Raw genomic sequence first — 134,608 nt, forward strand, 5'->3', positions numbered from 1 at the left:
TTTTTTCAATAAAAATATGCTAATGAAAGAGAAAAGTTTGATTTGTGAAGACGGCTTGACAATGTGTAATGCTAAAAGTATTTTTATGAATCTAACACGTTAATTACTTGAGCAAGTTATGATTTACTAGATTCTCAACAAAAAAAAAAAAAAAAAGGTTATGTATTCAAGAGATCCGATTGTATACAAATTGTAAATGGTCAACATGGATTAAGATTAGTACCAGACCGAGGGATCTAGCACCAAACACCTTTTTTTTCATCTTCTTTTTTCTATCTATATATAAAAAGCACACATGCAAGTAGCTACAGTGTCTTTTGATTTGTTCAATTGATACTGTAGCTATAGTTTTTTTTTTTTTAATCCCAGTCACCAGTTTGTGCTTTTTTTTTTCTTTTAAATATTTATATGAGTTGGCATATATATTATTAACTAATACAACAAATTTAACAATATTTTCACAATTATTGAGGTGTCAATTTCTTATAAGTTGAAATAAAATAATAAAATATGAGACTGTGACTAACCACAACTAAAAATAAATATTTTGTAAAAATATTTTAACGCTTGTTGTTATCACAATATTTTTACAATTGTTGAGATTTTAGTTTCTAATAGATCAAATAAAAAAATGCCAAGTCCACAACATTTTCACATTAATTTCACAAAAAATCATAGGTAAGCTACTATCGATGGATAAAAAAGTGATATCAGTCATGGTTCCATTTTAAAATCAGCAACAACTTACCATCTAGATTTTTTATGAAAATATTATGGAGATAGCATTTCTATAAAATAAATAATAATATATCAGACCGAAACTTACCACAGCTAAAAATAAAGGTATTGTGAAAATATTGTGACATTTTTTTGTGTTCCTAGTCTTCTTTTTTGGTTTAGTCAAATTTGGTGAGCAAAAATTCATTGTTTCACGCACAAATTTCTTTTGTTGGTTTTTTGTTTCTTTTAATGGATAGTTTAAAGTAGTTTTCCCAACTAAAAACCAATAACAATTTACTATCTAGGATTTGTTGTAAAAATATTGTGGATGTAGCATTACTTTAAAATAAAATTACAAAAGATCATACCATGGCCCACCATAGCTAAAATAAAGGTATTGAGAAAATATCGAGACATTTATTGTGTTCTTGACTTTTTTTTAGCCAATTTATTGAGCCAAAATTCATAGTTTTACGGACAGTTTTCTGACTTTTTTTTTTTTTTTTAACACGTTGGTTTAAGTAAACAACACATAGATTTACTAACAAAAAAGATCTATGGAAAAAAGTATTTTCCCCCTTTATGTTTGAGGTAGTTTCATCCCCCAACTTTAAAGTTGAATAATTTCTTCTTTTATATTTTGTAGACAAGTATTTAATCATTGTTGTTACTCTCTTAGTTAAACCTTAACTAAATCTTATGATTCCTAGAATATTTCATTGTGCAATATCTAAAATTCCTTACAAAATTTTAATGTCTCAAAAAATTTATTAATGCATTTTGAGTTTTATGTATTAATCATACTTAGAAAGTAAAAATGGTGATGTATGGTATTTTAAATCTTCTAGATTTATAATTTAATCTAATAGAAACTTCATACATACGTCTTTTATTATTATTTTAATTTGTTTTCTTTCTTAAAATGGTGTTCATTAAAAATTAAGTAAGCTAAGTATTGTAGTTAGGCTCATAAAAAAATGATAAAAAAGGAAGTATGAATAACAAAATATTTATTGCATATGGTTGTAGGTATTTAATTTGATGAAAAGTTTCAATTGTAGCATATGTCATCATTTATTGCAAAAATTTAAATATTATGACAATGTTTTATCAAACCTTATTTGTTTATTGTTAAAAGATTATTGTTGAAAGATGATGACAGTTGTTATCATTCTTAGTAGAATTTTTTGTGAGTAGATATATACTGTCTTTAGTAAATAGCTTCTATGAAATGAAAAAAATATTTTATATCAAATGATATTACGTCATCCGTATCAAAATATAATAAAAGAGAGACATGTGTGCAACAATAACTACCCACTAACACATGTCTTTCAATTATGAATGGGTTAGTTATTTTTTGTTGACATATCTCATATTTATTGAATTTTGATACCGTTGACATGGTATCATTTAATACCAAATACATTCTCCTAAGAAATTATCATATTAAATAAATAGTTATATGTTAAATAACTATTCTAAACTAGCATGTAAGTCCATGCAAACGAATGAATACATTTAAAATTAAACAAAATTTTTATTATAAAAATATAAATAATTAGTCAAATTAAATTTTTTTTAAGCATGTAACACATGCATTCATGCATACTTATAGATACATTTAAAATTAAATACAATTTTTATCATAAAATATAGATAATTAGTCAAATTATTTTTTTAAAGTAAACGTAATTAGTTACATATTAAAATTCTTACCTAAATTTAAAATACTACTTATGATCTTTTTTTCTTCTAATTTTTAATAAAATAGAAGTGTGGTGATTTTTGTTATGTGGTGATTTTTATTTTTATTTTTTATTTTTTGAGAAACATATGGTGTTTTTTATTGATTATATTTGATTGTTTTTTTTTTTTAATTTATAGTTCATTAATATTAGGTTTTTAGTATTTTACACTCATTAACTCACTTGACACAAAAATTAAAAAACTTAAGTAGATACATAGTACAAGTTTAAGTGGATAATTATAGTGTAATTCCCACAAATTTAGACACATGGCGCAAAATTCTATTATAATTTCAAATTCTAAATCAATTTTCTCTCAACTTAATCTATTAATATATATATATATATATATATATCTATATATATAGATAATTTATAAATTTGAATTTTTTTAATAATATGATTATGTTTTTTATGGTTTATTATATTGGACTCATCGTTTTCTACACTAAATTAACTAATTTGGCACAAAAATTTTAAAAAAATTAGATTAGATGAGACACGTGGCGATAGTTAAACTCTAATTGAAGTTTATTTTTTACACTAAATTAACTCATTTGGCGCAAAATTATAAAATTTAGATTAGATGAGACACATGGCTCAAAATTATACTCTAATTGAATTCCAATTTGAAATATAATTAGATTTTCTCTCTGCTTTACTTATTATTATTATTATTATTATTATTATTATATATAGATTTCAATACATGGTTTGATACTACCTCAAAAAATAAAATCTATCTTAAATTTTCTCACTCAAGAGAAAGCACTTGCTTGCTCACGCAACCCTCACTACTTTCTAGTTATTTTGTGAACAATGCAATTTTTAATGTAAAAAATACGGGAGTATGCGTATAGGACGAAATTGGGCCCCTCTATTCTTCTGTTTGATTTGCTCTTTGCTGAATCCCCTACCTTGATCCTCGAAGTTGATAATTTTCTTTACAGGTAAAAATTAAAATTAAGAGTGCTAGGAGGGGATCTAATTTTTGCAAATACCTAATGACAATCTAATTAATCCAATTTACTAGCAAAATAACCACATACTCTACACAGGATGCCAATCATGATTACATTTATTTATTTATTTATTAGTACGTTACACTTGCACTGGATGAACACAAATAAGGGATGAGGTTGTGTCCAGTGAAATTGGTCACGGGACACAAGCCATGTCCCAAATATAAAGGGTCAAAAATTGCCTGAAATAATATAACAAGATCTTTACGGTTTGAAATTGCCATCAGGTAATAGTAAAACCATTCACAAGTTAATGCAATAGGAGCTTAGCCATGTAAACTGGATTTTTTTTTTTTATACAAGATAGAACTCTACTCTAGCCTAATCTAAGTGTAAATGTGTGTGTGAAGCTCCTTCTTGGAGACTTAAACCCCGGCCCTTGCCCCCCACACTTCACAAGCACTTATACTTGTGGAGTGACTATTGCACTAAAGGTGTGCAGTGGTATGTAAACTAGAAATTATTAAAAAGAGAATACTTTAGTAGGTTATTAAAACACAACTCTATAAAACAATAATGAACTGGACCACATTTTTTGATATCATAAAAGTAACCATTATCAATTTTCAGAAAGAAATACTACAGATTTCAGAAACAATCGAAAAGAAACATTGATAACACAAGCAACACATATCAGTCACTTACATTAATTCATTCAATTTTTATTTTATTTCATCATTATCTTCTTGTCTTTTTCTTTTTCTCTCTTTTTGGTTTGGAAAGACCATTTGGTAGAGATTTGAGACTTGTTGAGGTTCACCAGCTTCAGTCTCAATATCCTCTAGGCTAATAAAATCGTCCAGAAAACTGGTGGGAAAATTACATCCTTGTCTATATGTAGTGCCCAGATCTCCCAAGCCTTCAAAAATTTCAGGTTCATCAGACAACAATTCAGCAAGTCCATTATGACTAACATTCTGCAAAATCATAAGATTCTACATCAGAAAAGATTAAAACTTCAAAAAGCACTTGCTAGCAAAGCTATCAGAAAAATATGTTAAATGTAGCCATGCAGGTGATTGAAAAATATAAACTCACTATGGTTACGCCTTTTAGTTCAAACTACTTTTCTTTCACCAAATGATCATATACTTTCAGCAGGTAGAATATACATTCTCTCACATTAAAGAATGCTTTGAAATCTAGATTCAAATTTTATAGTGGCAAATAGCACATGAAAATACCAAACAAAACTCCAGCACCAACACGAAACAAGGGCTATGAAGTTAGATAAAAATAGAAACCAAAGACTGTAAGCCGTTTTAATCCCACCAAGGATAGTTGGACTAAATTTAAGTAGACTAGAAACAAAAACAAGATATATGGAGTGGGGAAAATATTATATTAGCTTTAAAGAATACACATGAGATCATTACTACCAAGAAAGGATGGAGTCTTTTTTTTTTTGAAGGAATTTTTGCAACATGACTTTTTTATTAAAATGCAGATTCAAAACCTGGATAACCAAGATTTGTTTCTTCATAAGCACAAAACGGAAAAGATAAGAAACTTCCTGGTCAGTAATGGTTGATTATTTCAAAAGCTCACCTTGTCAGCATCACAAGAACTCAACGAAATCAGCTCTGAATGAATGTTAGCATTGTATCCGGGATACAGGTTGGTTGAAAAATGCTGAGATTCACCAGCTACAGGAGGCAGTGGCTTTCTGAGATCCCCCATGTAAAGACAATTGTCTGGAGAACCAGTGGAGAAATCGTATCCACCTTCACTTAGTCTAGCTGTGTTGACCGGATCTCCCAAGTCTTTGCAAATAGTAGATTCATCAACAGGCAGCGCTGCTTCATCAGTTCCATCATGAATGGGATTCTGCAAAATTGTAAACAAATCGACATCAGTAAATATTAGAACTTCAAAGAACATTTGCAAGCAAAAGAGAAGTATATCAATCAGGAGAAAAATGTTAAATGCTAAGAGATGGTCCACCTGATGCAAACAGTAAAGAGTTCAAGGAAAAACAAGATTAAATGCCAAAATATTCAAGAATTGTGGTCTAGTTTCAATGTGGGGCATCCTTGACAGTTGACACCTTTCATAGGCTACCTTAATTATTACTGAGTCTTGGTGTTAAGTGTCTTTGGGTAGAGAGTTGATGGTTCAATTTTAATAAGAGTGTGGTAATTCCAGTCTTCCATTATACATTTAACTACTATTTTGCTCAATATTTTCTAACATTACTTTGTAAAAAGGGAAAAGAAAGGAATGAAATAGAATGAAATTTGGATTGCCAAAATTAGGAAATTATAAATAAATGTATTACATTTTGGATCCAGATATCTTGATTTCACTAGTGAATTTTGGAAATAAAGGAATATGACAGATACTTAATGTAACTACCACATCAAAAAACATATCAATGTTAAAAGCTTGGAGCAAGTTCATAGTGAACAATGTACATTAGAAAATATTTCATACCAGAACATGTAAGAAAAATGGGCAAAAGTGGTTACACACCTTATTTTTCTTATCTTCAATTAAAACCACTGATGTTGAAAAAGTGACATCACCATCGTAAACTTGATTAAACTCCTTTGAAACAACATTACTACTGTGAACTGCTGAATGCACCTCACGTTCAGATAGCACAGTTTCAGATAAATATGACTCAGAAGCTGTGCCATCACATTGGGAGGTGCCAGCAGCAAGTGAACTGCTATAGTTATTAGACAGTACAGAGGCTGGAGTAGGAAAACCAGAATAGACAACTTCTACAAAGCCAACTTCTTCATCACCATCGTAAACTTGATTAAACTCCTTTGAAACAACATTAATACTGTGAACTGCTGGATGCACCTCACGTTCAGATAGCACAGTTTCAGATAAATATGACTCAGAAGCTGTGCCATCACATTGGGAGGTGCCAGCAGCAAGTGAACTGCTATAGTTATTAGGCAGTACAGAGGCTGGAGTAGGAAAACCAGAAGAGACAACTTCTACGAAGCCAACTTCTTCATCATCATTCCAGTCTTCTTCCTTAAACGGTGCTCCGTATTGTGCATTATTTTTTGGGCCTAGGCCCTCCTTGTGGAAAATCATACAAAGCACATGTCCATTCTGCAAGACAAAAACATCAAGAGAATCAATTTGAATTCAATAACCAGAACACAATCAATCAGTTTTATACATGGAGCACAAACAGAAATAGAACTTGTCCAAAAGTGCTAGGTCATCACAATACAACCAATACATTTTACTCTATCCCATTATATTTATCCATCTTAGTAAACTCAAGCTTTTAAACAGAAACAATTTATTTATTTGTCATCTTTCTTTAGAAGGAAAGGGTAAGAAAGAAATCATTGCTATGTTTCTTGAAAAAAAAAAATCAAAACTACCATTATTTTGAAGGAGTGCACAACTTTCTGGTAATTTTGGAAAGTCATTGCTGGAAGTGGGAAAATGGAATCTTTGCAAAACGGAAAAATGGACAAATATGGAATGGACTTACTGCAAAACAAAATTATGACTTGTTCAACAGAACATAAAATTCAATCAACAAGAATATTTTTTAAGTAGAGATTATGATTGTCATGTTGCAGTATTATGTTTCTCAAGAATTTGCAATGTAAATGCCTGATGAGGTAGGGGAAAGACTATTGTGGTGTAATCAAAGGGGGGATATATTTGGAACATTTAAACAAGTGAGGATAATATTTTATCCAATTAAAAGCATCACTGACACGTTCATCAACTGAAGAAAAAAACTTCAGGCGCTGCAAACACCAAAGTATAGGTCCTTATAATTAATTTTTAAAATTTTCTCTCATAATTCAAACACAAAAAAAAAAAAAGGTAACTCATAAAAATTCAAGCAGATGACTCAATTTACAAGTAAACCCTCTTAGCATTCTCTAATCTCTAAAACATTCCTAACTACAAAGTACAACAGAAGCTTACAAACAGACAATGCAAATATGTAACATTCTCAAAGACAAATTGAGTCCCTTGAGAACACTTTTGACAGGGAATAGCGTAAGTCCAGTAAGTGTTAACTAAACAATTGGCTGTTGAGGTGGGATGTAAACAACTTTGGATTGCGAAACTAAGTGCTTCTAAAGTGTAACCAGGCCTGGACGTGTCAATCCAGGTAACAAACATTAAATTGTGAGCATAGATGGTAATAAAAATGAGGGAAGTCTGGATCAAAAGGCAAGTAATGCATTAGTCAATCAAAAGAAAATTTAACTCATAAAAATTCAAGCAGATGATTCAATAGACAAGTAAACCCTCTTAACATTCTCTAATCTCTAAAATATACCTAACTACAAAGTACAACAGAAGCTTACAAACAGACAATGTAAATATGTGAAATTCTCAAAGACAATTTGAGTCCCTTGAGAACACTTTCAAAAGGGAATAGCGAAAGTCCAGTAAGTGTTAACTAAACAATTGGCTGTTGAGGTGGGATGTAAACAACTTTGGATTGTGAAACTAAGTGCTTCTAAAGTGTAACCAGGCCTGGATGTGTCAATCCAGGTAACAAACTTAAAATTGTGAGCATAGATGGTTAAAAAAATGAGGGAAGTCTGAATCAAAAAGCAAGTGATGCATTGGTCAATCAAGCGGCACATGCATTATAATTTCAGAACCTCTAGTGGAGGAGAATGGATATAAGAGTATCATACAACAGAATGACAAATAACCAAGCATTACCTGAGCAACTCCTCTCTCAGCCAGGTACTTATCATCAAGTCTGTACTCATGTATAACCCAATCTGTTCGTTTCCCTGGTGCTTTCCCCATGTGAAAAATCAAAGTTTTTATTGAACCAACCAATGTGTTATTGTAATGAACATGTCTTTCATTTCCAGTGATTTTCCAGTGCCCAACATCAGTTGCACGATTCATTCTAACCCCAGCTGAATATTTCTTCTCAATTGGGCAAAGGAAGTACCATTTTAGATCCCCTTTCACAATAGATTTATCTGGCAAAGGAACAAACACACTATAGTAAGAAACAAATACAGAGAGCACAATCTACTAATCAATAAAACAAAACAGTGTAACTAATCGAAAAATAAAAAAAAATAAAACAAAGAAGTGTTTTATATGAGAATTTTCACATGTACCTGGAAGGTCCCAAGGGGAAACCTTGTATACATCAACTTCTGCAATGACTTTGGGGCACTTTCTCCCCATAACTTTCCTCAATAGAAAGAACATAACTAGCTCAACATCTGTAGGATTAAACCGAACCCCCGGAAAGGGAAACAACTCCTTCCCCATCAAGTGACCCAAGCCAGAGTTCCCGGATTCCATAACTTTGATTCCCAGTATACAATTTCCTTACAAGCAGTGAAGAGTAATAATGTGTAACCCGCTGTACGTTAATCAACAAATAACAAAACGTCTGCAATAACTCTACCGTGCAATACAATGGCAAAAGAGAATAGTCAAGTCCAATGCCAAAACAAAAACTTCCACGAACACCAGAGCCTTCCTCGGTTCATGAAATTAAAATTACACCAAATGATTGATGACTGCTTCTTGTTGAGATTAAGCGACATCTGGCGCGCAAGATATTCCTGTAATCAACATTTTTAGGCACACACAATGATATGAAACACTCACAGCAATAACACAGACCAAATGATAAGAACAGAAATCAACAATCAACCGATCAAATCTTCATCTATTTATTTTTCTTTTTTCAAGTAAAGAAAGAAACCCCCTGACTCGATTTTACGTTAAAAGGACATAATATCAAAGAGAAGCCTAAACAAAACCTAAAACCCAGAATAAGCGAAAAATTGAAACAACTAATAGACGTTTGATGAAATCAAAACAGACCCAGATAATTTTTTGAAAAAAAGAAAAGAAAGACCCAGATAACCTTTTTGATAAATAAAACAGATAAACCAGATAATTACTCAAAGAAATAGCCCAAATCGCCCACAAGAAGAACCAAAAAGAATAACAAGCAACAAATTTCCATTTTTTATTAAAATAAAACAAACCCAGATTATAAAACATTATTAAAATAAATAAAAAAACCCTAATTTTGATCGCATAAACGCGATAGGCGTAAGCACAAGAAGGCAGAAAAACTCTAGAATATGAAACAAGATTATAATAAAAGAGTTAAAAAGTGAAATTAAAAACCTAAAAACAAAATCAAATAATAGAAAACATTCAGAGAGAGAGCATACCGAGGCTCAGAGAGAGAGACGGGGGGAAAGAGACCGAGAGAGAAAGCATGCGAGAGAGATTGCAAGTAAGGTTACACAGTTTTAAATAGTAGTAGTAGTAGTATGTTTAAGTAGTAAGTTGAGCGTGTTTAGTTTTTCCTTCAACCTTATTGGTCAGGAAACTTCACTGGCAATCCAAGGTTTCTGATTGGTCTGCTTACCTCATTAATGGTCAGGTTGATGACTTGATTTTCCCCGCGTTTATGACATACTAGTACATTTCTTTTCTTTTTTTTTTCTTTTTTTTTTGAGGGAAACGTACTAATACATTTCATATATAAATTGTTCCCGCTTTACTTTGCACCGATATAACTATCTAGTGAGTTTTAGTTAACTCAGCTAATAAAGTTATTTATAGTTGAATAGGAGATTTTAGGTTTAATCTTCGCCTCCATAAAAAACTAATTGATATTTTGATTTGATAATAAATAACTAAACTGTATACTTTTCAATGGTGGTTTTGGCTATATCCCACACGAATTAGGTAGAGTTGTGTTATTGCCTCTCAAGATACAATGAAAAGGTTTTACGGTTGTTATCATACCTCCAAAATTAAAAATTGTACAATGAAATTGCCACTTATTTAATTGGGAAAATAAGAAAACCAAATTGAAAAGTACATCATTTTATTGATGAATTGAAAAAGATATATGTCTTTAATAATAATAAAAAATTACATTGTTTAAATCCTAGATACAATTTACAACAAAAGTAATGTGGTGGTAATCCAAAAGTAATGTGTATGTCTTTAAGAAAACCAAATTTAAAGCTCTTCAGCCCGACCAAAAGATTGATTTGGAAATTCTAACCGACACCACAAATTTATAAAACAAAAGGATAATCCACAATTGGAAGACTGAGCAAGTAAAATCAAGAATTTGAATGAACATTGTTGGATTGAAAGACACAATTACACTTTTGCCGAGATTATAAACAATCTTTTATAAGAAAAAACACTCTCATGTGACTTACACACTTTCTTTCTTAATTTTCCAATTCCATTCTACATGTAAGGAAAGGCCCTATTTATGCTTTCAGTTCACCCTTAACCAAATAGTGGATTACCATGTTGGATGTCAGAAGATGCTCGTCTCATCAAGCATCTCTTCCCTCCTTTGTTTGATGATGAAAGAGGACTTTTGGGGTGTAAAGCAATGTTCGGGCTAGTCATTCACCAATGCTTGTATTAGGTAGGAACACCTTATTAATGCAGATGTGATTATTGCTTAAGTTGCATGCCACCTTTCTTGGATCATTGGCTCATTTTTCTAGGAAAAACCTTCTTCCTCGATTGCCTTATCATTTATAGTCCTCAAGTGAGACGTTACCACAGCAACCTAAATCTCATTGGCCTTTTCCTTGTGATTTGGGCTAGGCCTGGCTTGTCGGATCGTTGTTCTAACCTAACTCCTTTAGCCCCTAAAACTTTTTCAGGGGATCACCCTCTACAAGTAAAAAAACTTTGATTCCTAGTTATAACGTAAAAGATAAAATAACAATGATAAAATAAATATATTAACCCTTGATCTAAGTTCGAATGCTAAGTTATAGGAATAGGAAGATGTTTGATATCCAACATGCCTAGTAAAACCAGTCTTCTAAATTGCAGTGGCCAATGATCATATCACATCATTCAAGAGTTTCTATCATCTGAAACATGTGAATACAAAGAGAAAACATCAAAGAGCATGATGAAATCCTATTCCAAGCATGTATATATTGGATATTAAAAGAAATGGTGAATGTATGTCTGATGTGTGAAAAATCCTAATTTAAGAACATGTGAATATGTTAATTGCAATTGAAAAACCATATTCTAAGAGCATGTGAACATGTTAATTGAAATTGAAAAACCCTAAACATGCAAAAACTAAGAACTAAATCTAACATGCTAATCAAACAAGAACATGTAAAAAACCTAGAAACTAAACTATTTGAATCTAAATAACTAAGATATAAAAATAAAGAGGAGGTTTAGAAACCTTACTTGAATGTACAACATTCCAAAGCACTTCAATTTGAAATTTCTAAAGTTTCAAAGGGATTTGGTGTCTTTTTGGACTTGAGGTGGATGAGGATATTTATATTAGGAATGAGAGAACCAGGGTTATGTCTCTAAGCAATGTGGGACTCGGGAAAAATTATGTTTTTTTTTTTTTCTCTTTTGAGCAAAAAATGTAGGAATCAAGGTCAATTTGATTGGGGAGCAAGACGAACTATAAAGGGAAGAAAATATGGAGATTATGACCCAAGTGTTGATCGACACTTAATCCCAGATCCTCTGGATAATTTCCTATTTCGTTTCATCTATTTCCGCTTTCAATTCAAACCTAATTTCCTCCAAATTTTAACTTCCTTTCATGATTTTCTTGGCTCTCAAGGTGAGCAAATTAATTCAGAAAAATATATAATTAATTAATTACTTGTCTAATTAATAAATTTATCGCTATTTTGTCGAGAATCAATAGATGCTTTGACTTGAATCAAATTTGGTGCATGCAATGTCACCATAAATCCTACCCTTAGCCAATAGGATCATTGCACATCATTTAATTTAAATTGGACTAAAAATAGGCCAATTAGAATTGAGAGATCATAATCACTTATGGTCGAAATTTGATTCATGCAAGTGCACCTTACTATTAAAACTTGCTTCTTTGATATCTTTTAATCTGGCGGTCCAATTAATACTCATAAACTGTCATTTTGATTGTCATGACCTCAAGATGTATTTCATGAAAATTATTTGGAGATCGAACCAAAATTACATTCTTGCTTTGGAGACGTGAGATGATGATTATATGCCAATGCAATGCAAGTGAGGTTAAATGAGAGTTGCAAAATGAAGTGTCTACAACCTTATATCATTTAAATAATAAAAATAATCATAGAATATATAGTTTCATATACAATCACAATAATTATATGTATTCTACCATGTGCACATTCTTTGAGAATTTTTTTCATTTTACGTTCATCTCATTTTTAAATTAATTAGTGCAATATGTTACTCTTCCTTGAAAGACAAATAGATTCTATTCATTTAACCATTCACCTTAGCAAAAGTTATAAAGGATTGATTATGTTTACCTTCAACCTAAGTAAATTTTTAAATGAGTGATTTTTTTTTTTTTAGTTTTTGTATTCAACAATAAATAATTTTATTTTCTTACAAATTAAATTTTAATAAAGCTTTTGGGCAACCACTTTTATATATATATAGAAAACAAACCAAGATAAATAATAGTATTATCACCATTTATGGCTTGCCAACATGTAAATGGCAAGTACGTAAACTAATGTGACTTATAAATCTTTAAAATAAAAGGTGTTCAGTATATGTTATTCAGCATTTCCAATTAATAAGTTTTGTTCGGCATGTTTTATTCCAAATTACAATATCCTAACCATGAGACGTATTCCTTGATAACGTAATAAAATTAGTTTTATTTCATTTCTATTTTGGGTAGAAATATTTTTTTTTAAATTTTCTTTACAAAGTATGGCATGGTATCTCATATAGAACAGCATTAAGGAATGAGTAATTTTTATACAAACGTTTAGAAATAGTGTCATTTCATAGGTTTTAGTAAGTTTAATTGATAAAGTCTCTTATTGTTGAAGAAGAAATATGGGGTTTGAACTCCGCCTACACCAAAAATTGATTAGTGTCTTGACTTGATGATTAAAAGTAGTGTTGTGGATGCCTACAAATTTTAAAAATATTTGTAGGTTTGGTCACACATTAGGTCCGTGGCAACATGACTCTTGTGTGCTTGTGTTTCTAGGGTGAGGCGTGTGTGTATGTGAGTCCCTTTTTCTTATTTTTATTTTAGGAGTTGCCACTAATTATTGGTTTTGTATTAGGTGTGATTGGTCACCTAAGGGTCTAATTCATTTTAGGTTTCCTAATTAACTAAACCAAAACTTAAGGGTTCATTAATTGAGGCAAACCAAAAAGTTTCAAACCAAATATCATGGACTTGGAAGTTTGGTTACATGTGGGGAAGGTGTTAGGCACCTTGTCGATACCATATTTTACCCAGCCCTAATTCACACGTCAAAACAAAGATTAAAAAAAACTTGAAAAAAATGAAAAAGGTCCAAAATCACGAATTTCAAGAGCAAAATGAGTAAAAATAAACACAACATGATTGAGTGGAAGATCAAAAAATCACAACCTCAGAAAAAGTCATCTTACGGCAATTACGACCAAAACCCTAACTGGGTATAATCAAAAAGTTGATTTTTTTATCCGACCGTTGAATCGTGTTAAATTTTAAACCATCTCGTAGGGCATATTTTTCCCTTAAAAAAGATAGTTTATGGCCAAAATTGGAGTTAAAACAGATAAGATATCACCAAAATACCGAAAACCCTAATAAAATCTTCACTATTTTTTCAGGAAAACTGACAATTTTTTACTTGACTTTGCGCAGTAAAATGTACCTATTGGGCAAGAACTAGAATGATCAGGCTAGACCATCTTGAAGAATAAGTTCTTAGCTAATTTTTAGCAAAAGGGCTTCAAGATATCTGCTTTGGATTTGAAGATATGAATTTTTCAAGAAAAAACGTCCAGAATTTTTCAGCTTTGCTTAACCTTCCTTCCGAGTGCGATATCTCAACAACCATAGCTCCAAATCAAGCGAGGTCAGGACCGTTGGAAACTAGACATCCAGAACTTTCCGTACATATAAAATTCAAAGAAAACAGAGCTCGGAAAAGCCACCAAAAATCTTCATGAAAATTGGGCTAGAAATTAGAAAAAGATGAAAAATGGTTGACGAGGTGGTAAAAGTGGGAGGCTAGCATTAGTGTATTAGGATACACCAAATTACTAATGCTAGCCACCCCTTGCTATGGGCGGCTAACACTAGTGTATCTCGATAAACTAATGCTAGCCTCCTATTTTCCACCTTTCACTATAAATACCCCGCCCCCGCCCCCCCCCCCCCCCCACATTTTTGAGAAAAATCATAAAGAAAAAAAGGAGAAAAAGTGTGGAAAAAAAATAGAGAAATAGAGAGAAAAAGTCAGAACAAGTGAGGAAATTCTGAAAAAATAGCCTTAGAATTTTTTTTTTTTTTTAAATCTCCCTCTCCTCTTGTCAACACCCAGCCCCGACCAAACTAGTGGAAAAACTGCCGTCGTCATGCCTTCATTCGACCACCCGCCGTGGCGATAGCTCCCACGCACGTGGGGCCCCGTTGCAGGGTCCCTCTTGAATAATGTGCTATGTGTTCACATGGAGCTTCGAGTGCTCTCTCTTGGTAGAGGAAGGTAGGTCTACCTTTGGTTTTATGGCAAGAATCTAGGCCAAATTTTAAGGGATTACCAAAGGTAAGTGGAGTCACCACCAATCATTGGGTTTTTCTAAGATGTGATTTGTCACCTGTTTCTACTTGATTTTATTACCAATCCTAGGTTAAGAAAAAAATGCATTTTTTCTAATCTAATGTGGATGGCAAAAAAATCTTGATTCTTAGGTCCAGAAGTTTGGTTATGTGTGGGGAAGGTATTATTAGACACTCCACAATGCCTGTCCAAGGATAGTCCTTTGTTTTGATAAAACCTTAATTTTTGGAGATTGGCAATAAAAACACGATTTCAGCATTGGCTTTCGGGGCTTTGCATGCATGGGGGCTTTGAGGTTTGGCTTTTGAATGGGTGTCGTCCCAATCTATGCTTTTTTAAGGCATTCGAGCAAAGTGCCAGATTTCCACGGTGAAAATCCGGTGGCGAGTCACCTTACTTTCGTGGAGGAAATTAGGCATCGCTTGCCTTAGGTGACACGAATTGTGACAATCACACCGAAAAGGGGCAAGCAAGTATATAAATACATACATCATGCACAATGCTAGAACACAGAACAAGAAAGTAAATGCCTACATCCCTAGAGCATAGCCCAAAATATAAGTGCAGGAAAGTAAACAAGGGTCGCCATACTCTAAAGATGAGGACGAATGCTACACAGCATGATATACCTAATACAAACCATCTAAGAGAGAAAAGGAGGAGAAAGAAAGGGATTTAAAAGAGTACATAACCAAAGGGAAATGCTAAACTTCTAAACCTACTGACTACAGTCGCTTGGCTTAACCTTGTGCTCACGTTTGTGCCCCTTTTGATTGCACATGGGAGACCGTGCCCTAGCTCTATGCGTCCTCGTTCCATGTGCGTACATATAAAGGCAAAGGCAAGAAACCAGCAGACAAGCAATGGAAGGAAAATGCGTAGGTAATGGAAAAAGGGTACGAAAAGGCATAAAGCGAGATAGACATGGCAAGCACAACATGTGACAAAGGCAAGAAAGCTAACCAACAAGCAAGCATGGAAACAAGCAAGGAAACAAACAAAAGGTGGTGTCTGCGAGGGACAAATGTAGGTTTGGATCGAATGTCTATAACTTCATCATGTTGAAGCATGGACGACACACTAGTAAGCAAGACCCATGCATGGATATGTAAGCAAGCGTGTAAAGATGCACAGAAAGCCAACAGGGGCACAAACAAGCATGACAAACATAACATCGCGCGGAGCAGAAAAAGGGAAGGGTACACACGGAGCGACCCAACATCCAGAGATGCATCCCAAGTGGTTACACCCGAACAAGGCCTCGTGGGCGTCAGATGTAACCACACAAACACAAACCCACTAAGGGCGTCAAACGTGGCAAAACTCAGAACAAGAGAGGCTAACACAAACATAAAACATAGGAGCAAGCAAGCATAGACATGCACAATGGGTGATCAAAACTCTTTGATATGGGCCAAGGTGTATGGACAATGACAAAGACCATAGGGTCTAGATCGAGTCCAAACTAATAGGCCAAAACACAAGAAAGAAAGATAAAGCGACAAAAGGGCTATAGTAGCACATGGCAAGACAAACGTTGCTAGGTCTAGGCACACAAACATGGCACGGAGCACACAAGCACATGGAGTATGGCATAAGGCAAGTGGAGCATAGATCCAAGCACACAAGCATGTGAAAACATGTCTAGACATATAAGCATGTGAAAACCTAGATCCGAGCAAGCGAGCATGTGAAAACATAGATCTAGACATAGGCATGGCAACGTGTGTGAACATGTGAAAGCTAGCACATAAACATGGAGGAACATGAATCCAAGCATATAAGCATGTACGAATGCGGATATAAGCATAAAACATGGACAAAAGCACACGAGCACATAGATCCGAGAAAAGCATAACCAGGACATGATATCAAGTATGTGAGCACATAACCCTAACATTAACGCATAGCAAAGAGAGGAACGAAACAAAGGGAACATGACATAAAAACCCTAAGCATGTAGATCTAAACACATAAGCATGTAGAAACATATATCTAAGCACAAAACATGGCATAAAACATAACAACCAAGAAATAAGCTAGAAACACACATAAAACAAAAAACATGCTAAAGAAAGCAATAAATCATGTTATTCAAGCAAAAATGGCAAGATAAATGCTAGAAAAATATTTAGAAGGTTAGGGGTGTGGATGATAGTTAAAAAAGCTACATCCACACCCCTAAACCCCAAATCCAAAGTATAGAATCAAGGAAGGGAAGATTGCATACAAAAGCAATACCTTGTGTTCTTGGTGAAGAGAGAAGAATCAAGGATTCAAGAGACTTTGATGTGTTTTTTTGGGTACTTTTTGGTGTTTGGAAAAGAGTAAAAACGTGTAGAGAGGCTGGGTAGGAGGCAAATTTCAGAGAAAAGTGTGTCCTCCCTAGTTTTGGGGTGCCTAGGGCCATTTATAGCCCCAGACTCGAATTTCGAGGTGGCTGCCCTGCCCTTGGAGGGCCACTAGCCTCAACTCCCTCTGATGAGATTGAACTTGACATTTTTGGAAAGGTCTTGACTTCTTGATTCTGAAAAGGTGTGAAACTTGAAAATCCAATGGTCGGATCAAAAGTTATGGCTCTTGGAAGTTTACGGTGCATCGATCAGTGTGCTATCCCAGTTTTCGTGATATCTCAGTTGTTCTAACTCCGATTTCAACTCATGAATAGTCATTGGAATGAGAATTCGATAATCTTCGTAGTGGCATTGGTTCCAACCCATTCTGGCAGTCGGATCAAAATTAGGAATTTTGGGCCCACCCAAGACCGACTTTGGGTCAAACTTGGTTAAACTTAGTCAAAGTTACTAAAAATCTCCAAGAAGCTTGAGTTTGATGTAAAATTGTGAAAAACATTGTTTTGTGAGAGTTCGGACCATGTTTGACTTTTGGTCAAACCTAGCGCTGACTATGGGCATTTTGGTCATTTTAGCGAAAAAGGCACTTCGGGTGCTTTGGTGCTTGAACGGGTTGTGCCACATCGTTGTAGATGTTCTCATGGCCCCGTAGAGAGAAAATGATATTTTTGGATTTTTCGGGGTTCAGCACGCAAATTGAGGGCGAACAAAATACAGTATCAACAACTGCCCCTTCTTTATCTGATATCTTGAGTGCAACGAGAGGTGTTGAATAAAGAACGTGATTTTGAATTTTGTTGCCCCCCAAATTTGCATGCGAAGCTATTCCTGAACCAAGACCGGACTTTACCCATTTGGCCCAATTTGCCGCAACTGCTATCGAAATATTTTCCGAACACGCCTCTAAGCTTTAGAAGAGAAGGAAGGAGATTTTTTTTTTTGGTGGTTGACTGGGTCAACGTTGACCGGTCAATTTTGACTTGGTCAAGCTGCCCAGCGGCCCTAGAAAGGCCGTTGGGCATCCCAGGGCCTATAAAGTCCCTTTGGCTCCCTTTTTGGCTCATTTCTCATTTCCTCTCTACTCCTCACTCTCCACAAAAACTTCTAGAGTTCCTTAGAGTTTAGGGGGTTTGTCTTTGCAACCTCAATCTGCCCTTTCAGTTTGATACTTCAGCTTTTTCTGCATTTAAGGTCAGTGTATGTTTTTCTTCTTCTCTTATTTTTTCTACAAAACGTTAGTAGCAATACCACTAGAGATGCATGCTAGTGTTTATTTTATTTTTATTTTTTGGAATTTTCAGAATCATATATGTACGGGCGTTACCCTCCTTCAAGCCCATTTTTTCATAAAAGCCTATTGTAATGATGCCACGTGTAGAACCTTACAGTGATCAGACCCACGGGCTCATTCTAGGCAAGTTTTGATGCTCATCTAAAACCTGAGGCCTAGGGATGAAAACATTTACGACACGAACGGCGAGGGTAAGGTCTCCTCGCCTTCAATAAATACGTTCCCCAGGCAGGTGGAACATGGAGTGCACGACATCGCCTAGGGAGCGTTGCTCCCGAGTAATCCTTCTAACGGTGGAACTAGTTCCAATGTCACTCTCACATTCCCCCACTCACTGCTAAACATCCACTTAAGAGTAATAGTATTGGCCCTTCCTTCTATTACCTAGGGAATGCTGCTGCCGAGTAGTCCCTTTAACGGTGAAGCTAGTTCCAATACCACTGTCACCTTCTCCCACTCACAATTAAGCATCCACTTAGAGGAAACAGTATTGGACCTCTCATTCCACCCACCAGGAAAATAATCATAGTCTTCCCACTAACTTTAGCTATAAATAAGCAAGAAAAATTCAGTTATGCAGGTTGGCAATTTTAGAGAGTAAATACTGAGGAAAAAGGGTGCTCTAGGAAAAATAAGGAGAATAATTCTGAGAACATAGGGAACAATGGTATCTGGGTTGCCGAACATAGGACCACCTATTGTAGGAAATCTAAGAGCTCACAATACAAATAGATTGTAAGCCCAAATAGAGTTTAAGCCCGACAACTACATTTTGGGTGCCCACAGTATAGTTTTGCCATGCTATCTTAGGAAAATATGCGTATATTTTTGTTTTTGATATATTAGTGCTAGAATTTAAATGCTGAGAATAAAATGCAGGATATGGGTAAGGCGACTTACCTGATAGTCAGAAATAATGGATTAGGGATTCGGAAATTCTTGAAAGAGCGTGAGCCTGAGGATGCTTCTCGTTAGTGCACCCAGTATAGATTAGAGATTTTTGGAAAACTTTTGAATGAATATGAGCCCGAGGGAGGCTTGTCGTCGGTGCACCCACTGTAGATTAGGGATTTTTGGAACACTTCCGATTGAATGTGAGCCCGAAGGACACTTGTCGTCGGTGCACCCACTATAGATTAGGGATTTTTGGGAAACTTCTGAATGAATGTGAGCCTGAAGGACACTTGTCATTGGTGCACCCATTGTAGAATGCGAGTCCAGGGATGTATATCGCTGGTGTGCCTGCTGTAGGATGTAAGTTTAGAAATGTATATTGCTGGTGTGCCCACTGTATAATGCAAGTTTAGGGATGTATATCACTGGTGCGCCCGTTGTAGGATGTGAGTCCAGGAATGTATGATGCTGGTGCGCCCACTGTAGAATGCGAGTCCAGGGATGTATATCGCTGGTGCGCCCGCTGTAGGATGTGAGTCCAGGAATGTATATTGCCGGTGCGCCTACTGTAGAATGTGAATCCAGGGATGTATATCGCTGGTGCGCCCGCTATAGGATGTGAGTCCAGGAATGTAAAATACCGGTGCGCCCACTATAGAATGCGTGCGAAAAACTTCTTATAAGATCATGTGTTTCACATATACCTACATAACATGTTTAGGAATAGTGTTAGTTCATCTGCATTGCCATTTAACTTATCGGCTTACCACTTATGTTTGAATTTCTTGTTGTTTTGTAGATTATGTCCAAGAGAGCTAGTTTCAGGGGAGATCGGGGAAAGGCCCCTATGTATACTATGTCCTAGGGGGGCGATTCTTCTGATGATGAGACCGCTTCGGCTAGCGAGCGGGTAGCTCGAGTTCTGCAGAGCTGTTTCGATCGCAAGGAGGAGGATATTGGTCCTGCTGGAGACATATCTATCGAGACGCGGTCTAGGAAATGCTCGATCGAGACAGCTAGTGTCTTATCTGAGTCCCATATTGTTTCTCATAGGGCTACTTCACGGTGCAGGCCAGTTAAAGTTAGGGGGCCTCCGGAGGAGCGATTGAGCTTAAGGACATCCTTATAAACATAGATGAGGACCTTGCTGGGCTTGAGGTCCTGCAGGAGTTTGGCGCTCAGAGGCGCAGTCTGAGATTGAGGTTCCCACTGCATCAGGTCAGGGCTGACGCTCGCACTCGGACTATAGACCAAGGCATCCAGGAGACTCACCTTTAGCATGGGCTGAAGGATCATCCTTCCGCAATGGCGCGAAGGGGAGAGGTATGTTGCATTTCCTTCTTGGTCATTCAAATTCCGATTATATGCATGTGCTAACGAGTAGCTTCTGATTTCAAATGTAAGGGGCGACAAGCTCCGTGGTCGAGGCGTCTGGTACACTTTCTTTCGGCTGTTGTTCGTTCCTAGGACCCATCCACGGTACGCCGCTTTTTTGAGAGAGCAGGGATTTGAGGACTTTTTGCGGATTCCCCCGTTCACCATGAGGCATGAGATTGCGGAGGCTTTGGTGCGACAGTTCCATGCCGAGACAGGCACCTTTCACTTGAGTTATGGGGAGTACGCAATCCTTCTTCTTGACTGGACAGCCATTCTTGGTATTAGGTTTGTTTACCACCAAATTTCGATCGAGGAGATGACCTTCGAGATGGCCAACGAGCTCTTGGGCATCCCCCTTCCATTGACTATAGAGACGAGGGGGTATTTCTAGCCCACTAAATCGCCACATATTTGTATTGAGTGGCTGCAGCGTAGTATTCCTTGGTAGTTACTTCTTGGGCAACAACAAGTCCGTGTTGACTTGTCAGCTACTGTGGGCTATGAGAGTAGTCTCCGGCATTAGGACATATGATTGGGGGTCAGTCACCTACGACTTCTTCATTTCCTTCTTGAGGCGGGCCTCCCAACGAGACTTCAGGAGTTTGGAGGGATGTTGGCAGATATTGACATGGTGGGCTTATGAGTACATCTCAGCCTTGCAGCCACATTATACAGGCTTGTCTGAGATAGTGTATCCTTGAGCATATGCATGGGCTCATTGTAAGATCACGAGGGTTGTCGTAGTGCAGCTGGTCATCATCTTCGCAGCTCTAGATTGCTTCACCAGGATGAGATCATAGTTTGCCCTTTTGCCAAAACGCTACTGGGGAGGTTAGAGCTCACCATTGCTATAGGCAAGTCGAGGATTCAACGTTGGTTTTGGGCCTTGACGAGCTAGGAGTTCTTTTTGGCAGAGAGGACCTTCCATCTAGTTATGCCAGTCTACGAAGTGCCTAGGGATCTGCCTCCTCACGGTTTGTCATTCGAGGCCATGGTCCTGGACGACCCAAATTATGCGACGGGCGCCTTTGATGCTTATGTGGACACAAGTAGAGACTACTCCACCTGGTTTGCAGAGTCTTCTGTAGGGCCTATCATCGGAGATGTCCCCATAAGTGGAGGTAGAGTGCTGGAAGGCGTTATTTGTGCTCAGGTGGCCACTAGGGCAGAGTGGAGAGCGCGCGCAGAGACTGCAGAGGCCAGAGTGACAGAGTTTGAGGCCCTATTTACTGCTAGAGAGGCGTATATATAGGAAGAGATCGCTCGGGCGTTAGCTCGGGAGAGAGAGATCTGGTAGAGAGATAAGGAGATGCGAGCTGTCGTGATGGATAGAGAGTGGAGTCAGTTTCAGACTGAGCTAGCCTTGCATCAGGGCTATTCCATGCTTTTGGAAGGAGAGTTACAAGCGGCTCGTCTTCCCATTCCAACTACCCTTGAGATTTCAGGCTAAAGGCCCATCATCCATCCATTCGAGTACAGGTACATGCCAGTTCCTCCAAGCCCGCCAGGTGGTTGGGGCTCTTTTGCTCAGGCTCCAGGGCCTTCCTAGGGCCCAAGGTTCGCTCCCGACACTTCAGACAGTGCAGGTCCTTCCACAGGCCCTTTTGCAGGTGACGACGGCGGTGATGATACTAATATAGACCAGTTTATTGGCGGCAAGGATTCTGCATAGGAGTAGCCATTTATTGTAGCATGATGTAGCCCCTGCGTGGGCATGTATTTTTCCATGTACTTTGTAGACGTTGCCCTTGATGGGCCAGTTATGTATGTATGTTATGTATTGCGTCTTGGTGGGCCTGGACATGTATGTATTGTATTGCCCACAGTGGGCTTTGATGTATGATATTATCTCTTTGTAGCATGATGTGTGTATGGAACAATGTCACTTGCTAGGACTTGTATGTACGAATCCAGGGACGCGCCTTTAAAAGGGTGGCTGATGCATGTGTAAAACAATGCCTCTGATTAGGAATTATATGTATGAATTTAGGGATGCGCCTTTAGGAAGGCGGCTGATGTATGAAGGACAATGCCTTTGATTAGGACTTATATGTATAGCTCTAGGTAAATAGCCTTTGAGAGGGCTGTCGATGTGTATGAAAGACAAAAATGTGGGGAGAAGTGCTAGAGTAGCACTTTTACAAAAATGCCCCCTTCCACCAACTCATTCATGACCACCTATTACCCTCCCACTTATGTAACAAGGGTATAATAGTCAATTTATATAAATTACATTTTTCATCCTTCCCTTTTTCTCTCCAACCAAACAAAAGAGTTTTTCACCCTCCCACTTTTCCACCCCTCCAATCGAACACACAAGAGGGAAACTAAATATTTTTCATCCTCCCACTTTTCGATCCTGCCACAATTTTCCATTCTCTCACTTTTTCATTCCTCTAACTGAACGGACCCTTAAGGAATTTGAGGAAGTATGTTCTACCTTCTATGACCAATTATGTAATGAAAAGACCATTAGGTTGAAGTTGTTTCTTTTTTCTCTTAAAGACGGGGCAAAAACTTGGCTTAATTCTTTGAGACCTAGGTCAATTGGTACTTGGCAAGAGATGCAAATTGAGTTTTTAAAGAAATTTTGTCCAATTCATAGGACTAATGCACTTAAAAGACAAATAATGAATTTTTCACAAAAAAATAATGAGACATTTTATCAATGTTGGGAAAGATTTAAAGATTTGCTTAATGCTTGTTTACATCATAGCTATGAAACTTGGCGTATAATTAGTTTTTTCTATGAAAGTTTAACTCCAAAGATGCGCCAATTTGTAGAGATGATGTGCAATTGAGAGTTTTTGAATAAAGATCCTAATGAGGCTTTTGATTATTTTGTGAAAGCTCACTTAGTGTATAAAATACTAATGAATGTTTAGACCCCCAATTTCAAATTAACCAACCCAAGTTTATACTCAAACAATAGATGTGTGGAATGATATGTACAAGCAATTCCCAGATAAATAACAACTCTAAACCATAATTAATCACAACACAGTAGCAATTAAAAGGCAAGAGTAAGGGTTAGAGACACAAAGATAACACCGACACGTGTTTTCGAAGAGGAAATCGAAGAACTAGACGAAAAATCTCTCCACCACCCTTCAAGCAGTAAAATGATCCACTAGAGAATAAATTTGGGATACATGAATAGCAATAGACCCTCCAAGCCTAATCTACCCAATACACCTAAGCCCTCCAAGCTTCTTGCTCCAACAAGATTAAGCCTAACTATGTCTTCTCTAGCTTTCCGGATCCCATAATAAGCCCATTGCATCAACCAAATGAATTGGTCATCTCCGAACTGCTTCCCAAGTACCAAAATATCTCCTCACTGATATGGGTATGGTGAGGTAAGGATTTGGCTAATAAACCTCTCAAGGGTATGTCAATGGAGATGGTGAGAGTAGAGAGATTTGGAGAATCAAAAGTCTAAGATTGTGGATGAGTCAATCTTGGTTTTCTCTAGGGTTTCTCTCTCAAAATTCTCTCTCGAAACTCCCTACATTTCGTGGGTATAAGGGTATTTATAGTAGGGTGTGTAAGGAATGTGAAAAGTCACTTTATTACAGAACAGGGCATTCTGGCGACTCACTTGCAAGTGGGATGAGTCGCGAGATAATTGTCAAGCCAGACTGTACTTTTTGTCCTGTATTGCTCCAGCTGTCGCGACCCTTGAACTTCTTGCATGCTTCACACGTGTGGCATTTTGGCGAGTCGCCAGTCGCGAGTCACTCGCGAGATCCAGTCGCGAGAATCCTCTTGAATTCTCACACACTTGAATTCTTCACACTCTCTCACACACAACCCTTACATTATTCCCACCTAAATACAGGGTATCTAATTACTGAATTACAAGTAAATTTGGCATGGAATAAAGCCAACACATAGTTGAATAAATTTAACCTTACATTTTGATCTCTTAGCTGAGAATGCCCAATCTTGGGATACCACTAATACCTCAGATAGGTCTAGAGCATCTACCAACCCCTCTGGGGGTAGTAAGTACCAACTTAGGGAAGATGATGACCTTAGTGCTAGGGTGGCTAGTCTAACTAGGAAGCTTGAAGCCATGGAATTAAGAAAGGTTAATGGAATTAAGAAAGGTTAATGGAATTAATACTGTGCCTAAAATTAATGAAGTTTGTAGAATTTGTGAGACCATGGAACACCCTACCAATGAATGCCATACAATTCCAGCTTTTAAAGAGGTTTTGCATGATCAAGCAAATGCTATGAACATGGTAAAAAAATCATATCCTTCCCTCTATTCAGAGACATACAATTCAGGGTAGAGGAATCACCCAAATTTTAGTTGGAGGAATGATAATGTGGTTGCACCTCCTACACATGGTTCTTCAAATTTTATTCCCTATAATCCCCCTCCAAAGAAGAGTCTTGAGGACACTTTGCAACAATTCATGCATACTCAATCCACCATCAATAATCAGAACTCACAAGCTATAAATGACATTAGGAGCACTTTCACTAAATTGACCACATTCATGAGCACAATAGAAAATGGTAAGTTTCCATCTCAACCACAACCAAATCCCCAAGGTAAATTTTGTGTTGATATTGTAGTTCCTCTGAAAATAAAGTGAGTCAAGTTAAATCTGTAAATAATCTTTGTAGTGGAAAAATCATTGAGAAAGATATTTCTAAAAGCAATATACATGATGAATCTTCCAAAATAAAGAGTATTGATGAAGTCTTTGAGCCTAAATCTAATGAAATTGAAATGTGTCCTATCCCTGCTCATTTTTCGCCAAAGGTTGATTTCACCTCAAAAAATAAATCAAAATTTTGAAATCTTTGAAGTGTTTAAGCAAGTTAAATTGAACATTCCTCTTTTGGATGCCATAAAGCAAATTCCATCATATACTAAATTTTTGAAAGATTTGTATACTGTTAAGCGTAAGCTTAATATACATAAGAAGACATTTTTGACTGAACAAGTTAGTACAATCATTCAAAACAATAGACCTCCTAAGTTCAAAGATCCAGGTTGTCCCACTATTTCATGTGTGATTGGTAATTTAAAAATAGAGAAAGCTTTGCTCGATCTTGGGGCAAGTGTGAATCTTTTGCCTTATTCAGTGTATGAGCAATTAGGTCTAGGCGAGTTAAAACCCACTTCCATAATTTTACAACTTGCCAATCTATCTGTGATTGTTCCAAAGGGTGTTGTTGATGATGTTTTGGTTCAAGTGGACAAATTTTATTTTCTAGTTGACTTTATAATTTTGGACATGCATCCTGTTTCTAATACTAATTCTCAAATATCTGTGATTTTAGGACACCCATTTCTTGCAACTTCTAATGCATTGATAAATTGTAGAAGTGGTGTCTTAAAATTATCTTTTGGCAATATGACCCTTGAGCTTAATATTTTTAATACTTGTAAGCAAACTAGGGAGGAGGAGGATATGCATGAAGTTAACTTGATTGAAAGAATTTTTCAAGACCAAACATTAGAATTTGTTTAGTCAATTCATGTGATTTTAACTTTGATGAGAATTATGAAATTGCATACATTCATTGTCTCTTGGAATCTACACAGGAATTGGAAGCGAGCAATTGGAAATTGAAATATGAAGAGTGTGAGATAAAGTTGTTGCCATCTAGTGAGCAAGTACATAAATGGAAGTTGAAGCCCTAGCCAAATGATCTTGATGCAAATCAAGGAGCTGGTCATGCTGATCATACACATGGAAATGGAGTTGAATTTGCACATGACCCTTTGTCACTTCCTAGTGGCCCAATTACAAGACTTAGAGCCAAACGTTTCAAGGAGGCACTAAATGGGCTAGTCCAAGAGAATTGGGCTGATTATGAAAAGACCAAGATGGGCTCAGATAATAATCAAGGCTTAGTCCATGTCATCAAAGCACTTGAAGAGGCAAATTAAAATACATTAAATCTAGTCATTTAGCTTGTTTGACTGCCTTTAAAAGTCCAAGAATCCAAAAAAAACGTGGGAACTTGTTTTGGTTAATTTTTGTGCTGTTTTCAAAGCTGTAATTATGACTTGCCTATTCTTGGAGGGTTGTTCCAGGTATATAGATGGGTAATACGAATTTTAAAAATCAATTTTGGGTTTTCAGAAAAACTATTCTCCTTGTGAGGTCTTGTGTTCCTCTTGGTTCTTAAAAGAACTCTTGAACTTATCAAGTTAATCTTGTGGCGTTCAAGCAACCAAATTTATCACCTTGATTCTTGAGAGTTTCTTAGGAATTCTTGGTGTGGCGTTTTCAATCCAACGTAGTCTTGGTGTTTCATCTGATTAGATGACGGGTCAAGGCTCAACAAATCTTGTCTAATGATCTTGGGGTTCCAAACCATCATTGTTATCGGGTTTCATCACAATTGTTGGTGAAGTTCATATCAGATCTCAAGTATGCTTTTTAGGAACCGATGAGACATTTTTTGTGGTAATATCTTCTAAACTTGACTCCTTGCAAGAATGTAAGTTATTAAATGTTTTGAGTAAACATAAGGGTGTCATAGGAAGGAACATGGCTAGCATAAAAGGACTTAGTTGATTGGTTTGTACTCATAGGATTTATTTAAAGGACAATGATAAACCATCTAGGGAGATTAAACAAATTTTGCAAAAGACGGTTAACCCAATTCATAAAGATTGGTCTTTGAGGTTAAATGATGCCCTTTGGGTGTACCGTACTGTCTATAAAAATATTCTTCGTATGCCTCCCTATAGACTTGTTTATAGTAAAACTTGTCACTTGCCTGTGGAATTGGAACATAAATCATATTGGGCAATAAAGATGTTTAACTTTAACTTAGACAAGGCTAGTTCATTAAGAAAATTACGATTGAATGAGTTGGAAGAAATTCAGCGTAATGCAAATGAGAATTTTAGGATTTCTAAAGAAAGAATGAAGGTTTTTCATGACAAATTTTTTTTAAGGAAACCTTTTGAGCCATCTCAAAAATTTCTTTTGTATAATTCTAGGTTACGTTTATTCCTTGAAAAATTGAGATCTAGATGGACTGGACCTTTCATTGTTATAAATGTTTTCCCCCATGGTGCCATAGAAATTAAAAATCCTAAGAATTGTAACATATTTAAGGTGAATGGACAACGTTTTAAGCCATTTCTTGAGAATTTTTCATAAGAGGAGGAATCCATTAATTTGGAGGATCCCATTTATCAAGACTTGCCAAGTAATTAGCATTAGTGTTTGTGTCGTAGTTTAGATAATGTTTTTTTTCTACTTTTTATTATATTTGTTATTTTGTTTTCTAACCCCTTTTGCAGGTGTTAAAGTTTGTGTCCTCTCTGTAATCTTTACTCTTTATTGTTTTTCCTCAGACCTCCTACTTTGGAGAAATTAACACACACTGGCATCTTTAGAAGTAGTTAAACAGAACCTTAGCTATGTCGGGTCCTCGAACCTCCTACTTTGGAGAAATTAACACACATTGGCATCTTTAGAAGTGGTTAAACAGAACCTTAGCTATGTCGGGTCTTCAGACCTTCTGCTTTGGGGAAATTAACACACACTGACATCTTTAGAAGTGGTTAAACAAAACCTTAGCTATGCCGGGTCCTCGGACCTTCTGCTTTGGGAAAATTAACACACACTGGCATTTTTAGAAGTGGTTAAACAGGACCTTAGCTATGCCGGGTCCTCGGACCTCCTGCTTTGGAGAAATTAGCACACACTGGCATCTTTGGAAGTCGTTAAACAAAACCTTAGCTATATCGGGTCCTCGGACCTCCTGCTTTGGAGAAATTAACACACACTGACATCTTTAGAAGTGGTTAAACAGAACCTTAGCTATGCCGGTCCTCATACCTCTTGCTTTGGGGAAGTTAACACTCCATAACAACTCTCAAAGTGTTTAAACTATAACTCAATCATGCCTCGGTCCTCAGACCAGATGATGTGGGAAAGTTAACACTCCATGACATCTCTCTTCAAGTGTTTAAACTATAACTCAATCATGCATCGGTCCTCGGACCAGATGATGTGGGAAAGTTAACACTCCATGACATCTCTCTTCAAGTGTTTAAACTATAACTCGATCATGCCTCGGTCCTCAGACCAGATGATGTGGGAAAGTTAACACTCTATGACATCTCTCTTCAAGTGTTTAAACTATAACTCAATCATGCCTCGGTCCTCGGACCAGATGATGTGGGAAAGTTAACACTCCATGACATCTCTCTTCAAGTGTTTAAACTATAACTCGATCATGCCTCAATCCTCGGACCAGATGATGTGGGAAAGTTAACACTCCATGACATCTCTCTTCAAGTGTTTAAACTATAACTCGATCATGCCTCAATCCTCGGACCAGATGATGTGGGAAAGTTAACACTCCATGACATCTCTCTTCAAGTGTTTAAACTATAATTCGATCATGCCTCAATCCTCGGACCAGATGATGTGGGAAAGTTAACACTCCATGACATCTCTCTTCAAGTGTTTAAACTATAACTCGATCATGCCTCAATCCTCGGACCAGATAATGTGGGAAAGTTAACACTCTATGACAACTTTCAAAGTGTTTAAACGGAACTTTAGCTATGCATGGCTCCTTGGACCACATACTTTGGGGAATTAACATTCCATGATATCTATTTGTTTCTCACTAAGTGTCAAGACAAACCCAAGATTATAACCAAATCCTTAGATTGGTAGCTCTGAAAGGAGCAATTTACAGTACAAATATGGGGCGCGTGAAACGGCACTCCCCCGGGTGTAAATCAAAGGATCAAAGCATAATTAGCTCTTAAGACTTCAAAACCCAACTTTTTTCCTCGAATGAGAGGAAAAAACCGGAGTTTTGAGGGGCTATTGTGGGGTCTTGGGCTTCGGCCAAGAGCATGGGGTTTTGGCCGAGATCGTGAGTAGTCCGAGTCCGAGGAGGAATATCTTCTCGGATAAGCTAAACGCAGATCAGATATAGATCCTAATGATCAAAGTGACCTTCCAAGAAGTTCTAATGATAGGGATGAGCATCATGAACATACAAGAGGGATAAGGACTCAAAAATATCTAAGGGAAAGCTGTTACACTGCATTGAATGCCCTGCAGCTAACTTTCTGACCGCATTTATGTGGAAAAGACCCCTGAACAGTGCTACTTCGGCAACCACAACTCACAGAAGGCCAGAAAGGGTATCTGATGGGACAAGCACTCAAGTGGTGGCTCAAAGGATCAACAAGTGTAGGATTAAGATCATCCAAAAGGAACTATATAATGGAAGAGGCCCTTCATGAAAAGGGGATGAAAAAAGGAGAAGAGAAAACATTGTAGCAATCTTAACAACTCTTGTAACCATTATCATCCAATATATCTTAGAACAGAGCTCCTCGGACTGTGCCGAGGATGAACTGTCTCGCACAAACCGGGTTCAATTCTTGTTGGCTCATCATCCAAAATCATATTAACTGTTATCCATGCAGTAAAGCCTAGCTCTTTGACCCACTCTCTACAAATTTATTGTACTGGGTTCACTGGGCCAAGATCCCTTACATTTTGGGCTTGGCCTGAAAATCGTGTCCCTACAATTTGCATTTGGTTTTATTTTATGTTAAAATTTTATTTTTTGGGTTGTTTTTAGTGATTTTTATTTTTGTTTTTAGTCCATTTTTCAACAAAAAGAAGAAGAAGAAGAAGAAGAAGTGTTGCTTTAGCAAGAGTTTTAAGTCAAAATTCTTTATGCTGCTTCTATCTAAAGAATTCCATTGTTTTTCATGCTCAACTATTATGCACATGCACTTTAGCCACATGAACATGTTTCTTGGTTGAGAGATAGAGATGACTTTGAAAATCTTGAAATAAAATGTAAAGACTATAATCCAAGTGAGTTTTTGAGCCATTCATTTTTTTAGAGGGTTATTTTCTTTTGATCTCATTTTTCATTTAGATGCACGTAACTTTGTTGTTGCTTAGTCTCATTATTCTTTGATTTGGTCGAATGCTAAGAATTCATCAATTTTATGCCACACTTGAATCTGATAAAGTCATAGATTTTGACGAACTACCCCAATCCTTAAGAGATGATTTTATGCCATCTTTGTTAATTTTGAGCCTTTATTATTGTCTTTCTTGATAAATTACCGCTAGTCACCCATTTGAGCCTATTATTTTAGCCATTCTTTCTCAAACCCTTTCCTAAAGTGTTCCAAGAATGAATGGAATTGAATTGTCTAATTGCGGTAAATTTGTGGTGAAATAGTTGGAAGAAAAGGAGGACTCACTCAAAAAAAAAAATCATAAACAAATAAGGAAAAATTTTGAAAAAAAAAATGTGAAAGAGGAAGAAATAGAGAATGAATTTGTTGATGAGATTTTGAAGAAAAAAGAGAGAAAGCGAAAGTGCAGTATTCAAGAAACTTGAGAGGATTAATCAATTGTCATATACTCAAAAGAAGTTGTCTTTCTAATTATTCTTGGGAACACTTTTTATTTTTACCTATACCCTTTGTTCTAAATTCCTCCTCTTTACCCTACATTATGTCCCAACGAAAGTCCTATTTGATCTTAAGGAAGGTTTGGTTTGGATCTTGACATGACTAATCAATGTATGTGGTGTAATATTCTTAGTGTTTGGCATCCTTTCATTAGACTAATAATATCCTTTATTTTGTTTCGCCGTTCTTCATCTTATTTATATGTGAGATATTAGTCTTTGTTCTATATTATTCTACTCACATATGTTTGAGAGTGTTACGCCATTTTCAGAGTGATTTTATTTGTTGAGTGTTAACAATTATGAGATTTGAGTTTAAACATAACTTTGGATAGAAATTCAAGCCATATTTAATCCTAAGACTAAGGTTGTGTTACTGTTGGCTAATCTATTCACACACTGAGTATTGATGGCATGTGGAATATCTTTGGTGATTGTTAGTGTTTTGACCTTTGATTAACTATTTCTACTAAAGTAATAATTTTTTGTTATTTTGTATCTTTGTCTCGAGTCACTTAAATCACTAGGGACTAGCAATAAGCTGGTTGGGGAGTGTGATAATAGCTTAATTTTGCATATTTATATCATTATTAGAAAGCATTATCATACTTATTTTGAGTTAATTCATGCATTTTATAGTTGATTTTGGAGTAATGCTAAATAATCAATTTTTTGCTTAATTGAATTTTAATGCGTGAATTTGTTTTTTGTAAGATGATGAAATTAAATAAGTAGATTTGTGCAAAGAAGAAATCTAATATACTTTAATTTTACAAAGGCCATGATGAAGTCAGAGAAAGCCAACCCAATTAAATTCAAGTCAAATTGGAGCAAGGAATCAAAGGAAACTTGCACCAAATTCAAGTCCAATTTGGATTAGGATTTCAGCCTGTGCACCAGTTAGTATTTGGAGCATAAATTTCAGCTCAAATGTCCAATCGAGATGATTAAAGTTGGACTGGAAATCTAACTTAAAAGGCTATAACTTTGTAGTTTACCAAAAGGCTAAATTCTGAAGTTAAATGGGCTGAAAACGTCAGTTAAGTGAATCCTAAAAACCTAGGATTTTTTCCAAATGAGAATTCAACTTGTAATAGGATTTCTTGACCTATTTAAAGGCTCTTTAAGGCAAATTTAGAAGAGAGCTTCTATAAAACATAATTTAGGTTTTCTTAAAATTTCTTTATAACTTTTAGAGTTTTATTTATGTTATGACTTGCTAGAAGCCTTGCTAAGGTAAGGGGTGAAACCCAACCATTTATAGGTATGTTCTTTACAATTATTTATTGGTTTTAATGCTTATATTTTTATGTTTTTTATTGTTTTACTCATCTAGAAAAGTGTTTCATTCTGTATAATTCTTTGATATATCGTAGACTCCGAGCACATTAAATACTTAGTATTCCCTGCAAACTAATTCACTAGTTTTGTTTTGCTTAAAATCAATCAATTTCATGAAATCACCTTAGACAATTAATTCTTGAGTATTTATTGTTAAATCATCCAACTAAGATCATATTTCGTATGAACTTTAGTTAAGTTATAAAATAAATATTGTTAAGACTATTAATAGATGTGTTGTGTGTAGATTCCTAAACCTTAGCGCCTTAATATATTGTTATTTTCTCTCAATTTAATTTACCTTTATTAAACCATAAAAATCTCTTCAATTAAACTCTATTGTTTTAGTTTTATTCTCTTGTGGTTTGCTAATTAATTCCCTTTTCCCTGTGGATTTGACCTCGAATTTACCAAGTTATTACTTCGCGACAATCCTGCACTTGGAAGCATTATTTAAGTCGCAACAAATTCCCCTAGTAAAACTACTTAATTGGACCTCTTATATATATATATCCAAAACTTAGAGAAAATTCAATTAGAGTGTAATTGGATTCTCAATTTTACGCCCTGTATCTCATTTAATTTTTAATTTTGTACCTAGTGAATTATTAAGTGTAAAAATTAAAGAGTCCAAATCCAATTAATTTTCCACTGCATGTCCATCTAATTTTTTAGTTTTTGTGGCAAGTGAATTATTGGGTGCAAAAAGCGAAAGAGTCTAAATCCAATTAAATTCTAAATCATATATGTGTGTGTGTGTGTGTGTGTGTGTAATGAGAAACCATTAGACATTTTAAAAATATATGGTGCAAAGAAAGTGTAAGATAATACCATGTATAATTTGAACCTCTTCTAAAAAAATTTATAATTTGAACCATACACTTATGATTGTTTTTAATTGTATCTATGCATATGTACGAGACTACAACGTAGATATGTAAAAAGGAAAGTGCAACCAAATAAAATGAAAATGATAGAAGTATATATTTACTTTTACTTTATAAGAACGATATTTGCATTCTTGACTAAGTCTGAAACATGCTTATTTACACCAATTACTATATTACATCAGTTTTATTATATTTTTATATTGTCCACTAAAGATTACATCATTTTTTACAAGAAAATTTACTGAAATATTGGAGGAAACTTATAACAAACTAAGAATAATGTGTTTCTTGAGTTTCAATGAAGAATGAGTTATTGAGACTCTAAAAGGGTGTCCAAATATCATTGAAAATGTGTTTCTTGAATATGCTTCGGGAGGAAGCTTGGCTGACTTGATTAAGAAAATTGGTTCTGCTTTTTTGTTGCCTGAGTTTGTAATTAGGAATTGCACACTATTTTGATTGGGTTGAAGCATGTACATGACGATGGATTTTTGTATTATATCGTGTCATAATGTCCTGTTAGTGCCTACTGTAAATGTGTTGGATGCAAAAGTTGCAAACTCGGGTTGGCAAAGAGGAGCAATGTGAAAGGTGCTGGTATAAAAATAGAGAGAGAAATTAATATGCATTAAAAAAATAATTGATTTTAAGCAATCAAAGGCAGTGTTATTAAACCCAGCCCAGTCCGGCCGGTCGAACCAGTGACTCGGTGCATTGACGGGGCTAGGTGATCAATTGGATCGGAAAAGTATGTGACCTGGTCAAAACCTAATCAACCCGTGTGACCCGGTTGGGTTTAATTAACCCGGCCAGCTTTGTGAATTGTGTAAAGTTACATTAATAGATTCACTTTATTGAATCTTTTATTATTTAAATGTGTGATAATATGGTAATTTAAACAAGAAAAAACCTTAAAAAATCCAAAAAAAGCATTTTTTCACTTTTCATAATTCTCAAAACCTACTACTACAGGCTGCTACTGTGCATAAATTGTTTTATGCTTTGAAGTCTAAACAGATGTACTTGGCTAACAATTAGCATGTAAGTATGACCATATAACTCTATGCCACCAACTATCTTCTTGTGTTTAGGTTTTTTATTTTATTTTTTATATATACTTTATTTCTTGATTGCTTTTTAGTTTAAACATCTTTTTTTTTGTCATGTACATTGTGAGTGTGTGACAAATTGAGAGAAATACACATTAGAGTTAGAGATTTTCCTTTTTATTTATTTAATATACATAATTTTTAGACATGTAACAAGATTTTCTTTAGCAAAGACTTTGTGCAATCTTATGACGTTTGTTTATTTTCCTTGTGAATTTTATAGAATTTCTAATGCTATTACTTATGAAACATTGATTTTGAATTATAATGGCGAGTTTAATTTAGGCATATGTCTTTTTTTTTCTTTTTTTTTTTAAATCTACATATTCAGGTTATAATTTCTCAAACTTAATTATATATATATATAATTTTTAAAAATTTTTTATTTGACCCTACGGTTCGACAAATGACCTACTGATTGAACCAGTGACCTAATGACCCAGCTTATAGACAGAGTCAATGTCTGATCCGAGTTTAACAACTATAATCAAAGGAGTCCCCAAAGTTGGTGAAGTAAACAAGGCTTGATCAAAGGCGTTAAAAAATTGCCCTATTGTCCGGGACGTTTTTGCAATAAAAGCAAAAATTCAAGATAGGCCCAAAACTCGTTTTGCATTCTTTAGAAGTGACTATTCGTGGATAGTTAAGTCCAAGATTCCAAATATGTGATGAAAAAAAGGCTAATGGTTCTTTAATAAGAGCAAAATCATATACTACAATAATTATAAATAAAAAAAACATAAAATACAATTAGTACTTTAGGTCTAAAACTTTGACTCACAAACAGTAAGAAAAGAAAATTGAGAAAGGTCGTGAGGAAGAGAGGGAAGGTTCCTCTTTACCAATATTTCTACTCCCAAGTTTCAAAATGGTGAGAATCTTTGCTTACTAAATGAGTTTTTACTCTAAAGTCTCTAAAGGTAAAATGTGGCTAGCCATTTTTGAACTTTAGGGAGGCCTTTCATATTGAGTTTTGCGTGCTCATAATGATTGGTTTTTGGCAATAGAAGAGGCTTTTATCCCCTATAGCACTAATTTGGTGTCTTGCGTTGGGTTGCTTTTTGTTTAATGAAGAGTCTGACATGCTTTTAGCATGGTTTAGGAAATGATTGGTTTGCTCTCATTGGTTGCCTTTCTCTGTCATTTCAGACTCTTGGAAATTGGAATGCTCATTTAATTGAGTGCTAGCAGTTGAAGTTGGCCAATGAGAGTCAACTATGATTTAGAGGCAAAAAAAGGTTAGTGCTCAAAACAAGGCCTCTTCTACGAGCCTAAGGTGCTACTAGTGTCCCTAACCTACTTGGTAGCATGGATGGGCTGGGCTCTTGCAAAATGTCCAAAAAAAAAACCAATCCATACCCTCCAAACCACACTCCCTCAATTTCCCTGATAACATGGGCTTGGGCTATGCTTAGAAAAATATAATATAATATAATACATAAATTAGGCCTACAAGGAAGTCGGGCTCGGTTGAATCGAGCTTATAAAAATGTCTCATGAAAACAACCATCAACACCTATTCATTACATCACTAACCATAAAGTCCTCTTTCTATCTAGAATAATAACATACACTTGTGATTTCAAGTTTTACCTTTTATTTTCTCATCACTTCAAGATTTTTCCTGGGGAGGATTTTTCATTTATTGAGGAAAAAAGTATTTCCCATTAAACTAGCTAACACTAAGAGGCTTTTTTTTTTTGTGTGTTTATGTTTTTGGTTTTTTCCTCTCAATAGTCTATTTGATTGGACGGACTTTGTTTGGGTGTTTCTTGGGTCCTCACCTTTTGATTATATTTACTAGTTTCAAAATTTGTTAAGATCTTGAATCAAGTCAAAGGATTTTTTTTTTTCCAAATAACTTTACTATGCTAACAATTTCGTTAGTTGCTCGGTTGAAGAAGAATGTAGGAAACTAGCATCTCGAGTTTTAAAAACTCGAGATTCATTAAAAACTTGAGTTTTTAATACTCGATTTTGGAGGTTTTTCATAAGTTGACGTGAACTAATTTTTTCCACGTGGATATCGAGTTTATAAAACTCGATTTACAAACTCGAGTTTTGAAAACTCGATTTCTAATCCATGTTTTTACTAAAACCGAGTTTCAGAAACACGTTTTTGACCACTTAATACCTAAAATCTGGCCTCACTCGTCACTCTCGCTTTCATACACTCACTCTCAGACACTCTCACTCTCACTCTCACACTCATTCTTCTTCTTCGCCAGTTTCGCCTCCAATTCCAATCCTCAAGAGCGCACTCAAGCACCTCAAACCCACTGCTCCCATTACAGCATCTCGAGTCTTTCCCCACTGCTTCCATTAACCCACCGTGCCAAAGGTACTCTCTCTCTCTACTGAATACTCTCTCTCTCTCTTTCTCCAATTTTGGAATTTCATGATTTTGGGTTTTGGTGATTCATGTTTGGTTTTCGAGAAAAAAAAATTGAGGTTTTGGATGATACAGAGCTCTTGTGAGACCTTGCTTAGTTAGTCTAAATTGAATTGAGTTTTTATTGTTTATTTGCTACTGCATCAGTTTTAATTAAGTATTCCTAAAATTAAGTCAATCTAGTAAAGGAGTTTTCATTGCTTATTTGCTACTGCCCATGAAGCGCGCACACACACACACACACATAGATGACACCGTTTTTATGTAGAATGAAAAGGTATAAAGTGAACCAAGAATGAAAAATTTTAAGAAAACACACACACACACACACTTCAAAGTTGGTTTTGATAGGATAGAATGGCAAAAAAGAATACCTGAGGCTGACTCTGATTTGTCTGTTAAGGATCTATAATCGAGCCCAACATATTGGGATTAAGGCTTTGTTGTTGGTGGTGTTGTATAGGAAAAAGTTGGTTGGTTTCTTTCTGATTTTCTACACTTTATGTGTCTTGCAGATTGCAAATCAACTTGATCGAGTGGTTGCAAGCATTGGGAGAAAGCCTTTGAAGGTCTTGGTCCAAGTAAATACAAGTGGAGAAGAATGTTAGTTGATTATGTCTGCTGATTTTGTTAAATTACTTTTTTTTAATTGGTTATCTACAGTGCATGATAAATTTACCTATTTCTTGTGGATTTGATTAGTCTGACTTAAATTCCAAAATCTGACCTTTTATGGTTGTTTGAACAGTAGAATGACATGCTATAACAATTAATTTGGTTATGTCGTACAACATTTTATTTTTGAAAATCATAGTATCAATTAGCATTTGGATTAATTTCTAGGTTTGTAATTCCTTGTTTATATGTTTTATTGTTAACCTGGTTGAGTAGTAGTGGTCTGTAATCTGCATGGTAATATTATTTATTCAAAATGAGCTATGGTTTTATTTTTCCCCTATTTCTTTCATGTGAAGTTTTAGTACCTGTTTTATCCATAGGTGTGCCTCATTTGTCTTTTAGCATTTGTGATTTGGTGATGAAGGTTAATATATCCATTCTCTCTGTAAGGCATCTTGTTTTAAGCATTCCAAAATAATCACACAAACAAACAAACAAACCCTGAAAAATGAAAATCACTCTAAAAATGTCAGGAATTGTTGAGGTTATTAGTAAGTGAACGGTGTCGTTTTGTCTTCTACTATTCAAATTTGAACTCTTTATTTTCTTTTTGGGCTACTGATATGTATGGGTTTCTTTTTTTGTTGGGTAATAGATCTGGGTTGTTTTTTTTTGTGGTCAAATTAAGATAGGACCAATCGGCCCAAGTTTAAAACTTCCTCATGAAAAAAAAATTAAAAAAAAAATTATAAATTGAGTATTCTAGGTGACAGATTGTTTTGATTCTAATCAAGGCCCATTTATGTTTAAGACTAATAATAATATGTTATAGATAGTAAGATTCATTCCACTCCAAAAGACAAAAAGGAAAGAAGTTTTTTTTTTTTTTTTTTAATTTGCTAAAAAAGAAGCAAATCAAATATAAAAGGATTTTTTTTCCAATAAGAAAAATAATAAGGACTAAAGAAGCATTGTATTTTGTGTTCTTACAATTATAATAACAAAAACTAAAGTTCACATGTTATTAATACCAATATCAACATTTTAATTTTGATTACAATATAAATTTAGGCATATATTATGTATTGTATTGTTCTTAGAAGTGAAAGAGATGGATTTAAATTACATATGGTAATGAATGTGTTTGATATTGCATCAACATCATAATAAATAAATTTTAATTAATATTTTTGTTTTGTATTTATAAGTTGACATATCATGCAAGGATTTTGTAGTAAAATTTGTAACACAAAATTGAGATCTTTGTTTTTTTTTTTAACAAATCAGAATTTATAATAGGTACTCTTAACTCAAACGTGTTTTTTTTTTTTTCTTAAGTAAATGGACCGAATTAAACCAAAGCAGACCAAGAGTTTTCCTAAGTATTAGGTGAAGAGCGAAGATTAATAGGTTCAAGATTCTTGACTTGTGTAAAACACACAAAAAAGGGAAAAAAGACAAACAAAACTCGTTATAGGCTTTTTCCAAAATCCAAACATGCACTATAATGATATTTTATATCTTTATGTGAAATCATTGTGTGTTGTGGTAATGCTTGATTTGTGATGACTCTCACACCAAAAAATGTATGTCTGCCACTATGTATGATAGAACAGTAGCACAATAGCACTATTTGCAGTATGGAGCTTGGGATCGATGAGGAGCCTGATATTGTGCGCCCTGGTCCAGAAGATCCTTCATTGTTGACGCGACAACGAAATCATCGATCAGAGGACATTTGGAATGGCGAGGTGAAATATCTAGTTCTAACAACTGCTTTAATTTTTACGTTGTCTTTGACTTTTAGCAAGTTCTTTCAAAGTTGTTTAGGACTATATCAATTCCACTCATTGTGAACCTGTTCGAGTTAAGTTACTATATTAGTTAAAAAACAAAGCAAGTCATCAACCTCACATTTCAAAATTGTACAAATGATTAATAAAAAAAATTTATAAATTATAGCTAACACCCAAGTTCAAAGACTAGATGATACTTTCTTCCCCTCTCAACTTGAAAAACTTAACCAAGAAACTGATTAGAGTACTACAGAATATATTGTTCAAAGTTAAGAATAATTGAAGAAAACAAATAGTAGAACAATCAAATGGGCAGAAAAAACAACAGTGAAAGAACAGGAAATAGAAAAAATTTGAATGGGTGTCAAATGATTAATCAAAAGTTCACAAATTTATCATTTAATTTCAAAGACTAGACCATATTTTGTCTCCTCCCAACTTGGAAAACTTAACCCAGAAACCAATTGGAGTGGCACACAGTAAGAAGGACACAAAATTTTTCACAACTAATGTTGACAAGAGACCTATTGTGATAATGTATGATAATACAATGTAGAAATAGTCGGTTTAAGTGAACGTGATGTTATTCCAATTTACAACAAATCATGTCAATAGTTGTGAAGTGGACTTGCTATACATGCATTATATGTATCATTTGAGGCATAACAGCCTTGAACAGTATTAGCCAGCATTATTTGCAACACCAGCACATAGATTCAAGGCTTAAAGCAAACTGCAAAACTTCTATTTTCTTTAACTTAATATATACCAAAAACAGGCAAATCCCGGAAATCCAGTGAGAAATGGACATTTACTGTAGAGCTCATAGACCAAATGTAAATGACAAACGCAAAAAAAAAGAAAAAAAAGAAAAAAAAAAAAAGAAGAAGCCTATCTTGCATTAGATTGAATGGTCATTGTGGCAATGGGCCAGACAACCCACCTGTAAAATTAATGGGATAGTATTTCTCTTTCTTTTTCTTTAAGATGAACAGTCACTGAGAATAATAAATGAAGATTCATTTCCTTTGGTTGGAAATTGACTTTGCCATGCAAATTCCAGTCAGTCCAAAGTTGTCCTCCATCAATGTATATACGTTCTATTCAGAGACCAATTACTAGGAAGGCATATAATGTGGCTCATAGGCAAAGCTTGGGGAAAGACACACCATGATCTATCACATTACACTAGACATGACCTTCATCACGTATAGGAGAATAAAATGAAGAAAAAAACAGATATAGGGTTTGTATGGCTGAACCAGGTGATTTTGGAAATGCTTTGTTGAAACAAAAATAGGTTAAATTATAACTCAATTTCATGAAACAAAAAATTAACCCATTTCATGTATATTATTCAGAGTTAGAGTAATTCATGAAAAGAGAGAGAATAATCAAAAAATGGGTCAAACAAACAATAATGGAAAAAAAATGAAATTTAACAATAAAAAAATGGGTCAAACAAAGCAAGGTACCTCTATGAGGATTGTGATAATTTAACCCACACCTAACAACAAATAATACCCAACTACAATGAAACCCATACCTGATATATGAATTTGTTGAGAGGGAGGAGCAGTGAGAGGGGCAATGTGGTGAGTAAGGCAGTGAGGCTGAGTGTGGGTGAGGCAGTGAGAGCAAAGTGAGTGTGGACTGATATGAGTGTGGGTGAGAGAGTTCTAAGTGAGGCTGAGTGGGTGAGGAAGAGAGAGCTAGGCTGAGTGGGTGTGCGTGAGTGCATATTTATAATTTGCCCAGCAGAACTCGAGTCTCTTAAGACTCAAGATCTTAGTAATTTTTAATTAAATTTCGAGTCTTACAGACTTGAGATTTATGTGTCAAAAATGGTTTCCTCCAAGAAAATCGAGTGTCTAAGACTCAATTTTTGTTTCAAAGAACTCGAGGCTTTAAAACTCAAGATCTATGTGGCGTTTTCTGTCCACCTCATCATTTACAAAACGGGCTTAAAGCGAGTCTTTGAGACTCAAGTTTACATCTCGAGTTTCTGAAACTAGAGATGCTAGTTTCCATAATCCTTCATAACCTGTGTTAACTTATTATATATTTTGTCTCTATTGTGCTAGCCTGCAAATTCCCTCTGAGTCAAAGCGGCTGAAAGTACTAGTTTCTAGAGTTCTTTCTTTGAATATTGATATTTTGAAAAAAAGAAAAAGAAAAAAGAAATATATATATATACATACACGTGCGTGTGTATGGCTAAAATGCAAATTGCATCCTACTTTCATTCAACTGAATCATTTAAATTTTAAATTTTTTCAATTCAAACTCATTGTCCAATTCTATTTAAAAAATTGCCATTAAGATTGCAATCAACTAGTAAAAAAATATCTAACATAAAAAATCTATAAAATAGTTTTATTAGATTTTTTTTCATATGAAAAAAAAAATTAATGGCAAATTTTTAACAACTTGAACAACTCTACACGATTCAAATTTAACAAGAGAAAAATTAAACAATTATACATGATTCAAATTTAAGAAAATAAGAAAAATGGAAAAATTATACATGATTCAATCATTATACAGTCACAAGAACTTTTCTGGCAACTTTATGATGGAGGGATAGAAGCAAACAGTGGAGACCATTCATCAAAAAAGAAAAAAGCGAACAGTGGAGACCAAAAAGGAACAGCAGGCCACCTTTCAAATGCTGAACCTTGTCCACCTCTTATCACAGGCCTCGAAGCCTCCAACCTCCTTGTAAATATCACTTCAAATCACATTCTTTTCACTCATCACTACAACGCACGACCTTGTTCACCCTCTTAATACATAATATATCTTTCAATTTCTTTCTTTCCTTTTCCTTTTTCTATCTTTTTTGTTTGAACAGACCGTTTGTTGAGATTCATCAGCTTCAGCAAGGCAATTCAGTAGCTTCTCGAGATCCTCTATGTTAATACAATCATCCAGAGAACAAGTGGAGAAATTATGTCCAAGCCCAGATGTATTGCAAAGATCTCCCCACTCTTCTAAGATTTCAGATACATCAAATGGTGATGCTGCTTCGATAGTTCCATTATGAACAAGTCCAGATGTATTTCCCAGATCTCCCAACTCATCAATAATTGCAGATACATCAAAAGGAAATGCAGCGTCAGCAGTTCCATTATGATTAAGTCCAGATTTATAGCCTAGATCTCCCAACTCTTCAATAATTTCAGAAACATCAAAAGGAAATGCTGCATCAGAAGTTTCGTTATGACTAAACCCAGATGTATTTCCCAGATCTCCCAACTCTTCAATAATTTCAGAGACATCAAAAAGAAATGCGGCTTCAGCAGTTTCCTTATGACTAAGTCCAGATGTATTGCCCAGATCTCCCAACTCTTCAATAATTTCAGATACATCAAAAGGAAATGCTGCTTCAATAGCTCCGTTACGACTGACATTCTGCAAATTTGTAAAATTCTACATTAGAAAAGATTAAAACTTCAAAGAACATTTGCTAGCAAAGCTTCAGAAAAAAATGTTAAATGCAATCATAGTAAAGGGAACTCAGCAGCTTCAGCCTCCCAAATTATATTATAAATTAAGGTGAAGCCGTTTAATTCAACAACTTTTCATTCATAAATGATATAATCAACTTTCAGGGGGTAAAGTACACCTTCTCTCCAATTGACAAATGTTTTAAAATGTAAATTCAATTTTATATGGAAAATAGCACATCAAAAGGATAGAGGATCAATTAAAGGAATTCTTGCATCAGAAGCTCTTTTTCTGGAAATACAAGTTCAGAACCTTGATAACCATTATTTGTTTATTCACAAGCAACACTCTCTTTATTGTTCAAAAATACAAGTGGGGAACAAGCAAATATGGGAATGGAAAAGATATGAAGCTTGATATAAAAAGGTCAGTAGAGATTTCAAAAGCTCACCATAAATCCACAAGGTCTCTGTGGCAGTGGATCAGACAGATCTGACAAAGATATGAGCTGAGCAGCACCGCAAGAATTGCTAGGAAACAGCTCTGCATCAGTATAATCATTGTATCCAGCATAGAGGCCGTTACTTGGAACATGATGAGATTCACCAGCTTCAGGAGCAAAATTCAGAGGCTTCTCGAGATCACTCATGTAAAGACAATTGTCCGGAGAACCAGTGGACAAATCATATCCATCTTCACTTTGTCCAGCTGTGTAGCCCAAATCTCCCAAGTCTGAGTAAATAGTAGATTCCTCGACAGGGAATTCAAAATCCAAACCAGAGTTACTTGATTCCATAACTTTGATTCCCAGTATCCAATTTCCTCACGAGGAGTGAAGAATAATAATTCGTAATCTGCTGTACCTTAATCAACAATTAGCCAATCCCTTTTCCCAACAAAACAATGCAATGCAATGAGAATGACACAGTAACAAAAGAAATCAGTCAAGTCCAATGCCGAAACAATATCTTCCAAGAACACCACAGCCTCCCCCGGTTCAAGAAGCTAAAATTGCACCAAATGATTGATGCATGCTTGCTCTTGAGATAAACTAAAGGCATTTGGTGCAGAATATAAACCTGAAATTTAGCCACACAATGTTAATAAACAGCCCCATAAATTTAACAACAAAAATAAAAACCCCAAACAGAAAATAATAAGGGGAAAAAAAAATCAAAAATCATCAACTGATCAACTGATCATATCTTAGTAAAGAAACCCCCCTGAATAATCTATTTACATTAAAAGGATATAATATTAAACAAAACCCAAAACCCAGGTAAAGTGAAAATTGAAACAACTAATAGATGTTTGACTAAATCAAAACAGACCCAGATAATTTTTTGATAAATAAAACAGACCCAGATAGTTTTTTAATAAATAAAAGAGACCCATTTAATATTAACACGAAAGAGGAAAATAAACCAGAGAATTAGTAATAGAACTAACCCAAATCGCCCACAATAAGAACCATATAGAATGAAAAGCAACAAAATTTCCCTTTTATTTGGCAAATTAAAGCAAACCCAGATAATAAAACGATCAAGGCTACCCTAATTTTGATCGCATAAACACAACAAGCGTAAAAACCCTAAATTTGAAATTCAGATATATCATCAAGCAAAAAAAAAAAAAGAGTGAAAGAAACCTACCTGAACAGAACTGAAGCGAGAGGCAGAGAGAGAGAGAGAGAGAGACACCGAGACTTTTTTTTTTTTTTTTTAGTTTGAAAAAGGAGCGACAGACAGTGACTGGGTTTTGAGAGAAGGGTTACCGTTATATAGTAGGACGACAATGTGCGTTTTTAATTACGCGTTTTTATTTTTTATTTTTAATTGTACTTTCCCCCTTAATTAATTAATTATGGGTTAAAATAAATTAGTAATATATACAAATTGTCCCTTATCTTTAGAAAATTAGGTTAAATTGAATTTTTTTTAAACGTATATTCTGTTTCTCAAATTAAGATGCTCAAACCCACTTTCAGTAGTTAAAATTACACAAATATTAATTTTAATTTGAGTTCAAATGGATCAAATTTAAAAATAAAATAAATGAAAAAGGATTTTTTTTTTTTCATTCCCTTTTTTTTCTCTACTGCAATATATATGGTATCAAATGAGTCAAATCCCCAGGCTAAGGCGGCTCCCTATGATAAATTGGTTTTTGAGTTGGCAATCAAAAGAACTGGGAGAGTTGATTGGCAAACTTGGCCCCATCACCATCAATATCATTCAAAGGAATACACTACCTTATCCACCACATCACTAACCCTATGGTTCGTTTGGATTGAGAGAGGTAAAATAGAGTATAGTAGATTTTAGTACAAAATTAGCTTATTTTTAACCGATTTTACCCTACTCTCCTTCACTTCCTCTCCTCCCCCTCCATCCAATCAGGCCACTAATGTCCCTTTTCTATCTAACAACACATATTTGTGATTTCAAGTGTTTTTATCCCCTCGTCACTTCTTTTGGGACACCGGGGGGGGGGGGGGGGGTGGCAATTGAGGAAAACAAATATTTTACATGAAATAAACTAACTGAGCGTTTGGATAGCTGAAAAAGCATCCTGTGTTTTGCATTTTTTTTTTGTACAATGCCTATTGCACTGTTCATGGTCCATGAACAATGCATTTAGGCTTATAAACAATAACTTCTTTGTGAACAATAATTTTTTAATTATTTTTAGCAAAATAATCAGTATCCAAACAGATTCCAACACTAAAGGCACAATTTTTTATTGATGATCTTGATAAATTTTTTTGAATTTTCACGGTCTGATGGGTATTACAATATGAATAATGCACAATTTTTTAGAAAAAAAAAAATCTGTAACATTTTTTAATTTAACCGAATTTACTAAGGATAAGGGAAATCTGTATATTACTAATTAAGTAGGGAGTATATCTTGATTAAATATATTACTTATTTTTAAGGAGTGCAATTAATCCTAAAATCCATTTTTCCATTATACCTGTTTTGCATTTTTTTAGGACAAAGTTTGGTAACAAACTTAGTTGTAGATTAAAGGCTACAATGCCACTTAATATATTTTTTTTATTGAATGTGAATTTTAACAAATCCATTATTAGATTATATTTTATTCTTATATCCTTCATGCTTGCAAAATTTCAAGAACATCAAAAATCAAGAGCTATGTCATTGATTAAATATTTAAATTTCAAGTTTTTGTAATATAAAATTACATAAAAAATAAGTTTATGAATTGACTAGTAAATAATATCCGATTTGCATGAAATTTTATATTTGTTTTAAAAATATAAAGAACATACAATCCAACTATTAGATTTTCAAAATATATAATCATGTTAATTTTTTTATTTATAGTTGTAGCTTAAGGTTACAACTAAGTTTGTAGTCAAACTTTCATTCTCAAAAAAAAACTTTCATTCTAAAAAAAAAAAAAATTTTGTAGCCAAACTTTGTCCTTATTTTAATTCTTCCCTTACATTTTTTTTTTTTTTTTTGGTTTTAAAACATACTTTAGATTGTAAGGATCATGGTAATTTTGACCACATTTGTAAAAATTGCTCACAGTGTCAAGCAATTATTATATAAATTTTCAATATAATCAATTTACATCATAACTATATTCCTCTATGGTAATTTACTTACGAGTTCATATCATTTTTTTTTTCTTTTTCAGATAGTATACTGGGAAAAAAAATGAAAAAAGAAACATGAGCTCCAAAGAAAAATGGCATGTATCTTCTTCTTCTTCTCTTTTTTTTTTTTTGCACAATGTTAGCTCGTCTTTTTTTTTTCTTTTTTTTTTTTAAATTATATAAAAATCACCCCTAAGATTTGGGACTAACCTTAGATACTATCAAGACTTTTTAAAAATATCTATTTTTTCTCCTTAAGCACAAACAACACTTACCATTGTTTGAAAGTTTCCTACTTCTCAAACTCTACTACTTCCTTTTAACAGCTTGTCTTAATGACACAGGTCTCATGATGATTGCATTATGATAATCATATGCACAAAAGACTGTCTGAGTAAGAAATTGTAAATAAATAGCAGCCAAAGATGGAAACAATACCAAAGAAGTAGGAGATTTTTCAAGCAGTATTGAGTGGTGTTTGTGGTTTAGGTACAAATTGGATTTATACTTCTTGTGTTTTATAAGCCATCAAAATTGTCATATGACCAAAAAGAGAACGATAAAGATAAATACTACCAAAATTTGTTATAAATTCTAAACTTTTTTCACGATATACAAAATTATAAGATCTTGTATGTAATAGTTCAAAAAAAAAAAAAAAAGGAATGGGCAAAACCGTAAGGATTTTAGAGCTACAGCATTTATTTGTGTTCAAATTTAGGGCTTAAAAAAATGGCAAACTGACTATATCAATTATCAACCGAAACTGCCCGAACTTAATCCTTTTTTTTTTTTTAATAGTTTTTTCCTGGTTGGGTTTGGTTTTGGTTTGTATTTTTGAAAAACCAAAATTGGGCAGTTTGGTCTTGGATTCAGACAATATTAAAGTGGAACTGCATTGAAACTAACCAATATATATTGAATATTTTTTTGACGTCAATGATAGAAATATATTAATAAAGAAAGGAGAAAAACAGAATACAAAAAAAGTGGCTTGGCTTAGGAGCTGTAAATTGATATATACAAATTTTGTCAAGATTGTATTGGTAGGATAGTGGTAAGGACACGTGAGTTTCATGCGTTTATCCTAAGTTCAACCCAGAACTGTTCTCCCTTTCTCTCTCTTTTGGTCACGCCACTCCTCACACCTTCTACATCGTTCTTGCCTTTCTCCACCTCCCTCCTCATCACCTCTCTCTTATTTTGGTATGTTCTTTGAATCTCATTTTCTCTTTTATGCTTGATTAATTGTAAGTTGTTTGCTTGATTTTTGTGTTGTTTGTTTGCTGAAAATACATGATTTTTAGTATACTTTTGTTGTGTTTTCAAAGCGCTTGGCATTTGGGTGCTGAGAAAAAATGGGAAAACAAAGGGAAATTCTTTTCTTTAACTTGTTTGGTTTTTAACAAATTAGAAGAAACCGAAAACCGACTGACCCAAACCAATTGAAAACCAATTAATTTGGTTCAATTTTCCTTCCCTACCGTTCGATGTTGGTGCCAAATATGGCAAAATAAAAAATTCCGGCTTGGGGGAAAATTGCCCTTCAACTTGACCGATTTCACCTCTAACACCATTACTTCAATAGAACTGCATTTTTTGAGCCAAGGATCCTTTTTTTTCTCTCTTTTTTTGTTATGGGTAAGTATTACATGCATGATGCGTCTAGAGTCTAGAAACCCCCCCTTCCCCACACACACACACAGCCTTACCCTTCATTTAGTACTTTGGGAGTCAAGGATTTACCAGATAAAATCATGAAAACCCTGCTCTTTATACCACCTTATTCAAATGTTCTTCTCAGAGTCCGAGCAACTTCTACTGTAATTCGAGGTACAAAACAGATTTCTGTTCATAGCCTAAGATCAATTTTTGAATGAGTTGCGTTCTCCAGGGCCAAAAAAAACCCCCCACTGCTCTGCCCATATAACAGTTTTTTTTTGCCCCCTTGCATCTATCATTGAGTCTGTCACTTGCTAAACCTCCATTCACAATGCACAATCCCATATGAAACAGCGCACCTGGGCTGGTAATAGCAACAAGATATTATGGAAGTGTCCCTTTGGATTTAGCAACAATTAAAAAAGACGTCAAAAATTATATTTACAAAAAATAATCTTGTACATACATGCGCACAGCTTTTGCTCATTGCCACTCAATAAAGGGACACAAAAACTGATGAAATCAGTGCCACAAAATTCTTTATATTTGAAGAGTTTCAACCGAACAAATTTCACTGTAGAAGACAACTGGATCAATTATACATGATTCAATCATATACCGTCTTAGAAGAAGTTTTCTTGTAACTTCATGATGAAATGATAGAAGAATAACAACTCCAGCAAGACAGATACTAGCAAATAGTGGCGCCCAAATAGGAACAGCAGGCCACCTTTCAAATGCTGAATCTTGTCTACGCTCTTATCAGAAGAATAAAACTTCAGATGGAAATGAAGTTGTAAAGAACCCAAACTAGTTGGATGCTTCCGAACACTTAGTGCAAAATCTGTAGCAATCAAAATCTCACCCAGCAAACATGGTCTCTGTAGCTATTTCATGTCTGATCTGTTTTCTCCATTGGAGTCATCCTGTACAGTGTGTGCTCCCCGACGATGGGTAGGAGGGCTATACATCTCCAAACAAGTTAAATTGCCCACCACCCAGCAGAGTTCCATATTACATGAAACAAGGGGAAAAAAAGAAAAAAAGAAAAAAAGCCTGCCGAAGTAAAATCTGCATGCTTAACTTCTGAGAAAGAATTTCTGCCGGTACAGTTACAAATCTCTTGCACTGAGAAAAAGCAGGCCATATATTGCTTCCCCATACTCCTTTTCGCCTCCAATAAAACTCCAAAGCCATCCGACAGTGGCCAAATGTCCTCAAATCACAGTGACTGAAATTCAATTTTATTTGAAGTGCCTAAACTGGGCTGGCTTTGTCAAATGGAACATCCATGTAATCAATGAGATTCAAATTCACAATATTCCGTTCAAAACCCTCTGATAATAGTCATACTGCCTTGTCCGCCATGCATCTAAGCTGCTGCTTATTAGCGAAAGCACCAATGACACACATTGCTGCACAACAGATACCACTATGAAAACAATAGCAACGAAATGTTGTACAGTTAAGAAGGGTAATCAGATTAAATCAAACCTCTTCTGTTAAACTTAAATGGTATCGTTTTCTTAAGTTCTGTATTGTCCGAGGACCACCTTTAAAGCAGGGGAAACCAGAGTCCTGATCCATACATAGAAGAATAGGAGCTTAGTAAACCAGGCATTGTCAATACAGACACTGATAGTAATTTGTCTACACCCACTATCTCACCATGTGCATGATCACACGATTCACACGACATGCACCAACCCACCCACGTACATGCACACAGGTATATGAAGTGTAATCTAAAGTTGGCCAACAAAATGAATCAGAGCCTTCCAATTTGAGGTCGCCTTCAAATTTATAGTTAAATGGTATTGTTTCCATGCCATTATCCGTACAAGTCCTTGAAAACCTTAGATGGCTGAGTTGTGTCCAAACCAGACATGGAGAATGGTGTGGTGAAACAAGGGTGCAGGTCAAAGAAGAGTTTCAACCTGACCACCCACAAAACTACTATACCCACCAGAGGATTGTGCACTTCATTAAATGCAAGCCCTTGGGCCCATAAATCACATAGACTAGGTTTGTAAAACAAAAGTAAATATTAGATGATATTGGGGTGCAGAAAGCTAAAATTGGTTTTACCTGCAACATTTCAACAAGAAGAATAATGCGCTCAGCATGCTTACGACAAGTAAGAAAGCCTTGAATGCATAAAACCTGAATTCGAAGGGCAAAGACCATAAGTGAAATATAACCCTAAAAATTTTGACAAGCTGATTTGAAGACTTCCAAAAAGACAAACCCAAAAGTTTTTTTTTCAGAACCTTAAAATAATCAAAGAACTCGCTTGGAACTCCCTCAGCATCAGAATCCATGACCTAGAACAATCACAAGATTCCAATCACTTCAGAATTAAAAGATAAATTTATAATAAATCAAGATAGTAATAATAAGCCCAACAAAGATTGTTATGAAAAACATAAGGAAAAAAAATGTACATCTCGCAACACCAACACCTAACCTCAAGAAGTTCACGCGTTAATTTGAAAGGTGCACTCTCAAAATTGACGCCTCCAGGTGAATTGGAAAGCATGAAGCCAAAATCAATATGTATGATATGACCTTCTTCATCCAATAAGAGGTTCCCATTGTGCCGATCCTTCACCTGGACATGGTCTAATGAGAAGCAGATACAAAACAAGCCACTTAAACTGGCATATGCTATAGAAATTCCTTCACTATAACCTAATAAGTTTTCAACCAAGGGGATGGATGCACAAGCACATTAAGTGCAAATAGAGACATTTTGCTGGTGATCATCTTTTATGTAACCACTTCTGCATGGCATTTTTTGGTCCAAAATAATCGATTGTTATTTGACCAGTTGGTCAGCAGTGTCAAACAGAGTTGTATGTAAAGGTATGTATAATTACAGATACTGCTGTTCACTCTCAAGATGCAAGCTACTTGTTACAAGACTCATAAAAGAATAAAATTTATTCATGGCAATTCAGTACCATCCAAAGAATTACTACTGACTAGTCTACCAATAAGATATAAATGAGAAAAATACTTAATTAAAAATGTTATAAGAAATTTTCATGAACAGAAAAGACATTCAATGGAAAGCCTAAAAACACAGAGAGACATCTGACATCTTAGAAAGGATAAATTATGTCTAAATATTGGTAGAAGTTACTTCAGCATTTCCTTTATTCAAGGAGTTAAGTGTAATGGCAACGCGTGAAAATTTGTATTTTAAATTTCTTCCTAACCAACATTTTACTAAGATCCAATAGTAAACCTTAGGATTAACAATATCAACGTGAAGCCTCAAAAATCAATAGATATACAACATCAAAATTCTTTACCACATTTTCTCCACCAAAGCAGATAACTCTCTCTCTCTCTCTCTCTCTCTCTCTCTCTCTCTCATGAAAGAAAAGTCTATATATAATAGGGTCATAGCCTTTTTTTTCTTTTGATAGGTAACAAAAAATATTATTAAAAAAGAAGTCAGCCCAACTACAATGGGGATGTACTGTGAAGGGCAAAAATCAAGAACAAAGATTACAATGATCAAGTAAATCAAGAATGGAAAAACAAGTAAATTGCGACAAAGCCACACTCCAAACAAGGAGAGTATGGCAGAAGAAAGACTTAATCTCTAGCAAGGACCGTTCACATCCCTCAAAACATCTAGCATTCCTCTCACTCCAAATACACCCCCATCAAACAATGTGGCACGAGTCTCCAAAAGCCCATATTGCGATGACACCCAAACTTACCTTACTAAGACTCAAACAACTCAATTACCTTATGTGGCATAACCCAGTGAATTCCAAACAAACAGAACACCAAAGACCACAACTCAAATGCTACGGGGCAATGAAGAAGAAGAAGAAGATGATCCACCGACTCCCCACACCTCTTACACATATAACACCAATCAAGAACAATAATATGCCTTTTGCGAAGGTTATATATTGTTTGAATCTTTCCTAAGGAGGCAAACCATGATAAAAAAGCTACCCTTAGAGGAACCTTCAATTGCCACACCATTCTCCAAGGAAAAGAAGTAAGAGTAAGAGGGTAAAAAGAAAGATAAAATCCTCTAACCTCAAAGCCTCTACTCCTAGTTAGTTTCCAACAAACCTTGTCAGGGCCAACCCCCTCACTTTCAAAGAGTAAACAATGGCCATAAACCGATCAAAAGTCTTCCTCATAATCTTGGGGTGAACAATGAAATTGAAAGTTCCAATGAATCCCCCCACCAAACCAACACATAACCTCCGCCACTGAGGAATCCCTTGCCCTACTAAGTCAATAAAGATCTGGAAAAGCCTCTTTAAAGGTACAATCCCCACACCACACATGCTTCCAAAACTTCACTCTAATACCATCACCCACATCATATTGTAAGAGTTTAGAGAAGTTCAACCAGCCACTTCTAATAAATCTCCAAAGGCTAACACCATATGCACTTGTCACCTTTTTCGTGCACCAACCACCCCAAACATTCCCATATTTTGCCTCTATAACCCTCCTCCATAACCCATCTGTCTCTAGACCATACCTCCACAACCACTTCCCCAACGAGGCAGAGTTAAAACTTCTCAAACGTCTAATCCCTAGCCCCCCAACCTGTAGTGGTTTACAAACCTTAGCCCGTTTCACCAGGATCATAGCCTTAATACATTCAAAGTGCTGTATTAACTTTCCATTTCCCATATGGCTCAAGTTCAAGTTGTAGTTTCAGATTTAGTATATTAAAATTTGTATCTCCCTTATTTCACTTACAATGCCTCCTACCATACTTTTTCCTGTTATCTTAGTCTAATCTCTCACAAAGCTTCCGCTTCCTCTACCTAAACGAGAGGCATGCATTTGTTGCTGGTCAGCTCATTTTTTGAGTCTTCTATTTTTGTGCCATGCTTCACCCTGCAATCTCTGATTATTCTTTCCCCACTTATCCCTGGCCATTGGTTATGCAACCGAGCCCTCGACCATGAAGGTAGGCAAGATGGCAATGGGCAAATGTGATTGTCTTGTCAAGTTTTGGAGCTTTAGCTGACAAATCGCCATTTGACCTCCACTAAATTATTTATCAGATTGTTAAAAACCTTTCCAACCCCACATATCATCCTTCTAGTACAATCACCAACCCGCGGACCGCAGTTGCTCTTCCCTTCAAACTCAATCACATGTAATTACTGACCCCAACCATTACTGCATTTTGGATTAGAAAAGATTTGCCTAATTCCCTCAAATTTCTGATGAAAAATTGTTTCAAGGGCATAACAATTAAATCTGAAGGTGTTGAATGAAGCCAAAGTGCTCCTTATTGCTCTAGGAGCATGTGATGCATAATTCTTTCCCCCTTTTTGATAATTGCAAGCCTATAAGCCTTACCTCCTTCTAAGACTATTTCGAACAATTTAGTTTGATTTAAATTATTTTTTTGCTTCCCATAGGTTCTGATTAATTGCCGCCCCCACCATTTGGCCTCCCAGTTTTGCGATCAATAAAATTGCTGAGGAGGTCCAGTGAGATGCTACCTACACAGCGAATTTAAACCCACAAGTTGACACTCCATGGAGGGGAGGAGGTGCTATTTGAGCTGGCTCAATAGGTTGAAACCAAAAGAATATATATGATATAATACCAATTAGTGTTTTTTGCCCATTATCCCCTGAGCAGCCCAGTGTAGGGTAAATAACAAGACTTATAGGGTAAAAATCAATGCATTAGCAATTTAGCATACTTTGCATAGATATATAGCAGATATATACAATATACATCAATCCCTTAGTTTAAGCAAACAAAGGAAACATGGGGGAATTATAGTTTTATATTTAAGTAGAAAATTTTTTAAAAAGACAATGAGCTATAATTCCTTACAAACAACGTCCAAAGGGATCAATGATCTAATATGTTTCTTTTCTAAAAGTAACAAAAAAACAATTTGATAAGTAATAAAAAAATTTATTGATATGAAGACTACTTCATGTAACAAAAATTATATCTTAAACACTATGGTCCCTCCAAATCATTGAAAATAATTTACTTAGTAAAATAAATAGCTTCATAATCTATTAATTGCATTGTAGTAGAAAAGCCACCTCCTCACACCGCAATATTTAAGAAGAGTTTATTACATGTAGACAAAGCATAAATGGCAACTGTCACGAACAGTATTGTAAGCCCTCCTGATTCCTTCAATTTTATTTTTTTATAAAAAAAATTATTGATAAAGAGATTCTCCAGCATAACAAGTTCACAATGCAGAAGAGACCTACATAAATCCTCCAACATCAGTATCCTAATTCACAACACATCATTTTAATTTGAGAATGCCACTCTGAACAACTCCCACATGAGCATCCTACTTATGGGGGGTGTGTGTGTGTGTGTGTGTGTGTGTGTGTGTGTGTCAGAGAGAGAGAGAGAACAATACCTGCAGAAGGTAGCACACAAGGGAATATCCAGCCATACTCTCAACAAAATTCCTCTGCAGAAATAAAAAAATGGAATGATATAATCTTTACCTGAAAATAAAAACTCAATTCTACTTCATCCTTCAAAATAATGTTTTTTTGTAAAGAGTTCACACGTAAAAAATAATGAGCTAAATGAGTCCATCAAATGAGGAATTAAAAAAATTCATCCAAAAATAAAGCTTTCCAGAATGCCCTCTCCTTTTCTTTCTTTTTTGGCCAAGTAAAAGGAAATTACTACAAAACACCAAAAATAATGACTGCGACCAAGTGTTGGTATTTTGCAAGGGCAAAAGCCAGAAAATTGTTTTAAATGACATTTTGCAAGCCAGTGTTGTTAAAAGTGAGCTTAAAACTCAAAGCTTGAAGCCCCAAGGTCTCAGCACTTCTCTTGGCCAAAACAAGGCTCATTTAATGAAGCGTGCTTTTTTGAAGAAGCACAACACACACCTAGGCATGCATTTTAATTGCTAAAAAATATATTGATCATCAAAATTAATTGCACTAAATAACATGGACCAATGATTTATTATACAACCACTATTCTTAAGGTGCTGCACTACACAAACATTTTTATTTTTTTTACATCAGAAGATACAAAAAAGGTTAATTTCCCATTCTTGTGCTTGTCTTCAAATTTTAGAAGTATTTTGATTGAACCATTCAACCATATACATCATTTGATCATAACTATCATGGTTATGTATTTTATACAACTAGATTTTTATGATAATTTCCATTGATAATTGTTTTCAATTTACTATATAAAAAGTTTAAGAATTGAAATAAGTAAAGTAAAATTTGAATAAACATTATACAATTGCACTTACCTAATGGATAAAATATACAAATTTTGAGTTTATATATATATATATATATATATATATATTTTATTACATGCTACGAATATTTTTATTAAATGTTGTTAGATATTATATTTGAAAATTGTGTGCTTTATTTCAATTAGGCGCACACTTGAATTTTGCACCTAGGCTCCAAGAGGCCTATGCGCTTTAAGTGCGCTTGACGCTTTTACCAACACTGGCTCAACATGCCCTATTGCCCTCAAACATATAGTTATCAGCTCTAATCACTTCTCAACATCAAAAGACAAAAGTCCAGTGTCCCATGCTAAAAGACTCCTACGTTCCTTATATCTCCATTTCCTGCCTTCCAACAAAAACAACACCAGTAAGATACATGCGTGTATATAACTCTCTCTCCCTCTCCCTCTCTCTCTAACTACCCCTTTTTTTAGAAAATATTATAATAAAAAAATCCTAATTTAAGTAATTCTTTCTTTTCTTTTTTTAAAGATATATCACATGTGCACCATAACTATACTACCAACAAAACTTCTAAGCAAAAGGAGAGGGAAGGGCAGGACTTCATTCAAGTCAATATCAAGTCCATATACGGCCTAACTTTGTTATAGTACTGATACACCCCCTCATGTTAAAAAGCTCTTAAAACAAGGGAATGAGTAAATTTCCTAAAGATAACACCGCCTGAAGGACACCTATATAATTACAACTGTAAATTACCTGGGCAAGCTTAAAGCTCGGAGAATTTTCTTCATACTTGGCAATGAAAAATTCACGCAAACTCGTGATGTCGGGATATCTACTCTTTATAGAATGAAGTGAAGCCTAAAAATAGCAAAGACATTAATTTGGAGATAGCCTGGAACTTAAATTGCAATTCACTTAAATAGCACAAATGTACAGGATTACCGTATCTGGAATAGTCTCAATCAGAGCTGTGTAAGAAGAAGTAACTAGAACTTCATAAGGTCTCAACCAGAGAGGGAGACCAGCTTCTTGGAATATATCTGGCATCAAAATCCAATGATTACAAGCTTCAACTAACTGGTAAAACAATGAGAGAAAAAACCACAACCAGCCTTAATCCCAAAATTATGGGGTTGGCCATAGATCCTTAATAGACCAGTCAGGGTCAGCCAAATGTACAAAACGATGACAGAAACAGTTTTTTTACTATAAATCAGATTAGCATGATAGTATTAGACCCAGCAAACTATGTGGTATTAGAGAGTCAAATTTAGATACAGCGAACTATGTGGTATTAGAGAGTCATAGGCATTTGTGTTAATGTACTGTCAACAGAAGAAAGAAAAATGCACTTTTGGGTGCATTTGGTCACAATTAAGGGTGTCAACAGTTGCATAAAATGAATAGTTGCTTGCAATAAACAAGATAAAGGGGCTTAGAGATGCCATAAGTAATAGTAGAAGCATTCAGACACTAATGCAATCAGAGGTTAGCTGTGTGTAGACTGGCAATTATTAGAAAAAGCATATGTTAGGTTATTAATCACAATTCACAACACTATAGAACTATCATGAACTGGACACATTTTCTAATAGAATGAAAAGTGTTATCAATTTACTACTTAGGAAACAAATGAAGAGAAGAAAAGCAGAGGGGGGTTTCATTTTATCTGAGGAACATTGATTACACAGACACTTACATTAATACATACATTTTTCATTTTCTTTTATCATTATTCCTTTCCTTATTTTTTTACTCTTTGCTTTTAAAAGACACCTTTTTTTATTTTGAAAAAAAGGGGGGGGGGGGGGGGGTGCAAATAATTGAGCCTATGGATTTCCCCAACATTTGGTAATCCTCCCATATCTCATAAACTCCTCCCGCAATTGGTCAGCAGTACAATGCTAAGAGACTTTACCAACTAGGAAAAGTTACAACTTTCTAATAAAGCCTACGCTACAGGTACTTCTGCTAAACCTAACAACCAACATAGCCAAAATAACATGCCTGGGAATTAAAGTACAGAACAACTTGTATTCAAAAGGAACGTACCAATCCACCTTTAAGACTAATATTGCAAATTCTTTATTTATTTATTTTAAATAAGGAAGAAACGTCAGACTGCTAGCAGTACAAACTGTATAATATGACTAGCATACCCACTTTAATAAACTCAACCCAAACTAATCACACCATGACACAGACATTCACAGTTCTGAGAAACAAAAACTTTTAATTGAAGGCACATCAATTAGACCATGCAAATAAAAATAATTAAATCTAATAAAGATGCTCCCATTGACTCAAAGGCCTTGTATCTATTTTTGATAATCAAATACAGCTCACACACCCATATGCGATTGACCCCATTCACCATCCATTGTTAGATGAGAGGAGATGCCATTTGGTGCAAACTTAAAAATTATTGGCCTCAAGGGCATCAACTTATAGGCTCAAGAGTATCACATCTCCATCCAACTATAAGGTCCATTTGGTTGGAAAGATTTTAGGAAGAATGGAAAAAATGGGAGAGAAAAGTGGAGAGAATGTTATTTTTGAAGGTGTTTGGTTGGAGAGAGGAGAGGATGAAAAATTGGTGGGATCTAGTTGCTTTCTCCCCAAGCCCACCAAAAACCAACCTCTCCAATTTGGAGAGAAAATAGGAGAGAAAAGAGGGCTTTATTACAAAGGACAATTTTGCCCCCTTTTCACATTGAGTTTCACTTCCAGCCAACCTTTCTCTTCTTCTTCTTCTTCTTCTTCTTTTTTTTCCTTCTTCTTTTGTCTAGCCTTGCTCCTATCCTATTATAACTAACTTTAACTTCTTTTTTCCTTTTTTTTTTTTTTTTTTTTTTTTGTCAACCAAAATCTACGTGAGCAAATTACCAACATTTTTTCCTTTTTACCAACGTTCTCCACAATTCATTTGGGATTTTTTTTTAAATTTATTTTAACCAATTTAATTAATCACATTATACATATAAATAAAGAGAAATAAGTTAAAATAAAGTAATAATTATATTTTGTCACTTTCATAATGTTTCCAATTATTTCTTATATACTATATAATTGGGGCATAAGAGTATATTCATACAAACTACATTTTTGCATCCTCTTACTTTTCTCCTCAACCAAATAAATGAGTTTTCCATCTCTTCACTTTTTCATCCTCCCAACCAAACACATATAACAGAAAACTAAGGAAGTGTTTGGTTCATGCACTTAAAAACTGAAAACGTGTGAAAATACGTGTGGATGAAATAGTGTAGAAATACGTGTAATGTTGTTTAAAAACTGAATATATGTGTTTGAGTGGTTGTACCAAACGGGGCCTAAATCTCTTCTATCCTCTCACTTTTTGATCTCTTCCCCATTTTTTATCCTCCCACTTTTCCATCCTTCCAACCAAACGGACCCTAAATGAAATGGCAAACATTGAGTACCATGTTTTTCAAATCATTCACCCAAAAAAAAAAAAAAAAAATCCAATTCTTCCTTTATTTTAGCACACATTTTAATTTGACTTGCAGAAGCAATATGCAATTCCATATTTTAATGGTATATCTTACTTGAACTCAATAAACAATAGATTTAAAAAAAACTACAGATATAAAGAACAACAGTTCTAAGAGGACTAACCAGAAAAAGATGGAATCAAGTAACAAGACAAAGAGCTACACAAGATGAAATAAATAAATAATAATAATAATAATAATTAAAGAAAGGATAGCTACCATAAAAGTGCGAAATAAGTTGCACGGCAAGATGCTCTTGCCTACAATCATCACCACTCTTCACAATAACCTAAGTGAAAAGCAAGAAAACGAAATTGTCATTAGTGTCAAAGGCAGTATAATGACCACCACAGGACATATAGAACGTATATACAGAGTCCAACTCCAAGACATGACAACTATACAGTAACAGACATGACACCAAACACCGCAACCGTAACTAATTAAAATGACATACAGCCAAAAGGCAGACATAAGAAAACTTTCCACATGTCCAACAACTGCTGATTCTCCTAATAATACTGAACATACTGAAGCAAGTATCAAACACATACACAAGGGGTAGTAGTTTTAGATAATTTACTGTAACAAGAGGTAGTACTTTAGTAACTTTTTCAAAATAATCAACATCCAACAGCAAAGTAGGTACATTGTTTAGGTGACAATCTAGTTCACACCCCCCCCCCCCACAAGGTAATAAAATCCATAGGAAAAAATGAACTTTTTTTTAATCAATTTTCTAGTTAACATTGATCAAAATCACTACATCCGCTTTCGTTTTTTTAAGGTTTAATAAACAGAACTTACAGAGCGCAAATCCCAACCAGGTAAATTTCCACGAACTGAAGCTCTGCGTATCCTTTCTTTTTTTACCTCCCAAAGTTCACCAGATAAGGCATCACTGGCCTTGGGAGAACTCCCATTAAACTGTTGAGCAATTTGGAAAATGTTAGATATAAGATTCTAAATTTCAACACTAAAACAGGGTGTACAAAATAATCAATTATCATAAGTGCTCACCCTTGGTTGTGCATCTGTTGAATCTTGACCAGCTCCTTTGAGAGGGAGCCCAGGAGGTGCTTCTCCTTTGGCTGCAGCAGCCTGCAGAAAAGTTCAAAATCCATTAACATCTAAAAATATACTAGCATGAAAGAGACATAGAAGGAAACTAAATTCAAGAAATAAAGGCCCAATCATTCACCAACTAGAATATTAGCCTTTATTGAACTTGAAATTTTAACAGCATGACAACTTTAAACAGGCACAAACTCACACATATGAGCATCTTATTATAACTAGCATATTTATGGATTAAATGTCTATCTTTCTTCTTTTTTTAATGATTGATAGAAATACAACTATCATTAAGTACTGGAACTATCTTGTTTTTCCAAATCACACTTGTTACCATTCTGTGCATAATGTTTGCATCCAAATTGACTTCAACATAATCTTTGTCCCCAAGGAAACCATATAAGAAAAATGGATCCATCCATTCTACAAACAAGATTCTAATTGATGCAAAGTTAGATTTTCTTAAATCACAAATATGAACTTTGGTCTATATAAAAAGCAATCAAAATATTGTCTGAGAGCATGTCATTACACATCTGAGGCATCAGACCTTAACAGAAAACCCCACGCATCATTGGTGTATCATAAACATACTAAATCCACTTAGCTAAAGAGCATCCAGATCATAATCCATAAAAGAAATTTTCGTAAAAATTTCAAACCTATGAAATACAGGGAAGATTCTGTATATATTTCCCATAGAACATATCCATAAAATTGTTTCCCAAGTCTAAAAGCTTCAACTAAGAGAACCCTGAGACCCCCAACCCCAAAAGCCACAAAGACCTGACTGGCTGACCTTAAGCCCTACCTCTTGTTTAACACTTGCAATAAAAAAAGATAATCAGTAATCATTCAACCAGTGGCCGTGTTGTACTAAACAGTTAGATGAACTGATATAAGATGACATTCACTATAAAATTACTAATTGGAGTAAACAAAATCAACTGATAGAGCACTTTCTTTTTGTAATAAGAAATTCATATAAAGAAATCAGTATGGGGGAGTGCAAGCAAAGTGTGCATTAAATGACATCAATAGATCAAAGTAACACTACAAAGATGGTGACTAATGCAGCATTTGTAAGAACTCTAACTGTTAGGCATAAGTAGCATCAACAGACTGAAGGGCCCACCTTTACTGCCTCTATAGCTACTGTACTTGGAACACGGCGGTGTTCCTTCCGACGTGGTGGTCCTTGATCCTCAATGTCTTCCATTCTAACTCCTGGATCTGCTGTCAGCACTACCCTTACCCACTCCAAATCACTATTATGTGCTGCTCTTGATGTATGAGTTACAGATTCATCATATTGACTACTACTTGGCAAAATACTGGCAGAAGCTGAAGTACACTGCAGACTAGCACAACGGATACCACTGTGTTCAATGCTCTGTAACTGGATGGGCGATCGCTTCTCTACAGTAAGACTCACATTAACAAACTTCTTTTTTGCATCTGACTTATGCGCCATTGCCTGATCAATTGCTTGAGCAGTTGACCTTGACATTCTATCATTACTATTACGATAAGCCTCCTGGGCAGTCCACAATGGATAAGCCCAAGGAGGTGGCTTTGGCACTAACGCATCTCCATTTGCCAGAGGAATTCCCGCTCTAGAAAGCTTTTGTGAACCAGATGTGTCCTTTGTATTGCTAAAACAAGTTTTGAAAAGGAAACAGAAGAATGAAACCATTAGAATCTCTTCATTAACGCTTCTTGTTCTAATAACCATAAAAATTAGTAACTATTGTAATTCATTTAGATTTTGTAACCTCGGCACTTCACTTTTCAAAACTTCAACGCATATCAGATAAGGTGCCTTTTCCCTAGAATTCAAAAGAACAGCTTCATCTTCAGGTATATGAAGCACACGATACATCCCCTTTCCCATTGGGAAGCAAACTCCTAAAAAACATAAATCAGTATTATTCAACTAAGACATAAAAGCTATATAATGAATACCTCAGCTAACAGAAAACATATATCAATAGTGCTCTAGAAAAAGTGCAGGGTGAAGGCCTTTTGTTTGGATAAATAAAGCACAAGGTGAAGGCCTATTAGTTAAAGCAGAATGGATATCGAGAACAAGCAGTAACAAAATACCTTCTATCTTTAATACAAAGTTTTCTATGCATGTGGGTATTAAGGGTCCATTTGGTAACAGCTCATTTAGCTGAAATTAAAAACTTTTTTGCTGAAAGTACTGTAGATAAAGCTAAAAGTTAGCTGAAATAGTACAGTGAGATCCATGAATAATATCAAAAAGTGCAATGGAACCCATAAAAAGAAGCAAAATAAGCTAAATAGTAAATAGTAGAAGAAGTTGTCCAATATAAGCTTATCCCAAACGCAACCTAAGAAAACAAACCCCATGAAAGAACATGAAGAAAAAAACAACACACAGCTTGCTAAAGGCCAATTTTTTTGTTAGCAAGCCTCAACCTCGAGAAAAAATTTGCCTCTTCATTTTAAGATCATAGTAATAAGAAAAATATATTCCTGCACCCTTGGCCTTGTTAGTTTAGATCGCAGTCAAGCAACTAGAGAAGAAATTGTAAGTTCACCTGGGACCTCGGATAGCAGGGAGTTGCTAGCATTTAAGTGAAACACCCGACAGACATTACAACAGTTGCACTGACTTAAAAGTGCCTTCAAAAACATCAGCTTATTAAAAAGCAGAATCCCATCATTTTTTTCCCCCCAATAGCAATAAGGACATTAGAAGTTTCTACCCCTCAAAATTAGACCTGAGTATATATTCGTTGAAGTAACATTATATATCAACCTGAAGAAAGATGCATTGTATATCCACAAGTTAACACACCAAACACTTCTGCATATACTTTTATAAGAATAAAGAAACCTTCTAAAGTTGCCCCTTTCTGAAATGTCTTAGACTTCTTTCTAAATGGGCATTCCCAACATCTTTAGAAAATGGAATAGAGAATTAGAAACTATACGCAGAACATACTTTTCTCAAAATTATTGTCATTTTCAAAAGCTAAGATTTATGCAAACTTTTACATTAAAAAAGCACATTTTTAAAACACACCCATGTTCCTAAAACACCTAACTTGGCATTATTTCATCAGAGATTTTCAGACCAGTATATAGAAAATAATATGCCACTAGTTAAATAATTGCACATAGCAAAATATTCAAAACCATGTCTCTAGATGAGCATCCCAGAACTCAAATCTACGGTGATTAAAGAAGTACCTCCACTATTTTGAGCCTCAGCCACATGCGTATTCATATCTGTGAGAGACTAGAAACACATAAATGACAAACACAATAAATGCATTAGAAAAATATTCAAGCAACATATATGTAAGTATTTATGTATTGTAAGTAATCTGGACAAAGCATAAAAAAAACATAACCAACCTCACGGAGAGCACTTTTGCGATCTTCAATTGGAAATACATCAACCAAGCCATATGATGTCTCACATAATGAATGTACAAAGTCCAATGACTCATGATAAGCCCCTTTTCGGTATTGTGATGCAGAATTATTTGGAAGTGGGGGCTTTGCATTTGAATTATCACTCCGTTGCTTTGGTGAACCAGGACACTTCTGCCAAATTAAGAGAATGGCAAATCAATTAATCAATGTGTGTGCAAGTAAGCATCTCTCTAATAAACCACTTAGGTCAACCCATGGTTCTCTAAACAAAATAAATCAGGAAAAATGTCACCATATCAAAACCTTTCGTCCATGATCTTCATCATGTTATCTACATATCATTTAAATTTAAGGGGGAAAAACTAACTGGCAAGTATAATTGGCAAAACATTTCATGACTGACTGCAGTTCTGCCTAAGTTACATCGCTGTTAAATTAATCTAATCATCTTCTAAGGATCACAAACAGATGCTCCTGAACAAGTGGCTATAGGGAGTTGCTAAGAGAGAGCAAGCTAACAGATAAACTTCATCTTGCTAATCGGGACGTAGTTTGTTCCCTATTAAATCTGGAGGGTTAGGTATTTGGAAGCTTGGCGTTTTAATCAAGCTTCCATGGGAAAATGGTCATGGTTGCTCCACTATGGGCAGGGATTCTCTTGGGAGAAGGGTTGTGGGGGACTAAATACAAAGAGATGAGGGGTCACTGGCGTTCGGTGGAGGTCAAGGGTGCTCATGGGGTGTAAATGTGGAAACAGGTGAGAGGCACCCTGTGAGGGATTTTTGAAGCATACAAGATCTTTGTTGAGAATGGAGTGGGGTTTTTAAATCTTTTTTTTTTTTTTTGTTCCCTATTAAATCTGGAGGGTTCGGTATTTGGGAGCTTGGCATTTTAATCAAGCTTCCATGGGAAAATGGTTATGGTTGCTCCACTATGGGCAGGGATTCTCTTGGGAGAAGGGTTGTGGGGGACTAAATACAAAGAGATGAGGGGTCACTGGCGTTCAGTGGAGGTCACGGGTGCTCATGGGGTGTGCATGTGGAAACAGGTGAGAGGCAGGTGTGAGGGATTTTTGAAGCATACAAGATTTTTGTTGAGAATGGAGTGGGATGTTTTTTTTTTCCTTTTTTATATCTTTTCATGATATTTGGTGTGTTGATATGCCTTTGAAGTCTTTTTTCCCCAATTTAATTTCCATTGCAGTGAATAAAGGTGCTACCATATATGGGAACATATGTAGATGGTTTTTCCTTTTTTTTTTTTGGAAAACTTAGGGGTCATTTGGTAACATTGTTCTAGTAACGTTGTTTATATTTTTTAGAAATACATGTGGGTGAAAAAGTGTGTGAAAATACATATAATGTTATTTAAAAACTGAAAAGTGTTACTCAAGCAACCATACCAAACAGCCCCTTAGTTTTGGCCCTACTTGTTTGGATGAGGTGAAAACGATGAGGATGGAAAAAGGAGGAAGAAAAATGGACAGCAAAAGGGGCTTTTCTCCATTTGGTTAGAGAGAAAAGAGGATGGAAAATAGTGAGGTTGGGGATTTTCCACCCGGGCGAACCATTCTTTTTCTCAATTTTTTTTCTCTACAAATTGAGGAGAAAAGAGTAGAGAAAATGGCCATGAACATGAAATTATAACATTATCCTATTGTCTTAAATTACCATAAGGGCATAATAGTAATTTGCTTTTTTCCTTCTACTTTTTCATCCTCTCTAGTCTCTACCAAACACACATAATGGAAAACTAAAATATCATCTATCTTCCCACTTTTTTATCCTCCTAACATTTCTTATCCTCCTAACCAAATAGAGTCTAGAAGGAGGGAAAGGTAGATTCAAACTAGTGACCTCCCCTTTAAGAGGTGTGGTCCCAAGCCTCTTAAATCACCGATTATCCCAAAAGTTTAAGCTTAAACTTTTGGTACAATTGGTAATTTAACATGGAATCAGAGCAAGATATCCCGAGTTCTATCACTCAACATCCTCCTATTTAAAATTTTATAATCTCAGGTGTTGGGCTCCACTTATTAAGAGGGAGCATAGTTGTCAATATCGTACGATACGTATCGTATCGTGTGTAAAAAGTTCTGCATCGTATTGGCATATCATAAGTGCTCACGAATTGTACGATGCAGTGTGCATATCGTATGAATCGTATCGTATCGTAAAATCGTACATATCGTTAAATACATGGACAAATGCTTTAAAATGAGATTTTTTGTTAAAATTTGTACTTTTATTTGAATCTAACAAGGTGTTAGACTTGTTTTTAACACAAAATTATTAGTTTACTTAGTTTACCCTACTAAAATAACATATTCATAAGTTTTTTTTTCCTCTCTCCTACAATTAGACTACACAGTACACACTTACCCTTCACTTTAATATTTACAAATTTATTTTATATACTATGAATAAAATATTAATTGACAATATAATTTTTTTTTATCATTATTGTTATAAGTCCAAGAAACTAGAATGCCAAGAAAAATTATAAAAATAAAAAGAACAAGAAGAGATAGTAAATGTTAATGACAAATGACGATGAAGAAAATGTTAATGAAGAAATAAGTTTGCAAAATTATAAACATGATGATAGCAATGACTTAGACGGGGTTGATTAGGCAATTTGATGAATATGATGAAAATAAATTATTATTTTTGGGTCATTTGTAATATATTATCACTTTTGAATTTAAGTAATTTGAATCTGTATGTTATAAACACATGCTAGTTTGATTTATTTAATTAGCTTGTTAAATATTATTACATAAGTAACGAATAAATTAGTCATTAGCTGAATATATTCAAAATTTATAATGAATATACCCTTTATATATATATATATATATATATTTATAATTTTTATTAAGTATTTGTATATTTTATGATACACGATACACGATACTGAAAAATTAAAAATCGATTCACGATATGATTCACGTTTTGACAACTATGAGGGTGAAAAGGAATTCGCCCTCTTCATGATATGCTTTAAATGCACCCAAAATGCTCAACAATGCCAAAACAAGGTAAAGATGCACAAATACAAAATCAATGCCAGTTCCAAAAGTCCCAAGGGGAAAGTACCAAATGTCTCTTAAAAAGGGCAAAGAAGTGATATGCTGTCTTTTTCCCACAGTTTTAAAAGAGGTTTGAAGTACCAGATCATCTTGTGCTGGAACTCATTTGGCCCATCCATAGAGTTAGATAAGATATTTTTAATAATTTGCAAGAATAGAATCTGAGTTAGGGGTCCAAACACTATCATCAAGAATGATACCCAAGTGATTGTTCTTAGTGAGATCTAATACCCAAGTGATTGTTCTTAGTGACAGCGCTGCCTGAGGCTAGAATTACGTTTGAGATTAATGAATACGTTAGCAGTGGCACTGATTTATCTCTGGATGTTTGCTTGAGATTGGACTGTGGACCAGATGGTAGGTGGGAAGTTAAGTGGTCCAAAGTCCGGGAAGTGGGCCAAAATGTTAAGCCCACAGAAGGCTATTTTAAGCCTACAGCCCCATTCAACCAAGGCAACCCAGTCAAGGCCAAACCAGTCCACACCTTTAAACCCAAGTCCATCTCTGTCTAGCGGCCCAAAACAAAACAGCTCACTTCCTCCTCTTCTTTTCCAGCACACGAAACCCAAATCCCAGGGATATCTTTGGCATCAATCACAGCGAGTTCTGTGAGAGGTAATAAGAGCTCTGATGTAGTGATTGCCGAGTCGATGCTTCCTCAAGTTGTTCTCGGTAGCTCTCCGACACTAGCCCACTCGACAAAGGTCGCCGATGAAGCCGATAATGAGATTCTCAGCTCCAATGAGGCCAATGAGACAAGGTATGGGTCGGCAAACACCTCCGATGGTGAAGAGAATTTGCAACGAGACATCCAGTTGATTCTTCAGGAGCATTCCAACAACGTTATCAAGAAATGGGGGAATTTAGAGCAGTGGGTGCTTGAATTGCGAGATGGAAGGACGGTGGCGGTTCCGATTCAGATCTCTCTACCGCCGGGTGAAGCCACAAAGGTTTCAGAAGACCAAAATCAGTTGGCCTTGGTTCCGTTGAAATTTTCAGACTCCTTGGAAGTGTCATTAGCTCAGTATGTCGGGGATGAAGTACTTGTGGAGGATTGGGTTTCGGACACCTATTCAGAGGATGCTGAGCTGCCTCTAGCTGTTGAACCACTTGCTTTCTCACTACCCTTGGACATGAAAGAACAGGAAGTTGTGGGTGTGGAGAATTCAGTGGGTGTGGATAGTTCGATGAGGCAAGAACCTTACTCAGAGTGGTTCCAAAGTAGATTCAATGGCTTTGATAGCTTCCTGGGGACGTCCCTAGAAGGTTTGGAAAATCAAGCAACTAAATTTCTATTGACTGTTGAAGCTGAATTACAACAGAGGGCTGCTTTGGACAGGAAAGCACGCGATTTAAAGATTCTGGGGGTGAAAGGGTTAAGAGAGTTGAAGGGTCTATTCAGTTCTATTAATTATGGTTCTACCTCTGCTCAACGTAGTGGTAATAATAGGGATCGGGCTCTCTTTGTTCCTCAATGAACTTAAAATTGCTTTCCTGGAATGTTAGAGGGTTAAATGGGGTAGAAAAGAGGCTTCAGATTTGTAATTTGCTACGGACTTGGAGGGCTGATATTGTGTGCTTGCAAGAGACCAAACTTGAATGGATTACTAGAGGAATTTTTCGTAGTATATGGAGCTGTCCTTGTGTAGATTGGTTGTACCTGGGCTCTGAAGGTGCTTCTAGAGGTATTTTATTAATGTGGGATAGAAGGGTTGTGGAGAAGGTGAAGGAGGCGGTGGGGCATTTTTCAGTTTCATGCAAATTCAAAAATGTTGGTAACCAATTTGAGTGGGCTTTTACAGGTGTATATGGACCAAATTTGAACAAAAAGCGTAGGAATATGTGGAAGGAACTAAGCAGGCTGATTAGTTGGTGGGATTTGCCTTGGTGTCTAGGTGGTGACTTTAATATAATCCATAACCCATCAGAGAGACTAGGGGCTGCAAGTTATACTCGGGCTATGTGTAGATTTTCTGACTTTATCTCTCTTCATGGGCTGATGGATATACCTTTAGAAAGGGGCCTTTACACTTGGTCCAACACATCGTCTGCATCTAGAATTGATCGGTTTCTTATCTCTCCGCTCTTGGTAGATCATTTCACACAGTTTTCCCAAAAAATGATGTCTAGAGTACTTTCAGACCACTTCCCAATTCTAATGGAGGGCGGGAATCAGAGGAGAGCTAAAATTCCTTTTCATTTTGAAAACATGTGGTTGAGGGTGGAAAATTTTGTTGACAAAGTGAAGGCTTGGTGGGCATCCCATTTGTTCCAAGGAACTCTTAGTTTTATCTTAGCTAAGATGTTGGCAGCTTTGAAGTTGGATCTAAAAAAGTGGAATGAAATGGAGTTTGGCAATGTCACATATAAGAAACAGCAGCTTTGGAGCAAGTTGAATGATTTGGATACTAAAGAGGAGACTCACCCATTAACAGCTGAGTAAAAGTTAGAAAAAGCTAATCTCCGTACGCATATTGAAAAGTTGACTCTTTTAGAAGAGATTAGTTGGAGGCAAAAGTCTAGGGTGCTACACTTGAAGGAGGGAGACCCCAATACCAAATTCTTTCATAGAATGGCAAATTCTAACAGAAGAAACAATAGTATTGAAAGCCTTATGGTTAATGGTAGCTTATCCTCAGATCAGGGTGAGATTGCAGATTGTTTTACTCAAATTTTCAAGAAGTTATATTCTGAGTAGCAAGTTGATCAACCATTTCCAGATGTATTAGTTTTTCCAATGATATCCAATGACAAGGCGCTTTGGCTAGAGAGACCTTTTGAGGAGGGAGAAATATTTGATGTTACACAAAATTTTAAAGGTGATAAAGCTCCTGGACCAAATGGTTTCCCAATGGCTTTTTTCCAAGCTTGCTGGGGGGTTCTCAAACCTGATCTAATGGCTGTATTTCGTCATTTTTTTGCTAAAGGTCAGTTTGAGAAAAGTTTAAATGCAACATTCATTACTCTCATCCCTAAAAAAAATGCAGCAAGTGAAGTTAAGGATTTCCGTCCCATTAGTCTTATTGGGGGTGTTTATAAAATTATTGCTAAAGTCTTGTCCAACCGTCTTCGCACAGTTATGGAAGATATAATTTCATCATCACAAAATGCTTTTGTGAAGAACCGACAAATCCTTGACCCTGTACTTGTTGCTAATGAATGCCTTGATAGTAGATTGAAGGCTGGTTTGCCGAGTTTACTTTGCAAACTAGATGTTGAGAAGGCTTTTGATCATGTAAACTGGGGTTTTCTATTGAAGCTACTAGAACGGAGTAGGTTCTCTGCTAAGTGAAGGCAGTGGATTTTCTTTTGCCTATCTACGGTTTGTTTCTCTATTCTGATTAATGGCTCTCCTTGTGGATTTTTTGAGAGTGCTAGAGGGTTGAGACAAGGTGATCCATTGTCTCCTTTATTATTTGTTTTGGTTATGGATGCCCTTGGAAGAATGTTGAATAAAGTTGTCCATGAGGGACGTATGTCAGGCTTTAAGGTGGGTGACTTAGAGGGAAGATCCTTGGCGGTGTCTCATCTCCTCTTTGCGGATGACACCCTAATTTTTTGTGATGCTAATCTAGATCAGATTTTGATTCTACGTATAATTCTTATTTGGTTTGAGGCGGTGTCTAGTTTAAAGATAAATTTGGGCAAGTTAGAATTGGTCCCTGTTGGAACGGTGCATAACATTGAATTATTGTTGACTGTACTTGGCTGCAAGCAAGGTACTCTTCCAATGAAGTACTTGGGTCTTCCTCTGGGTGCTAAATTCAAGGATAAGACCATATGGAACCCAATTCTAGAGAAGATGGAAAGGCAATTAGCGGGGTGAAAATGTTTATACTTATCCAAGGGAGGTAGAGTCACTTTAATTAAAAGCACTCTATCTAATTTACCCACTTATTTTCTATCTCTTTTTCCTATGCCTGCTGTTGTGGCTAACCGGATTGAGAAACTTCAGCGGAATTTTTTATGGGGTGGCATTGGTGATGAACCTAAATTTCATCTGGTTAAATGGGCTACTGTTTGTTCCCCCATTTCTTCGGGTGGCTTAGGGATAAGGAATGTAAGACTTTTTAATGAAGCTTTGCTTGGGAAGTGGCTATGGAGATTTGGGATTGAGAAGGATGCCCTTTGGAGGCAAGTGATAGAGGTGAAATATGGATGTGTATTGGGGGGGGGGGGGGGGGGGGGCTGGTGTACCAAACCTGTTAATGGTCTATATGGTGTTGGTTTATGGAAAAATATCAGTCGGGGATGGCCTTCTTTTTCACGCCATATTCTGTATGATATTGGTGACGGGTCTAGGGTGAAGTTTTGGCAAGACCGTTGGTGTGGTGAAACATCCCTTTTAGTCAGTTATCCTGAGTTATTTAGATTTTGCAGGGACAAGGAGGCTAGTGTGGCTGCACTTATGAAGTACACCAATGGCGTCCTTGTTTGGGATATCAGTTTCTTTAGGAGTGTGCATGCTCGAGAATTAGAGGCTATGTCAAGCTTCTTATAGAATTTTAGTGGGCTTCTTGGATACCATATATGGTTCTTCAATAAGGGGGTTTGGTGAGGATAAAATGTGTTGGAAGCCTAGTAGAGATAAGGGGTTTAAGGTTAATGATTATTATAGAATTTTAGTGGGCTCTACTGACTTATATTTTCTTTAATAAAGCATTTGAAAACAGAAGATTCCTTCTCGAGTAGCTTTCTTTGTTTGGACTGCTGCTTTAGGGAAATGCTTGACAATTGACAATTTCCGAAAAAGGAAGGTTTGGATATTAAATTGGTGTTACATGTGCAAGTGTAATGGTGAATCAGTTGACCATCTTTTCCTTCATTGTCCGGTTGCTATGGATCTGTGGGCTATGGTTTTGGGTTTATTTGGAGTAAGCTGGGTTATGCCGCAATTCGTTTTGGGGCTCTTAGAGTGTTGGCAAGGCAGGTTTGGTCGTCATCGGAATGGTTTTATTTGGTTAATTACTGTGGTGTCTTTGGAGAGAGAGAAATAGTAGGTGTTTTGAGGATATTGAAAGATCCATACCAGACCTCAAGTCATTTTTCTTTAACATTGTATTGGATTGGTTGGTTGCTATGCAAAACCAATCATTCCCTTCTTATTTTGATTTCCTTGATTCTTGTAATTTTTGTCTTTGAGTTGTTGACCCTTGTACACTCCCTGTGTACTAGGGTGATCCTTTTTTGATATCAATAAAACTTATTACTTATCAAAAAAAATATCTCCATATCCATATCAACAAGGTTTCTTCTAACTACCAGATTCCAAGATTCCACGTATGGAATGCTATTCCATTACGCTTGATGTGGGGTTTATGGATGAAACAGAACTCTAGGAAATTCAAAAAAGTGGAGACCTCAAAGCCTAACTTAAGTTTTTTTTTTTTTTTTGATATCTTTTTTTTTTTTGATAAGTAATAAAGAAATTTATTGAAAAAAGAGAGTCACCCAAGTACACAGGAAGTATACAAGGGAGAACAAATCAAAGACGAACATTACAAAAAACAAGGAAATCCAAAATAGAAAGAAAAGGAAGGTTTCTCTACACGGAGAACCAATCAAGTAAGGTTCGGAAAAAAAGAGACTTAAGAACAGGCATGGAACTCTCGATGTCTTCAAAACATCTACTATTTCTCTCCTTCCAAATACACCACAACAAGCAATGAGGAACGGCCTTCCAAATATCTCCATTACGATGGCGACCAAAACGACCTTGCCAGCAAGCCAAAAGCCCCACAACAGACCTTGGCATAACCCAGTAAACTCCAAATAAACCGAAGACCATGTCCCACAATTCCATGGCAACCGGGCAGTGAAGAAAGAGATGGTCTACACTTTCACAATTGCACTTGCACATATAACACCAATCCAGGATGCAAATCTTTCTTTTTCTTAAATTGTCTACAGTCAGACATTTTCCCAAAGCCGCAATCCAAACAAGGAAAGCTACTCTAGAGGGGATCTTCTGCTTCCAAATGCTTTTCCAAGGGAAAATTTGCTCCTTATGGCCAACAAGAAGATGGTAGAAAGAACTAACCGTGAACCCCTTACTCTTACAGGGCAGCCAACAGGACTTGTCCTCCCCAATCCCCCTTACGGGAGTGCTATAAATGGAATTGATGAAGCTCTTGAAAGCTTCCAATTCACGATTCACGATATCTTTGTGAATCTTTGTTTGAATCTAGAGTGTACTGCTTTTATGATTATCTAGATCTATGCAATTTTAGACGTTACTCCTTTGGTGGGCACCTGTATAGTCCAAGTATACTAGAGATGTACTCATTTTTAATAAAATTCTACCACTTATCATGAGAGAGATAGACCTTAGTTAGAGGCTAACTAGGTTTTTACAAAATTGTTATTGGTACTCTATATGTGAATACAAGATCCCGTATGTTGAATAGTCAATATCATATTCTATATGACATTGGTGACGGGTTTAGGGTGAAGTTTTAGCAAAACCGTTGGTGTGGTAAGACATCCCTTGCAGTCAGTTATCCTGAGTTATTTAGATTTTGCAGGGATAAGGAGGCTAGTGTGGTGGCACTTATGAAGTACACCAATGGCGTCCTCGTTTGGGATGTCAGTTTCTTTAGGGGTGTGCATGCTCGGGAATTAGAGGCTATGTCAGGCTTCTTGGATACCATATATGGTTATTCAAAAAGGGGATTTGGTGAGAATAAGATGTGTTGGAAACCTAGTAGAGATAAGGGGTTTAAGGTTAATGATTATTATAGAATTTTAGTGGGCTCTACTGACTTCCATTTTCCTTGAAAAAGCATTTGGAAATAGAAGATTCCTTCTCGAGTAGCTTTTTTTGTTTGGACTGCTGCTTTTGGGAAATGTTTGACAATCGACAACTTACGAAAAAGGAAGGTTTGGATATTGTATTGGTGTTACATGTGCAAGTGTAATGGTGATTCAGTTGACCATCTCTTCCTTCATTGTCCGGTTGCTATGGATCTGTGGGCTATGGTTTTGGGTTTATTTGGAGTAAGTTGGGTTATGCCGCAATCTGTTTTGGGGCTCTTAAGAGTATTGGCAAGGCAGGTTTGGTCGTCATCGAAATGGTTTTATTTGGTTAATTGTACCCCATTGCTTAATGTAGTGTCTTTGGAGGGAGAGAAATAGTAGGTATTTTGAGGATATTAAGAGATCCATACCAAACCTCAAATTATTTTTCTTTAGAACTTTATTGGATTGGTTGGTTGCTATGCAAAACCAATCATTCCCTTCTTTTTTTGATTTCCTTGATTCTTGTAATTTTTGTACTTGAGTTGTTGACCCCTTGTATACTCCCTCTGTACTAGAGTGCTCCTTTTTTGATATCAATAAAACTTGTTACTTATCAAAAAAAGACATTTACACATGACAACGACTTCATATCAATATTGATCTTCAATCTTCTTCTTTTTTTCATTTTATTTTGAACCAATAATTACTATCCTTAAGCTAGTTCTTGACTCCTAATCTCCAAGGTTGTCAATACCATTTCACTTAGGTAATCTACCTTTTCATTGTAATAGATGTACTCAGTGCCCTATCAGTCTGCTTACCTATACACAGACAGAAAAATAAAGATGGGTTTTGGAACTAGACTTGGGACTTAATCTGGATTATTAAATGATGGGATGTGTAATGAAGGCAAAAATGGAACAAGGGCAAGTAATGGGCTAATTTAAATATTGAATAAACCATACCATTAACTTCATGACTTGACTAGGCTTGACTATAGTATCATTAACTCTATTTTGCGAGTTTATAAAGAAACATAATGTAATGAAAATGATTGAAGTATTCTTTTCTGGTATATTTGGAAGCATATAAAGAAGGAAGGGAATGAAATGAATGTATACTTTTAATATTATGCCATTATATTTATTTGTGTCTCAAAGACATGAGGATAAAACATGATCTCTCTTCAATTAATGAACAGAATGGATTGTTCTATCTATATTTAAGAGAAATGCAGAGAATGGAATGGAATAGACATTCCGCCTTGGCCATTTCATTCATTCTCATAGAACTCTCAAATAGGAGAACATATGGAATACTCCTTAAAAAACCATTCCATTCCATTCCAAGAAGGTTATAATCTGGGAAGCACCAACGTGGCTACACAACCTGACGCGGGGTGCGGCCACCAACGCCACTGCCTGTTTGTCGGTGTGTGTTGGTGTTGCGTGTGAGTTTTTTTTTTTTTTCCGGATTCGCGCTGACTCAGCTCCGATTCGCTTCGACTCGGCTTCGAATCACGCCGATTCGGCCCAAATCAAGTGGTATCGACCGAAACGGGTCGTATCGGCTGGTGGCCAAAACTAACCAAAATAGCCGAAATCGGCCTTGAATCATGCCGGAACAGCCAAAATCGGCTTTGAATGAGGCCCAAACATCCTAAATCTGTCCTTCCTCAATTTTATTCTAAATATTTGTTGCTTCTTTTGTGTTTTCTTTTTTGTTTTGTGTTTTGTTTTGTGTTTCTTGCCTTCTTCTTTCTTTGTTTTGTGAACCAAGGCCATAGTAATGTGTTTTTTAAGAATATTTTAATAGTAAAAATATATACAAAATATAAATAAAAATATTTTTAATAATTTTTTAATTGCCGCATCCCGCCACACGCGCACCCTATTTTTTCAAAAATTGCCGAGCCCCGCACCTCCACCCACACCCGAATCCTAAAACGCACCCGTGCTTCTTAGGTTATAATATAAGGGGCTTGCAGGTTTGATTTTAGCAAAAAAACAAGAGAAGCTGTAAAGCAGACATATAGACAAAGGAGGTAGGAGGAACAGATGATAGGGAAGACCAATTGAATTTGCTAGTGATGCAGGATGGAAAATAAGAGCCAAATACAAATAAGGTACAACAATTAGCATTGCATGCTCTTGAGGATAAACATATAATAAGATCAACAATAATTCTCTTTGTTTGTGATTTTTTTAAGGTTAAATTGCATTCTTTGTCCTCAACCTTTGACCATTGTTTCAAACTCGTCTTTATACTTTAAAATGTTTCAAGAGGATCCTTAAAATAATTTGATGCATGGAAAATGTAGACATAACAAACAAAATTCATGATACCGAAGTCACTTTGATGACATGGAGCCTATGACATGCCATAAATTATGCTTGCCACATCAACAATTTCCATCCATTATATGACGATGAGGACCACTTTCTTCTTCTTCTTCTTCTTCATCTTCTTCTTCTTTTTACATCAGTACAAATCTACCATGTAAGAGTACTGGTCAAGATGCAAATTTTCAGCCTATTGCCAAACAAAGGTGGTATAATCCAATAATGCAAGTCTTCACCTCAGCATTTACAATATTAAAAACACTGCCACACTTCTTTGCCATGTCTTAAATATACATCTAATGTCCCCATTATAATTTCTCTTCAATTTGATCCACCCTATAAGGTCATCAAATGTATCAACATATGTAAAATTGCAAGATCTTAAACAGCTTGACCTGCCTCATTTCATTCTCCAAAACTGTGTCCCCTACAAAGCTTTTACACCCTCTTAACTTTCCAATATGACCAAATCGGTATACTCTAAATATCCTCTCTCACTTTTTTATAAGTAATCAAATATCATTGAAAAATAGGAAATACCTATTCTCTCTGTCCCTATACTAGTTGAATTTTTTTTTTTTTTGATAAGTAAGAATGATATATATACGAAGGAGTACTAGTTGAATATTATCAACACTGCCTTATAATTGTCCTTACTACATTCATTTGGTCAAATTTCAGACAAACATGAGCTAAAAGATATTGAACACATTTTGGCATGATACAAGCTTATGGTTATGATACCATATCCTTTTCAAGAAATAGCTACAGTTTAAAACTTTTGCCCCTTTTTTTCATTTTATTTATTTACTACCATCCCTATTCCATTCCTATAGCTATCAATTGCATTGTAACAGATTCGAATCTCATAATCCTATCTGCATTTTACAATTCACAAATTTTCTTGTAGACAAACTTGCTACACTCCCACTGATCATTTGCTAAGCCAACTCAAACTCAACTACTTGGATCATTACCATATTTCAAAGTTGCAAATCTAAGCCTACTTTCTAGTGCTAAATTATTTATCCCCACTAAGACATGACATTCAAGAGTCAATGTCCCAATGCAAACCAAAAATAAATAAATAAACCAACAATGGCAGATGGAAACTTGAAAGGTGGCAACTGCAATGTACACAGTATGTTGCTACTAGAACAACCTTGCCATTGGGGACATCAACAAAACTAGCAAATTTACATTCTGCAATAAATTTCATGATCTATTCTCAAACTTTATAAATAGCCTGGCCTGAAAATTGGAAAAATGTGTCAAAAACTAGAGTACATGGGATAATACTAGCTTTTATATACTACACACACAAGAGAAAGTATAATTGAGAATTCCACATGAATTGAAGAACCTAGTAGAGTGCACACAAACATTAAAGAGTGTCAATCATCAAACGTTCAGATAACATTCTACAACTATAGAATTCGATAAAACCAAAAAGGGAAACATATCTTCTATTCTGATGCCAAAACATAATTTGGAAAGAAAGGAGTAGTGGAAAGTGAAGGCCATGCTTACAAATTAACAAAAACAAAACCAATTCTATACTGACCTCTTTGTGCTTCTTTGAACCAAACAGCTCCGAGTCTTCAACTGATCGGTCACGATCCCTAAATAACTTGCGGAAAAAATTCTCAGTTCCTGGACTACTTTCAAACAAGCTACCAACGTTGTTGTTTTCATTTGCTGCAGTACTTTTGGAATCTTCTGGGTGCACACGAAACACTCTTCGAAACAATGAAAAGTCAGAAGGCTCTTCTTCCTCAGCATTTGCACTCCCCTCATCAGTTTTATCATGTGCATCTTTCTTGTCATCAAATTTATCTTTAAAGAATTTTCGGAAAAACCCTTCTTTTTCATCATCATCAACAGATTTTGAACTTTTCTCTTCAGAATTCGCCGTATCTTCATCTTTCTTGTCCTCAAATTTATCTTTAAATAGTTTCCGGAAGAACCCCTCTTTTTCATCATCGTCAACAGATCTTGAACTTTTCTCTTCGGAGTTCACCATATCTTCATCTTTCTTTTCCTTATCTTTAAAAAGTTTCCGGAAAAAACCCTCTTTTTCATCATCTTCAACAGATTTTGAAGATTTTTCTTCAGAGTTGACCATAACTTCATCCTCCTTCCTCTCACTCCCATCCTTCTTGTCCTCAAACTTATCTTTGAAAAGCTTACGAAAGAATCCTTCTTTTTCATCGTCTTCAACTGATTTAGAAACCGATTTATCCTCAGCATCACTCTTGCTATCACGAAACAACCTCTTAAAAAACCCGTCTGAGCTCGATGTCAAATCCTCATCCTCACCTCTACTATCCCTCAAAAACCTCTTAAAAAACCCATCCTTTTCAGAGTCATCGTCATCTTTCTCTGTGGACTTCCTAAAAAGCAACACATCCCGAACCCTTGAGCCCCCCTCATCCTCACCTCTACTACTACTACTGTCCCTTAAAAGCCTTCTAAAGAACCCATCCTTTTCCGACTCATCCTCGTCTTTCTCAGCCGACTTCCTGAACAAAACCTTTGGACTTGGAATAAACTTCTTCAAAAGGTTGTTGTCCTCAGAAGACAAGTGACTACCATCCTCTTGCAAATTGCTTCCCGAAGAAGGGGAGAAGGATAGAGATAGAGAAAGAGACTTTTGGGTGGGCGGTGAAGATGCTAGTGACAACAACCGCTGTTTGGATGATAACAACTTATTCAAGACTGGATTTTTACCTCCAGGGCTGGAAGATGTCACGGCTAGAGGCCGAATCAAAGGAGGCCACTCGCCCATCAAAGTGGCTGCAAGCTGACACTTCTCTTGAATCCTACTAATCCCTTCATTATCATCCGAATCCTCAATCTCGGCCATCAAAAACCAATGCACCTTCAAAGCAATCTTCAAGGACTTGGAGCATATATCGATGACAAACTTATCCAAAGAGGGGCTGGGCTTGTGCACCATCAGGTAACAAACTTGAAACAAATAGCTCTCGATACCGGGTAATGGCAGAGTGTACATTCTATTACAGAGGTAATCGCGAACCCCGGGGTGATCATGCTTGTACAAATAGCTAACCGCGATCCATTCGCAGAAAAACGCGGAGTCGAAGAAGCGAATGAGCCAGCCGTTCTCGCCGGACTCACTCGCCCGGTTGATTTGGGAGGTGATCGTAATCTCACGCGGAGACTCATCGGAGTCTCGGAGACTCAGTCCTAGAAGTCTCACCATTTGGTTTTTCTCAATCTATCATTATCATTTTTTTTTTTAAAAAACCCTAACACAACAACAACAACAACCACACCTCAAATCCAGAAACCCTAGGTTCCTAATACTCACAAACACATATAAAACTAATCACAAGCGAATCAGAGCAGAAACATCAAAGAAATGAAGTTTCTAGAAAATGCGAGAAAATTTGAATGAGAGAGAGAGAGATAGATTTGCTTACGCGGAGAGAGAGAGAGAGAGAGAGAGTCGAATCGGATTCTGGAGAGTAGAGATACGAATAGAATAGAGGGAATTTGAAAACAGGTGGAATGAGAGAACGACGTCGTATTGGTGCAAGTTGCTGCGGTGATGCAAGGTAGTCGTCGTCGTGTGCTGTGCTGTGCTTTGCTTTGCTTTTCTTTGCTTGTTGAGTTGAAAAGGGAGAAAAGGAAGGAAGAAGGTGGTGGTGATTGGTGATATTTACTTATTTCACATTTTATTTTATTTTTGTTGGGAAATTATTATTTACAAGTAGTAGTAGTAGAAGCATCAGATGATTCGGATCAGATCAGAAATTGCTAATAAAAAGTTTAAAAGGAAACAGTGAACCAAAAAAAAAAAAAAAATTTGAATGCTGCTAACGTGTGAGGTGGGGGTGGGGTGGGGGTTCCTTCAATTTCCCTCCAACACCAACAAGGGTGAAAAAATGTGTAACGTAAAAGCATATTTTAGCAAAATTCCAATTCCCCATTGTCAAGCCTCAAGAGATTTTAAATTCCCCATATCAAAAAAAAAAAAAAAAGAGATTTTAAATTTTGAATTTTTACCCATCATCATTCACTCCTCAACCTGGTTCGCTTTGTGGGCTCCGTCTCCATTCCGTGGCATGTTTTTCTTAATCTTCCCTACTCTACTCTTTTCTTTTTTTTATAAATCATGATAAAATTATTTGTATTTGAGTTTTTTTTTTTTCATTTATGGGTTTAAATAATAATATTTTGATAATGGTTCATAAAATATTTTAGATCAAATTATAATGGCACTTAGAAGAAATAATGTTTTAAAATTTTATATATAATAAGTTAAATAACCTATGTAATTTTGTTCTACTAATACCACTCATCCAAACGAATACTTTTTTTTTCTTTTTATGAGTGAGAGTATAACAATTTGTTGAATAATATTAAGAGATTACTACATCTGCTACTAGTGCATCACCTAGAGTTAAAAGAAGATTCTCCAACCGTACCAAGTCATCTGCATGAGTCTCAAAAAATAAAAGTTAACTTATAAACAACACTGTTATAGCCACTACAAACAAGATATGAACTTCATAAATGAGTTTCAGCACACAAAAAACGGGGGAAATGATAATAATTAAAAGGAGGCTAAAGGCATTGTGTCAATTGTCATTGAGGAGGGTGCTTTGATAAGCACCATACCACCTGGTCAAAGTGTTAATTGAAACTTTGACTACGATTTTTCAATTTTTTACATTTTTTATTTTTAAAGATAAATAAGTGGTTTTTTATTATGATGGATTTTTTTTATTAGATTGACCCTATGGAGACTTCTTTTTTCTTTTTTCTTTTTTGTGTGTACCACAAAAAGGGGCACTTGATAAATTTGGGAGTTTTTTTCTTTTGAAGAAAGCCTAAAACTCCACATCAATCTAAAGATGACCAATGGCTACCAATGCACTTCTTAGGCCCATAAGAAAAGTCAGGCTTAAAATCTAAAAAGTGAGACATGCATATGTAATAATTGGGCTTTAATATGTCCAGTGGTAAGGCAAATGTCAAAATAATAAAAATCTAGCAATATGAAGAGAACAAAATAGTTGTTGCCAAGTGATAGAATGAATATCACTTGCTCCGCAACACTAACTGCCACATGCAGTTTTAGTATTGGCGTGTGAGTATATTCTTTTATCTCATCCCTCTTCCCCTATATATATGTGTGTGTTTCTAAAAAAAAAGTGATAGAAATGAGACCAATTATTAAACTACTACCAGTACCAGAGGTAGGTGAAAATACACTTCTAACGATAAGCTAAAACAAATAAGTCTTAGAGATATGTATATTAATGCCCTTTGGATTAATGGGGGAGCATGGTAAAAGGAGAAGAGTAAGCTCAGCTGTGCACAACAATGAGTTCATCGGATTTTATTTACTTTTCAACCAACTTAGATCATAGTTATTAAACCCGGACCAGACATTGACCCGATCTATGAGTTGGGTTACTGGTTCAACCAGTGGGTCATTGGTCAAATCACAGGGTCAAATAACAAAATTTAAAAAATTAAATATATATATATAATTAAGTTTGAGAAATCATAACCTGAAATGTGTAAAATTTAAAAAAAAAATAGGCATTTGCCTATATAAATTCACCATTATAATTCAAAATCAATGTTTCATAAGCAATAGCATTAGAAATTTTGTAAAATTCACAAGGAAAATAAACAAATGTCATAAGATTGCAACGAAGTCTTTGTTATAGAAAATCTTGTTACATGTCTAAAAATTATGTATATTAAATAAATAAAAATGAAAAGCTCAAACTCTAATGTGTATTTCTCTCAGTCTCTCACACTCACACTGTCTCTCTCACACACAAAAAAAAAAAAAAAAACACACAAGATGCTTAAACTAAAAGGTAATCAAGAAATAAAGTATTAAAAAAAAACCTAAACAAAAGAAGATAGTTGGTGTCATAGAGTCATATGGTCATACTTACATGCTAATTGTTGGCCAAGTACCTCTGTTCAGGCTTAAAAGGATTAAAAAATTTATGCACAGTAGTAGCCCTGTAGCAGTAGGTCTTGAAGAATTATGAAAACTGAAAAGTGAAACAATGTTTTTTTTTTTTATAGGTTTTCTCTTGTTTAAATTACCACATTATCACACATTTAAATAATAAAAGAGTCAATAAAGTGGATCTATTAATATAATTTTACACAATTTACAAACTCGGCCGGGTTAATAAAACCCAACTGAGTCACATGGGTTACTTAAAACCCACCAGGTTGCATCGGTTTTGATTGGATCACATATTTTTCCGATCAAATTGATCACCGGACTCGGTCAATGCATCGAGTCACCAGGTCACTGGTTTGACCAACCGGGTTTAACAACACTGGCTTAGAGCTTCTCAATGATATGTATTTGCCTTTTTTAGAGCAGTGGAGTGAATGATGGAAAGTAAGGTGTGAAAGAGGATTTTCTTACTTTTTTGTTTTTTGTTTTATAAGACTTACATATTTTGTTGACATGGATGGGATGGTGAAAGTAATATTAAGGAATGAATTTCTTTGTTAAAATAAAGGACTTCTTCTATATAGGAGTAAGAAATGTCCAATAAACCAAGTTCTAAAAGCAAAGCCAACACACAAGATAAAAGAGCATGTAGGTATCCTTCCTCTTTTTGGGCAACAAGTTGAGATATTTATTTGTGGTCTTTGGCTAAAAAATTAAAGAAAGAAATTTTTTAAGTCAGTTGGTTTTCTAAATTTGGAGCCTAACAACTGGATTTGGAGTGTTTTGTATCAAAACTACACTAAGTGTCGGTTTGGCAAACTAATTTTATTATTCAACTTTTTTTTCTATTATTTATGAGTCTCACGGCATTTTTCAGTACTATTCATGAGTCTCATTATACTATTTTAGCTAACTTTTACCTTTATATACGACTTGACAGACTCTCAAACAGACTACTGTTTAGGATAAGCCTTTACAATTTGAAGCCTAATTTCCAAGTGATGCGAACCTCAATCGACACGCTTTGAGACCCAACAAAAATATTGGAATATTTAACCCAAGAAAGCTAAAAATCAGATTTATGATAGAAACCATGACCCAACGTTTATAATCGAAACGCGAACCAAAGGTATAAGTTGACCTTGACCCAATGATTATAAAGAATCACAAACCAAAGGTATAAAGTTTGAACGCCACAAAGAAGAATCCTTAATAAGATCACAGTTCTTGAAGAACCAAAAGAGAGCAAAGCCTCACCTTTTCTGAATTTTATTCAATAATTTTTCTGAAAAACGTTTACAGACTTCAGGGCCTATTTAAGGACTCCACAAAACTTGACAGACAAGAAAATATATTCTAAAATAACTCCTAATTGATACCTTACCATATCAGGAATCAAGTTTGACCTAAAAAGCATTAAATGCACCTAAAAACAAGGAAAATACCTAAAAACGTACTAAATAATAAAACCCTAAATAAAAGTTGATTTGGTCTGAAATTAGCAGATCCAAAATAGGAAAAAATCTGTCTTAACTGATACAGAGTTGGAAAGTCAATCAGCCATTAATTCATGCCATAAATCACTCCCAATTAAGTCAGATCAGCCCTAAATAGCTTGAATTAAATTTACTACACTTTCATCTTCCTTTGGGCCAAGCTTGGAATATCCTACGTTAGAATCAGCCCAAATCTCTTGAATCAGCCCATTAAGTGCTTCTTGGATCTTGCTCTTGTAATAGGCCCAACTGGAACATGCAATGGATCCTTGAATGCTTGTTGATTCTCATCACCAAGCCTAATATTTTGAAGCCTTCAAAAAGAAAGCCTTTGATAGCGTTCCTCTCCCTTTTTCAGACAGACTTTTGTAACCCTTCTCTTTTGTAATCTTGTAACCTTTCTCAGACAGATTTTACTTTGTAATCTTGTAACTCTTCAGACAGTCTTTATTTTCAAAGCTTGTGTTAAAGATGTATTAAAGACAAAAGTTTTCAGTTTTAATCAAAGACAAAAGTTTTTATCCAGGTTAGATTTTGTTAGTTTCTGTTTTCATATTCCATATTCTGTTTTAACCTTATTTTGAATATATCTACTCCTTTTATTAAAACAATTTCTGTCTTTAAGTCTCTTTCCTTAAGTCTTTTTCTTTGTCTATAGGTGAGTTTAAAGCTTTTATTCTGTCATAGAGATCCAAAAAACTGTCCATTCTATTATTTCTTTCATTTTTTCTTTCTACAGTAGTGGGTCTGTCTATAGCTTCTAAAAATTCTAATTTTTTATTAATTCTATCTAAAAAACTATTATTGTGTCTATCAGTTTGTCTATTGATTTTATCTCCTATTAATGTATTCCAATTATTTGTTTTATTATGGTTATGATTGTAATTATCCATATCAATGTCAGAATGGAGTTTCCCGAGGAGGTGGTCCCGATAGCAAGGCAACCAGTGGTTAGTAATAGTTCTGCCAATAATTATTGATTACTTGGAAATAGAATAAATACGTTTATCAATTCATCATCTGTTTGCTTGTTCACACTTAGGTTAGGCACACACTAATTAGAAACATGGACTATAATGATATAGATTATGATGAAGGTTATAGCGTGAGAGATATAGATAATAATTAGTTAAATGATGATATGAATTATGAAACAGATTCTGATTCTAACAGTGATATGGATAATTACAATTATCACTTTAATAACACTAATAATTGGAGAACATCAATAGGAGATAAAATCAACAGACAAACTGATAGACACAATAATAGTTTCTTAGACAGGATTAATAAAAAATTAGAATCTTTAGAAACTATAGAAACACCCATTATTGTAGAAAGAAAAAATGAAAGTAATAATAGAATAGACAGTTTTTTGGACCTTTATGAAAGAATTAAAGCTTTAAATTCAGATTTTGAACCCTATCATAGATCATCTTTAACCATGATAGATAACTGGTATAATAAGCAGCAAAATAATTCAACAAGTGCAGACAGATCAATAAATCTGATAGATACGAAGAACACTGAAAAAGATAGCTCAATATGTGATGATAACAGTAGTTTTAAAAATTCAAAAGCAACTAACAGACCCACATAGAAAGACAAAGAAAAGGACGTAAAGAAAGAAGACTTAAAGACAGAAAAGAATGAAAGTTTTATAGAAATAATGCATGAAGACAGAGACAGAAGACCAATAATATGAAAGATGGCTTAATTATGGAAAGAACAACACGTATAGAAGATGAAGGAAAATTAAAGAAAGGTATATTAAAAGAAATGATAGAAAAGATAGAAATGAAACATGGCAATAAAAAATTTAAGATAGCCAACTCAAAGGAGAAAGAAGGTTTGAAGAAATCAAAAGAAACTCTGACAGAAAAGAAAGAAAGTAGTTCTATAGATATAGTGCATAAGAATAATAAGCTAGACATAATGGATGAAGACAAAGAAAGGAGACAAAATGCTAAAACCCTAAAGATAGACGGCATAGAAACTCTACATAAAAAACTATACATAGAAAGAGACAAAGAAATAGGAAAACACATGTCAAAAAAGGAAAGGGAAAAAGAAAGACATAGTAGTGATAATTTTGAAATAGTCAACAAAAGAGGGAATAATAATAAAAATAATAAAATGAAAGTTTAAAGGAAAAAATAGATGAAAGCCTAAAAGAAATTGAAAGATCCATCATATATACCAAAAATGATAGCTTGACAAATATAGCTAAAAAGATCAAACTTTTAAATCCACATTTTGACATAGACAGGAAAAAAGGCATAGCAGTTTTAAATTCTACTGAGTTATCAGATAGTGAGAAAAATGACAGACACACTAAAAATATTATTTGTCATAAATGTAAAGAATATGGACATACTAAAAAGCAATGTGACAGGCATAATAAAATTGTTAAACAAATAAGTAAATTAGAGTTTGAGAAAGACATAATAAATAAACTAATGAAAATATTTAACGTCACTCAAAGAGGGATAGACCAAGTAAAGAAAGAAGAATTAAAATCAACTAACCCAATTAAAGTAAATAAATAAAGAAGAAAGCAAAAAGACATAATCATGAAATTAATAGATAATCTACTTAATCATTTAAAGGATGAGACAAATTATTTACTAAGCTTAAAAGATTCTATAAATATACCTATTGTTTGTATTAGATGTAGGCAATATGGACATCATGTTACGGATTGTAGAAAACAAGAAAAAGCCAAGAAAGAAAGAGATAAGAAAGAAAAGACAAAAGTGGCAAAAGATGGAAAAGATGTAAAACCGGTAACTTTACAAGACTTAATGACAAAAGCAAAATTGGTAAAACAAGAAATTAAAGAAGATAAGTCCACAAACATAGATGAACAAAATATTGCAGAAATAATAAATTTAAAAGAACTTTCTAAACCCATCACAGACCCCCATTTCACTAGAAAAAGATGATAGTAATAGACAAAATTTCTTGAGTTTAATTGATAGAGTAATTTTTCAAAAATGGTATACAGAGATCACTTTAGTACTTAATAAAGAGTTCTCTTTGACAAAAATTGCTTTAATAGATTCAGGTGCTGATATGAACTATATACGAGAAGGACTAGTACCTTTAAAGTACTATGAAAAATCTTCTAAAAGATTATCTCATGCTAATGGAGAAAAGCTCATAATTAATTACAAAATACCTAAGGTTCACATATGTAATGATGGAGTATGTTTTGAAATTGTTTTTATCTTAATTAAAGATCTTTCCTCTAAAATTATTTTAGGCAATCCATTTATGGCTTTACTTTACCCCCTTTTAACAACAGAAGAAGGAATTAAAACTACTGTGTTAAGAAAAGACATACTTTTTAAGTTCATTTTACCACCAATCCTAAAAGAAGTTTATTCACTTGATAATATCTCTATAATAAAGGAAATTGACAAAGAAAGAATTTATAGAAAAGACAGACATTTATTATCTTTAAAATCAGAAATAATATATGAAAGAATTGCTGAGAAATTAACAGACCCTATATTAAAGCATTACATACAATTATTCAGACAATAGATTGAGACAGAAATTTGTTCTAATCTTCCTACTGCCTTTTGGCATAGACACCGACATATAGTTCAATTACCTTATGAAAAAGACTTCAATGAAAGACAAATACCTACTAAAGCTAGACCAATACAAATGAATAATGATTTACTAGAACACTGTAAGAAAGAAATAGAAGATCTTTTAAATAAAGGTCTGATTAGGAAAAGCAAGTCTCCTTGGAGCTGTGCTACTTTTTACGTCAATAAACAGGCAGAATTGGAACGAGGAGTTCCAAGATTAGTTATAAATTATAAACCTTTAAATAAAGCATTACAATGGATAAGATATCCTATTCCCAATAAAAAAGATTTGCTTGACAGACTTCATGAAGTAACTATATTTTCTAAATTTGATATGAAAAGTGGATTTTGGCAGATACAGATAGACGAGAACGACAGATACAAAACTGCTTTTACAGTTCCTTTTGGTAATTATGAATGGAATGTTATGCCATTTGGTCTAAAGAATGCACCCAGTGAGTTTCAAAATATAATGAATGATATATTTATACCATTTACAAAATTTTCAATTGTCTATATAGATGATGTTTTAATCTTTTCTAAATCAATTGATGACCATTGGAAACATTTAGAAATATTTGTCAAAATAATTAAACATAATGGATTAGTTGTTTTAGCCGGTAAGATAAATTTGTTTCAAGATAAAATCCGGTTTTTTGGACATAATATTTATAAGGGCACACTAAGCCCTACTGACATAGCCATTCAATTTGCAAATAAATTTTCAGATGAAATAAAAGATAAAAATTAGCTACAAAGATTTATTGGCAGCCTAAATTATGTTTCAGATTATTTTCAAGGATTAAGAAAAATATGCAAACCCTTGTGTAAAAGGCTTGAAAAGAATCCTCATGCATGAACAGAAAAACATACTATGATAGTTCAACAAATTAAAAAATATGTTAAACAACTCCCTTGCATTGTTATTCCTTCACCTCATGCTTTCAAGATTGTGGACACAGATGCTTCTGATATAGGCTATGGTGGAATTCTAAAATAGATAGTAAATGATGATAAAAAACAGATTGTGAGATTCCATTCTGGCTCTTGGTCAGCTACCCAGCAGAATTACAGTAATATTAAAAAAGAAATTTTATCCATTATATTATGTGTTTCAAAATTCCAAAATGATCTTTTCAATCAAAAGTTTTAATCAGAGTTGATTGTAAAAGTGCTAAAGAAGTTTTGCAGAAAGATGTTCAAAATCTTGTTTCTAAACAAAGTTTTGCAAGATGGCAAGCTATTTTTAGTGTTTTTGACTTTGACATTGAGTATATTAAAGGAGAATGTAATTCCATTCCTGATTTTTTAAACCGTGAATTCTTACAGGGAAGATGAGTTCCCCTTCAGAAAAGAGCAACTCCCCGAAACCCAGAACCAGACAGTCCTATGCTGCTCCTCCTATTCCTCCTAGTAGATTTCTTCCTACCCCTTCCTTCACTTTACTCGCTACTTCTTCAACTAGACCCCAAGGGATATGCAGCCCAAACCCTTTCAGCCCACTTTCCCCAAGTACTAGTCGAATATCTAAACAGTCGTATGTCATGCCCTCAACCTCAACCTCAACCTCAACTCCTCCCTTAAAAACACCATTTAATATAGCAGCAACCTCTTTTCCCCCTTTAGCCTCCCCCTCCAGTCAACCAAAATACAGATCCTCACCCTCTATCTCTCAGGAAGCCCCAGCACCAAAAGAAAATCACAGTATTGAACTCCCGAGAGACTCCTAGAATTTTATTTTATGGATTGAACTAGAATACTAGCACATAACAGATACCCTTTCTCTAGCCAGACAGCTTTTACCCCCGGGATGGGAACACCCTAAGACAGAAACCTTCAAGACCCAAACATTTTATGAGCATATTTTAGTTGATACAGACTCAATAGTACTAACCCATATGCCCTGCTTTCAAGACCCTAACAGAATTGGCTACTCTAAGATAGTCATAAAACAGATCCTCACCCCCTCTCAGTGGAAAGCACAACCCTAGATCACTAGGAAATTTTCAGTACAATTTGAACCCTAATTTTATAATTATTATGACTATATGGAAACTTGGGATAGGATCCTCCTATACCAAGGAGCAAGTAGTGGCTACGCAGTAATATGTTCCTAGTAACTTCTTGATTGCAAAGAAATAAAACTCATACATCTATGAGTTTTATTTCTTTGCAATCAAGAAGTTACTAGGAACATATTACTGCATCGCCACTACTTGCTCCTTGGTAGCATTAGTCAGCCTCAATACTTGTTGGCAAACCATAGATTCGCGTTGGTCAGCTCGTTTTTTATTAGCCGACAGAAAGACTAAAAGAAATTGAAAGATCCATCATATATACCCAAAAAGCAGCACAGCTCCAAGGAGACTTGCTTTTCCTAATCAGACATTTAATTAAAAGATCTTCAATTTCTTTCTTACAGTGTTCTAGTAAATCATTATTCATTTATATTGGTCTAGCTTTAGTAGGTATTTGTCTTTCATTGAAGTCTTTTTCATAAGGTAATTGAACTATATGTCGGTGTCTATGCCAAAAGGCAGTAGGAAGATTAGAACAAATTTCTGTCTCAATCTGTTGTTTGAATAATTGTATGTTATGCTTTAATATAGGGTCTGTTAATTGCTCAACAATTCTTTCATATATTATTTCCAACTTTAAAGATAATAAATTTCTGTCTTTTCTATAAATTCTTTCCTTGTCAATTTCCTTTATTATAGAGATATTATCGAGCGAATAAACTTCTTTTGGGATTGGTGGTAGAATGAACTTAAAAAGTTGGTATTTTCCTAACAAAGTAGTTTTAATTCCTTCTTCTGTTGTTAAAAAGGGGTAAAGTAAAGCCATAAATTGATTGCCTAAAATAATTTTAGAGGAAAGATCTTTAATTAAGACAAAAATAGTTTCAAAACATACTCCATCATTACATATGTGAACCTTAGGTATTTTGTAATTAATTATGAGCTTTTCTCCATTAGCCTGAGATAATCTTTCAGAAGATTTTTCATAATACTTTAAAGGTACTAGTCCTTCCTGTATACAGTTCATATCAGCACCTGAATCTATTAAAGCAATTTCTATCAAAGAGAACTCTTTATCAATTACTAAAGTCATCTCTGTATACCATTTTTGAAAAATTATTCTATCAATTAAACTCAAGAAATTCTACCTATCATTATTATCTTTTTCTAATGAAAGGGGGTCTGTAATGGGTTTAGAAGGTTCTCTTAAATTTTCTATTTCTGTAATATTTTATTCATTTATCTTTGTGGACTTATCTTCTTTAATTTCTTGTTTTACCAATTTTGCTTCTGTCATTAAGTCTTGTAAAGTTACCGGTTTTACATATTTTCCATCTTCTGCCACTTTTGTCTTTTCTTTCTTATCTCTTTCTTTCTTGGCTTTTTCTGGTTTTCTACAATCCGTAACATGATGTCCATATTGCCTACATCTAATACAAACAATAGGTATATTTATAGAATCTTTTAAGCTTAGTAAGTAATCTGTCTCATCCTTTAAATGATTAGGTAGATTATCTATTAATTTCATTATTATGTCTTTTTGCTTTCTTCTTCGTTTATTTACTTTAATTGGGTTAGTTGATTTTAATTCTTCCTTCTTTACTTGGTCTATCTCTCTTTGAGTGATGTTAAATATTTCCATTAGCTTATTTATTATGTCTTTCTCAAACTCTAATTTACTTATTTGTTTAACAATTTTATTATGCCTGTCACATTGCTTTTTAGTATGTCCATATTCTTTACATTTATGACAAATAATATTTTTAGTGTGTCTGTCATTTTTCTCACTATTTGATAACTCAGTAGAATTTAAAACTGCTATGTCTTTTTTCCTATCTATGTCAAAAGGTGAATTTAAAAGTTCGATCTTTTTAGCTATATCTGTCAAGTTATCATTTTGGGTATATATGATGGATCTTTCAATTTCTTTTAGTCTTTCATCTATTTTTTCCTTTAAATTTTTGTAAGTGCACAATTGCACCTGGCCCCAAGAACAGTTACGGGCTCAGGCCCAATGAGCCTTAAACAATGTAATTTGTAGAGTGTAGGCTTGAAACCCAGGTTAGAAGTATTTGAGGATTAAATGACAAGCCAAAGATTATAAATACTTGAAAACAACAAGGAATACTGTAAGTCAACCTGCTCGGACGTAAGCCGAGAACTGTTCTTATATTATTTCTCTCTCACTTTTTCTCTTTCCTCTAGGTTGCAAAAAAGGGATCCCCATTTCTGTTCTAAGTTCCTCCTTAAATACTCCTCTTTTTGATACTTTGTACACGTGTTGCCCCTACTCCCCCTTAGCCTAGATATTTCTTTTCTCAGTGCCTTTGAATAGTAACCAGAAGTTTCCCTTCCACTGTTTAGGTGTCATTTCCCCATTAATGCGGCCAGGGTGGTAGGTGCAGGGTCTTTAATGGGGAGGTGACAGCCTTTATCCTTGGTGTTTCTATTACATCGGTGCTTCCAGGACATTCAAGGGTTTACCCCTTTTATCCACTGGTTTTAACCATGTCATTGCCTAACGTTTATCATGAAGTCCCAGGTTCTCTGGTGTCCGTCCGAAGAGAAATTCACCCTCGGATAGATCCTCGGATCCTCGGCGTATGGGCCGACCCGTAGTACTAACAAGTTCTAAACTCAAGAGCAGGTCGGCCTTCTTTGGCACGGCCCAAAGGCCCATATCTCCATCAGGGTCCTTTTACTCCCCACAACTTTCATTTTATTTATTTTTATTATTATTCCCTCTTTTGTTGACTATTTCAAAATTATCACTACTATGTCTTTCTTTTTCCCTTTCCTTTTTTGACATGTGTTTTCCTATTTCTATGTCTCTTTCTATATTTAGTTTTTTACGTAGAGTTTCTATGTAGTCATCATTAGGGTTTTAGCATTTTGTCTCCTTTCTTTGTCTTCATCCATTATGTCTAGTTTATTATTCTTATGCGCTATATCTATAGAACTACTTTCTTTCTTTTCTCTAGATTCCTCTTTCATTGATATCTTTAAAATAGTGACTTTTGGGGAAGAATGATTTTCATTCAAGACAGGTGATAAAATGAATCTAAAAAATATATCTTTTTCCAACACACTAGTTTTAATTCCTTCATTTGTCACTAAAAAGGGGTAAAGAAAAGCCATAAAAGGAGTTCCTAAAATAATTTTAAAAGGAAGGTCCTTAATTAAAACAAAGTCTGTCTCAAAGTATATTCCATCATTACATATGTAAACAGTAGTTGTTAATCTTTCAGATGATTTTTCATAATACTTTGAAGGTATTAATCCTTCTTGTATATAGTTCATATCAACACCTGAATCTATTAAAGCAATTTCTATCAAAGAGAACTCTTTATTAGTTACTAAAGTGATTTTTGTGTACCTTTTTTGAAAGAAACTCTGACAGAAAAGAAAGAAAGTAGTTCTATAGATATAGTGCATAAGAATAATAGGCTAGACATAATGGATGAAGACAAAGAAAGGAGACAAAATGCTAAAACCCTAAAGATAGACGGCATAGAAACTCTACATAAAAAACTATATATAGAAAGAGACCAAGAAATAGGAAAACACATGTCAAAAAAGGAAAGGAAAAAAGAAAGACATAGTAGTGATAATTTTGAAATAGTCAACAAAAGAGGGACTAATAATAAAAATAATAAAATGAAAGTTTAAAGGAAAAAATAGATGAAAGACTAAAAGAAATTGAAAGATCCATCATATATACCCAAAATGATAGCTTGACAAATATAGCTAAAAAGATCGAACTTTTAAATTCACCTTTTGACATAGACAAGAAAAAAGGCATAGCAAATTTAAATTCTACTGAGTTATCAGATAGTGAGAAAAATGACAGACACACTAAAAATATTATTTGTCATAAATGTAAAGAATATGGACATACTAAAAAGCAATGTGACAGGCATAATAAAATTATTAAACAAATAACTAAATTCGAGTTTGAGAAATACATAATAAATAAACTAATGGAAATATTTAACGTCACTCAAAGAGAGATAGACCAAGTAAAGAAGGAAGAATGAAAATCAACTAACCCAATTAAAGTAAATAAATGAAGAAGAAAGCAAAAAGACATAATAATGAAATTAATAGATAATCTACTTAATCATTTAAAGGATGAGACAGATTATTTACTAAGCTTAAAAGATTCTATAAATATACCTATTGTTTGTATTAGATGTAGGCAATATGGACATCATGTTACGGATTGTAGAAAACAAGAAAAAGCCAAGAAAGAAAGAGATAAGAAAGAAAAGACAAAAGTGGCAAAAGATGGAAAAGATGTAAAACCGGTAACTTTACAAGACTTAATGACAGAAGCAAAATTGGTAAAACAAGAAATTAAAGAAGATAAGTCCACAAACATAGATGAACAAAATATTGCAGACATAAAAATTTAAAAGAACTTTATAAACCCATCACAGACCCCCTTTCACTAGAAAAAGATGATAGTAATAGATAGAATTTCTTGAGTTTAATTGATAGAATAATTTTTCAAAAATGGTATACAGAGATGACTTTAGTAATTAATAAAGAGTTCTCTTTGACAAAAATTGCTTTAATAGATTCAGGTGCTGATATGAACTGTATACAGGAAGGACTAGTACCTTTAAAGTATTATGAAAAATCTTATGAAAGATTATCTCAGGCTAATGGAGAAAAGCTCATAATTAATTATAAAATACCTAAGGTTTACATATGTAATGATGGAGTATGTTTTGAAACTGTTTTTGCCTTAATTAAAGATCTTTCCTCTAAAATTATTTTAGGCAATCCATTTATGGCTTTACTATACCCCTTTTTAACAACAGAAGAAGGAATTAAAACTACTGTGTTAGGAAAAGGCATACTTTTTAAGTTCATTTTACCACTAATCCCGAAAGAAGTTTATTCGCTCGATAATATCTCTATAATAAAGGAAATTGACAAAGAAAGAATTTATAGAAAAGACAGACATTTATTATCTTTAAAGTCAGAAATAATATATGAAAGAATTGCTGAGCAATTAACAGACGCTATATTAAAGCATAACATACAATTATTCAGACAACAGATTGAGACAGAAATTTGTTCTAATCTTCCTACCGCCTTTTGGCATAGACACCGACATATAGTTCAATTACCTTATGAAAAAGACTTCAATGGAAGACAAATACCTACTAAAGTTAGACCAATACAAATGAATAATGATTTACTAGAACACTGTAAGAAAGAAATAGAAGATCTTTTAAATAAAGGTCTGATTAGAAAAAGCAAGTCTCCTTGGAGCTATGCTGCTTTTTACGTCAATAAACAGGCAGAATTGGAACGAGGAGTTCCAAGATTAGTTATAAATTATAAACCTTTAAATAAAGCATTACAATGGATAAGATGTCCAATTCCCAATAAAAAAGATTTGCTTGACAGACTTCATGAAGCAACTATATTTTCTAAATTTGATATGAAAAGTGGATTTTGGCAGATACAGATAGATGAGAAAGACAGATACATTTATTGTTTTATCATTTTTGCTTCTGTCAATAAATCCTGCAAAGTTACTGGTTTTACCTCTTTCTCATCTTTTTCATCTTGTGTCATTTTTGTCTTTTCTTTCTTATCTTTTTCTTTCTTGGCTTTTTCTTGTTTTCTACAATCTGTAACATGGTGTCCATATTGTCTACACCTGATGCAAACAATAGGTATTTCTATAGAATCTTTTAAACTTAGTAAATAATCTGTCTAAAGTATATTCCATCATTACATATGTAAACAGTAGGTGTTAATCTTTCAGATGATTTTTCATACTTTGAAGGTATTAATCCTTCTTGTATATAGTTCATATCAGCACCTGAATCTATTAAAGCAATTTCTGTCAAAGAGAACTTTTTATTAGTTACTAAAGTGATTTTTGTGTACCTTTTTTGAAAAATTACTCAATTAAACTCAAGAAATTCTGTCTATCACTATCATCTTTATCCGATGAAGGGGGGTCTATCATGGGTTTAGAAAATTCTTTTAGATTTATTATTTCTGCAAAATTTTGTTCATTTATATTTGTCAAATTATCTTCTTTAATTTAAAAGATATCAATGAAAGAGGAATCTATAGAACTAAAACAAATTTTTCATCTTTAAAGACAAAAATATCACTTGATAGCCAATTGAAAGAAAATGAGTCTATTTTTCATTTCAATAAAATAAGCGGATCCTAAACAGCTCCTAAATATTTATTTTATAACGGATGAAGAGAATGCCCATTTCCAGGTGGTTGATGAAGTATATTAGCCAGTGAGAGACTTGTTGTGCCGTAGCTTTTCAAGAGCCTAATAAGTGACTATTTGAACATGCCAAGTTTCTTTTGAAGGTTTTTCTTATAGACTACTAGAGCTACTAAAAATTCCAAATTGAGCCTTCAAACCATATAACGCAATTTTTCCCCATGAAGGCTCTCGTGCTTATGCTCGGATTATGAGGTAAAGTTTTGTGATGTCTCTCTTGATATGTAATGAGTGATAAGAAGTATCAAATATCCTGAGCCTTTCTAGGATTTCGGCCATAGTTTTTTTGAGCTTTAGTTGTGTATCAAAGGCGTTCTGTTGCCTTCAATATTTGTTTGCTAATGAGGAACAAGAGGTGATGTGGCAAAAAGATAGACTTGTACTTGAACAAAGTTTCTTCTAACTAGTTTAGAGATAAACCCTTTAAACTCTTCGTATATCTTTATATTAAGTGTGAATTTTAAAAATCTAATCGTTGGATTGTATGTTCTTATTATATCCTTCATACTTACAAAATTTAAAGAAGATCAAAGATCAATTGCTATGTCATCAAACAAACGTTAAAATTTCAAATTTTTGTGATATAAAATTATGTATAAAAATAATTTTATTGATCGATGAGTAAATAATATCTAATTTAAACGAAATTTGATATGTATGTTTAGAATATAAGAAACATAAAATTATATGGCTAAATTTTTAAAACTCACCTCCAAAAAAGAGATATATGAGAAGTTTGAAAAAAATCTCTAAAAAAAAGAAGAAGAGGCAATTGGATAAAGCTCATGTGCATATGCACATGAGCATTTTTGTCAATCAAGAAAAAATGCATCCTCACTCAATTTTCTCTCGATTTTGGGAATAAAACATTTTGGTGGGGTCAAGGAGAAAACACATTGGCCCTACTATTTAGTATTTTTCTTTCTCCCCAGCCAACCAAACACACTTTAAAAAAGTTTTTTTTCTTATTTTTTCTCTAAAGTTTTACATCCACCTTGTTTCACCTACAAACAAACACACCCTTAAACTCATTTCATGAAGTGAGAAAAAATAAGACGAAAACACCATTTTGGTCCCTACATTTTGGGGCCACGGTTAATTTAGTCCTTACATTTTGGTAACAATCAATTTGGTCCCTGTTATTTTTAACTTATAGTCAATTTAGTCCCTATCGTTAACTCACTAACAAAAAATACTTACGTAACAAACGGTTTGCCTAGATGGCACACATGTGGCTAACATAATAAAATTAAATCAATTAATTCAATATTAAAAAAGCCACATAATCATTTTAATAATAAAATAATCCATGTTAGATGCAAAATTTCTGAAATTATTAATTAAAAGGATAAAAAATAAAGAAATTTTTTTTTTAAAAAAAATATCTAATTCTTTTATTTTCTTTCGAATTCTTGCACTTTCATAGTTTATGTTTCTAAGCATAATACCCAGGAACACAGCAATCTAACTTAAACCAAACAACAATTTATCAAATATCAAGACTCAATTTTCTTTTCAATTCTTTTCTTTTAATCTATTTTCGAAGCAACCATATAATAATCATACAACTATCAAAACAACCACAGATTTGACCATTAACAACCACAATCAACATTAAAACCACGGAAGGCAGAACCCCTCACTTAAAACTCCTAAATTCCTAATCACAAACACTGACAAACTCTCTCACACTCTGCAAATTTTCCCTCCCAACTTTTAGTCACTTTCCCAAGAAAAACAATTCACAAAAAAGAAAGTGAAAATGTGTGAGATTCATCACATCCAGGGAGGCCAGTGTGGGAACCAGAGACGTGTGAAGTTTTGGGAGGTGGTGTACGCAGAGCATGGGATCGATTCGATGGGTCAGTGCATCGAAGATGCAGATTTGCAATTGGTTGGAAGCAAGTGAAGGCAGATCCCAAGTCGCCCACGACGGCGTCCTCCTCGTCTGCTGTCTCTTGTTGGACGTCCTCTACCGAAGCCTCGCTCAAAGCCACTGCAGATCTCCTCTTGCTCCACCACTCTCAACTTTGGTTATTGGAAATTATAGATTGAGATTTGTGTGTGTGTGTGTGTGTGTGTGTGTGTGTGTGTGTGAGTCTGTGAGAGAATGAGAGAGACGGAGAGGTGAGGGAAACTTTTGGCTAAACTATTGGGATTTAATTTCATATTATGGTGTTTCTAGGTGTTGGGTGTTGCTGGGTATTGTGTTTGGAAAATAAGAAAGTGCAAGAATTCAAAAGAAAATAAAGAAATTGAGGATCTGAAGAAAAAAAAAAAATCATTTTTTTCCTTTTAATTAATTTTTTTAGAAATTTTGTGTCTGCCATGGATTTATCTATACTACTATTTAAGGGGCTTCTCCTGTTTGGATTCCTATTTTTTTAGTTCAAAAATACCCCTACAGCCCTATGTTTAAATAGAGACAAAACTAAAAGACAATCCGGTAAAAACTCATTTTTTTAGTTCAAAGATGCCCCTACAATCTTATGTTTAAGTAAAGACAAAACTAAAAGACAATCCGGTAAAAATGCAACTCCAATTCTCACTAAAATATTGCTTATAAAAAATAGGACCACTCTCCTATTAATTTTTAAATTGATTTATTCACTTATAAATTAGATTTTTGAAATAAAAATCATATATATATATAAAATAATTAAATACAATTTTTTTCTACAAAATAGGACCACTAAAAAAGAAAAGTCTCATCGCACGTGCGAAGCACGTGTGATGAGACTAGTTTATTATTAAAATGTTTATGTGGCTTTTTTAAATTTAATTAATTGATTTTATATTTTTATGTTAGTCACATGTGTGCTAATAAAGCAAACTGTTTGTCATGTAAGCATTTTTCGTTAGTGAATTAATGATAGAGGCTAAATTGATTGTAAGTTGAAAATAACAGAGATCAAATTAACTGCTATCAAAATATAGGAACTAAATTAATCGTGATTTTATGTAAGGACCAAAATGGTTGCCAAAAAAATGATAGTCCTTGAGTCTAATATATGATTTAGAGGAAATAAATATTTATACCCGATTTGTGAAGTTGAAAAGTAATGTGGGCATTGAATCCATTATGTGATATAGAGAAAATATAGGTAGTGAGCCCGTCCCTTGAAGTGAAGAGGTTTATATGGTATGAGAGCCCAATCCAAAAAAATATATGAAATTCTTGGCAAGAAAGCCAACCTGTGTAGTTTGATAAAATTTGGGCATTTTTGGGCTTTAACGGAATTTAATGCAAGATCCACTATTCTTTAGTTGTGTTAAGTAATGTTTATGTCGTAGGGTTGCCCAGTAAAATTTTGCCATGCGACATAAGGAAAAAAAAATTGTCATTGAACATATTCTATATTTGATGCGCTTCCAATTTATCAAATTAAATATTTATTGATGTATTATTGACTCTAGGCCTAGTCCTGTTGCCCTTTTTATCATAAGGCCCACTTAGTGCAACTTTTTTTTGTTGGTGGTTAAAATTCACATTAAGTAGATTTACTATTATTCATTGAATAAGGGATTTCGACAAAATTTAAACACAAAACTTAATTAGAAATTTTCCATCTCAACAAGCTAGAAAAATTATTTTTTAAGTTTAAAAATTTATAATACGAAATGTTAAATAAACGTTATTTATAATATTTAAATATTAAAAAATTTCACTTAAATTTATGGTTTAAGGCCTCAAACCATATTGAACTGGTCATGCATTCATGAGAAATAAATTAATAATTAAGGAATTTAATAATTGTCCTTTTAATGACCAATTAAAATAATAAACTTTACTATCGTGTATCTTTGGCGTGAGAATCTATACTTGTAGAGTGAAGGAGGTGGTCAAAATTCAAATTTCTAAGATGGAGTTTCACACACATATACATTTAAATTAAGCTAAAGAGTAATTTATATTTTGTATAAAAAAATATAATACTAATAATCAGTTTTTAACCTATGCTGCTATGCATTCATGTTTATTTTGAATAACTTAAAATCGTTCATTCACATAATTTATTAAGAAAACATAATTTATTCAAAAAAAATCCTTGATTTTTATTTAGAAAAAAAGCACTATTGTGATGTCGAATTCTACTCCTTTATTAATTTTATAAGTACGTCTTTAATATAAAAAGATACATTGACATCATAAATATATATATATATATGTGTGTGTGTGTGTGTGTAGACGACTAAATTTCTAGTTTGAAATAAATCAAACAAGTAAAATAGATTCACAAATGCGAATTTGTATTGATGAATATGTGGTACAATTCTCTGTGATTACAAAAAAGTGATTCTCTGATTCAATCTCCTTGAAAGATTTGTTGATTGGAATTGTAATAATGTGATTTTGATTCGAACATAAGATATCCTTTAGTTTGGCTGAGGAATGGATCGAAAATCTTGGAAACGGAATTACAATGAATCTCTGGCTAAAGCTTGTTAGAAATTCTTTGTTCTTCACGTTCTTTGTATTCTTCGTGTGTTCTTTGTATTCTTCAAGCGATCTTATTTTATGAAGGTTTATGGTGGAAGTTCTTTGGTGCTTTGGAGGCTTGAATTCGTAGGGTTTCGTTGATTTGCTATTTGTTGAGGTTTCTGGAGGCTTTAAGCTTAATTCTAGTGAACTTTGAGATTTAGAAAGATGATTTGGATGATTTCTTTTCGAATGTTCTTCGTATTTGAAGGTTTGTGGCATAAGTTCTTCGGGGCTTTGAAGCTTGAATTTGTAGAGCTTTACCAATTTGTGATTTCTTGAAGTTTTTGGAGGCTTTTGAACTTGATTCCAGTGACCTTTGAGATCTAGGCAAGTATTTTGGATGATTTTGCTTCAAATGTTCTTCGTATTCGAAATTTGAAGTTCTTGAAGTTCTTGGAGGCTTCAGGGCTTGATTCCAGTAGAGCTTCTGGACTTCTGAACTCAAGATGTCTTCCAGGTCCTCTCCCAAGATGTCTTGGTGTGTTGAAATGCCTTATGAAGGCTTCTATTTATAGGAGTTTAGGGATCGGTGAGTGACATGCGGCGAAGTTTGATTGGTGACACATGTCACTAGGGCCATCTAGAAGACCTGGCAAACCCGTCCGCCGCCAACCTGCCACGACTTGATTTGACGACTCCGGCGGTCGGACGCGGGTTTCGAACTTGATAACCTGACCCTACGCAGGTTGGTTGTCAGTTTTTCGTTTCAAAACCCGTGACACCCGACCCGAACCGAACCTTTATCCTTTCCGGCGAAGTATTACGAATTTCCAACTAGATCTGGCAAGATCTCGCCGTTATCTAACGAAATCTAGGCCAGATCTTGACGGATCTGGCCATATATTTGTCCTATCTCGAAGAATCTTGCCAGATCTCGATGGATCCAGCCAGATCTCGCCGGATTTGGCCAAAAATCATTCCCGGCAATGAAACCCGATACTCGAACCGATTCAACTTGGAATTGACGAGACCCAAATCGAAAATTACAACTAGATCATCTAAGTCAGTTTCAGGCCATATTTTCTTCCACTCGAATAATTCGAGTCGGGTCCGGGTTGGGCACAAACCCGACCCGACCTGACTCGTGGACACCCCTACATGTTATAGCCTGATTAGCCCGCTTATGTCATCGCTTATACGTGCTGGATTGCTTATGTCAACGCCTACACGTGTTAGACTGCTTATGTCATCGCTTACACGCGCTAATGTGTGATTGGATTTTGCATGCATTTTGTGCCTCTATTTCAATGACACTTGGCAAATTTCTATTAGTTTCTGAGTAGTGATAGCAAAACCTAGCAGCAGTATGTGGCGCTTTGTAATTAGCTATATTTTGTGGACTTGGTAGTATTGTTGGAAAATCTGGTTTTGTATCTCATACAAAGCACACAGCGGAAGCAACAAACATGAATCTATTTCATTCATGATTGATAACATGCACTATGTAAATTTCAGAATTTAAGAACAAGATAGCGTACCTTGATGTGATGACATTCAAATCAAAATATCGAAAGTACTTGGAAACATTTTTAATCTTCACTCCAATTCCACTTTACGCCCAAGAAGTGTGGTCTCTCAATCAGTTTCTAAGGGAGAATCATTGAGTGGCTTCACTCACACATACACACCATTTCACAATGATGTCTCTCTTTTTCTGTCATTCTCTAATAAAAAATTATGTATGTTTCTCCCTTTATAACTAACTGATTATCTAATTGGGCTGGCCTATTGGGCCTTTCCAATTGAGTTTTAGTGTGTGGCTTGGAGTGAGACCAAAAGGGATCAATAAGACACTAGCTCCAATGGACCTTGGGCTTTTCTGTCAACTCTTGACAAGTCCAAAGTTACCATTAATTATATTTAATATCACTATATAAATATAATTGCACTCCAGGCCTTATTAATAAATTATATCCCAAGACTTTATTATACATGCAACCACTTCATAAAATATTCGTAGTACATAAAGTCATGAATGTAAACTGTCACGTTGTAAATTACTACATCTTATCCTTGAGTGTCCGGTTTAATCCTTTAAAGTTATTCATCGTATATTTAGGAAATCCAATTTTATAAATATATACTTTAGTAACTCCTTACCAAAGTGGTTAGATCTAACTCTCTGAATAACTGAACTCATTAAACTTATCTCAAGAGAATATTTTATATCTTCGTTAAGAGACTATGAATTCCATCTTGAGAATATATGTTCCATCAACACTATATGTGGCTGACCAACATACTGAAGTTTTAACCGTTACTTTAAATCTCACTCCTGATATATCAAAACAACCTACACCTCATGATCAGGTCTATTATTCTCTCAAAATTAAAAGTTCATATAAATAGAAGTAGTGAGATTTATTATTCATTTGACAGTCATTAGGATTATAATAAATCTCATAGCGGTCCAATTCAATATATTTTAAATCTTAAAACATATTAACATATCGACTAGAAGTCCTTATTTCCATGATCAAAACAAATCATCTTAGTTGATATGTTATAGTCTTCGCAGATGAAATGCCCAATTTCATCACCGACTACGAACTATAAATTCTAAGTTTACAAAAAATTTGTGATTTATATCTTCTATGACTTTTCACATAAATCACATACTATGCATCTCATAGACTATATGATAATGTCTCAATATTCATGTTACCATTATTTTAGATAATAATAAAACAAATTTGGTAAACACAACATTAAGTCATACATAATGTCATATATAGTATCATACAATATGATTTAAGGGCACACATCCTAATAAGTATGATGTGTCAACTTGTAATAGGTCGGGAATTTTCCCTCTCTACAATATGTATGTATATAAACTTTTTTTTTCTTTTTTTGGTTGTAAATTTAGAATATATGAATTAAACCGTGGTAGCTCTTAGAGAGAGAGAGAGAGAGAGAGAGAGAGAGAGAGAGAGAGAGAGAGAGAGAGAGAGAGAGAGAGAGAGAGAGAGAGAGAGAGAGAGAGAGAGGACGTTCCATTCTTCCACCAAAATATGGGAATTTCATTTCACAATAACCTCTTTTGCCAAATCAGAAGCTGCATGATTACACATTTACACCTAGTTCTAATGTGCACAACCTCGCTTAAAGATTAATGTTTCTCCTAGTTTTGCCTTAGCACTGCAACATTAATCTTGAAGCATTTTATATTGGTTTTTTTTTTAATAATTACAACATACTGCTAATTTTGCAGCTCGAACCATTTTCCCCCTAGACCTCCAAACATTTTGTACATGGGAAGGTGTCAATTCAATTACAAGCCTTTGGCTGAAGCATTTTATATTATAATTGGCTTCTTTTGAATATTTTATAACATCAAATACTTTGCGTTGGTTATATATAACCAAAAAAATCTTACAGTTTTAAAACTTAATGTTGGTTACAGTTATCTAATACTTTGTGTTGGTTACAAATTAAAACTTTAAGTTTCAAAAGTAATAAATTAATTATAACAGTTTTAAATGCGACAAATAAAACTTGAGGTTACAAAGGTAATAAATTAAACAGGTAATTGACATCAAATTTCCAAAACAATTCATTTTCAACTGAGATTTAATATATTACTTTTGCAATGTTTAAGTTGTTACTTTTTTAAACCTTAGAATTTAATTTATTACTTTTGGAATTTACTTTATTACTTTTGAAATTTATTTTAGATTTTAATCTATTTCTTTGGATACCACATTTTATTTGTTACAGCCCCTAAACTATAGGCTTAGAATGTAATTTAAGCATTTGTATTTTTTTTTTTGAGAAACAAATTTAAGCATTTGTAGACATATATAAAAACCACTTTATTAAAAATGCTATAGTTACAATAAAAATATATTGTAATATAGCATCTTAAATTTTGTAAATAAAATATTTATAACAGTGATATTGTTTAAAATTTATGCTGGTCGGTCCATACACAGTGTTAATTAGCCCCACCCAAAAAAAAAAGTTTCATTATTTTCACATTTATAGATAGAGTTAGATCAGTTTGTGATTCTTATTATAGTACTAAACCATATATGTACTGTCAAAATAAATAAATAAATATAGTAAATTACTAACTCTTAATATTTTTCTATCAATACATGACCTAGAAAGGTACCCCTGAAAGAATTTTCTAGTTTCGCCATTATCAACATAAACTTTCATTTTTCCAATAGTAGAACAACATGAACATAAAATTTTCCTCTATATGTGAAACTGGGAAACATAAGTGCGTAGTAATGAGCTAATTAATGTCTGAAGATGGGGGTTGCGGTAGAGTGAGGATTAATATATGAACAAGTATATGTTAACAGCATGCAAGGTGAAGATTTAATCGATGTTCGATCATATAATATATATTTCGAAGTGAAGAGAAGCATCATTCTCCTCTTTCAAGAGGATGGTGCTAGAAATGAATTAGTTTAAGCAATCAGATAGAAAAAGTTGCAAGAACAGCTCCTATATATGTTATCCTTATTACCACATGCACCTCTTCCATATTTGCTGCTATTTCACATTGGCAAAGACTACTACATTAATGTTCCTATATATATATATATATATATATATATAAGAGAGAAAGAGGCTAGTCATATACGAATCACCTCCAAATGTCACCACCCATCACAAATGGCAACTCCACCATTGAAGTTGCTACTTTAAGTTTATAATGGTCCAAATGTCACCCTTCTTCACAAATGGCAACTCCTCCATTAAAGTTTCAACTTCAATTTTGTAGCTCCCACCTACCGATCCAAGTGTCACCCCTCTTCACAAATGGCAACCCATCGATTGTAAGTTGCAACTTTACTTTTGTAACGCCCAAACTGATCCAAGTGTCGCCCTTCTGCACAAATGGCAAATCCTCCATTGAAGCTGCAACTTTAATTTTTGCAACTCCCACACTGATTCAAATGTAACCATATTTCACAAATGGCAACCCCTCCATTGAACGTTACAACTTTAGTTGTTGCAACTCCCTCACTGATTCAAATGCGAATGCCACATTTTTCGCACAAAAAGCATCTCCTCTGTTGAACTTGCAACCTCATTTTTGGAACTCTACCGATGGTAGCTATGATGTATCTTTTGAAACGGCCAAGATAAAATATTCATCGAAACAAATTTTTTTGGATGATTCTGCATGAGCCGTTTCTATACAAAGGTAATTCTAGCGTTCTTCATCTTACGTGGATGTTTGACGATGATCTTTCTTGTCGTTCCTCAACTTGGACCAAAGTATATTGAAGCCTCCCTTTTCTTTTAATTTCAAATTCCAATATCTTTATATGCATCTTTGGGCATACACACGTGTGAGTAAATAATGAGACCAGTAAGTAATTAAAATAACAGAATTGGACACTCAATAATTTAATCTTGGATAAAGTTTGTTTAAACACTTAGTTGTTACCAATGACTAAAACTCTACTTAATATTTTTTTTGTTGGCTGCGAATTTTAACAATTCTACCATTAGATTATAATTTTTTTTAATACCCTTATGTTTGCAAAATTTTTAGAAAATAAAAAATTAATAGCTATTTCATTAATTAAATGTTTAAATTTCAAATTTATGTAGTATAAAAATTATGAAAAATAATTTTATGGATAAAATAGTAGATAATATTCAATTAGTACGAAGTTTACCACGAGTTTTAAGAATAAAAAAAATGCAATCTAACACAGTGGTTGCTCCACGTTTATGTTAGGGTAGTCACATGACCACTTTGACTTGCAAAAAACAAATGTGTGTATATATATACACACACTTGTGAAAAAAATTTATATACTAAATTAACTCATTTTAACCACCTTAATAATAATATTGAACATCCTAACTTAAGACTTATAGGAATTTGGGTTTAACAAAGATAAAAGTAATGTTACATTTATAATATTTTTACAGGAAATCTTATTTGGTAAGTTATTATTAATTGGGCCCAATACTAATATCATTTTTTAATCACCAATAATAACTTGTCGCTCTATCTAAAAAATAGCAATAATAACTTGTTGCATAAATTTTTTTGTGAAAATGTTGTGGATATATATCATTACTCCAAAAATAATTTTGGCTCCCAAATATAATCCTTAACCCTTAAACCCAAAAAAGGACTTAAATAACAACAATAAAACTCAAACAAAAACAAAATAAGACCCAACAATAACAAGTGAACAAATTATTCAACAAAAAGAAAACTAAAAAAAAATAAAAAAAAATTGTAACTCGTTCAATCTATTTAAAAAAAAGCTCTAATTCTATTTTTCCATAAAAATGCTACCTAGAGAAATACTATGCTCTTTTTGGTTTTGCAGTCGCAACAATTTTACTCTCCTTTGTTGCTTGACTCGCAGTTGTAGCAAATATCATTTCTCTCTTTCTCTCATCATTTCAAACTCTCATTCACTTTATTACTTTTATCTCAGCATTTTTAATTTTCAATTTTTCTCTTATCATTCCTTTTTTCTTTCTTTCTCTCTTTGTTAATACTTTTTTTTTATTATATATATACAAGATAGAATTTCTACTCTAGCCTAATCTAAGTGTATATGTGTGTAAAACTCCATCCTAGAGACTTGAACCCTGACCCTTACCCCCAACACCCCACAAGCATTTATACTTGTGGAGTGACCACCGCACCAAGGGTGCGCGGTGGTCTCTTTGTTAATGCTTAATAGAAAGAGATTGTGATACTTCATTTTTTTTTTGTGACGTTAATATATTCAAGTTATCTCTTTATTAGATTTTATATCATTTAAGTTTCTTAATGACTACTCTAAAAAAAATTCCAAGAGCTACCACTAATTTAACGGTTAAATTTGTAAAATTTGTAGCCATGTTAATTGTTTTAGTGTCCATTGGTTATAACCAAGTTTTAACCAAACTTTATCTTTTAACCTTTTGAGTTAAGTAGTATCTCTATATATATGTTATATTAACTACTCAATTTTGATCTTGCCTACTACCCTTGAATTTAATTTCTTCCTGTAAAGACATAATATAAGACAATTTTTTTTAAATTTTATTCCTCAATTTATTCCCTAAACTAATATATATATATATATATATATATATATATATATATATATATATATATATATATATATATGTATATATATATAAATGGAGTAAGAAAATGATAAATTACCGTAATCTAGACTTGACACGTTGATAAATGTCAATATTACATCTCAAAGGTAATGCATGGCTTCCTAAGAAAAGAAAAAGAAAAAAGGATTATGCCATAACCCAAGATACAATGCTCCTTGGGCAACAATAAATCATTTGATATTTACTTTGTTTATTTTTTTTTTAGAGAAAGTTATAAAATGTTGTTAACTCTGCATTTTGATACAAAAAAGACTCTTGGCTTTTGATATTTACATGCCTCTACGGGCTCTATCATTTAAATGACTTTTCTTCTATTTATTAATAATTATTAGTATTTTACACCTTTCATTATAAATGTTACCTGTAATAGATTTTACTCTCTCTTTTTTTTGAGAATGTGTAATAGATTTTACTTAATTATATTAATCACAATATCAGGCTTATTTAATAAAATGTTGTTTCTTATATTCTTCATTATTGTCAAGAGGTTTATAAAACTCTTTTTCTTCTTACTACTTTTGTATTATTGGTAGTTTTTTTTTTTAGAATACTAAATATTATTAGTAGTTTAAAATTTTTTTGTGTATTATTACTTACTAATGTATAATCTGTGCATATGTATAGTATAATTAAAAACAACACAATTACATATATATATATATATATATATATATATATTCAAATTATACCTTATTTAAGTCATAGATATATACATGAGTTTTACTCTCTCTTTTTTATTTTTTTGGATATACACATTAGTTTACTATTTTTTATTGGGTTTTTTAATGGTTTATTTATATTAAACTCTTCATCTTTTACACAATATTAACTCACTTAGAAATTAAAAATATATATAGATTATAAAATGCATGGCGCAAAATTAGACTACAAGTATAGTTTAATTTAAAATTTAATTGAATTTTTTCTCAGCTTTACTTATTAATATATATATATATATATAAATTAGTCATGTCAAAGGTTAGCTCTAGTATGCAAAACCTCCCTTGAAAAAAAATCATACGATCTTTAAAATAACATTAATGCTACTTAATCATTTGAACCTATAATTAAATGATTAAATTTTTGACATCTCTATAGAAAGGAAAATTCTTAGGTGCTCCCGGAGCACGGAGAAATGGTGCTCACTCCTCTCACATTCATGGTGGGATCCACCATGAATTTAATGAGTGGACCCCACAATGAATGTGAGAGGAGGGAGCACCATTTTCCGTACTCCGGGAATATCTAAGAATTACTCAGAAAGAAAAATAGTCTTCACTCGATGGGAAAAGAAACTCTCTAGTGTTGTGAAGATTCTAGGGTCATGACAGCCATTAAATGCATGTAAAAATTTAAATTTTACTTGTTATGGTCTTATAAATGGATGGTGTAACATGAGAAGATTGAAAAATTAACTATCACTTAGAAAACTATTAGATAATTAGAGAATTGTAAGAACAATGCAAACTTAACAAATCCTCACATCTTTTTCGGTAGGTACATTAACTTGGGAAAGAGATTAATATATATATATATCAAAAGAACATTCGACGTACTCTTGGTTAACAAAAAGAAAAGAGGAAAGATTAGTCTAATATTTGGCATTAAGAGTTCATAAGTAAGAAACAAAGACAGGGTATGAATGGGAGCAGATAAAACATCAACAGACAACAATATATTATATGATTTTTTTTCATACCATATTTATATACCTTCATCATTTATCTTCTTCTTCTTCTTTTTTTTTTTTCTATTTAATTGTATTTGTAATAGAATTTTCTTATATATCATTACTTACAATATCAACCTTTTAGTAATATGTTGTTTCTTAAATTCTTTATTAAATAATAGTAGTTGGTTAAATGCCCATAAATCTTTTTTTTCTTTTATTTAATTATGTAGTAGGGTTATCAATAGTTAAGTATCCCCAACACTATCTCCCAAAAAAAAAAAAAAAAAGTATCCCCAACACTTATATGATCTAATGTTCTTCAAATGTCCGTAATGCTACTTAATTATTTGAACCTATTAGAACAATTATTAAGTCTTTAAATACCTCACCATCTTTAGAGAAAATAGTTTTCACTTAGGCTTTGTTAGTTTAGTTGTAATTTTTGATGTAAATTTTTTTCGGCTTAAAATATTTGTTTAGGATTTTTTTTCGAAGTTTTTAATTGCATATTTTTAATTTATGAGATTTGATGTGACATAAAATAAAAACTTTTCCTTTTTCTTTAAAAAAAAAATTATTAACAACTTCTAAAACATATGTTACCATTTTTTTCCCTGATCAGAAAACATATTATTGATACATAACAATAAATTATGCTTAAAAAATTTATAAGGCATGTATGTTGACTGGAGTTTTACCTATAAAACATATACTTCCACATATGACATTATCTTTATTTATATTTATTTATTAATAAGTTTGGAGAGGGAAATGTGAACCTTAAATGTCTATTTTGAAAATAGTAAGAGATGCTAACCATCCATGTTTTGTAAAATCCATCCAAAATAGTAGCATTGTTCCGTAATACATAATCATAATACTACCACTAACATTGTTTCATATAATACATAGCCATAAAGTCTAGTGACCCCCCCCCCCCCCCCCATATCTATTGAAAATTTTCTCCAACTTCTCAGTTTAGCATTTGTAGCAATTTTTTATAATAATAAAAAAACTCATTTTCTTTAATAAAAAATATTGCTTATGATTAGGATGATCTTGTTAAAGAAAGGACAAAACATCAATAAATAGGACAAAATAATATATCTCATCAAAGTATAAATTTCATAGCATCACTTCATCATCTATACGCGCGCCATATATATTAACATTTATCAAGTTATCACTATTATATGTCACGTATGAAATACTTTATTGCATTCTTAAATTACTCCTAAATAAATAGGAGTTTAACATACACTATAAATTTGCCTTACATATGTTAGCTCAAAACAATGTTGTTTCATATAGGCATGAAAGAAAATTATTAGGTATCCTTGAAGTAAAGTAAAATGATACTCCATCCTCTCATGTAAATGGTAAATCACACCATAAATCTAATTAATTAGATTTATTATTATGTAAGAGAGTGAGTACCACATCGTTGTACTGTTGAAATATTGAATTAGAACTCTATGTATGGAAGTGGAAAACAAATAAAATCAACTTCATCATGACGTTTATCACTTGCTTCGCGACACTAACTGCCACATCAGTTTTGATGTTGGTGTGTGAGTGTATTCTCTTATCTTATCTCCCTTCTTCTATATATATATATGTGTGTGTGTGTGTGTATGTGTATGTGTGTGTTTCTCAACCAAAAAAAAAAAAAAACTTCATCATGACGTCATATCAAAGGAAAAAGTAATGGCATTTCGTTTAAGTTTATAGATTTCTTCACACTCAACTTTTGGTCTTCTCAACTCATCCACCTAAAGCATCTCACTCCTTACTCCCTTTTTATTTGCATTGAAGTTCTTCTCACTCATCTTCTTCTGAACCAACTATTAGGCGAGCCTCTCTCTCTCTCTTTCTCTCTCTCTCTCTCTCATATCAAAAAATCTTGGTTGATTTTTTGAATAGAAATATATTCAATCTTTTGTTTGTCTAATTAAGTATAGAAAATTAATTATGAAAAGTTTTAAAACCTTATTGTTTTAAAAATTGTGTCAAGAATTGAGTTTTGGAGGAGCTATGAGAGTAATGGCATCGAGCACTTTAAATGGAGAGCATCGAGCAACAATTAAGCTACCATTATTGCCATATCCAATATGATTTTCCAAGTTTTCACATTTCAACAAACTATTGATATAAAACCTAATAGCATTGTTTTCTATTACATGACTACTTAATTATTGCCAATTATCACCGCACACCCTTAGCGTTATAATCACTCCACAAGTACAAAGTTCTTGTGAAGTGGAGGGAGGGAAAAGGACCGGGGTTCATATCTCTAGGGGAGAACTTCACACAAATATATATATTTAGATTAGGCCTAGAGTATAATTTATATATTGTTTAAATATATATATATATATATATATATATATATATATATATATATATATGATTACTATCAATACTACATTTGCACGATTTAAGATTGATTTAATCTCTTTTTCTCTTGTTTGAGCACAATTTGACCTATTGAATAGCTCGAATACTCCTTGGATATTGTTTTTGGTTGACATATAAGTTAAACTAGGTTCCATTTTCAGATATGATTTTGGTAATAATCAAAATATGGTAGCAATTTATATATATTCTAGTCTCTTTCTATATATATTTTTTTTCAAAAAACAAATAAGTTGTGATTTTATATCATATTTAATCTCTATGATTAATTTCAATTTTCAAAGGTTCAATTGCAGAAGTTATCGTTTGTGAAAAGGTGCCTTCAAATTTGGCCTAATTCATTGTCTCTTAGTTTGTCATGCTTCATGGTTTAATAGTTCTCTACAATAAATTTCAAAATCCCAATGCCTTCCACAAAATTTCTTTCCTTAAGTTGTCCAAACCTTTTCTCTCTAAGATGTACATAGAACTTCTTTTCCACCGATATATCCCAATCAGGGTTAGGTCTAAATTACCAACAACATCATGGGAAAACGTACTTTGAATTTTGATCTCCCAAATTCCACTAATTTCTCATTGATAACATTGGTTGGTGGCACCAAATGAAATGTGTTGCTTCGAATTAAGATCTGGAAATGAAGCTTTTAGGGGTTAAGTATGATCTAGTAGTAATGGTATCATCTACAGTGCTTTATGCCTTTGGTTCAAATTCACCCACCTTGAGGTCCTACTAGGTATCTATTTCAAGAAATAATGGAACATTTACTTATGTAAATTTTTATTCCTTTTCCTTTTTGGTTCATGTGGTTTAGAAACTTTAAAACTGAAGACTAGTTAAGAAAGTAAGGTTGGTAGAATTTTAATTTTTTAAAGGTTTACAAGGTTATGAATAGAATTCCTTTTATATATATAGTTTTTTGCCATAAGTGATTATGATTTCAAAGGTTATCAACACATTGATTTATTACTACAATAGGAATTGTGGGGTGTCCGACGATCGAGAAGAATAAGAGGCAGGGTGTCATGCACCAAATCATTTACAAAAGCACATTTGACTCGAGGAGTTGGTCTATTCGAGAAGAGGATGGGGAAGAGACTTAGCATCTTATAGGCGTCCGACTAGGAGGAATGGAGCTATAGGAGAGGATTAGTACGGTGGGAGTAAGCTTCCTAAAAGGGTATACCTTCCACCCTCGCATTGAATGCTTGGTAACAACCCTATCAACTGCATTAATGAGAAAATAACTCCTGAACAATGTTTTCACAGCTAGTAATCTCTTCTACCACCTTCAGCAGAATCCTGGTGGGATAAGTATCCAGGGAAGAGCTATGGGGTGTACAGGTAGAGGGCCAGGATGTCAAGAAGGAGAATATATAAGAGGACTGAAGCTCTACAGCAGGGGGAATTTTTTAGAAAGAGAGAGAGAGAGAGAAATATAAAAGTGAACAGTATAAGGCTTAATAAAAACTAGAGTAAGACATTTATAAGAACTCTTCCTCGGAAGTGACCGAGGAGAACTTTTTTTATCAACAACTATTTGGTTTGTTCTTCCTTATCTAAGAACCACTTCACTAGCCTTAGGCTTTGCTTGCAACTATACCGTAATTTTCTTCCCACCTCTATACAAAACAATTCTATTGTTTAGGCTTGGATTGAAGTACAAGGCACTACTATTATAAGTGGGTTTGAGCTGCCAAATCCGGTCCTTACAGGAATATTGTAGGATTATGTTCTAGGAATCTCTAATGATGGCTAAGAGTTCTAATGGTGATTATGTGGAGTATAGTGTGGGGTTGTAGACCAAAAAAACACAATGTATTAAAAAACAAAACAAAAGCCAAAAATTTAATAAGTTATATTTTTTATTATTAATATAAGTTAATATTATAGATTGTAGAGATAATATCTTTTTTTTTGGTTATCAATGATGACAAATTTTCCATACATGAATATTGTTATTGTATAAGTTATTTTAATTTGGGTAAATTGCACTTCCCCCTTAATTATAAGGTACACTTTAATTCTTCCTCTAACATTAAAATCGAGAATATCTCCCTAAAGTATTAGAAATTAGCAAGCTACCCTTGCTTTTACTAAAGGCAACACTAATGGTCTTTTTGGATTGAGGGGGAGGGGGAGGGGGAGGGGGAGGGAGTAGATTTGACCCGAAATTAGCCTATTTTTAGCCAATTTTAATCTACTCCCCTCCACTTCCCTCCTTCCCCCCTCAATCCAAACGGACCATAAATGTGACATTAAAGATGAAAGGCTACTCGAGCAAGGAAGCTGCTAGTTCAAATATTGGAGATTCCATGTTGTCGTATTGGTTTGCTTCTCCAAAGCCCCATTTGCAAGTCCTAGGTTTCTTGGTTTGTAGGTGTTTTTGAGCTACAACGTTGACAAGCAACAAGCACCTACTCCTATCAAAATGAAGAGTAGCAAGCGGAGCTTGAAGAAGTGAGCCCCTATCAGAGTCGGTAAGGTAACCAAACATAGCGTTTCCACAACCACTTAAGTGCTTTGCTTATATAGATTTTTTTTTAGGTTATGCAATAGAAGAAGGGCTTTGCTTTGGACCCCCCTGCTTGCAGTGTATATAAATAATTATAATAATATGATAAAGTAAGTAGCCTTCATGATTGAAACACTAACAGTGAGCATCTAAGGACTAAGAACTCTATCGTGTTACTACCAAGCTACAAAAGAGAATAGTTGTTTTTTGTGAGTTCATATGGGGCAATGGGTAGATCTAATTGTTCGATATCGACGAGTTGAAACACTCGTTTCCAAGCATATACGGACTAAGAACTCGTAGAGATACTACTTGCTAAAGTTATGAAGTAACTGAGATTCCGCGAAAATGCTGTTGACATGCTTACATCGATCCAGCCACCATATTTCTATTGAAAATTTGTATAATTGTTGTAAGGGAAATGTTAATGAATCCCTTAAGAGCATTGGTTTAGAAACTATTTTTAGAAACATTTTATGGGAAAATGATAAAGCAATTTATTATGTTGACAACTTTTTATATATCCCATAAAAATGATGTTAAAACTTCCTAATATGTTTGAGATTGGTGAGAGAGTGTAATTAAGTACGTGCGTGTGTGTGTGTGTGTTTAGTAGTTAGTTTGTTTCTAAAAAATAAAAATAAAAACTTCCTAATACGATTTATTAACAATTAATTTAAGGGAACCCATTAACATGACCATTGTTGTAATGCTAGCTACTATTGCACCATTGTCGAACATGTTGATGATTGTTGCTCCATTGGCCAAGTATTTGACCATAGGCCTGTCCACAGGTCAGTCCAAGTAGGGTTTGTGCCCAATCTAGAATCGACCCAACCAGATCGAGTGGTCAAAATTTCAACTCGCTGTCGATCGGAGTGGTTGATTTGATTGGGTGGGTCGGAGCTTCAATGGATTTCTTGCGGATCGGTCGAAGTTGAAGATCTGGAGAACGGCAAGAATCTAGCCAAGAAAAGATGAAAAAGGGTAGAAATCCAATGAGAAAGATTTGAAAAACGCCTGAAATTCGGCGAGATCTCGCCAAATCCAGTGAGATCTCGGCCATTTCGGTAAGATCTTGGCTAGATTTGGCGAAATCTTGTTGGATATAGCATAGATCTTCCCAAAAAAATCCCAAAATTAACTAGAAAAATAGTTGGGTCGATCGGTTCGAGCTTCTCAGATTTGAGAGGAAGAGATCCGGTATCCAATTTGCAGATCTTGGTTTTTGGAGAAAGAAATCGGTCACCAATTGCCGGAGCAATTGATTTAGCCGATGGCGATTGGGTTCAGTTGGCGGCAGCAGGTGGGTTGGGTCCAATAGGTCCTTGGACAACCCTATTTGCTAGATGCAATAGCTGAAGTACTGACTACTTAAATGATACGCCACCCTTAAACCCCTTATTGGATAACATGGTCATGCATGAATACATACACCCTTTTCTCCTCACTAGAAAATGTTGAAATTCTGTCCAAATTTCTAGTTTTCTAATTTTCCATTGAAAAGTCATGAATTTCTAAATATTATCAAAATGTAGAAATTTTGTCCAAGAAATATTTATGAATTTAAAATTTTAGTTCAACACCTTATTTTCCAAGATAAATAATAAATATTAATACCTAATTATCCATTAGAATAATCATATGCATGTTGATGTGCATTTCTTATAATGAGCTCAAACTAACGAGACTATTACGCTTCATTAATTATAATTATTTATCTGGTAAACCAATCATTTCTAATTACTCATAATCACACGCAGTTAACCCAAACTATGAAAATGCCTATTATCCGTTAAAATCTTTATGTGTCTTGATCTGGCAATATCTAATTGGATCAAGCTTAACATTTTTAAAAATTAGGTACGACATTTTTGTGTAATATTCTTACACTTTTTTTGGTCAAATTTTAAAATATAGGAAACATAGAAAATTGGTTACGTATATTTACAATTGATAGAACATGTAATTTTGTTTTATAACATGAAGATTGGGAATAATAATATTAAGCTACTACTTTTTTTCACTCATAATTATTATTAGAGAGAATATACAAGCTCTTCAAATTTTTAAGACTACATTACAGATTAATCTCTTTACTTTGGCCAATAGCAAATCATTCATGTTACTTTGTTTTTTTCCATTTTAGTCTTCCAACTTTGGTTTGAGTTCACTAAATTCATTTCATTTAGTTTTGTTTAAATTTTGTTGTTACAGTCCAGGTAGTTCTGATTTTTTCTTCAAATTTTATTCTTAGTTCTTTTTCCCCTTCTTTCCCCTAAGCAAGAGACCTGAACCCGACCTGAATGTCTACTTAACCCGCCCAAAGCCCTTCTATTTGGGTCGGGTTGGGTGGGTCCTTGCTCACCCCTGCTTACACCCCTAGATTTTTGTTTTAGCTAATTTAGTACATAAATTATGGCACTATAGCAAATTAACCCCCTTAATTTTGTCTTTCACCAATTTAATACACAAACCTTGATATTGTAGCAATAATAACCCCCTTAACATTTTTTTTACAAAAATTTCATAATTTAACTTATTTTTGCACCAAATCATTATTTTAAAAAATTGAAAATGAAGAGGTCTTACTGCAACAATATAAAAGCTCAGGGGGGGTTTATTGGTTACAGTACTAGAGTATATGTATTAAATAGGCTAAAATAAAATTTAAGGGGGTCTATTTCTTACAATATTAAAGTTTAAGTTCTAAATTGATAAAATAAAAGTTTAGGGGTGTAAGTACAAGTACCCCAAAGTTCAAGGGTGCTAAAGCATTTAAACCCGCTTTGGACTAAAAAAAGCATTTAAAATTAATTACCAAAAAACATTGCTGTGGGAACTTTAATGTAATAGTTATTTTTATAATTTTTTTTAAAAAAAATATTTCTATAATTTAGTTATTTTAGTAGTTTTGTTATGTTTTTATTACAAGAAATAGTCATTCCTTATGAATATCTGTACTCTAAAAGGGTTGTAAATTTGTAATAACTATTTCTTAGTGATTGTAATAATTTCTAAAATCAAATACTTAAAAAAACAAAATTTTCAATGCATATAACAATTATGAAAATAAAAAATCATAAAAAAATAACTCATCTTTCTCTCAAATTTTTTTTAAAAAAAATCTAGAAAATAGAAATGTATGATTAAGATATTTCCTAAAATAAATCTTAAGTTTTATTCTAATATTACAACTCATAACCAAATTGATGTATTTATGGTACGTTTGGTATACTGTAACGGTAATTATATAGGAATATGAATAGGTATCACAAGGAATACAAGATATTGTAATGTAATATTTATTACTATTCATTTGTTTGATGACAACACAGTAATAGAACTTTGAAGATAATGGAATGAAAACATTTTAAATTAAACTTAAGATATATTTTAGAAAATATCTTACTCATATAATTATATATCCTAAAAATAATATATATTTTAGAAATTAATACATCTACTAAGTAATAGCTATTACAACTTTTTTAGAGAAAAATAATTATTCCTCATTTTAAAGAATAATTATTCATAAGGAATGACTATTCTCTTTGATAAAACATAACCAAACTACTAAATAGATAAACCATATGAATAATTATTGTATTACAATGTCTATTACAGTTTACCAAATGTATCCTTAGTTATTACATTTTATAAATATTATCATTCCTGTTGTAATTTTCATTTAATATATCAAACGTGTCCTAAGTGGTAATGTCTACTTTTCTTTTTGAAAAGAAACAAGATTCAAATCTTCCCCCTCTAATTGTTTGAATTATCAACCACAACAATTAAAAAGATTTTTTCAAGCAAATAACACCAAAAAAATTTACCAGCTGATAGATTAAAATATTAGCCCACAACCTTCCGTTACGTAGTAGACCTTGCATTGCATGCATTAGGTGCAACCCATGGGCTAGATGAGGATAAACAAATGATAATTGCACATAATATGAAGTCATTAGTCAAAGATTCTTTCCTTAATCTCAGGCCATGTACCAGTTATAAATAACACATCCTAGCCCATTGCAAGGACATAGCAATTGAAGCAATCCAAGCACTAAGGAAAACCTTGAGCTCTTAGTTTGTTTGTACCATTTTCAATGGAGAGTAAAGCAGTAGTATTGATTGTAGGAGCTGGCCCTTCTGGCATTGCAACTGCAGCTTGCTTGACCCATCATTCCATTCCCTATGTGCTCCTTGAAAGAGAAGATTGCCATGCTTCTCTTTGGAAGAAAGGAACCTATGATCGACTAGGTCTCCATCTAGCTAAACAATTTTGCTCCTTACCATATAAGCCACATCCACCAAATACCCCTACTTTCTTGTCCAAGGAATATTTTGTTCGATACATAGATGAATATGTGTCCCAGTTTGGCATCAACCCTCGCTACCACCGCTCTGTTGAGTCGGCTTCCTATGACAATTCTGAAAACAAATGGAGGGTTGAAGCTAAGAACACCATAGAAGGAAAGGTGGAGGTTTATGTTGCTGAGTTTTTAGTGGTTGCTACCGGTGAGAATAGCGAGGTCTATATACCTGATGTGACTGGTTTGGATAGCTTTAAGGGAGAGATTGTACATTCCAAACAGTACAAATCAGGTCTGAAATATCAAGACCAAGATGTCTTGGTGGTTGGCTATGGTAATTCCGGAATGGAGATTGCTTATGACCTCTCAAACTTCAATTGTCACCCCTCCATTGTTGTCAGAGGGCCGGTATATATGAGCTCTCTCTCTCTCTCTCACACTCACACACACACACACATTCATGCAGTGCCAATTCTACTATAATCTAGAATCAATTTGCTTCTACAAAAATTCTCTCACAAACTCTCTTTTGTGTTAACCTCTAAAATATTTCTATAAAAAAAATTAAGACTACACCTTTCATCATGGTTAAATTAGAGTGTATGTAATGCTATCATACATAATTTAATTATATTTTATTTTTATTAAATTGACTTGTATATTTTTATACATGTCAAAACTTACTTCTTTTTTTTCTTTGTAAAAAAAATTCTGACTCTACCACTAGTTGAATGCAAGAGTAAATGCTTCTTCTCTTGCTCTCATTTAAAATAGATTCCATTATTGCATTCTCAAAAAAAAAAAAAAAAAAACCATTATTGCAATCTATTACATATGCTGACGTTCTTCCGTCTTGTTCAGGCAGCAGGAGGTCATTTTGAGCTTAGAAAGCATTTCTATGCAATAGAAATATCAGTTTCCCCAGCTAGTTTTCTCTCCTTACCTGCATGCAGATTGACAACTCTGCTATTTTTTAGGTTTAGGAAAATGATGGGTTCCTCCCTCCAAACAGCAGGGCAGTCCAAATTGAGCCAAAATAGTAGAACTGCCACTTCTCTCCCTATAACATAAAGAGAGCTAATTTAATCTTTTTTTGTCTTCAGACCAACCAACTTAGACCAGTTTTTGTCTTGCATGCATGCTTAATTTATGGGATACCTCTCTCTCTCTCTCTCTCTCTCTCTCTCTCTCGTCATGATTTGAGGTTGATAAGATCATGAATTCATGAGATAAAAAATAGGCTGATGATGATAAATGCAGATTTTGCCTTCCATCTTTGTGCATATAGGTGGATTAAACGTTGTTTGAGCAACTAATTGAATACAACTTAATAAGTAGGTTAAGATAGCAAGGCATAGGAAGCTGAGATAGCGTCTAGGGAATAGAGACAGAGAAGAGAGATGAGATGAGAGTTTTAGAAGAAATTGTTCCATGCACCAACTGTTTTACACCAAGGGGTATATAATAAGATTACTTTCTCACAACATGTGAGATCCATACAAGCTATGTCCTACATAAGAGAGGGATCATGAAACTGTTTAATAAAATATTTTTTAGGTAACACATTTCTCTCTCACTAATCTTGCGTCCTATATATAAGACTCATGGAGTTTACTTTTATATGAAAATATCTAAAAAGTTTTACAAAAATTATTCTTAGAATATGAGCAGTAATAATTCTTGAACTTGTGACTTAAACAATTATTCCATAGTGGGACTCACGTGTGAGGCCCACCTCTTATGTGAAAAGAGAGAGCATGTTATTCCTGGACTGCTTAATAAAAATTTTTGCTATTTGAATTATTGGTACAAAGCTAACGAATTAATTCATGTTGTGTCCACGTAATAATAAGGAAAAATCAAATAATTATATGGTAGAAACAGCGTGATTAAATTCAAAGAATATTAAAGAAAAATATCAACAACAGCTTTTTGAGTTGTTAGAAATCTAATTTCCAGCAAATTAATTATTCAAATAGAGTTAAATAAAGATTTAAAAAAAAATTGGATGGTCATATTTGTAGAAACCCAGGCCTATCCAAAAAGTACGTACGCGTGAATATACCTATATATGGGAATGAAAAAACCTAGACATGATTACATTACGATTATAATGGAATTACTGATTCATGACTATTCTACTATTGCAATTGGTTGCAGTTTCATGTGCTGACCAAAGAAGCTGTGCATCGAGGAATGACTTTAATGAAATATCTCCCGGTTCACATTGTGGATGCTTTGACCGTGATATATGCAGCTTTCTTATTCGGCAATCTGTCCAAGTATGGCATCCATCGCCCAAATATAGGCCCCTTCTTTCAAAAATCGTTAACCGGAAGGTCTCCTGTTATTGATGTTGGAACAATCAAAAAGATCAAACAAGGAGAGATTCAGGTACCTTGATTTAATATTATTAACTTAATTAAAATGACAACTTTATTATGTTTTTGCTACTACTGATCAATACATTTTTATCAAATAACTAAATCTGTTAACATATTAAGAATAGTACAAATTTGATTGTTGATTAAGATAGAAATAATTAAACAAGCATGATGCTGATATATTGATGACGCATGGTTGGGTAAGGGAGAGGGATTGTGATTCCAGGATTTCATTAAGATGGTGAAGCATGATACATCAAGGGGTAATAAGAGATGTTAGCTAAGCTATAATAATAATCCCAAAACTAGGATAGGAGGAGAATATATTTAAATTTTAGATGTTTCCATTTAAAATACCAAAAGATATTAATTAAACTATAAGACTCTTAGTTTTTCCTTTTTATAATTTCATACTCTTTATAGTACTGTCTTACTTTCCTTCCATCAAAAGCGGAGCCAAGGGTGGCAGAAATGGCTCCCCAATAGGGATGACAATTTTGCCCCACTCTGCTTAATCCAACCTCCCCACTTCGCCCCACGCGAATTTTCCCCACCCCGTAAAGGTGGTGGGTCGGGGATGGGGGGAGATTTTAACTCTGCACCATGGGGCGAGGCGGAGATAAGTTTAGATTTTTTAGACCCAACTCAACCCGTCCCGCCTTGCATTGATAAGGGTTAAATTGTATTGTTTTGTTAAAACTTTAATAATACTATTCAATTTTTTCTAAAAATTAGTTTGATTTGATATAAATTTATTTGTAATTTTTTAAGTATATTTTTATTAACGAAACAGATTTTATTAAAAACAATTGTAATAGTAGTGGGCAAATTAACAAGAAGTAGAGTTTTACTAGATGGGGCAATGATAAGGTAAGACAAAGCCATGTGGTGCAAAAGTGAAGATCCCATCCTTCGGACCTGTTCCACTCCATTGTCATCCTTACTCCCCAGCCCCACCAAAACTTCTCCCCAGCCTCATACCTATTTTCCTTCTTTTTTGTTTTTGTTTTGTTTTTTCTTTTATGATTTTTATGTGTATCTTTTATAGATCAAGTTTTATTGAACAAAATATAAAGAAAATATTTCCCTCTATATCACTGTCTTTTTTTTAATGGTATATCAATATTTTCTAAATATTCAAAAGTTTAAAAAAAAAGGAAAAAAATAAGCAAAAAATGCAAAAATTTTAATTCAAGAGAAAAAAAAAATTAAAATTTGTTTTTGATATTAAAAAAAAAATGTTAGGACTTTGAATTTTTTTATAAATTTGAGAATAACTATAAAATTTGAAAATAATTATATAATATAATTCATAGATTTTTTTAAAGCTTAAAAATCCTAACAAATAGATACAAGATAATGCATATTATATCTAACATTAAATTACTACTTTATATTTACGTGAATGGTATTATTTTGTATAAATTGGTCTAAAATATTATATATATATATATATATATATATATATGTGTGTGTGTGTGTGTGTGTGTGTGTATTGTGCTTGTCCATAACGCCTATAAAACCACGTTTATTGTGCTTCTCCGTAACTGCTTTCCATTCTATATTTTGCCAATGAGCAGACGAAGAGTAATAGCCACTAAATTAAATAACTAGCCTCAACTTCTATGCATGAATGGAGGATTGAAGTTGTTTTTGTATGTATCATTTTGTTTGTTTTAAATGGCTGATAATAACTAATTTGAGATTATCATTGTAGTCAAGAATATTCATTTAACTGTTGGAACTAAACTTGGTTGGTTTGGGCCAAAGAGAAGTTTTTTTTTTTTTAATTTTTTTTTTATATGTTGCGGCACATAATTCTGACATGCAATCTATTGTTATCTTTGACACAGGTTGTCCCTGCTATAGTGAGAATCAATGAAGATAGCGTGAAGTTCATGGATGGCACTGAGAGGAAGTTTGATGCGATTGTGTTTGCAACTGGTTACAAAAGTTCAGCTAATAATTGGCTTAAGGTACGTAGTTTGTTTTAACAATTTACTCGAAGACGAAGCTAAACTTCTAGAAATTTTTTACTTAATTATTGACTAAAATAATGTGTTTATAGGATTATAAATATGCTCTGAATGAAGTAGGAATGCCAAAAAATCCATTCCCAGCTCACTTTAAGGGAGAGAAAGGCCTGTATTGTGCTGGGTTGTCAAAGAGGGGACTGTTTGGAGTAGCGAGGGATGCAGAGACCATAGCTGATGATATCAACAAGATTCTAAGTGCCAGAAACTGAAAGCTCTACCTATAAGTCCCACACCAAGTACTACTGTGTGTCAAACTTAAAATAAGCCCTTTGGTAGCATGTGTTCCAGAACTTTGTTTAAACTTCAATTAAGTTTTCATCTTTGTAATATATTTGTCCTGAAATGGGACCTATGAACTCAACTTTATGTCTAAAGTTGAATATATAGTTTATTTTAATAAGTTGGCGGTGGCTGCCAACTATTATATAAAAGGTTGATCAGCTAATATGAATGGATTATCTATAGGGCCAAGACTTAGTTATAATATTTAAATACCGTTACTTAGATTCTTCTATTAAGATTTTGCTATATGAATTTTTTCTTCTAGGATAGAAGTGTATTTTTTAGTTAAATAACCACGTGATTAAATCTTAAGAAAGAAACGTGAGGGATAGTACCTTATAAGGTACTCAATCTAAGTTTTATGTGTGTATATATATATACACACACACACAAACTAATGTATGCCTTCTTTTTTTTTAGAGTTTTAACTTATAGTATCCGCTCTTGATGATAGTTCTTTATTATTAAACTAAGATACTAATTGGTTTTTAGTGTAGGCGGGGATTGAACCTTAGATCTCTATTCAACCATCAGAGACTTTACCAGTTAAACTAACTGGAACCCACAATTAATGTATGCCTTTAGAATATACATTATTAAATCATTTTAGAAAGCTTATTATAAGAAAATGAAAAAATGATTAATTATTTTTTCGATTTTTTAATTTCTCATAAAAAATTTCCTAAATTCAATGATTAATATATGTCCTTAGGGTATACTCATATGTTACTCATATGTGAAGGTCAAATGTGACTTTCCAAAAATTGCTCTTGTTTCTTCTATTTTTGGTAAAAATATAAAAAAATTATATATAAATTTAAATAATTGCACCCCATATTTGACTAATACATCATTTTTGTTTCTTAAAATTACTCTTATACCCATGGTTGTCAAAATCGCGATCTGGATCGTAAGATCGCACGATTTTATGATCTCACCTCATCAAAACATTTAGGATCACATTAGGATCGTAAAATTGTAGGATCATACGTAGGATCGTATGGGATCCTATTGATCTTACCAAAAACATAAATTTTTGTTTTTGTTTTTGTTTTGGGATAAATTTTTTGTTTTGATGAAGTTTTAAGGGTTTTTTTCATGCCGTGATGGTATGACTTTTTATTTTACTTTTATAAAATTATGTTAACCTAAGCAAATGTTTTCTAGTTTCTAGTTCACTTGTTTTCAATGTGAAGAAATGCTTCATCATTTCTAAATGAAGAATTTGATGTTGAAACTCTAAAAAAAATACTATAATATTGTTAAATTTGTTTGAACAATATACTAATTTGTGTTCTAATATTATTATAGTATTTTTTTTATATATAATTTTATCAGTTATGCTTGTATTTGTATATTGATTGATTGATTTTTTTGAGCATGCTCTTTAATTGTTGTTAAATGGTATAACTTGAATAGTTGAGTGTGAAATTGTATCTTGATGTCTTTTGCAACTCTTGTGTACAAATATATAATGTCCACATAGATGATGAAATGGATGATGATGATCAGAAATTTAGGACGGTGGTTATAAGAACCTTAGAATGAGAATAATTAAATGTTTACTTCATCTTAATATTCATCTTACTTTGGGATTTCATATTGTAGTTAGCTAGTTTTCATTTGCTAACTTATTTTGGATTTCAAACTTGGAACCTAGAACTTGAAAAATATTTTCCATATGTTTTGATAAATATTTTGGTATTTGGTTGCTAATTAAACATTTATTGAACTTTTTAGATACATTGGATCAAAACTTAAATATATTTGTTTCGTTAGTATAAACTTAGCGATGTATGACATGCAAATTACATTATATGATACAAATATTAGTTTTTTTAAGGATGAATTTATAATTTACGTGATTATTCAATATACAAAGTCATTATCAATGTCTTATTTGCTTTAAATCTAAAAATTTGTAAGATCTTACGATTCACGATCCGATCCTATGATCTACGATCCTACTTACCTTTAACGATCCTACGTAAGATCCCGATTTTGACAACCTTGCTTATACCATACATAACTCATTAATTCAAAGTGTTTTTTATAAAAATAAAAAGTTTATTAATTATTAATGCACTTTATTAATTATTAATGCACTTTATTAATTATTAATGCACTTTATTTTGCCTCAAATTACTCTTACACCATAATAACTCATTGGACCAAATAATATTTAGGAGACATCCTAGAAATATATAAGTAAATATTTTTAATAAAAACATTATTTATTTATGTTTTAATGTTTTAAGAAAATTAGAGATATGGATATATATAAAATTAGAGATATGGATATATATTCTTCTTTTTAGAATACACTACATATAAATGTGGATTTCATGGTTAAGAGTTAAGAATCCTTTAATTTTTATTAATGTTATATATACACTTTATGTAAATACTTTTTAAATGTAAAAAAATAAAATATGTTAAATCATGTTACAAACATATATATATATATATATATATATATGATGATGCCGAAAAATCACCAGTAAGTTGCAAGCACTCCTCAAACCAAAGCAACACCTGCAAAAGGAAAAAAGAGTACCTAAAAGAGAGCACCGGTGTAGTGCTGGCCAAACCCCCTCCGAAAGTCAAGTTAGAGTCTTATTTTTCAACCCTAGGGTGCCAGAGTTGAGATTATTGTGCGTACCTTGATGCTAGGGTTTCTGGAGTATTTATATTGGCGTAGAATTTCCTTTCCTTTTAGGATTCTACTTCCTTCTTGAGCTCTTTTCCATATAGGAGTCTTCTTATTATGGTCAAACGTGTAACACAAGAACTCCAAGTGTACACGCTTGCGTGGAGATAAAGCAAAGCCAAGTCAAACACATCGTGTGACAAACAATTAAGGATTTATAATCAATCAATTATCGGACGGGTACTCGATGATCGGCACCGTCCTATATGCATTCCCACGGTATTAATCCGTCTACTTCCACTCCGTCCTCCTAGGACGGAGGAAAGATCCGTCTCATGTTTTTCATCCTCTTCAATATATATATATATATATATATATATATACATATATATGCGTTCACCACCAATATGGCTAAATTGCGTGTACCATAGTTTGTTGTTTTCCTTGCTAAACCTTATAGAATTGGAAACTGGAGCTACTTACAACTAATTTCCCGATCAACCTTTTATTATCTGTCTACTTAAAATTTTTTCTCTCCCTAACTCTTCGCAGTCTTGGAAAGTAAAAGCAACAAACTTACGATTTATCGCGCAAGATTCAAACTTCTCCAGTCTGTTCATCCGATCATAGTAGGGGACTATTTGTTCCTATTACAATTCAGTCATCTTTTTTCCTTCTCTTTAGAGCTCGTTCTTTCTTTACCTTTCTCTGTTTGTACTTAACATTTTTGTTGCAACATGGACGAGGCTATGGAGAGCAATGGAAGAAGTTTAATCTTTTTGAAGAGGAAAAATGAGTTTTTGTGCGTTTGGGTTATGATTAAAAATTGAAATTATTTTATTATTCATGAGTCCTGTGGAAGGGTTTAGTTACTATTGGGTAATGGAAGAGTTTTTGAAGAGGAAAAATGAGTTCAGTCAACTTATTTTTGTTACTATTCATGAGTCATGTGGAAGGGTTTATTGTCTCAGCCCCCAATTAGCAGGTATTGTCCTCTTTGACGCTTGGCCTCAAGGTTTTGCTCAATCCCACATTAAGGAGAGACGCCTCCCACATGTGCCTTATAAGCCTGAGCTGAAGGACACATGTGTGTAGTAGTGGTACACGTGTCCTTCAGCTCAGGCTTAAAAGGCACATGTGGGAGGCATCTCTTCCCGATGTGGGATTGAGCAAAACCTTGTACCATGTGTCCTTCAGCTTAGGCTTATAAGCCACATGTACATGTGGGAGGCGTCTCTCCCCGATGTGGGATTGGTCAAAACCTTGAGGCCAAGCGCCAAAGAGGACAATACCTGCTAATTGGGGGCTGAGACAAGAAACCCTCCCACAGGTCCTACTACACTTTTGGCACTATTTATGGGCCTCACTGTAATATTTCAACTAACTTTTACCTTTATCTACAATACTTTCAGCAATAATTTTTCAGTTTCAGCAAAATAAATGATATCCAAACACAAGCCATCAATTCTTAGGATGTGGCTCACTCTAAACAATTAGCCCAGTTTAGCATCCTATTTAGATTACAGACAAATAAAGATTTTAACAAGGAGGCATATAAATCCACACTTCAACAGCTTTGGTGAGGTTTGCATGGTGTAACCATCAAGGAAGTGGGGAACAATTTATTTTTGGCTATCTTTGTAATAGCAGAGGACCTGAATGAAGTTCTAAACAGAAGTCAATGGTCTTATGACAAGAGGCTTGTTTTGTTGAAGCATTTCAATGGTGATATCAGCCCAAGTAACGTGACTTTCCAACGTTCTCATTTTTAGAATCGGGTCTTTAACATTCCTATTAAAAGTATGAATAGAATTGTTGGTAATTGCATTGCCATTGAGATCGGCATCCCTCTTTTGGTTGATGCTTCGAAGAGTGATCTTGCTTTGCTTGGGGTCCATTCCTTCGTATTCAGTGGAAATCGATATCACAAAACCTTTGATGAGAGGAAAGATGATTCATATTGAAGATATGGAATAAGGGTGTGTTTATTTATAGGCAAAATTTGGGAAACAGTACAGGATGGGAAAATTTTTAGGACGAAAGCATGCATTCAAACTTAATTAGTAAGTTGGACTCTTTTTGGAAGTCGAGTTTAGTATACTCGACTTCCCACTAAAATGAGTTCTGACGTGGATTAAAAAAAAAGAGGAAAAAGCCAGGTAGACACCACTAAAATCGAGTATAGGATACTCGACTTCTATTAAAAGTCGAGTATCCTATACTCGACTTTTATTGCAGTTAAAAAAATACACTAAAACCATAAAATCGAGTATAGGATACTCGACTTACATTGCAGTTAAAATTTTTTTTACAACCGATCGAGTACCTTATAATCGATTTACAGCCCTTCTCTCTCTACGCCGTTCTTCTCTCTCTCTCTCTCTCTCTCTCCGGCGTCTCTCTCCGGCGTCTCTGAAATTTAGATGAACCACGCTGCTTCCCAAATTTTGCCCTGTTTATACGCCGTTCTTCTCTCTCCGGTGTCTCTCTCTTCCTACGCCGTTTTCTCCGTCCATCATCAACCGGCAAGTTCATTTTCTCTCTCTCTCTCTAATGTGATTTGCTTCTCTTTATTTATTGGCTGAAATGGGTTTTGATTTGGTTTTTAGGTTTAGTGATTTGGAGATTTGGGTTTAGTTTTTATTTGTTCTTGAATCTTTTAATTATTTCTTTCTCCCTCAAACCAATATAATCTGCCCAAATCATGATTGCTTTTCTATGAGTTTAATAGTATCTTAGTTAATTTGTGTAGATTGCTAATGGTTGACTGAAACATGTTAGGAATGATTCAATTTTTGAGATGGTGGACACAGGAAGTTTACAACTTTCTTATGTACTAATGGCTGACTGATGTGCTAACTTTAGGAATGATTGTTTTTTTTCTGATGTGCTAACTTTTATTCAATGGTGGGCAGAGGAATGATTCAGTTGTTTGTTCACCTTTTATTCAATTTTTTCAACACCTACAGAGGAATGATTCAATTATTGTGTTGGTGGGCACACGAATGTGGTAGTTCAAGCCAATTCATTTGTATTGTTTCCCTTGATTAATATTGTTCTAGTAGAGCATAGCTCCTCTTTATCCATCTTATGCTTGAGCTTGACCTTTTGATCTCCTTTTCTTGTTATGCCTTAAGTCTTCTAATTATTTCTTTCTCCCTATTATTTATAGCTGATATGACACATAAACCTTTTACAGCATGACGATAGATCCTGGACCCATTGATCATAGTGTATTGACGGAACAAGTTAAACATTGATCTGAGTTACTGTGGAACCCTGGGGGACAGGTAATTGCATGAGTTTTTTGTTACTATGCATTCATGTCACAACTCTAATTAGCCATAAATACTAAATATTTGCTTAAGATTTTCATCTATTGTTATAATATTTGTAGGATCCTCCTGGTACATTGGATTGTCGAAGTCGCCATGAAGAATTGAGACTTCGAGATCCTATGGTAGATGATCGTGTCCTTGCCATTGTGAGGTTGCTTGGTCTAGAGGGTCTGCACTTGGTCCCATCCATACAGCTAGACCATGCACTAATCACTGCATTTGTAGAGCGATGACGCCCAGAGACCCATACATTCCACCTACCACATGGTGAGATGACGATCACATTGCAAGATGTGGAAGTTATCATGGGGTTGCCCATCGAGGGTGAGGCAATGGTTGGGCCTTCTAAAAGAATTTGGGAAGACGTGTGTGCTAAAATGCTTGGAATTCAAATTCCAAATGGCCCTCAAACTGTGCTAAAAGGTCAAAGGATTCTAATACCCGCACTTGTTGAAAGAATCAGACAACCACTGCCTCCGAATGCCAATGAGATTCAAGTTCATCAGTATGCTCGCTGTTATATACTAGCCCTACTAGGGGATATGGTATTTCTTGAAAAGTCCGGAGATAGGGTCCATCTCATGTGGTTAGAGTTCATGCAGAACCTTCGTAATCCACGCAAGTATAGTTGGGGTAGTGCAGCCTTATCATGGTTGTATAGACAGTTGTGCAATGCAACCGACAAGAAGGCAAAGCAGATTGGCGGACCACTGATTTTAGTCCAATTGTGGATATATGTCAGGTTCCCACATATGTCCCCACAAATGGTGCGCCAACCCGAGGGTGTTTATGGTCCACCACTACCACCAATTCCTCTTGGTATGCAGTAAGTATCTATTGCATAATTAGTAAAACCCATGTACTATGCCACATTTTTATATGTAAAAGGCTAATGCTAATGACCATGCGATGTTACTTGCTTGTAGGTGGGCAGGGGCGATGTGTACAAAGAATGCTCCCACGCACGTGCTTTCCGCATATCGCAATCAAATTGCCACGACACGGCCCGACCAGGTATAATATTTATACGTCCATAACATCTTATGCCCTTGAAAAAGTTTTTCATTGCCAACTATTGTGGTACTTGTTATGCAAATTATGGGAAATTAGCTAAATGTGGTTGCTTTACTTGGTGGCTTTTGTAGGTTAAGTGGGAGCCATACGGAAATGACTTGAGCCACCTTCCTCCTAGTTTTAGCATTGAGGGAAGTAACGTGTGGAGGTCAACCGTTCCACTTATATGTTTCTGGCTTGTAGAGTTTTACCTACCCGATCGTGTCCTGCGACAGTTTGGGCTAAAGCAGGAACAACCCATAGATGCTAATACCAATCGTGCTTTGCACAAAATAGATGCGAGGGGCAAGGTAGAGAAAAATTGGTCGGTGGAACATGCAGTCCATATTCAGAAGTGGAATGATCGTGGCGAGTACGTTTGTAATGCACCTAGGATGGAAGAGGTGATGTCATGTCATCATCCATATATGGTGTGGTATTGTAGAATCACTCGACTGTATATCGACCGCGCTAGTGCTAAGATGGACATTTTGGTAATGTGCACTAATTAATTTTTCACTTATATGTTGTGTTTGATGTTATGTATGTGTTGTACTTAATATATGCCCGTGATTTAATGACAGCTTGCAACCCAACTGGCTATCCTCAACTGGTTTAATGAAGAATCTTATGAATATAAGTTCATTAAAAAGGCCCTTGAGGATGTGGATGAGGTTGATCGTATCGATGTGCCAGACAATGATGAATCAGCAAACCAGACTGAAATACCAAATGTAGGGCCCAGTACGAGCTCAGCTGCTCCAATGACACGTCATCGACCTACCCTTAGCCCTCCTCTGGCCACTGTGACCCCTGTTCCACCTGTGTCCACCCCTGAGGACACAACTAGCCCTCCCATGCCACCCATCCCTCCCATTGACACTGGATCTCACTCCCTATTTACCCATGTTGAATTTGAGTCCTCACCACACACCACCACCATTGACCACAACTCACCCACAGCCCCGTCCTATAGCTCCCCCCAGATAGTTATACCCACCCCTAGCCTTCAAACACCCCATGTTGAGCTCATGTCTACCAGCCCAAGTCAGATGCAATCACCTCCTACCTCCTCTACCTTGATACATGTTCCACAAGCCACGCATCCACACAAAAGTGACGTTGAGCAGGGGCAAGGTGACCAAGCTGAGCAGCCACAAGATGCAAACGCTGACGCTCCACCCAAACGGAAATCGACTCGCGCCATCCAACCAAAGAGATGCGGCACAGGTTCCCACCTGGTATTCCAAGTGCTTTACTCTAATTTTAATTCCATATATTTGTTGGGTTTCTTTGTGCATGAATTTGTTTGTTTGTAAAACCTTAAAATATAACATTATGAGCAGGTAACAGAGCATGTTCCGGCCAAACAATACACTAGACGCAACCAGAAAAGAAGTAAACGCGGGGAGGGTGCATCCTAATTATTGGAATCCTATAAGGGCTGCTACAGTCTTGAGATTGTTATTGTAAGTATGAACTAATTTCCTTTTTCTTTAATGGAAATTTATATGCAGCTAACCCTTTGTGAGTTCTGATTTTATAGCCAATTTGGTTTTTCTTCTTAGGTAGACTTCTTATGGATATAAGTCTAAGTTTCTATTGATTTTTTGCTTTACAAAGTTTGGACTTTTGTTGGGTGGTGAGGGTGCGCATCCAGGAACTTTCCCTTGTTGACATCTTGATTTGGCTGTCTAACACTAGTAGATACCTCTAGCTTGTCAATGCCCAACTCTTTCTCAATCTCTAATTCTGAAGGGAGATCCTGACTCTTCTCCCCATCTTCAAGCCTGTAGCATGCATTAACATCTTCTACTGGTGCAGATGCCTGCTTTTGTGTCTCATTGACCATTGGACCCTGGCCACACTCTTGCTCTGCAGTTTCCCATAATTCAAGCATCTCATCATCAGCTCTACCATTATCTATCTTGCTTCTCCCATAGAATGAAGTATCTGAGACTTGATCAAGTGGAACATCTTTCATCAAAATCCCATTTTCAGGTTTAGTCCTCTGTGATTCCAGGCCTCTCTCTTGAGGCAATTTGCCTTTTGGTTTGAAGTCTTCAGTCTCTTTCATTACATCTTCTACTTTGATGTTGGTGTTTATGCTTTCTTGTGTTGCAAGCCTTTCCATTTCTTCCATAACAGTCTTTTCTACTGCTTTAATCCTAGTCTGCATCTTCTGCAACTGTGAGATTCCATCTGGTATTGCAGTCCTTTGACCTTCTTTAAGCTCTTGACAGCTGTTTTCATAAGGATGAATTTCCATTTCCTTGTCCTACAGAAATATGCATGTATCTGTTTCTGCATGCAGAAAATTTCAAGAAAAAGCAGGGTTTCCAATTATCCTTCAAGTTTAAAATTAAATTTTGGAAAAAGAGGAGAGGGGGAAGGGGGAGGTGTTAGGATTTGAAGCCAAGTGTAAAAACTGAAGTGGTTGAATATCAATTTCTAGTGCCATTTGAATTAACAAGATCTTCATGTTATACAGTTCAATAAGGTTACTAAAATGAAATACACAGGTGTGAGTGCGTGTTGGTCTGGCTTCAGATTTGGGCTTGTTGTTTGGCCCCTAAAAAAGTTAGCTCCAACAATCAAGAAGCCAAGCACATTAACATGATGTTTTCAAAAAAATTAAAAATAATACCTGTGTTTCTAGATTTCGTGCCACAGAAAGCTTTGTGTGAAGAAGGGCATTCTGCTCAAGAGAGGCTATATCATCTCCTAAAGAAGCTTTGTTTAATATTGCTACTTTACTCCATATTCTCATTCACTTCACGAAGGCATTCAATTTCTTTTTTCTGAATTGCGCTATCATCCAATACTTGAAGAATCTGTCTCTCTAGATTTTCCCTAATTAGGTTTGATTCTTTATGTTCCATATTCAGGTCTTCAACAGTTCTGCATAATTCAACATTCAAGCTCTCTGAAGCCTTAAGCTTCTGTTCTGCTTCTGAAAGCTCTGTTGCCTTTTGTCTCAGAAAATCTTTTTCAACGGACAATTGAATGCATAATTGGTCATTTAAGTCTTTGGCTTCACTCAGCTCTTTCCCTAACTTCACTACTGTTTCATTCAGACATAGATTTTCTTCCTCTTTCATTTCCATCTTCTTCCCCAACATACTAACCTCCTCCTTGAGGTCAATGTTGACAACATGGAGACTGTCGATATTTGCAGAAAGTGCTTCTATTTCCACAGATTTCTCAGTTGCAAAGCTCTCAAAGACTATAGCCATATTGCTGAGAGCTAATGCTTCATGAAGAATAGATCTGTTTTCCTCTTCAAGAATATGCTTTTCCTCTTTCAGGTCAGAAAAACTCTTCAGCAAGGATTTCTTCTCTTCAAGCAACATTGTACTTTCTTTCTGCAATACCAGGCAAGCCCCCTTCGAAGTTGCCAGAGAAATGTGTAGAGTTTCCAATTCAGCCTTTAAAACTTCCTCCCGTTGCTCACTCTTGCCCATTTCTGATCTTAACTGCATGTTCATCTCTAGAAGCTCATGTTCATCTCTAGAAGCTCATGCTTGTTCAACTTCCTTAAGGCAATCCAATATTTTTTCAAGTTTGCGATCTTGATGCTTGTCTCCTGCTTTCAAGGCCAAAGACTTTAAGAACTTGTCATTAAATTGGGTGTTGAAGTTGCTGGCCACATGTCTAATGCAATATCTATGATATACCGGAACATAATTATTGGGCCACTGGGCAATGGATGATATTATACCTTTATGTCGGTCTGATATTATGCAAATGCCAGAATTGGGTACCACATCCCGTATTGCGGTCCGCAAGCATTCTAAAAACCATCCCCAACTGGCCCCCGTCTCATCATCCACAACCGCAAAGGCAAGCGGAAAAATCTCATTATTAGCATCGGTAGCCATTGCAATCAACAACTTTCCTTTATATTTTCCATAAAGATGAGTTCCATCAATACTAATCACTGGCCTACAATGTGCGAATCCAACAATAGAAGGAGCAAAAGCCCTAAACACATACTTGAATATAATAGTACCCGATATGTCCCCATTGATCGACCGAAACTTTACTTGTGTACCTGGATCGCTATCCTTATATGCCAACAACAACTTCTGCAACTTTTGGTACGACTCTTCCCAATTCCCGTGTATGTTTGCAATAGCCTTTTGTTTCGCATCCCATATCTTGTAGTATGATATATCGTGGTTAAACCTTTCCTTCATCAGATTTTGGAGATCCTTTATTTTGCTAGTGTGATCTTCAAGTACATATTTATGCAGTTCTTTGGCAAGAAAATTCGAATCCATCATTCTGCCATCTTTGTTCACCCCAACTGATGGACAAGTGTGAGGACCGCCAAATACTTTGACAGCCCATAATCTGTTAAGCTTCGGTTGCGAGAATGCTCGGACTTTCCATGCACATGACTCATTTGCACACTTCACACACAATCTTTTCTGGTTGGACCACTCAGTTATATAATTCTTGTTGTTATCTAGAGAGTAAACTATTAATGCTTGTTTCACAGCCTCTTTATTAGGGAAAATCAACCCTTTGCTAAAATTCATTCCCCGCCCCCAACTTGATGAAAATGGTATCTCAACATTTGAAGGATCAATAACATTATCCCAAGTGTTTGCATGGAATGACAGGCCATGAGCTTCATATGTAGGGACTGTAGCATGATCACCATCGCCTATATCATCTTGAAACTCTATAGCATCATCATCATGATCATCCACGACATCATCACAGACATTGTCAACATTTTCATAGTTTATAGTATTCTCGTGAAAGTCATCTCTCCCAATCATCTCTTCATACTCATCTCTACCATGATCAACATCATCTTCGTCTTCGTCTTCACCTTCCCGCCCTTGAGATTGAATATATTCTTGTTGATAACTAGATCCGCAAGCCTCCATTGGAGTTGGTGTCTCTTGACATGGTAATGTATAACCCCCAACTATAGTGGACGGGGTAAGAGTCGGATGACTATCTGCATGTAATGATTGGAATTCTTCCCCGCCACCACCCTCCAAAGTTGTTTGTTGCACATCTGCACCGCCAACTTCTATATGAGGCTCCACACTTATATACAACTCAGCAGCTTTTAATTGGGGCGTAGAGTTTATCCTGTCAAACATAATCTTAACATGCTTGTCTCCTTTTATTTCAATAGGTGTGAAGACAATACGGTCACTGAACATTGCAAGAGGAGCACGATATGTAATTTTTATGTCTTGCAACCGACGGTCCAAATTCAGCTCTTTCATAATTTTCTTTTTCAACTTCTTCAAATTGATCTCCCG

The 134,608-nt window shown here is 34.4% G+C and overlaps 8 protein-coding genes across 9 annotated transcripts in view; 3 read left to right on the forward strand and 5 right to left on the reverse strand.

The window, feature by feature from the left end:
* Positions 1-3,996: 3,996 nt before the first annotated feature.
* Positions 3,997-9,796, reverse strand: LOC142625638 (uncharacterized). Its single transcript, XM_075799302.1, has 6 exons — positions 9,658-9,796; positions 8,578-9,033; positions 8,162-8,433; positions 5,963-6,562; positions 5,039-5,317; positions 3,997-4,407 (listed from the first exon to the last, which is right to left on the reverse strand). Exons 2-6 carry the CDS (start codon positions 8,765-8,767, stop codon positions 4,153-4,155), a joined length of 1,596 nt encoding a protein of 531 aa, XP_075655417.1. The 5' UTR covers positions 8,768-9,033; positions 9,658-9,796; the 3' UTR covers positions 3,997-4,152.
* A 12,108-nt stretch (positions 9,797-21,904) lies between these two features.
* LOC142625179 (uncharacterized) lies at positions 21,905-26,465 on the forward strand. The gene is made up of 2 exons (XM_075798874.1): positions 21,905-22,212; positions 25,751-26,465. Exons 1-2 carry the CDS (start codon positions 21,905-21,907, stop codon positions 26,463-26,465), a joined length of 1,023 nt encoding a protein of 340 aa, XP_075654989.1.
* A 15,502-nt stretch (positions 26,466-41,967) lies between these two features.
* Positions 41,968-44,773, reverse strand: LOC142623820 (uncharacterized). Its single transcript, XM_075797279.1, has 3 exons — positions 44,674-44,773; positions 43,473-44,100; positions 41,968-42,985 (listed from the first exon to the last, which is right to left on the reverse strand). The coding sequence occupies exons 2-3, from the start codon at positions 43,815-43,817 to the stop codon at positions 42,377-42,379; spliced, it is 954 nt and encodes a 317-aa protein (XP_075653394.1). The 5' UTR covers positions 43,818-44,100; positions 44,674-44,773; the 3' UTR covers positions 41,968-42,376.
* A 3,920-nt stretch (positions 44,774-48,693) lies between these two features.
* LOC142623699 (phosphatidylinositol 4-kinase beta 1-like) lies at positions 48,694-79,413 on the reverse strand. 2 transcript variants are annotated; one of them, XM_075797149.1, is made up of 16 exons: positions 77,281-79,413; positions 63,525-63,713; positions 63,357-63,405; positions 61,910-62,042; positions 61,270-61,789; positions 60,081-60,161; positions 59,868-59,987; positions 59,280-59,349; positions 56,488-56,585; positions 56,299-56,403; positions 54,715-54,768; positions 50,779-50,922; positions 50,582-50,635; positions 50,400-50,474; positions 49,806-49,889; positions 48,694-49,726 (listed from the first exon to the last, which is right to left on the reverse strand). In XM_075797149.1, the coding sequence occupies exons 1-16, from the start codon at positions 78,940-78,942 to the stop codon at positions 49,625-49,627; spliced, it is 3,540 nt and encodes a 1,179-aa protein (XP_075653264.1). In that variant the 5' UTR covers positions 78,943-79,413; the 3' UTR covers positions 48,694-49,624. The 2 variants fall into 2 exon arrangements, with proteins under 2 accessions (XP_075653264.1, XP_075653263.1); XM_075797148.1 differs by having other exon boundaries at positions 63,525-63,716.
* A 37,957-nt stretch (positions 79,414-117,370) lies between these two features.
* LOC142625180 (putative indole-3-pyruvate monooxygenase YUCCA10) lies at positions 117,371-122,206 on the forward strand. The gene is made up of 4 exons (XM_075798875.1): positions 117,371-117,985; positions 119,738-119,971; positions 121,815-121,937; positions 122,030-122,206. Exons 1-4 carry the CDS (start codon positions 117,371-117,373, stop codon positions 122,204-122,206), a joined length of 1,149 nt encoding a protein of 382 aa, XP_075654990.1.
* Positions 122,207-128,539: 6,333 nt separating this feature from the next.
* On the forward strand, positions 128,540-129,832 carry LOC142625181 (serine/threonine-protein phosphatase 7 long form homolog). The gene is made up of 3 exons (XM_075798876.1): positions 128,540-129,093; positions 129,194-129,281; positions 129,413-129,832. Exons 1-3 carry the CDS (start codon positions 128,540-128,542, stop codon positions 129,830-129,832), a joined length of 1,062 nt encoding a protein of 353 aa, XP_075654991.1.
* Positions 129,833-130,935: 1,103 nt separating this feature from the next.
* On the reverse strand, positions 130,936-132,049 carry LOC142625182 (protein NETWORKED 1A-like). The gene is made up of 2 exons (XM_075798877.1): positions 131,968-132,049; positions 130,936-131,598 (listed from the first exon to the last, which is right to left on the reverse strand). The coding sequence occupies exon 2, from the start codon at positions 131,587-131,589 to the stop codon at positions 130,936-130,938; it is 654 nt and encodes a 217-aa protein (XP_075654992.1). The 5' UTR covers positions 131,590-131,598; positions 131,968-132,049.
* Positions 132,050-132,838: 789 nt separating this feature from the next.
* The window catches only part of LOC142625183 (uncharacterized), a 1,887-nt gene continuing 117 nt past the window's right edge, over positions 132,839-134,608 (reverse strand). Inside the window, exon 1 of the mRNA XM_075798878.1 lies at positions 132,839-134,608. This exon is cut by the window's right edge and continues 117 nt beyond it. Coding sequence (XP_075654993.1) covers positions 132,839-134,608 — 1,770 coding nt within the window.

The sequence above is a fragment of the Castanea sativa genome, chromosome 2 (assembly GCF_040712315.1).
Source record: "Castanea sativa cultivar Marrone di Chiusa Pesio chromosome 2, ASM4071231v1".
Classification (NCBI taxonomy): domain Eukaryota; kingdom Viridiplantae; phylum Streptophyta; class Magnoliopsida; order Fagales; family Fagaceae; genus Castanea; species Castanea sativa.

Excerpts from the sequence above, each read along its gene's own strand:
- LOC142625182 (XM_075798877.1), bottom strand. The coding sequence starts at position 131,589 with ATGGAAATTCATCCTTATGAAAACAGCTGTCAAGAGCTTAAAGAAGGT.
- LOC142623699 (XM_075797148.1), bottom strand. The coding sequence starts at position 78,942 with ATGGTGAGACTTCTAGGACTGAGTCTCCGAGACTCCGATGAGTCTCCG. Across the intron at positions 62,043-63,356 it reads TGAGGCTCAAAATAGTGGAG|GAGTTTGCTTCCCAATGGGA; the intron begins GTACTTCTTTAA and ends TATGTTTTTTAG. Across the intron at positions 50,923-54,714 it reads TTGTGTGCTACCTTCTGCAG|GTGAAGGATCGGCACAATGG; the intron begins GTATTGTTCTCT and ends GACCATGTCCAG.
- LOC142623820 (XM_075797279.1), bottom strand. The coding sequence starts at position 43,817 with ATGGAATCAAGTAACTCTGGTTTGGATTTTGAATTCCCTGTCGAGGAA. Across the intron at positions 42,986-43,472 it reads AGAGACCTTGTGGATTTATG|AATGTCAGTCGTAACGGAGC; the intron begins GTGAGCTTTTGA and ends ACAAATTTGCAG.
- LOC142625181 (XM_075798876.1), top strand. The coding sequence starts at position 128,540 with ATGACGATCACATTGCAAGATGTGGAAGTTATCATGGGGTTGCCCATC. Across the intron at positions 129,094-129,193 it reads CCAATTCCTCTTGGTATGCA|GTGGGCAGGGGCGATGTGTA; the intron begins GTAAGTATCTAT and ends ACTTGCTTGTAG. Across the intron at positions 129,282-129,412 it reads CCACGACACGGCCCGACCAG|GTTAAGTGGGAGCCATACGG; the intron begins GTATAATATTTA and ends TGGCTTTTGTAG.
- LOC142625180 (XM_075798875.1), top strand. The coding sequence starts at position 117,371 with ATGGAGAGTAAAGCAGTAGTATTGATTGTAGGAGCTGGCCCTTCTGGC. Across the intron at positions 117,986-119,737 it reads CCATTGTTGTCAGAGGGCCG|TTTCATGTGCTGACCAAAGA; the intron begins GTATATATGAGC and ends AATTGGTTGCAG. Across the intron at positions 119,972-121,814 it reads TCAAACAAGGAGAGATTCAG|GTTGTCCCTGCTATAGTGAG; the intron begins GTACCTTGATTT and ends TCTTTGACACAG.
- LOC142625179 (XM_075798874.1), top strand. The coding sequence starts at position 21,905 with ATGCCAGTCTACGAAGTGCCTAGGGATCTGCCTCCTCACGGTTTGTCA. Across the intron at positions 22,213-25,750 it reads CTATTTACTGCTAGAGAGGC|GTTGATTTCACCTCAAAAAA; the intron begins GTATATATAGGA and ends TTTTCGCCAAAG.
- LOC142625638 (XM_075799302.1), bottom strand. The coding sequence starts at position 8,767 with ATGGAATCCGGGAACTCTGGCTTGGGTCACTTGATGGGGAAGGAGTTG. Across the intron at positions 8,434-8,577 it reads TTCCCCTTGGGACCTTCCAG|ATAAATCTATTGTGAAAGGG; the intron begins GTACATGTGAAA and ends TTCCTTTGCCAG. Across the intron at positions 5,318-5,962 it reads TTGAAGATAAGAAAAATAAG|AATCCCATTCATGATGGAAC; the intron begins GTGTGTAACCAC and ends ACAATTTTGCAG.